This window comes from Conger conger, chromosome 3 (assembly GCF_963514075.1).
Source record: "Conger conger chromosome 3, fConCon1.1, whole genome shotgun sequence".
Classification (NCBI taxonomy): Eukaryota; Metazoa; Chordata; class Actinopteri; order Anguilliformes; family Congridae; genus Conger; species Conger conger.
In genome coordinates this window covers 45,580,090-45,692,193 of record NC_083762.1, presented here as the reverse complement: position 1 = coordinate 45,692,193, position 112,104 = coordinate 45,580,090, and the positions used below count along the sequence as shown (strand labels likewise).

Sequence of the window (112,104 nt, the reverse complement as noted above, 5' to 3'; positions counted from 1 at the left end):
TGGAAGCCTCCCAGTCTGCTGCGTTCTTACCACTACTTCACTCCTTTGACCTCTCTCTGCAGCCCTCTCCCCCAACTCACAAGGCTGGAAACCTTCTCGACCTGATCTTTCTGAGGAACTGCTCCTCTTCTAACCCCACTGTTACCCCTTTACACATGTCTGATCACCACTTCATTTCCTTCTCCATCCCCCTAGCCCCTCTGCCTCCCTCCCCTTCTCTCACCCCCACTGTTTCTGTGCGATGTAACCTCCGCTCTCTATCACCCTCCTCCCTTGCTCCCAGAGTCACCGCTTCCCTCCCTCCTCTTGAATCCTTCTCCAAACTACCCACTGATTCTGCATCTTCCGCACTGCTTTCCTCTCTCTCCTCAGCCCTTGACTCTCTCTGTCCTCTTGTCTACCGGCCTGCTCGATCCTCCCCTCCCAGCCCATGGGTTTCTGACCTTCTACGCTCCTCCAGGCCCAGCCTATGTGCAGCTGAGAGGAAGTGGAGGAAATCAAAAGACCCATTGGACCTGTCTTCCTACCAGGCTCTCCTGGCGGAATTCTCCTCCGCTATCACCACTGCCAAAAGAAATTACTTCCAAAAAAAAATCCAGAACTCCACTTCTAACCCTTGTCAACTGTTCTCCATTTTCTCCTCTCTCCTCAGCACACCTCCCCCACAATCTCAGTCCTCGCTCACTGCTGATGACTTTGCGGTATTTTTTGACGGGAAGGTTGCAGATATCCGCAGCACCTTCGCGACCACCACCACTTCTATGCCTGCCTCCCTTTCTGTGTCTGCCCCCTGTTTCTCCTCTTTCTGTCCCCTTACAGATGCTGATGTCTCACCTCCTGCTCTCCCACCGCCCTACTACTTGTGCCCTGGACCCCATCCCCTCAAACCTCTTTCAGGCAATCACGTCTGACATCCTCCCGTTTGTCACCTCCCTTGTTAACTCCTCTCTGTCCTCTGGTTGCTTTCCCTCATCATTCAAGAGGGCCTACATCACCCCGCTCCTAAAGAAACCCACTCTAGACCCCTCCTGCATTCAAAACTACCGTCCGGTATCTCTCCTTCCTTTTCTATCCAAATCCATTGAACAAGCCAACCAACTCTCTTCCTTCCTCTCTCAGAATAACCTGCTGGACCCCCACCAGTCCGGCTTCAGACCTGGCCACTCGACGGAGACAGCACTCCTCTCTGTCAATGAGTCCCTTCAGGCTGCACGAGCAACCTCCCTCTCCTCTGTCCTGATCCTTCTTGATCTCTCTGCGGCGTTCGACGCGGTCAACCACTCCATCCTCTTGGCCTCCCTGGCATCTACAGGGATCTGTGGCACAGCCTTAGAGTGGATCAAATCTTATCTCTCTGGCCGGTCCTCCCAGGTGTCCTGGGCTGGAGGGGTGTCAACCCCTCGCCCCCTTGTTACAGGAGTCCCCCAGGGCTCAGTCCTCGGACCCCTCCTCTTCTCCATCCACACAAGATCCCTTGGCCCCGTTATCTCTGCTCATGGCATCTCCTATCATTGTTATGCCGATGACACCCAACTCTTTTTTTCTTTCCCCCCCATCAGACACACAGGTCTCTAACTGTATCTCCGCCTGCCTGAGAGACATCCAGAGCTGGATGGGCAACCACCATCTAAAGCTCAACCCAGGTAAGACGGAGGTCATCTTCATCCCTGCTTTAACCTCTCCCTTCTCTGATTTCTCCATCTCACTAGGGGATACCACAGTGACCTCATCCCCCAGTGCAAGAAACCTTGGAGTGGTGATGGACAACAGGCGATCCTTCTCTCAGAACATTGCTACGGTGACCCGGGCGTGCAGGTTCTTCCTGTACAACATCCGGAGAATCCAACCCTATGGTCCTGTCCCGCCTGGACTATTACAATTCTCTGCTGGCTGGCCTTCCAGCATCTGCCATCAGACCCCTACAACTGATCCAGAATGCTGCAGCTCGTCTGGTATCCAATGTTCCCAGACATTCACATGTCACCCCCCTGCTCCGCAACCTCCACTGGCTGCCTGTTATGGCTCGCATCAAATTTAAAATTTTGGTGCTCGCATACCAGGCAGTTAAAGGATCAGCCCCTGCATATATTCAATCCCTTATCAAGACTTATACACCAACAAGACCCCTCCGTTCTGCCACTTCATGCCGTCTGGCGCCTCCTCCTCGCCACACCTGCACCTCACGCTCGTGACTGCTGTCTGTCCTGGTCCCACGGTGGTGGAATGACCTCCCGGTGGATGTCAGAACGGCAGAGTCTCTGACCTCCTTCAAGCGCAGACTGAAGACCCATCTCTTCAGGCTACACCTTTCCCTCCGCAACTCACCACCATGACTAGCCTTAGACTGTAATGGCACTTATGTATAGATTGTATAGATATTGTTACTTGTATAGGTATTGTTATTTTTGTATTCTAGCTGCAATTGTGGTATGCTAGTTTGACAGTTGATTGTACTCTTGAAGGGTTCTGATTTTCTGCATGTTTACACTAGGACTCGGAACTATACTGTCCTCTCAGGTCCTCTTTGCACTTGTTCTTGTGTTTAATTTGCACTTTGTTGTACGTCGCTCTGGATAAGAGTGTCTGCTAAATGCCATGTAATGTAATAATGTAATGTAATGTAATGTAAATTAGAAAGTCTATATGGAGGGATATAGAGTCTGGAGTTCAGTGGGTAGAGGGATGAATCTGTAGTTCCAGGATGTGTCGGAAGTGTGGGCTGGACCAGGGGGAGAGCAGGGCTGCAGCAGTCCGCGACTTCAGAGTAGGGGGTCCAGTGGTCCGGTTGGAGTCGTCCATGAGGGGGTTGTGGCAGGAAATAGAAACCAAGAAGAATGTTCAGCACTAAAATGTATTAGTACATAGAATAACATTTCCTCATGCTGAGAACCGAATGCATATACCTCACATAACTACCCGGTGACGAGCGGCGTAGCTCACCCAACTGGCACCGTTGAAGCATGCATGCAGTGCCACCGGTTTCCGTGTGGGTTTCTAAATAACCACTAGCCTTATCTGGCAACCAGAATTAAATGCTACTCATAAGGCCGTCCCTCCAAGCTACAGTCAGGTCCATAAATATTGGGACAATTCTCCTCTTTTTGGCTCTATACACCACCACAATGGGTTTGAAATTAAACGAACAAGATATGCTTTAACTGCAGACTTTCAGCTTTAATTTGAGGGTATTTACATCCAAATCAGGTGAACGGTGTAGGAATTACAACAGTTTCTATATGCACCTCCCACTTTGTAAGGGACCAAAAGTAATGGGACAATTGGCTGCTCAGCTGTTCCCTGGCCAGGTGTGTGTTATTCCCTCATTATCTCATTTACAAGGAGCAGATAAAAGGTCTAGAGTTAATTTGAAGTGTGCTATTTGCATTTGGAATCTGTTGCTGTCAATTCTCAATATGAGATCCAAGGAGCTGTCACTATCAGTGAAGCAAGCCATCATTAGGCTGAAAAATCAAAACAAACCCATCAGAGAGATAGCAAAAACATTAGGTGTGGCCAAATCAACTGTTTGGAACATTCTTAAAAAGAAAGAACGCACCTGTGAGCTCAGCAACACCAAAAGACCCGGAAGACCACGGAAAACAACTGTGGTGGATGACAGAAGAATTCTTTCCCTGGTGAAGAAAAACCCCTTCACAACAGTTGGCCAGATCAAGAACACTCTCCAGGAGGTAGGTGTATGTGTGTGTCAAAGTCAACAATCAAGAGAAGACTTCACTAGAGTAAATACAGAGGGTTCATCACAAGATGTAAAACATTGGTGAGCCTCAAAAACAGGAAGACCAGATTAGAGTTTGCCAAACAACATCTAAAAAAGCCTTTACAGTTCTGGAACAACATCCTATGGACAGATGAGACAAAGATCAACTTGTACCAGAATGATGGGAAGAGAAGGAGAAGGAACTGCTCATGATCCAAAACATACCACCTGATCAGTGAAGCATGGTGGTGGTAGTGTCATGGCGTGGGCATGTATGGCTGCCAATGGAACTGGTTCCCTTGTATTTATTGATGATGTGACTGCTGACAAAAGCAGCAGGATGAATTCTGAAGTGTTTCGGGCAATATTATCTGCTCATATTCAGCCAAATGCTTCAGAACTCATTGGACGGCGCTTCACAGTGCAGATGGACAATGACCCGAAGCATACTGCGAAAGCAACCAAAGAGTTTTTCAAGGCAAAGAAGTGGAATGTTATGCAATGGCCAAGTCAATCACCTGACCTGAATCCGATTGAACATGCATTTCACTTGCTGAAGACAAAACTGAAGGGAAAATGCCCCAAGAACAAGCAGGAACTGAAGACAGTTGCAGTAGAGGCCTGGCAGAGCATCACCAGGGATGAAACCCAGGGTCTGGTGATGTCTATGCGTTCCAGACTTCAGGCTGTAATTGACTGCAAAGGATTTGCAACCAAGTATTAAAAAGTGAAAGTTTTTGATTGTTAGTTTGTCCCATTACTTTTGGTCCCTTAAAAAGTGGGAGGCACATATACAAACTGTTGTAGTTCCTACACCATTCACCTGATTTGGATGTACCCTCTAATTAAAGCTGAAAGTCTGCAGTTAAAGCACATTTTGTTCGTTTCATTTCAAATCCATTGTCGTGGTGTATAGAGCCAAAAAGATGAGAATTGTGTTGATGTCCCAATATTTATGGACCTGACTGTATAACTGATGAGTCTGTAAAGGTGCCTGTAAAGGTGATAAGATAGTAAAGGCGTGTTCTGAATCTTGATTTCAATATTGAGACTGTGACAGACTCCCATTAAAAGTTGGAAGGGTGTTGTTCCACAGTAGTCGGGCTCTGTCCAAGAAAGCTCTACTGCCTGCCAGTTTTGTTGATATTTTTGGGAATACCAGATAGCCTGCTTCTTCAGAATGGAGTGACCTTGTGGGCTGATAGGGTAAAAGCAGATTAGTTATGTAAACTGGTGCAAGACCATGCAGACGCTTAAAAGTCAGAAGCAAGACCTTAAAATATACTATAATATGCCTATACTTGATAGGTAGCCAGTGTAGTAAAGCTAGCACGGGAGTAATGTGCAAGTAATAGTTAAATTGCATGCGGTTGTATTCTGCACAAACTGGAGATTCTTTAGCACAGCATTAGGGCAGCCAGATAGCAGGGCATTGCACTGATCTAACCTCGATGTAACAAAAGCATGGATCAGTTTCTCTGCATCCCCTACTGATAAAAAGGGCCTAATTTTAGCTCTGCTCTGAAACTGAAAGAAAGTACAGTTGTGTTCAAATAAATAGCAGTGCGTTAATAAAGTGCAAACAGTTTTTAATAGCTTTTAGTTCCATATTTCAAATGTAGTGGAAACTACACTTTCAATTCCAAAACAAAGCATTAACAAATTAACAAGTTATTCTTTTACAAGAAGCAAAGAAAAGGAATATTAATCTGTTAAAAAAAAAAATGGCAGTGTTGACATTTTTCTCTTCAAACTCATACACTTACTGTATAAACTGAAGAATATTTTCAAGTTAAATTTAACTTCACTTTAAATTACTGAACTAATTTTAGGTTGCATAACCATTGTTTTTGATAACTGCTGCGCATCTGCGTTGCATCGAGTCAACCAACTTCTGGCACCTAGAAACAGGTATTTCAGCCTAGAATTAACAAACTACATTGCACAGTTCATTGCACAATTTTTGCATTTTGCTTCAGAAACTGCATTAATTTCACCCAACAAGTTTTCAATGGGGTTGAGGTCAGGGATTGAGCTGGCCACTCAATTACCTCAATCCTTTTTGTCTGGAACCAAGATGTTGCTCACTTACTTGTGTGTTTGGGGTCGTCTTCCGATTTCCGGGGCATTTCCCCTTCGGCATATGGCACCATAATCAAGTATTTTGATGTATTCAAACCGATCAATGATCCCTGGTATATGATAAATAGGCCCAACACCGTAGTAGGGAAAAACATCCCCATACCATGATTTTTGCGCCACCATGCTTCACTGTCTTCAGTGACTCTGAGCTAGATTCCAAGTCAAGCCTCAAGTCTCTGAGCTAAAGTCCGAGTCAAGTCTCAAGTCTCCAGAATGGTGCAACCTAAACAACAGTATGGCTTTAGAAATTAATCACGATTCCTATGCTAATTGAAGATATAGAAACCAGAAGTGTGACAACTGAAAAGCAGTAGTATCAGGGGCACACAAAAAGATAGTGGTTATTTCATTTATTTATTCATATATCGATGAAATACCACGCCTAACCCAACGTTTTGGCAAAGCCTCTCTCAAGATGGCTGGAGAAAGGCTTGCCAAATCCTCAGGTCTACTGTGGTAGGCAATTGATATATCAATAAATAAGATAAAATAAATTGCCATTCTATTTTTTAAGAACTCCGTGTGACTCATGTGACATAATGTAAGCATTACCATGGGCTGTAATACAATATGATGGTCAATAACAGAATAGGGGCCGGTTACCTAAACATAGATTAATCTTAACCTGGACTAAATGTGGTTTTGTATGGATAATCTCCAATTACATTTAGCCTAGGACTAGGCTTAATCTGTATCTGCAACTCAAGAATAATAATTCTAACTTCATTTGAAAACGAATTTACAAAGTGTTGAAATTTTAATCACGTTGCAGTTTTGGTTTTTAATACACTCAAACTTACCTGTTAACTCAAAGGTACCTGTTAAGCATTTACTATAATCTTTTTTTGTTTTTTTAGCTAGATATTGTTTATGCATAGTAAAATTATAAATCATTTCAAAACCACATGCAACTACAGTACATGCCAAACTCAGGTTCTACGGTAGCTTTTACTGTTAACGTCAATTACAAACAAGCTCTCTCGAAAATACAGTTCATATTTGTATGACACTGGAATACCAAACAATGTCCACGCAACGAGTACATAACGTCACCTAACAAGACATTCAAAATCACTCGTTGTCCTGCTAGCATATCGGCTCCAGATCAAAATCACATTACATGACCGTTTTACTGAAAACGCAGCTGCTTATGTGAACGTTGACAATGAAAATGTACAGGGCATTTCAAGCCTGATGAAGTTTGTTTTAACTTTACTATACCTTACGCTTGCATAGCTTTTCAAGATCAACCATTTGAAATGCCTACGTCGCTGCAACTTGGCAGTCAACAAAATAAGAAAATATGAGCTTCTGTTATACTGATTAAACAGTGACACGAACATTATACTGAGTCTTGTGTCATTTGGCCAACACAACACTTTAGCCAAGTTACGTTAACGCAGCAGTGAACAGCGGTGCCCAGCAAACATGCCCGTGCGGGCCCACTGTGGGTAAGTGTGGGTTTACTGTGGGGCAGTGTGGGCAGGGCAAACCCACAATAATCCCACGTGGGCCCCATGTGGGTTAGCCCATGTGGGGCCCGCAGCAGTTTTGCCCTTTTGGGCCCCCATGAGGGTTTTCTGTGGGCAAGCCCTCTGTGGGTTTACCCACACTAATCACACGTGGGCCCCATGTGGGTTAGCCCATGCGGGGCCCGCAGCAGTTTTGCCCTTTTGGGCCCCCATGAGGGTTTTCTGTAGGCAAGTCCACTGTGGGTTTACCCACACTAATCCCACATGGGCCCCATGGGTCTATACTGCAGGTACAAAATAGGCCCAAACTAATTTTGTTATTTGTTAAGAACCCACAGAGCATGCCCACAGGGACACTGGAGAACTGCCCATGTGGGCCCACAGTATTCCCCCAGTATGCCCACAGTGTACTTGTGGGCATACTGGGCATACTGCGGGCCCACAATGGGCCCAAGTGGGGCCCACACTTTGGGGAACACGGGCCCACAGTTTGCCCCAGTGGGGCCCACACTGGGGCCCACACAGGGGCATGCTGCGGGCCAACAATGGGCCCCAGTGGGGCCCACACTCAGCCCTGGGCCCACAGGGGCATGCTGCGGGCCCACAATGGGCCCCAGTGGGCTGTCCCACTGGGGACCCACCTGGGCCCCATAGTGTGGGGCCCACACGTGCCCCGCATTTCACGCTGGTAACCTGGCTCCAATTTTCTGCCCGCAGTGGCCCCACACAGGCCCCAAAGGGGCATGTTTGCTGGGTGTGATCAGCTCCAGTGCTGGTAAACGGATTTCCCTTTCCGTATGAGTTTTCAAATGTCTGTTGAAATTTGAGGTGGTTGCTCCCGCATCTTTTATTTTAATTCCCACAGTTGAATTAGTAGTTGCAACCATTTTGTTTGGGTCGACGAACCTGAATTATTTAAACTCAAAGGCGGAACAACATGCGGAACTGTAATCTTAGTGAACTATGCTAGAAATGCAGCGTCGGGTGTTGCTGTAGTTGCAACTAAAAGGCGCACGGTATGGCGCGTAAAACGACATTGGGTGTGTTTTAACTAAGGAATGTATTTCATATAAATAATTGAAAAATAATCATTGCTTGTCACATTATTCACTTCGTCATTTCCACGATGCCGTTTGGCATTTATTGTTCACGAGTCCTTATTGACGAGTCCGAGTCGAGTCTGGAGTCCGTGTACGTGCAACTCAAGTGTGACTCGAGTCATCATCTCTGATATATCAACGTTCAGTGTGCACTTTATTAGGTATTTATTAGACTTATTATTTAGACTTCTACTTCTGTAGCCTATCCACTAGGGCAGGGGTCGGCAACCCTGGTCTTGTGGAGCCGCAGGGTGTGCTGGTTTTTGTTTTTGCCTTTTGCAACCGATTCAGACCCAAGGAACCAGGTGGGGCGATTTAACTGGATAATCGACTGCTTTAATTGATAAGTGCTGAGTAATAACGAAAGCCAGCAAACCCTGTGGCTCTCCAGGAACAGGGTTGCCGACCCCTGCACTAGAGTTATGATGTGTTGTGTTTTCAGAGATGGTCTTCTGCATACCACTGCGTTATTTGCGTTACTGTCACCTTCCTGTCAGCTTTCACCACTCTGGCCATTCTCCTCTGACATCTCATTACCAAGGCATTTTTGTCTGCAGAACTGCTGCTCACTGGATTTGTTTTTTGTTTTTTTGCACCTTTCTTTGCAAACTCCAGAGATTAGTGTGCATGAAAATCCCAGGAGATCAGCAGTTTTTGAGATACGAAAACCACCCTGTCTGCCACCAAATCAATCAATCAAAGTCACTTAGATCACATTTTCTAATGGTTGATGTGAACATTAACTGAAGCTCCTGACCCGTATGTACAAGATTGTATGCATTGCACTGTTACCACACAATTGGCTGATTAGATAATCGCATGAATAAGTTGCTGTCATAAAGTAAAACTGTTCCTAATAAAGTGCTCAGTGAGTGTGTGTATATATATTTATATATTCTTTTCAATTATTTCAGAGAGGCAGATCTAGCAGATGCAAGAGCTTGCTTGTACTGAAAGAGGCAATCTTTCCATGAAAGACAAAATACTCTTAGCTCAGTTGATCGCCATGTTCACTCCAATCTTCTTGTGGACTGCTTCAGGGCACGGGCTGTGTCACTGTACCAGGGAGTTTTTCCCCTGATATTCTTTTCTTTTTACAGGGACAATTTTATTGAGTGGGTTTCAATGAGTAAGAGTTAACTGGTTCGTCAGTTGGTATGATCATACTCCAATCTGTTATTTCTTCGCTGGAAATGAGAGTGTGGGAGCATATTTATAAAATTTAGAATGGCTTCAGTGGTAATTGCTCAGCTGTGGTAATATCTAGGCTCTGCTATAAATGTGTTAGTTACCTGAATTTCAAATGTAATAAGGAAGTGGTCAGATAGTACAGGGTTATGGAGTTCAGTGTTAAGATTTACAACATTGATACCATATGATCACTCGTTCTAAAGCATGGTTACGGTAGTGAATGGGCCCTCAATCATTCTGTACAAAAGCAACAGAGTCAATCAGAGAGGCAAAGGCTGTTCCAAGGGCATCATCATGTTTATCAACATGTATGTTGAAATCACCAACAATTAGAAGTTTATCTGCAGAAACGGCAGGTTCGCTGGCACTCTATTCGCACTTGAGAATGAGCTGTTATACACTTCTATGCAAACTCTGCCGCTGTTTTCAGCTGCCATTATTTTAATGAAAGTAAGAAGCCTGAGGTAATCGCAAAGATATATGGGATATCCTTCCAGTGAGGGACACAGGCATACTGCATTAAACATCATTCAAATGAAGGCACCTTAGAACCTTTGCAAACCTTCAAATGGGATGGCACTCGATGCCTTCCTGCTTCAGAATACTGCCTAAGAAATCATAATTTTTGCCGTTTGAGATGCAGCTGTAAACGCAGCATTACAACCAAGTAGCCAAAACAAGGCTTCATGTTTGAGGCTCAATTCATGGCCATGCAGGGAGTCGTTGCACACTAGCCCCACTGCTGTTGGCTCCAGGTAGGTGTTTGAATATTAGTCAGATGGTAATAATACTGTTTTTAAAAAAAGTTCATCTGTGTTTTTTCTTCTCTATCTCATGCACTTAGTGGAGTGCTGGACTTCCTGTGCAAACATCATGGTGGTAATACTTAAATGATTTTTAAAAAGAAATTTGGACCATGGAGTCCTGTAGGAGTTTCAGGAGGATGGCATGATCGATTGTATGAAACCAGAAAACCAGACTGGAAGCTGTGGCAGAGGTTGTTATTGATTTACATGCTCTTGAAGAGGAGCAGCAACCATTTTTTCAAACCCCTTGGAAAGAATAGGGAGGTTAGAGATAACTATCCGGGGCTTCAGGATCCAGGGTACGCTTCTTAAATCTGGGGCTTGCAGTCTTGAGAGCTTGGGGGATGCTGCCAGATTGGAGGGAAAGGTTTATTGCCTGGGTGATGAGTGGGCTTAGAGCAGGAATGCATATTTTGAGCATGGCAGCCGGGATAATATCCATGATACTACAATGGTTTCATCTGGCGGATTGTGACCTCGATTTCCCCTTGGGTGACTACAGCAAAGCAGGGGAGAGGCTGGGGTAGTGCTGGAGGGTCAAGGATAGCAGGAGACATAGTAGTTGAGCTGATAAGGGATCTAATATTGTTGACTTTAGAGTTGAACAAGTCAATGAAACTATTACACTGCTCCTCTGTTGCCTGAATGGGAGGATGTGATCGGGGACTAAGTGGTGTATTGTGGTAAACAGGTGTTTTGAATGTCCAGAGTTTTTATTGATGAAGTTGGAGTAAAATGTTGAATGAGCCTCCTTTACGGCTTTGGAATAAGCCCTTTGGTGGTCACGATAGGCCAGATTGTGGACCATGAGCCTGGAGTTCCTGTAACAATGCTCCAATATGCGTCCAGCTGATTTAATTCTTCTCAATTCAGGAGTGAACCAGGGAGCAAAGCAAGAAAAACCAACCCACCAGGTTCTGATGGGTGCATGGAGCTTCAATATATCACTCCCAAGATTCAACTCAACTAATTCAACTGCTGGTTGGGGAGGGCAAGGTTCAGGAGGTCATGTGATGGGCTATCTTGGTTAATGTTTCTCCAGTTCCTCAAACACATCTGACGCTTTGTCTTAGATAATGGAGGTAAGGAGACTAGGTCAATTGACACAACCATGTTGTCCGACACTCCAAGGCCATCAACTGGAAGGTCCGTGATGACCAGGTCAAGTGTATGTCATCATGAATATTGACATCCCTGAGGACCAAAATAATGGTTGAAGTAGAGAAGAGTGATATGAGAAGATCAGTTATTTCAGGAATGAAGGATGAGTTGGATTTAGATGAAGAATAGTATATAGAATGGTGATGGGATTGGAGGGGAGGTTGCATTTAACAGCGAGACATTCAAAAGAAGATATTTCAGGCAGAGGCAGGAGGGACAATTTCAGTTGAGCTTGGTGTATGATGGCAAGACCACCGCCATGGCTGGAGCTGCAAGCTTTTTCAGTGTACTTGTAGCCAGCAGGGCATGTCTCATTAATGTCAGGATCTGTGTTTTTCATTGTCTAGTCTTTTGTCAATGTGCTTAGCGTTTCCGTGTTTCGGTACCCTCTGTGCACACACCGTAGTCATTCATTTAATGTTATTCGTTTCACCTGCGCTTCACTTCCTGATTGTTTCCCACACCTGATTTCCATTCCCTCTTGTCACCTGTCTTATAAAAGCCCCTCTGCCAGATTATATGTTTACTCCATACTGTCCAGCATTTATTCCTAATTGATTCCCGTTACGACCTGTTTTGTTTTCGACTTCTATCTTTAGCGTATCCTGTCTGTATAGTCCTGATACGTGGTTTATTAACTTGTTTTTGTTTTTTGACCTCTGCATCTGATTTGCTTGTTTGTTTTCGACCCTTCACTTGTGACCATGACTTCAATTTGGATTATCCTTGTTGTATCTGTATGCTGGAGTATTTACTCTCTTTCTGGACTATCGATTACAAACAACCTATTCCCTGCTATTCCTGTTTGCTGGCTACCGAGCCCCACCTTTCTGACTTGCCTTTATTTTAATTAAGACTCTGAACTGATTCATGCCTGCTGAATTTCTGCGACTGGGTCCTGTTGTTCTAATTCCCTGATAATTAAGGGCTGAATGGGGGAAGTTTGGCACAAAATAATAATCTTTGACTTGTCTCATTCAGTAAAGAATTGACATGTTTATCAAATGCAAGTTGAAATAATGAAATCTATTTTGTAATTAATTTTATAATATAAAAAATCTATTGAAAAATGCTGTCCCCAGTCTTTATGTTACAACCGATATACACACTGCTTGGGTCTATGAAGTAAACCTGCTTGTAGCTCCACCCCCTTTTTTATCCAGGAAATGAGTGCCTTTGTCTGACTCAAGACCAAATTCAGAGTTGCTAGGTTTTAGCATTTTGAAATAAATGTCCTTCAAAATCTGAAAATGAGTCTGTCACTATAAAAGTCACACCCAAACACCCACATTTTCATATAATATATATAATTATTTCATAATTATATTTAATTCAAAGGAAGTAGCTGCCAACCATGTGCTTGCTAAAACCTTTGTTTTGATTAACGTTACCGCAAGTCACAAGAATGCATCGCATCTCAAATGCATATTATAACTGTGTTCTGTCCTTATGTTCTTGGAAGTGCGGTCTCCCATAAAAATGTAGCCTACTTCACGAAAACGAAGTTCAGCCTGGACTTTGCATTCTTAGTGCACGTCTTTTACTCTACCATCGTCCTTTACTCTGGAAACTGATCTTTGTGGACTCCCTCCCTCCTTCTACTATTGGAGGAGACCAGCAAAGCGGCTGTGCCCTCCTACACTCCCCTGGGGAAATGTACATCAATGTAAGCTTCAGTGGATGTCTTGTCACATTTCTGGGTGACTTCATCATGCTCACTTCCACATACTATGAAAGCCACCCACAAAATCGAGCACTATCCACTACGCAGAGATGGCAGATAACTTGAATTCTCCCAGTTATGCAAGATATTTAGCCAAATTTGTATGTTGTTATCACGCAGTGTCTTACCTGGATTGCAACATATCAGTTTGTTTTTGTGCCTCATTTCCTACAAATTCCCCAATTCAAGACTGGGAAGCTGGTGACTATTTATGGGCTTATGATTTGGAAATTTCAGGAATTGTCAATGTTGACTTTAATGACAGTGAAGCAGATGGGCTATCCCGATTTTCTCCACTTGTTAACTCCATGGAGCATATATAGAACTGGAGCCAGAAGTTGCAGAAACCAATATGGCATCCAGTGCACCATAACACTCAATTTGCCTGTAGGCTATAATGGAAAGATTCCTGCTGTCTAGAAAATCAAGTGGTTTACAAGTATATTTTCAGCCCTGTTATATCCAAAATACATCTAAAATTAAGAATCAATTTGTGATTTTACTTGACATGGTTTGACAATGACATTAAAAGTACGGAAAAAGTTGATAATTCGCTGATGATATGGAGCCTTGTACTTTTGTGGTTGCACAACAATTTAATACTTTGTTTGCTTATATGAAGTTGTTGCTGCTGCTGTTTATAATGAAATGTGCTAGCATAGCATTTAGCAGAATGCCTGAAATGCAATTCAGCTCGACATCCGCTTTACCTCCCCATAGAGTGTCAAAAGAATGGGAGAGAGTGGGAGGGTCCAGGCAGTGAAGCACCCGGGCTGAGCGCAAGAGCGCTTTCTGGCCCATTTTGGTCCATTTTTTTCAGAGATACATTTCATTCTGTTTTGTTGGCTCATTGAAAATATTGCACTTTAATACCCCTTTTACAATAGAAATCCTATGAAGCCCTGTCTCCATTCTCTTGTCTATGAGGTCTGTAAGAATATAATAGAACATTTTCACTAATATATTTTAATGTCATAGATAGGCTATCTAACTGCTGTTGGTCCCATATACTTTCTATTGTAAGAAAGGTAAGCCAATTCAGTATTTCCCAAAACATCTGGACCAAAATAATCATCGTTTCATAAACCACGAGACATAATGAAATGTATCGCTGAAATACATTTATTTGGTTCTTAAATCAACTTGGGTTTTTACATAAATAGGCAAAAACCTCGTGTGAGCTCAGCAGCCATACTTCCGGGTACCCTCACTGCTTAGTTTAGCCGAGGGCGTGCTTTCCACAACCCGACGTCTCGTCACAAAATCGAAGGATGAATGTCACGTGATTAACGCAAACAATATGGCGGCGCCCTGTGCTGTAAAGTGTTTGGTAAGACGAGGTAAGATGCATTTGATTTCGGTGATCTATGTTGCTTCGGATGTACGCGTGTCGTGCGTATGGGATTGATTTTCCTGAACAAGCAGCATATTAACTGATTTTCTCATCTTCCGGATAAAGTTGTTTATACAGCCATTATTAGTATAGGTAGCCTAGATACACAGTGTGTTGCAAGTATCAGTTGCCGACTATCATGCCGTGTCTCACGCCGTCACATTGTGTTTGTTTTTTGTTTTGTTTTTTTACATTTAGAGCAATGCACTAATAATGCTAATTATTTTGGAGGTGAGCATTTAATCTCATACCAATTCGGCAACTTTACGTTTCGCCTGGAATGTTCTTATTCGACATATTTACATCACTGCTTAGTTAGACAATACAAACGACTATTGAGTTGGCGATAACTCGCAGTGAACACTGTATGTGACATTAAACAAAATGTATTAATCACGATGCGACCATTGCCCTGTCCCCAAGTGTTACCGTCCATATCGAGTTGGTTGCTCAAGTAACTTCGTTCCCGATTAACAGGAAAGTGTCAACAATAGCACAATAAATTAGTTGTTTGTTTACAATGGAATAAAGTATCAACGATCCAATTGAAATTATAATACCGATACTCGCTACGTTTATATTCCTCCATCGAAATGCTCTTGCCGTCTTCAACTTCAATGTTATCTAAAAATACTTCGTGACTCTCGAAATAAAGTTCAGTTCACCCCTAATTTGAGACACGATTGTAGGATCTGTCATTGGCTGCTTAGCTAACGGTAGAGAGATTGGTGTACTTTCTGTGAAAAATGATTATCAATTTATTTTGAAAGCATTCTTTGCATCATAAACCTGTGCGTGAGCGATTCCGCGTTTATGATATGTCAAGATGTACGCGCAATGGGGCACCCTCCACCTACCTAACACAAACCTAAAGTAGTACACTACAGAGAGAAGGAAAAGAGCAAAAAGTTTTGTGTGTGTAAAGGGGAGAGGTAGTAACTGCAAACTGTTATCTAGATCAGAGCAAGAGCCATAGCTTATATAAAACGGATTGTCGATGTTGCTTGCGTTAACAGATGACAAAAAACTACGTTTTAAGTGAAATGTTTGCATTTGCTCAAAAGATAGGAAATTGATCACCCCAAACATCAGCCTGCTCTCCATCAAGGTATAATAATGGCGATAATAATATAATATTATGCTACAACCATGTACAGTGTCTACTGTACGTCAAACACCATGTGCTCACCAGGGGGAAGTTTGTTGAAAATTCAAACCTCAAACAATTCATAAAAGCAAATTTGCATATTAAACTTGGAGGCAATATAATTATTTTGCACTTTTCTAAAGCGTGCTTTAATTCCAACAACGGCCAATGTGTCCTATTTGGGACCACATATCTTATATAACTCCATCAACATAGCTTGTCCACAAAACATGTCAGTATTGGCATACAATTGTTAAACTAGTATGATTAATTAATTGATTGATCCTGCATTAATGGGGTAATAAACCCTAAATCACGTTTTGAGTTGTAAAGTGAATCCTATTGTTTAATATATATATATATATATATATATATATATATATATATATATATATATTTTAAAGCCATGCCACTCCCATTTTGTGCAAAAGATAGCAACCCTGACTGAAAAGTTAAGTTTGAGCAACGCCCCTATCCGTGAGGTGGAGCCAGGGTGAAAACCTGCATAAACATAAGCACGTAACTCCGCAACGCCGCCCCTCTTGTTGATTCAGTCGGCTAGAGCGGACATGCCCACAAACACTTCGTAATCTCTCCAGGCTCACGCGCTGAGTGGGAAAGTAGGAAATAAACCTAACGGTCTTTAAATGAGCGCAAAATGTGGTCGTCCATATATGAAAATTATAGTGATTTTCAAAACACCACCAAGCCGTAGTATGACTTACCGCACAAAAACCTAGATTAGCACTTTTTTTAATTGCAAGAAGCTGGTAGCTAACGGCAAGGTTAACACCGCTTCTGCAACGTGATGTTAAAAGTGAAACCGAACTATTATCATCAAGTGGGTAGTCTGGTTAGTTAGTCTAGCTAGTCAATCTACTTTTCATGGTTATCGATTATAATGTAGTTGATGTGGTATTTAATAAGATTAATACCACATCATCTTAGTTTTCCATTCGCTTGTGGTCTTTCTTGACTACAGTGGGATGCGGAAATTTTGGCACCCCTGGTTTAAATGGAGCAGTTGAAGGCAAGGTCTGGAAGACCAAGAAGGATTTCAGATAGAATGTTCTGAGACCTGGTGAGAAATGATCAGAAGAACCCACACATCACTGCAAAAGAGTTGCAAAAAGGAGCAGAAAACACAGGTCTAACTGTTCCAGGACAATAATACAACATACTTTAAACAAGAAAGACCTGCATGGCATGCTTTGCAGTTGTGTGGCAGATGGGGGCACAGGAAATATTGTACGAGTATATGAAATCAACATACAGTACTGTGCAAAAGTTTTAGGCAGGTTTAAAACTTGCCTAAAAAAAATTAAAATGCTGTAAAGTAAGAATGCTTTCAAAAATAGAAATGTTAATAGTCTCTGTTTATCAATTGCCAAAATGCAAAGTGAGTGAACAGAAGAAAAATCTAAATTAAATCATTATTTGGTGCGACCACCCTTTGCCTTCAAACCAGCATCAGTTCTTCTAGGTACACTTGCACAAAGTGAGGGATTTTGTAGGCATATATTCAGGTGTGTGATTAACCAATTATACCAAACAAAAGCTAATGATCATCAATTTAATATGTAGGTTGAAACACAATCAGTAACTGAAACAGAAACAGCTGTAAATGGTAAATGGCATTTATATAGCGCCTTTATCCAAAGCGCTATACAATTTATGCTTAGCTGTGTAGGAAGGTTAAAACCAGGTGCGGAACAGCCAGTCTCTGCTTCCAAGGTGAGGTTGCTGAAGACAGTTTAATGTCAGAAGTCTTGCACCATGGCAAGACTGAGCACAGCAGCAAGACACAGGGTAGTTAGCAAGCATTAGCAAGGTCTCTCCCAGGCAGAAATTTCAAGGCAGACAGGGGTTTCCAGATGAGGTGTCCAAGCTCTGTTGAAGAAGCACAAAGAAACGGGCAATGTTGAGGACCGCAGTGGTCAGCCAAGGAAACTTAGTGCAGCAGATGAAATACACATCATGCTTACTTCCCTTCGCAATCGGAAGATGTCCAGCAGTGCCATCAGCTCAGAATTGGCAGAAAGTCTGGTTAGAAGTTGTCTGGTCAGAAGTGGTCTTCATGGAAGAATTGCAGCCAAAAATCCATACCTCCGACGTGGAAACAAGGCCTGTGAGTTCCATACCTTTAAGCCAGAAATCATAAAAAGTGGAGTGTGTTACATTTATACACTTTCATTAAACTAATTGCGTTCACTATGCAATAGAACCTGACCAGACCTCTCTGATTGGCTATTTTGAATACTGATCGTAGCAACTACTGTCAGTCACACATGTATTTAAATAATGCTTACTTGCTTCAAATAGTTCCATTAGCAACCAATTGTCAACACCCTTATAACACCATAGCAACAACATAATAACACCCTGGCAACCACCTAGCAACACCTGAGTAACCACCTAGCAACACCTCAGCAACCACCTAGCAACACACTAGCTACCACCTAGCATCACCTTAGCAACCTGATTAGTAGTACCCTAGAAACCGCATAGTAACAACCTAACACACCTTAGCAACTACCTTTCAACACCCTAGCAACCAATTATCAACACCCTAATCACACCATACTTTGTAATACCCTAGCAACACCCTAGCAACCACTTAGCAACACTTAAGCAACTACCTAGCAACACCCTAGCAACCACCTAGTAACAGCCTAGCAATCACATAGCAGCCACCACCTAATACACCTTAGCAATTACCGAGCAACAACCGATTTACACACTAACCAGAGCTTGGCCTCACCTTAACATCCCCTTAGCAACCACCTAGCAACACCTTAGAAACTACCTAGCAACACCCTAGCAACCACCTAAAACACCTTAGAAACCACCTAGCAATGACCTAGCAACACCTGATAAACCACCTAGCAACACCCTAGCATACCCAAACACCATAGTATTAGCAGTTGTAGCAATAGTCCACCAGTCCACCAGTCCAGTTTCTTTAGGAAATGCACATCTCTATCACACTGCAATCACACTATTATTCACAAGTTGTATTTACTATTCCACTCATAAGTGTCTTATGAGGTGTAAAATACTATTGTATACAAAAGTTTCCTAGGACAGGTTTCCTGAAATGCTCCTGAAAATGCACCCTTCCCCTACCTCCCTCTCAACCTCCCTCTTTCTGCTCTCCCTTCTGGCAGCAGCTCCAGAAGATTGTAAAAATATTAACATCTATTATACTCATATATTGGTTGAGGTCCACTGATTGACATTTTTGTCAAATACCCAACCCCCATTAACAAGTCAAACATTGCACAAGTAGGCTTGCACCTTATTTATAAGCATACTGAATAATAAAATATTGCCGAGAAGGTGAGGTCCCCCCAGGCTTGTTTTGCCTCCCCACCTGTTACAAAATAAGGAACCGTTGTTACTAAAGGAATGGCATCGTAAAATCATTTATACTTATAGAACCGTGAGTTTTAATGCTTCAAACGGTATATCCTTTGACCATATTGATTACAATTTCATGGTATGTAACAATGTTCCCTCAAAATGGAAAAAAATTCACCTGCACATAAATTATTGGGCCAAGTGCCAAAAGCCCATTTCAGGGTGTAAAAATAGCCAATTCATGGGTACTACCTGCACTCAGGAAGATGAAGAGTAAAATCAAACAGGAGTTGCTTGCCTTGCTTGTCATAGTATTTTTTTTTGCAGGCACAAAGCCCTATTGGCTGGGGGTAGGGGATCTTAGGGATCAAAAGGGCTATATGCTATTTCTGGCCAAGTGTGCTCATACATAGAACAGGATGAGATGTAGCTGACCAAACAGTAGTCCAGAAATGTGACCAAATACACCACTGGTAAAGAGTTGTGAAAATGATATCGGACACCATACAAAACAGAAGTGGGCAACTGAGTAGGAACTGATGAAAGGGACAAATGGAAGAATTTTGTTTTTAATTTTAGAGACTTTGGTGACATTGAGTGCTCTAGATGAATTAATTCAATTTCAGGCATAGTGAGTCAAATCAATCTCCTGTCGTACTACTTTGTGGGCTCCCTCTTGTGGCTCATGGAACTCTTCTGATTACTGTGGATGTTGAGTGTTAACATAATGAGAAGCGCTAAGCCTTTCAATTTAAAACCTCTTTGGTATTGTATTACCCACTCAGAAGGATCATTTCAATATCCATATCTAGGTATTGTTGCAGATTTCAGTTAACAAAAAGATCAAGCTAGGTCCAGAGATTAATTAAAATGTTCTCTCCATCTAGGAAAAAATGCTGCTGAATGTACAGTACTCGACTTAGTGTCAGATTTAGTTTTATCTGCTCATCTGTTCCAAAGGCTGCTACAGGCTCCTTAATGCATCTAGGAAAAGTTAATCCAGGTAGGAAAAGTGTTTTTATGGTGAAAACATTAGCAAAATTAGTTTATTTGTTTATGGACTCATTTTTGAAGGAAGGTGAGTGGGCAGAGTGAGAGTTGGCTGCCTTACGGAATGTGTCAAACCCCTCACCCTTTGCAGCTATTTATGAATGCCCAAGTGATCAACTTTTACTTCCCCATTAAGAAATAGGATAATAAGTCTATTTTTGGCCACACATTACACAAGTGTCAAAGCAACAAAGCATTCTCAAATGTTCCCTCAGGTTATGGGCATGTTAGAAACAGGTATTATTATGAATGATTTGCTGAAAATTGCATATTATTTTTATTTTACGTTTTACACATTTCAAAATTAATTTGGTCAACTTTTGTAATTTTGTATACTCTTTGTAATTTTCTCTCCTAATTTTGCCCCATTTTCAATGTAGAATAACCTGTATGTTGTATTTAAACCCTTGAAGTATACTTGAAGTATAAATGACTTACTTGTGGCAGGGACTATTATGTCATGCAATTGTGCTGTGAGCTGCAGGTACAACAGCTGCTGAGTTGTTTATCTGAAGGGCTTGCCTGCAGTCTGACTCTTTGGAGCAGCACAGGAGTGTCCAAGTTATGAAGAGCTCTGCGTCCATGCTGGTCATGTGGCTCGCTGCTGCTGTTTTTGCTGAATGTCAATGCACAAAGACACGTTTGGGGATCAAAAATCCATCCATCCATCCATTGTCTGAACCCGCTTATCCTGATCAGGGTCGCAGGGGGGCTGGAGCCTATCCCAGCATACATTGGGCGAAAGGCAGGAATACACCCTGGACTGGTCGCCAGTCCACCGCAGGGCACACGCACCATTCACTCACACACTCATGCCTACGGGCAATTTAGACTCTCCAATCGGCCTAACCTGCATGTCTTTGGACTGTGGGAGGAAACCGGAGTACCCGGAGGAAACCCACGCAGACACGGGGAGAACATGCAAACTCCGCACAGAGAGGCTCCGGCCGACGGGGATTCGAACCCAGGACCTCCTTGCTGTGAGGCGGCAGTGCTACCCACTGCACCATCCGTGCCGCCGGATCAAAAAATCCTGTCATGGAATTAGATCACAAGATTCTTTATGTGATCATGCAGCAAACCTGGCTTATGTTTGGGGAGACTGGCAAAAAGATTGGTCGTAGTGTGCAAAGCACCATGTTATTGGTTTGGATGCACTTTGGATGCTCTGGGTCGGGGTTTTTGGATTAACTTCTCCCATACTCAGTTTGGTTTGCTGCCACCATGTTCAAAACAATTCGAAGCATCGGCCATGGATATGGAAATTGGCGAAATTACATGGTCAACAACATCGACGACCTCAACTAATCTTTACAGCCCTAATTGACAGTTTTCCTGCTCCAAAACACAACAAAGAATTATGAGTGAGATTTCTGGGAATGATTGGATATTGTCACAGGTTCTACCCTAATCTCTTTTAACATTTAAAAATGCAACTATTCTATTTATTTCCATTTGTAGTGATGCAATTGTGCGTCGAGATAGAGAAAGCTACAGCAAGACCTCTCATCCTTTTGTGCATCAAATGGAGCATAAATTTGGTACAGTCTGGACAATCACAGACCACTGGGACCCAGAGAAATGTTCAGGTTATTAAAAAAATATTTTATGCAGTGAAGCTAGGCTTGGGAAGTTTTTCAGACTCAATCTCACGTCTTGACCTCCTGTCTGGCACCAACCCTTGCCATATGTCTACACATTTATATGCATGGACACACACACACAGACACACACACAGCAGCCAATTGGTAAGATTGGATGATAACAGGTAATTCTCGTGTAAATAAAATGGATAAAGCGTATATCCAGTGCAGTCCGTAAGTATTCGGACAGTGGTACAATTTCTGTTCTTTTGGCACTCCAGCAGCCTGTTGCACCAGTATAACTTAAGTTCAAATGTAGGCAAGTTTGAACGTAAATTCAGACTTGCATCATAACTTAATGAAAACCGGTTGTGCCAACTGATTTAGTTCTAAAGTACAGTTAAGGTTTACACCTACTCCCTGCTAGGTGTAAAGTCATTCTTAAAACAGCCGTTGACATAGCACATCTATTTGAAAGATTGGGAAGCTTGTTGGAGGAGAAATTCAGTGCGGTATGAGCTAGCAGTGCACTCTCTGCAATAGATGATCCCATTCCTTTGTATGATGAGTTGACGTGCACTTATGGTGGTAATAGCCTGCAGGCTGTGTTGGTGGCCATTGAGATTGAATAACTTAGCCATCATATTACTTGACAATTGACGTTAGAAAGTCACAAGACGCAAATATCGATTTGTTTTTTAAATATGCGTGATTGGTCTGAATATAGAAACGTCACTATGTAACAATGTTTTGGCTTACGGTCAACTTAGCTAAGATGTGGCATAAGTATTAATTGTGCAACTGAACAAAGACATACCTTTAGTTTAAAACTGCTAGTTGCAACTTAACATTTTGTGTGGACGTTACACCCTAACTTGTGGTCAAACTGACGTTATATTGGTGCAACATTCTGCAGTACTGTACTCCAGCACATTGGATTTTAAATTAAACAAAGAATATTGTCAAAGTGCAGATTGTCAGGTATTTCCATCCATAAAGTTTTACATTTTATGCGAGTCATAACAGGCAGCCATTGGAGGTCGCTGAGCAGGGGGGTGACGTGAATGTCTGGGAACATTTAATACCAGACAGGCTGTGGTATTCTGGATCAGTTGTAAGGGTCTGATATAGGTGGTGAGGAAGGGACGGATTCGCTAGATGTTGTACAGTAAGAACCAGCATGCCCGGGTCACCGTAGTGATGTCCTCGGAGAAGAACAGCCTGTTGTCCATCACAACTCCAAGGTTTCTTCCGCTGGGGGATGAGGTCACTGTGGTTTCCCCTAGTGAAATGGAAAAATTGGAGAAGGGAGAGGTTAGAGCAGGGATGAAGATCTGCCTTAGCTCCATCTTACCTGGGTTGAGCTTTAGATGGTGGTTGTCCATCCTGCTCTGGATGTCTCTCAGGCAGGCAGGGATACTGGTAGAAACCTGTGTGTTTGATGGGGGGAAGGAGAGAAAGAGTTGGGTGTCATCGGCATAACAATGATATGACATGCCATGAGCAGAGATAACAGGGCCAAGGGATCTGGTGTAAATGGAAAAGAGGAGGGGACAGAGGACTGAGCTCTGAGGGACTCCTGTAATAAGGGGGTGAGGGGTTGATACTCTACCAGCCCATGTCACCTGGGAGGACTGGTCAGAGAGATAGGATTTAATCCAGTCTACGGCTGTGCCACAGATCCCTGTAGATGCCAGAGAGGATAGGAGGATGGAATGATTGACCGTGTCAGAGGCTGCAGGGAGGTCAAGAAGGATCTGGACTGAGGAGAGGGAGGCTGCTTGTGCGGCCTGAAGGGATTCATTGACAGAGAGGAGTGGGGTCTCCATTGAGTGACCAGGTCTGAAGCCGGACTGGTGGGGGTCCAGCCGGTGATTCTGTGAGGAGATGGAAGAGAGTTGGTTAGAGGCAGCTTGTTCAATTGATTTGGATAGGGTCCAGAGTGGGCTTCTTCAGGAGTGGGGTGATGTAGGCCCTCTTGAAGGATGAGGGAAAGCATCCAAAAGACCGGGAGGAGTTCACAAGGGAGGTAACAAATGGGAGGATGTCAGGTGTGATTGCCTGAAGGAGGTATGAGGGATAGGGTCAAGGGCACAAGTAGTAGGGTGACGGGAGAGCAGGAATTGAGACATCATCATCTGTGAGGGGAGCGAAAGAAGAGAAATGGAGCAGGCATTGAAAGGGAGGCAGGCACAGAGGTGGTGCTGGTCGTGAAGGTGCTGCGGGTATCTGTGACCTTCTTGTCAAAGAACACTGCAAAGTCATCAGCAGTGAGGGAGGACTGAGGTGGTGGGGGAGGTATGCTGAGGAGAGAGGAGATAATGGAGAACAGTTGACGAGACTTAGAGGTGGAATTATGAATTTTTGGTGGTGGTGATAGCAGAAGAGAATGCCGCCAGGAGAGATGGGCCGGAAGAGAGTTCCAATAGGTCCTTCTACTTCCCCTACTTCCTCTCAGCTCCACGTAGGCTGGCCCTGGAGGTACGTGGACTGTTGGAAATCCATGGGCTGGGAGGGGAGGATTGAGCAGGCCTGGAGACAAGAGGACAGAGAGAATCATTTGCTGAGGAGAGAGAGAAAAGCAGGGTGGAAAATGTGGAGTCAGGGAGAGAAGCAGGATTCTGGGGGCAAGCGAGGAGGGTGACCGAGAGTGGAGGTTACAGCGGACTAACAGTGGGGGTGAGAGGAGGGGAGGGAGGCGGGGGAGCAAGGGGGATGGAGTATAAAATTAAGTGATGATCAGACATGTGTAAAGGGGTTACAGTAGGGTTAGAAGAGGTGCAGTTCCTCACAAAGATCAGGTCAAGAAGGTTTCCAGACTTGTGGCTTGGGGGAAGAGTGCTGCAGAGAGAGGTCAAAGGATTTGAGTTTTGGTAAGAAGACAGCGGACTGGGAGGCTTCCAGGTGGATATTGAAATCTCCCAGGAGGATCAGTGGGGAACGAGCTGCGGAGAGTGTCAAACTCATCAAGGAAACTTCCCAGGGGACCTGGAGGATGATAAACAACAACAATATAGAGTTTAATGGGGTGAGTGATTGAGACAGAGCGGTATTCAAAGGTGGATAGGGAGAAGTAAATGAGGGGAAAGACAGAATTTCCAGGAGGGGGTATGTGAGAAGGAGAAGGGAGGATCAGAGGGCAGTGGGGGTGGCGGTGTTATCTGGTGTGATCCAGATCTTGGTGAGGCCGAGGAACTGTAGGGACAGGAGGGAAGCATAAGCAGGGATGAAGTCAGCCTTCTATGTCGCAGACTGGCAGTTCCATAGCCCCCCTGCAACTGTGAAGTTGTGACAGGGGGTCAGTGTGGGGTAGCAGAGGATAGTGGAGTTCCATCGCCATGGAGAGCCACGTCACCGGAAACGCCTTCTGTCGGGGAGAGAGCAGACTGTAATGGGGTCCTGACACACCACACCGCACCATACCATACTAACTGGGAGGGAGCTGCTCTGAGCATGCCTATACAACCTGCTAATTACCAAATAGGATAATTGTTAGATCGCTAATATTCTAACCGGCAGCATCCAAAGTGTCTAACTGATTCTGATCACCCAATCGGACTAACAGTTACAAATGAAACTGCCGATGGCTGGGTGAAACTTACAAGATTCCATAGCTAATAACAAATGTGGCACAGCTGGTCTAAGTAACAACACGGCAATGAACAAATCTAGGACATTCGAGAAACTCACAAGGTTTCCTTTATCTAATACTGATGCACTCAGTAAAATGGAATCAATACTTATGTTTTCTAGTCTCTAGTTGTTTCAGTTTTCTGCCTGGAAGCTAGCACAAGTTTGCTGCACATTGATAGCAGGTAGTTTTGGGCTGGAAAGGTGCTGCCAGATCTAGGCAATGTAATCACCTATGGTGCTGCCAGATCCAGGCAATAAGTAATTACCAATCACTGAATCTGTCTCACGCTTGACACATGGGCACACTATGAAATAACTGTCATTATGAAATGGGGAAAAGAGGCTTTTGCAGTTGGCATAAAGCTACTCTTGCAATTTCAAATACAAATGAGGTGGTTAGTCATGGTTTATTTGGCCAAACGTTAGTAAACTATTGCTTCGATACCTTGCCTGTCCAGTGAGTGATGGTTCCATGGTGATGCGCTTAGCAAGGACTCCAAAATGTTTATTATATAAAACAATGCAAGAAAAATAATTAAATGTGGAAGCCGGTAAAGGAATGAGGATGTAGCGTCAATTTGACACTATTATTAAATACTTATTTAAGTACTTATTATGAGGATCTCTATTTCTTGTTGTTTTTATTTGGAGAATAATTATTGTACCATAGCATGTCTTTTTACTCTTTGGAGGCCATTAGCAGAATATTAGCAAGCAAAATTACTGAGTAGGCCTTTAACAAATGCAAAGTTTTCAACAAATTTAGGATTACATTCTGAGGTTATACAAATGAGCATAGCTCAAAGTGTATCCAGAGGCCTGTATCATAAAGCAGGATTACTAAATTAGCACACAGGCCCTAGGTTAAAAGTCAGATTCCTTCACTGAGGTCTCAGCACTTTGGTCAGTGAAGGCACAACCGCAGGAAAAACATGCAGCTCAAAGGCTGATGCAGTAAGTGGATATATAGACCACAGCATATAAGCCTAGATTGGGGGCGTTGCTTCCCCGATGATTTGGAATGCACCGTCACAGGAGAGAAGCAGTAATTACAGGGGCTGGGAAGTATTGGCTGAGAAGCAGTGACATTACATTGTGATCTTGTTTTATTACTTTGGTATGGCTGGAGATATGACTTTCTTTCAGGGAGTGTTGAACTTTTAACAACATTTGTGATCGCAAATGGATGTGCTTAGAAAGACGACCCCCAGCTCCTTCTCCCCATATAAACCTGTAACATCACATAATGTCTTTACAGGGCACTCTACCTCTTCAGTCACTCACGCATTCCGACCCAGTTGAAATCGCAAGGCAGGATATCAGGCTTGTTCAGCAGCTATGGCAGTAGAATTGGCTGTAGTTTTTGTGCACCTCACAGGAAGAAACGCCCTGTCCATCTTGTCATGTCAGGGACCATCAGAGTCGCAGACAGAATTACAGGGATTTCACTCTTCATTCTCCTGCTCCTAGTCTATCAAGCCTGGTGGGGGTTTTTTTCTTGTTTCTTTGTTTTTTATTTTTATTTGTTTTTTTATATCAAGTGTGTTCAGTTGTTGTCGGCCCATTATTCCCCATCTCTCTCAATTTGGCAGCAAATAAGTTCTATCTCCAAGTTTATTACGGATGAAAAATACTCCATTGGCAAGCAGTGGGAGAGAAAATGTATTCCCCAAAATACATAGGCTAAATGTATGAAAAGGTGGATATGTTGTTGTTAAGCCTCTTAATATAAAGGAACAACCATGGCTTTGTGTGTGTGTGTTTGTGTGATGCAAGAATGATGACAGACACGGTGGTTTAATACTAGATGTCAGTGTGGGGTTAGTTCTCACCTGCTACTGTTACCTCATGGCGCCTGTGTATCCCGCAGCTTGGATGAGCAGGCAGTTTGGACCTGAGCCAGTTTGCTCAGGAGGAACCAGAGAACTTGATCCCAATGTAGCGGAGTCCCAGCATCTTCCTTTCACACTCCTGGGAATGTGGGGAGTGAGCCATGTCGGAGCTCCCGTCCCCCAAGCCTTCAGAGTCGGTCCTTATCGTGTTCCTGACCCATTGTGCTCCCACGGTCATCTGTGTGCCCTTGGCCCCTTGAGCCGTACCATCAATGAACCCAGACTGTTAGTTTGTGTGGTAATTTAGGTAATTTTGTGTGGCTTTTTTAGATAAAGGTCTGACACGCTAGCAGGTGGTACCAAACATTGTGGGGGGGGTTGGGGTTCTTACAGCTGATCGGAGTATTTGCCCAAGGGAGGGGAGCCCACAAATATTCAATTCATGAAGTAAAAATTGGTGCAATATTTGATATGAGGAGTAACATTTAATTTACTTAGTGTATTGACTGAATCAAAATGGAATTTACCGCAACTCGTGTGACACCTTCTGGATTGCCTGGAGCCATTTATTCTGTTGGTTCAGAGTTGCTATAGTCACAGCGGGGCAGCATTAGATTTGTCTGGTGTTAAAAACTGAATTATCTTCGAAATAGAATCAGAATTTCACTTTCTGAACTGGCAAGAGGAGGGAACACAAGCGTGCACGTGCACTCATTTGAACAATAGTAACAGTACTAATTATATTAACAAAGTAATACTAAGTAGTTACTTTAGTAACTAATCCAAGCAGTAGAGAAAATATATGGAACCGTTCAATGGCCAGTGATTTATTACAGACACATATTTCAACCCGTATATCCATAATACTTATTAAGGATTAAATCTATGTACGATTATTTTACGACAAATCAACTGTGAAACTCACTTTGCATCATTTCCAAATGGAAATTGCAGAAGAACCTCAGAGATCCCTGCCCGTCCGGTCAAACAAACAATCATTAACCATTGAGAAACCATGTTTCACAACTTAGTGCCATTTACTTTATATATTGTTCAATAAGCAAACTCATCTTGATCATGCATGGCTGTTCGGCTACACTTTCTTTGTACAATAATCTATAGTTACGCCTTGGCCTAAATATGTCCATTCTACAGAAGAAGTAAAGCTATTGATGTGCAAAGATTGCTGGTAGATTTCTGTATAGGCCCATGTTTTCCACAGCACAGGCAATGTCCATCCTACATACGGAGTGAGTAGATAAAGTAGGTTACTGTTAGGGATTGGTGTGTCTCAATAATTGTTTTTGATATGAATATCAAAGCAGCAGTGCTAAACTGTGAACCTTGATCACAAAGTTTTGGATAGGCCAAGATGTGGGATTTGAACCTGGAGTCCGATGTGGGATTTGAACCTGGACCTCTCACTCATCCAAATATTTGTTAACGAATGCATTACCAGTCAGCTAAAGACAAACTCGCCCCTAGCCAGGTGCAACAACTTTCTTTTGAATTTGAGGGTCACGTCATCAAGGAGCGCTGTAGCTGGAGCCTGCTACAAGCCTTTGCTTTTGGGCCTTTGCTTACAAGTGAACTAGCTGAGCTAACCCCAATGTACTCAACGTGAGTAAATGGGGCAACATTGGCTCAAGCGATAAGAACAGTTGTATGGCAGTCAGAGGTTTGCTGGTTCTATCCCGCCCTGGGTGTGTTGAAGTGTCCCTGAGCAACACACCCAGACACTTAACCCCCAATTGCTCCTGATGAGCTGCTTTGTCCCTTGCATGGCAGCCAATTGCCATTGGTGTGTGACTGTGAGTGTCGTGTATGAATGGGTTGAGTTGAGTTGAGTCTGAGTCTGAGTCGTGGAGAAACCATAAACTGTATAAAAGTAGGGAGAAAAATTACATGCCCACAGTTACACTCTCATTGGCTGTCCGCGTTGTCAATCACAGGAGTGTGGGCTTACGTTTTTATGAGTCAGTGGGAAGTTGCCAAACAACTCTGCACACAGCTAGAACACTCAAATAGATTTGGGGCTAGTCAAAAAAGATTCCCGGCTGAAGCCCCAGAAGCCCGATGCTGGTGACGCCACTGATGAACCCTATAAAAATGTATTTAAATTTTTTTGAAACTGAATAGCTACATTTACTTAACCATAAACACGGCTGGTATGGTTAGTTGCCAGGTGACTGGGGAAGGATGATGAGTGGCTAGCCTCCAAACATTGCGAACCCCTCTTGCTCCCTCATCTTACGTTTTAAAACTACTACGACACTGCTACTGAGCTACGCAGACATTTGTCACCACGTCACAGGTAGCGACCACTTTAATGTCTTGGCGTTCATGATTTGAATGTGTCAATGTAAAATTTAGTTTAAAAATATTGTTTTCAATAAACCAGTCTCTGCGTTCAGGGGTGGAGTTTGAGCGCCCGTTACCTTTTGGGAAACACAGGCTGGAGGTTCAAGCCAAACACGGCTTGTTTAGCAAAGTTTTGCCCCATATTTAGGAAACTGCTACACTGACGGTGATTTAAAAAATGCCTACTCACGTAAGCATTTAATCCAAATAAACTCAACTGAAAAAAGTGTGACAGTGCTCCTTTAACCATTTGTTTTGCATTGCATTGGAACCTGGCTCATTACTACCCATGCAGCTATATTTCTTTTCTGTTTGATGAGGAGCTGATTGTAGCAATGGTTATTTTAATCATAGCAAAGTCATTCAAGTAACTCCATTAACTTCATTCAAAATCCTTTTCATTCACAATGCAATGTTCAATGAAATCACTTTGTTTCCATTTGTATTATCACTTTAATGCGGTCAGGCAAAAACCCAGAAAAAAAAAATCCATTGGAATCCTACAGGCTTGGCTGCTAGCTACTGTAGCTAGCTAGTCAGCGACTTCACAGAGTTTGGAAATGGATCCCAGAACTAGAAAGGAAACCAGGTAAACAACGGTACCGAGCTGGTATTTTCCCTGCCATCAACAAGCTTTATGGGCTAAAATAGCTAGGGTCCAGGCCTGCCCACATTCTGTGGATCACTAAAGCCCCAGACTATACACGGCACTGAAATCACAGTGGGTAATAACTACTGCTTCCCACTAAATATACTAAGTGCTGATTCTAACATTATTAAGTCAATAATGTGTGATGTTGTAGAGTACAGTAGTCAAAGAAATCAAAGATAGGGGATGACTAAAGAGGGGCTGTTTGGAATGTTCAGGTCGACAGAATGAGTGGATGTTCTCTGTGGTCCTAATTGCTAAGATTTTTGATTGTTGGTAATTAACTTAAAATTAGGTTTTTAAGAGTAGTCTATTCGAAAATAAAGTTTCAGAAAGTAAGTATACTTTGAAATGATGTTGTAAGCTACCTGCATTACTACATGTTCATCTATCAGTGGTTCAACTGCTGGTGAAATTATGTAATTTTAACTGTTATCTCCTATGCCACTGAAGAGTCCTCTTATCTCAATAATAGTACAGTTATAGACTGTATCTGAGGCAGATAATTTAAACATAGACTGAAAATATTGATTATGGTCAGCTCCTGAATTTTTGGCACCCTTGGTAAAAATGAAGAAAAAGGCTGGAAATGGCACTGATAATAATCTATATGTCATTTCCAAGCATATGGGAAAATGATATACTTTTTTTTAAATATGTTTACTCGTTTCAATGTTTCATGAAGTATTACAATTTTTCTGAAAACCATAGGCGAAAACCATCATTTTTACATTTTGATAGTATACAAATTGGGTAACAAGCATGCAAAATCACTTTGTCATCTATCCGCATGGGAAAAGCCAAAGAGATTCAAGAGACAGATGATAATTGACCATCACAATGAGTACAAAATATATATGAATGGTTAAAAATACCACTTTGTACTGTAAAGAAAATGACGTACATGGAATGGTTGCAAACTTTCCAGAAAGACGGGACAAGTGAATGTTGCCTCCATGAATGATAAGGTAGATGAAGATGGCCATAAAGAATCCAAGGATCATGGTTTAAGAATTGCAGAGATTGTTTGCATCTTGGGTTAACCAAGTCTCAAAAAGAAACTCCATAACAACAAACTATTTAATGTCAGTGATTCAACAAAGTACCACAGAATTTTGGCAGAAATCCTGGTTGTTTGTTCTAGGTAGCTGGGACTTGGCCATAGGTGGGCTTTCCAAAATCCACAAAGAAATGGTTAAGTGAAAACATCCATGTTCTTCAATGGCAATCACTGTCTCCAGACTTAAATCCCATCGAGAACCTGTGGTCTGAACTGAAAAGGCAGTCGCTGAGAGCAAACCCAAGGATATCAATGATCTTGCAATGTAGTGCATGGAGGAATGGTCTAAAATCCCTCCCAATTTTTTTTCGAACCTCATCACAGATTATAGGAAAAGATTCACGGCTGGTCATCTTTGCCAGGGGTGGTTGCATTAGTAGTAAACCAGGGGTGCCTGTAATTGAAACCTTCTTTTGGGGGAATATTTATTTTATTTGAAAAACGTAAGACTTTAATTGATTCCATTGAATAATTAATAAAGCACACTACACATGTTGGAATATAAAGTATGTCAATATAATTTTTTAGTTTACTGTACTTTTGTGCATATTTATCAACGGTGCCAATAATTGACTGTATATCACATGGTTTTGGACACAAAGCACAGGGTTTGACTCGTTTAGGCTTATCATTGTTTTAATTTGTCATTGTTTAAATTTGAGCACCAGTCCCACCCACAGTATATTATTAACTTATCGGATTTGGTTGGCAACTGATGCCTATATTTATCCCTTTCATTCCAAATTGATCTTCTGAATGACATGAACGTGGGAATGACCACAGTAAGTACAACTTATCCCTCTGGGTTTGGTTCTGCAGTTAAACAATGTAATAGACCAAATAATAAGAATGTGACTTTTTATGAAAGACATATTCAGAGGATCTATAGCCTACTTGAAGCTGAAAATCGCATTTGTACGCAATTGAGTTCAGCAGTTTCTTGACCAGCTGTAAAACATGGGAAAATAATTTGTATTTCTTTAGTCTATGTACTATTTACAGTAATATTAGAGAGGAATGTTGTTTAAGTCTGGTTCTTTGAACGTGTCTGAAGCTTGCAGTGTTTCCCAGCTTGACTGAAGCAAGTAAGTAAATAGGAATGCACCATGTGCAGCAAGGAGGCCCATTGAAATTTGCCAGATGCTGCATGCTAATTAGGGCCAAGTATTCCCCTGGCATTGAGTGTGTGAGAACCCATAAATGTGCTGCTGCCTGACCTGTCGGGTCTGACTCGAGTGAAGGCCCAAGTGTTTACACTCCAAACACTGTTTGTTATTTGTTTTGTAATCCATAATGTTATGGCAGTGAAGGAATCTGCCATTACATGGGGCCAGGAATAGTGCTTTTTCAGACAATGGTTTTGAGCCTTACCCTAATTGATTATTTACTTTTGTCACCTTGAGTACAGTAGTTTGCTCAGGGAGCAATATATATATATATATATATATATATATATATATATATATATATATATATATATATACCCACATATGTCTGAAGTTTTTTTTTGGAGTGTTCTCATGTTTTCTCATTGTGTTGAGTGTATGCTTTTTATGTCAGTTTTGAAACCAATATTGATTGTTTTCATTTCAAGATGATCCCCCTTAGATGGGGTGGACTATTGCTGGTTGACAGGTGCTTATGTTTGCCAAGCAGATAAGGGCCTTCTGCCTTCTGTTTTACCAGTCAGACTCAGTAATTGAACAGGTCTCATTCTGACCAACAATTTTGTTCAATTATTTCTGTGAAGATGGCTCCAGTTTCTGGCCTCTGTTTTGATGATTCCAGAGAAGTAAAAATAAGTAAAAATAAAATAAGTAAAGCCTCTGACTAGAGACAGAAAATTTTCACCATCTGAAACTTTCAGATTGTGGCTCTTCTTCTAGTCCTTTATGCTTGCCAGTAAGATGCAGCCCAAGGCCTGCAAGTGTCTGGACCCTCTGGGCAGGACAAGACTCCTCCTCCCTCCTGGGCAGGACGTTCCTCAGGACAGTTGTGGCTCTGCAACAGACAATTTTGTGTAATTAAGTATCCAATGGCTCCTGCTGACCATTAACTCAGGGGCAGATGTTTATATGAGCTGCACAAGACTAAGAGGGAACTGACAGTAGCTGCAACAGACGGCACAGCTGGGTGAATGTGGCTCACATTTCTGTACCTGATGGGGTGATGGGGAGAGTAGACTGGAGCTACAACGTGCATGTCAATAGGACTTTAACTTTTTGGTTCACCAGCCATTGCCGCTATTGCCTTTCCAAAGTAATTAGCCACTGCATGCGTCTGTGCTGTACTTTGCATGATTGCTTTAATTGATTTAAATTAATACAATTATACACCACTCTTAACTACAGCGTTAGTTTGTTAATATATGAGGTTCAAGATCATTTAAATGATCAAATCTGTTCAATGACATTGCTCCATGTGTCATTGAACCATCTGTGGCCAGATTTCCTGCTTCATGAGTGAGGCATTGGCTGGATTCAAATCTGAATTTTGTTTTCTTCCTGATCTTCTCTTCTCTTGCTTCAGCAGGGAATCCCCCAAATGCCAGGATGAAAAATAGTAGTCATGCCTAGTGGGGGTTGGTTCCAAATTATGAAAGGGGACGGAGTAATTGTATTCCCTTACTCCCTCGTTTTTCATCCGGCCTGCCAAGACTATGAAATGCAAGGTTCCAGCAAGAAGGGTAATTGCACAATGCAATGCTCAACTCATGAGGAAGAGAGGAGTGCTGTCAAATAGAGGTGGCAGGTTTCTTATGTAGGATGAGTTTGGAAGATTTGTGAATAATTCAAGAGCACATGTTCAGGGATGGGAGGGGGGGAATTATAACTAATTGAACTTAGATACTTTAACCTACACGATTTTGGGTTAGTGTAACCAGCAGCCATGCCAACATGCACTCTGCTTCTGCTGAATTACTGCAGCTATGCAGTTGTGGGCTTTGTTAGTACTTAGTACAATGTTGCTGCTGGAAGTGGTGTTGGTGGGCCAGTATGGGGGGATCCCAATGCCCAATGCAGTGTTGGGGACACTGTAGGAGATGCCATCTTTTGCAGAGATTATAAACTGAGGTACTGGTTCAGTGAGATCATTAAAGATGACCTGACACTCCCTGATGTCCTGGCTTAATTCAAACCCAATCTGCCACCTTATCATCCCCTGATTTAATTGGCAAAAAAAAAAAAAAGTTCTGTCACTCTCTACCTCAACTGATGTGTGGTGAGCATTCTGGTGCAAAATGCCTGCCATTGTATCAACGAGGTGGGTGCTACACATTGCTGGTGGTTGAGGCAATTTTTGTCCATCTCACCAGCCGGCGACTCAAAGGGCTATATATATATATGCAAATAATTAATTAAAGCATTAGTGTTTTTAAGTGAGGTTTAGTAAATCCTCACAAAAGGCAATAGTGTTTCATCAGGTGTGTTTTTATTATATTTATTGTAGGGTGGTTGTTTTTAACATTCCCAAAGTCATCCTCCAAAAAATAAATACTTGAACATGGATTTGAGGTTAACATGGGGGTAGCACTTCCTACATATATTGCGAGGGCTGTTCTGTTTTGGTTTGTTTCTCCTCAATCCTCCCTTGCAGTTTGCCAGAAGTTTGCTTTATACATTACCTCCCTTGAGGGAAGATTGCAAAGAAAGGGAATCTGTTAAAGGAGTACTATGGTGGTTGGTCATGCTTTCTCGGTTTAGAAAAATACGTTTTAAAATACATTTAAATTATTGAATAATAAATAAAAAAATATTAATTATTATTTTAAAGCTATTTAAAAATTATGCCCAAAGACAACTGGCAAGTGTCACATTCAACCACCATGTTACTCCATTGTTATTGTCTGTGTTTGGTACTGCTTTGTGTGTTTTCCAAACAGAACTGGAGAATCTGGATCTGCGTTCTCCACTGCCGTGGACTGTCACTACTCAAACACTATCCTTCCCCACTGAGGAAGCTAGAGCAAAAGTGTGAAATGGCTGGGCCTACAGAGCGCCACAGTTTCTAGTCCTAAACCCAGAAGTGAGTTCGCATTTTTATAGCCATGAGTTCCCTTGATCAAGTTCCATTTCAGCAGAAAATAAGGTCTGTGGTTAACGTAAGCTTAAGAGTTTTCCACATTTTTTTCCACAGGTTAAGCTACACTTAGTGACCACTTTATAAGATATACCTGTACACCGGCTTGTTCATGCAAATATTTAATCAGCCAATCATGCGGCAACAACTAAATGCATAAAAGCCAGCAGACATGGTCAATAGGTTCAGCTGTTGTTTAGACCAAATGTTAGAATTGGGAAGAAATGTGATCTAAGTGACCATGCAATGATTATTGGTGCCAGACAGGGTGGTTTTAGTCTCTCGGAATCTGCTGATTACCTGTGGTTTTCATGCGCAAAGGTCTCTAGAGAATTTGCTGAGAATGGTGCAATACACTAAAAACTTCCATTGAGTTTTGGAGGCAAAAACATGCTGTTAACAAGAGAGGACAGAGGAGAATGACCAGACTGGTCAAAGGTGACAGTAATGCAAGTAACCACGCATTACAAGAAACCTCTAAGTGGATAGGCTACAGCAGCAGACGACCAATAAGTCAAAAACACAAGTCTAATTAATACGTAATATAGAGCCAACACCATCAGGCATTCAGAATTCAAGATTAGAATTACTCCCATCACTGCAAATGCAATACACTCCTCCTTCCACGACCATTCTTTTATCTTCACGGACCGCCAAAGGCAAATCACGACTGCCAAAATGTCAATTATTGAGAAAACATAAAATAAAATAATATCCAAATTAATTGCTGTTCATTTGGATTTTTGGGTGCAATGTGTTTTTTCGACCAGCGGATGATGATACATTGTACTAGTTGCTTCCAAGATGTCAGTATTAGGAGTAGAAGAAGCATAGACCCGCTCAGCTTTTCTATGGGTGAACATATCTTGGTAGAAAGAACGAAGAGGAAGCATGCACAGTTTTAAATTGAATTTTAAACCCTAACTTCTGAAAAGGTAAAAGCTTTAACAAGTTCATACAATTGTTTAACAGAAGGTAGGCACAGTATTGATAGTAGATTGTTGTTTCACCATCTTTGCTGAAGGGATTTACCTCAGTGACATTCAACACTAGTTTACCTCCCAGACATTTTATTTATCTTATGTGTTGTTTATTTATTTTTCAGGTACTATTAAAACATTAGGTCCAAGGGCCTTTGATTTCTACCCCCAAAACAACCCCACTGGTATTTTACAAAGCCTACATGGGCTTCCATAGCTCATTGGTTTGACAAATCTACTGAGAGCTAGCCAGAATAAAATATTTAGTTGTTTTATAGATCGGCGAGGTTCCTCTTCTTAGGGGTGTAGGCAGGGATGGGAATTGGGCCAGAGAGGTTTTTTGATTGTAAATGCAAGAGGGAAGCAAGGAAAGAAATCCTTGTATGCCTTTAACTTTTCAATTGTTAATGTATTTGTTAACTACTAATGTATTAATTACCTGCATATTCATACATTAGCAAACCTTAGGATAAACTTAGCAGTTGACCATTAACAAATACATTCATTGTTTGTTTTTTTCATTCAAATATGAATGGGCATTAATTAATGTAGTTGACAACATGAATTAATGATGTACAAATACATAAGCAAAGCTGTACCTATTGATTATTCAGTAGTTAATTAACTACATTAGTTAATGCCAATTCATGTAACCTCATTTCAACACTGATAAGACAATGGCTGTTGCTACAACATGCATTTCAGCATTAATAGGAACAGACCATAGCTGCAATACACATTTCAATTCTGGTAGGAAATGGATTCTAGCTGCAACATACATGTCAGTACTAATAGGAAACTGACTGTAGCTCCAGTACACATTTCAACACTGGTAGGAAACAGGCTGTAGATACAACATACATGTCAGTACTAATATAAAACCGACTGTAGCTGCAATACACATTTCAATGCTGATTAGAAACAGACTCTAGCTCCAGTACACATTTCAACACTGGTAGGAAACAGGCTGTAGCGACAACATGCGTACATGTCGGCACTAATAGGAAAAAGACTATAGCTGGAATACGCCTTTCAACACTGATAGGAAACAGAATGTAGGTAGAACTTGCATGTCAGCAGTGATAGTGCAGTACAGGATGTGAAAGGGGCCCCATGTCTGCACCCCCTTGGCCCACCCTGTCCCACCCTGTCCCATTCATGTCTCACAGCTGTGGTATGGCTCACAGTGAAGGCAAGGAGCACAGTTTTTACATTTGCCATTTTTTGCCATGACCGTGGCCGAGTGTGTTCATTTTGTAATTATTAGTGTGAATACTGAAAATACAGAATACCCCAAATGTAAATATATCAAAATAAACAACAAAATACTGCAACCAAAATATGCATGAATATGAATATGTTGAAAATACAATAGAATTCATTTCCAAATGAGAATTAGATTGGTGGTTCAAAAGCTTCTGCTCCATATACAGTGCCTACCAAAAGCATGGTAACCGTAAAAATAACAATTTGTAATTTTTTCTATATACTTATACCATTTGTATTTGAGATCGATAGGGAAGCATGTTATTTTTGTGTTGAGTCCCCCCATTGTCCACTCCGCATTTTGAGTCCGCAGAAAAACACCATCATGAAAGAAACCACTGGTGGACTCAGAAATGAAATGCGGTACAGGTTAGCCTAGGAAGACCACTGCAATTCATCACAGATGAATCCTAAGAGCTGTGAAGAAAAACCCTAAAACAGCAGTCAGTGATATCACCAGCAGTCTCCAGAGTGTGGGGGTGGAAATGTAAGCCACCATACACAAAAGACTTCAACAGCAGAGCAGAGGCTACACTGCAAGGTGCAAACCTCCCATAAGCAGCAAGACACAAAAGGCAAAAAGATTCAAACAAGCCAAACAAAATTTTATGGACAGATGAGACCAATATAAACCTTTACCAAAATGACAGAAAGCCACAAGTGTGAGGAAAGGAGGAAAAGCGCATGGTCCTAAGCACCCCCTTCATCTATGAAATATGGAGGAGGTAGTGTGTCAGGACATTGGGCCTCAAGCTAGAACAGTTTCGTATTCTTATCATATATTTCTGTTACGTTTTTGTATGTATTGCTCTTACGAGTGTGCCACGTCAAAACACACTTAAGGTCAGACAACAAACACATTTAAGTTCAGACCTAAGTGTGAAGATGTCCTTTATAACACCGCCGTATATACAGTACTGTAGGTGGGTTCCGTCAGATAGATGGCCCATGGGATTAATAAAAACAAAGAATGACTGATACCTTATTGCGTTGACTGTGGTTCATTAGTTTTTGGGTGAACTTTCTCTTTTTTTCTTCTAAATAGTCCACTAAAATATGTTTCTGAAAACTTTTGAGGCAAGAAATAAACAATGCAGTTGCTGAATCTTGATTCATATTTGATCTGCAACGCCTAGTTGTTCTGTGCTTGGTGAGCTGGGCTTACTTGCATTGCAAAGTGTCGGGACCACTCCTACCCACATTGAGGTTGTGTGCAACGGCATATTTAATGACTTTTGCACCGTTCAAGACCTATTCGAAGAAATAGGCCTTACATTGCCATAATATTTTCAAAGTCATTCAAATACATTTATTTAATGAATCCAGTTTAACCCCTTAAGTTGCACAGCCACAGTGGGTTTATTTGCATTAAATCCTTTTTTTCCACTGTGGCATTTTCTGTCAACCTGATCACAAAATATGGTTTGAAACTGATCAAACGAATGTTTCTATGTGTATAAGCTAATTTATGATTCCATTGTTGAAGCAATAATGATTTCTTATTTTGTAACGTGGCATGGCAAAATAAGTGTGGCAGGACCTCACCTTCTATGCATTTTGAAAGTCCACAGACATCACAAATCAGGATAAAGTCCTTTTCACAGCAAGGATTCAGAGAACCAAATATTTTGTCCAAAGTCTTTACATCCAAAAAAATGCTTGGAGAAACATCAATATGAAAACAGTATCCAGCTTAATCCAAATTGTCCTTTTTAAAAAATCCCAGAATTTAAAAGGATGAGCCTTGAAAACAATGTATTCGTATCTAAAAGGGTGAGGTCAGAAAGATTGATGTCTGAAGGAATGTCCCATCTGTTCTTCTGGGGTTCTTTGCGGGGGTCAGCACAGGGCCTTTTCAACCATGCAAATAAGTTTGGAAATTGTGTCTGCCCTTTGACTGTCCCCGTAATTACGCACCTCTTGCAGTATTTTGCTTGGCAGCTGGAGTGGCTTAACCCCAGCAAGCTGTGAGCCTGGGGCTCCGCCTCCCACCAACTAAGGTCCTCACAGAGCATGGTGGGCTGCAGCTAACCACAAGCGCTGCTGTGAGGAAGGAGCAAGCATTTGGCGGGGGGGGGGGGTGTAGAGTTTGAGTGAGCCGCAGGCTACCTCCCACGCTGAAGAGGTCATATTGAACCTGTGCAGTATGGGAATGGCACATGAAAGCACGCACATCTTCTGCATCTGGAAAGCACAGTGTCATGTCTCAGCAGCAATGGCCCGATAACCATCTCAGTGAGGACCTACCCTCTGAATCCATGCATGTAGATTGGGACCATGTTCATATTCTCACAGAGCTACATGAAAGCAGTGTGTGGTTCATATACCATTCTGCTGTAAACTCTCTGGTTGACCCATATTAGGTAATCATGACATTGTTGCTTGAATTTGTTTTTCATTTCAAATAGGAAGGCAATATACTAATCTCTTTGAAATTAATCTACATCTAGCTACAGTGCCCTTCCCTCTTATTGCAGATTTTTCATACTTCAGATCATTAGACAAGATGTAATATGAGACAAAAGGTGTCAAAACATCCTCATCACCCATGTGAAAATGTATTTGCCTTCTTGTTTGTGTTTGTGACAACTACATAATGAAATTAAAGGTGGACTCTGAGTTCCAGTATAACATACTGCTCCTTACTTGAGTAGGTCACCGTGAGGGAACACCCATATTAATGCACATAGGCAACAACCTATGAACCTACATCAGATATGCAAGGCTTATCATTGTCGGTTTTAAGCAATTTCCCCCTGATAAATACCCATAAATACAACAGTTTTTTGCTGTTGTGATGGCTATCATGCAAGTCAATTAGCCACCGTCCTGGCACGAATGGGTGTAATTAGGGAAGTATTTTGTATTTGAATGACTTAGTCCTTGTTACGGCACTGTTAGACTTATTTTTTGTATATGTCACGATACAAAACATCCTTAAATATACTTATTTAAACATGCTTAAACATCCTTAAAAAAACATCCTTAAATATACAGTTCCATTCACAAAGCCTATGGTTAAAAGAAAGGACAGTGTTTACTATTAAAATATTTATCCCAGAAATGTACATTATTTTAAACCAATTTTCACCCTTATCTGTTCTTTAGTTTTGGAGAAGTAAGCATTTCCAATTTATCGTCCTATTTTCAACTGGTTGAGAATGTTCTCCTTGTAGTGCGTCACACAAGGATACTGCAAAGACAGCACATAGCCTAAGTAAAATCAGAGGCGTTATTAAACTAACCTTATAACTGGTTCATTTAGACTACATTTTTTAAGACTGCTTTTGAAACGGGTTATCCATATTTACATTGAGAATTATAACAGCTGCTGATGCTGCCTTTTGTTTGACTTACAAAACGCTCAATCGCTGATGCCGTTAATAGAATGTAAAACCTTGGTCAAAGAGCCGTCAGAACTCGGCAGTGGAAATAGGGCTTTGTAACATTAGTGTAACTGTGGTGTTATAACAATTCCAACAGTCCAGTCCAATTCCAACAATTTTCATTGCTGTATTTACATTAATACGAGAGCTCTAGCTAGATTTCAGACATGCGTGGGTTTTTGGTTAATTTCACTAAAATCATGCAATCAACACTATAATTGAATACAGCTCCTTCAATGACATGTCTGAGAATAGCAATGTTGACAACATTACAGAGCTACATATACATAAAAATAGCAAGCTAGATAACCTAGCATCACAGCTCCTAGATCCTTTCTTTTAAAGTGTATGTGCATGGCCTTCATGCCGCCGCCATGTTCAAAAATACGACGCATCGGTTATGAATATCTGAATCGACTAAATCACATGATTGACATCATCGGCAATGTCGACTAATTGTTGCAGCCCTAATCAGATATGCTGTAGAACTGCAGTAACACTACACTTCTTAAACTTAATAATTGGTTGCACCACCTTAATTATTCCAAGAAATAATTACAATCAAACCCTTCCTATTATTTAACAGTTTTTCACATCACTGCGGAGGAATTTTAGCCCACTCTTTTTTACAGAACTGCTGAAATGAAAGTTTTGGAGTGGCCTCGTCTCGACTAATATCAAATTATAGGATCGATTTGGTTGCAATTATTGCTTCTAAAGGTGGTGCAACTAGTTAAGTTTATCGGGCAATTACTTTTTCACAGTGGTGATATGGGTATTTGTTAAATTAAATTTTTTTTTTTGTGTGTTTTTTGTTTGCTCAGCTTCCCTTTCTCTAGCTTTCTCTAATATTCAATTTTGTCTAAAGATTTGAAACCATTCAGTGCAATATTCAGGAGGGGGAATGCTTTTTCAAGTCACTGTGCATCTAATGGTTATTGGCCTTAACCCTTTTTTTATGATGTGACAGAAAAGTAAAAAATTGGACTTTATTTAGCTTTAAAATAAATGTACCAGATGCTAAGCTGCATTATTTGCCGAAACATGTGGGTTTGTGGCTTTCAGCAGCCACCCCGTTAAGATGCTGTGTTTTTTTTCTGGAGTTACCATAGAAACATTGGAGATTACAGAAGCAATGTTGTTGGCTGTTCACATGTTGTTCCCCAGATCCTTCTCACATTGCCTTCAGGGCATTACCAGAATTTTCCTTCCTAAAAAAAGAGGAGGGTGATTATTTAAACCACCCGCATGATTTGTTTATGAGCGGAAACCTTAAAAAAAGAGTGATTGGCGGATTGACTGGTTTGTTGTTACTCAGTTGGGATATTACCCAATTTGCTGTTTTTCATAAGAATTTGTCAATTTAAGTTACATTTTATTATTAGTTATTATTCAAACAGTGTTGTGCACTAATGAGCCACGAAGAGTGAAATTGTGTGATTCATTTTTTCAGTGTTCTTAAGTTGTCGATTGGATATTGATGAAAAGCTACAATGATCAGAACGACAGATTTGTAACCTTGTGGCTGAAAATTAGAAACCTTTCTACTGATTGGTTAAATGTGTTCTTTGTTGCCAAGGAGACTGAAGAGCAGTACCGTTTGGCTTCTTTTGCTTTTCGCAGTGGCAGTGACTGTGGTCTCATGTAGCCTACCCTTACTCCCTATGAATTGTAAGGACCATCAAAGAGCGATTGTATCCGAGTGTTTCTCGGATACAGAGCAGACAGGGCCCTGATCAGCGAGTGGAAAAACGAGGGGCAGGAGCTCCAAAGCAGAAGACCTGGGGGGGGCAGGGGTGGATGGGGTGCAGCATATGGCAGCTGTGTAATCAGGGCCTCGCTCTGACCCTACCTGGGTGGAAAGCCTTCCCTGCTCATCACGCAGGGCTGTCGCATGCAGAACAGGGGCAGTCTAATGAAGTGCCGGATCACTTGCAACCTTCTCAGAATGCTGACCATGTCTTTATTTTATTGAGGACACAGGTGTCCACGTGTAGTCGTGAATCCTGAAGGAAGAAGGGTGCACAATTAAAGCAGTCGGTGAGGGGTTGCGTTCCATTTACGTTTAAACATTGAACATTGCTCTTTTTCTTGCGGCTGTTACATTGTATTGCCCTATATTTTATTGCATTCTTGGCACTTGGCAGAATATGTTATGATGTGAAAATGTCAATGAATCTCTGTTTTTTTTGCCTCTTCAGCCAGAGGCTGGCTCTCATTGAAAAGCATGTGAGTTGGCAGTGGAGGTGGTGATGTGTGGATATACAGTCTCCCCTCCCTCTGCTGTTCTGGGCACTGTGAACACTCAGCTCCACATTGGCCCTCCTCAGAGTAGGGCTAAAAGCAGACCCCAGAGTGGAGCCCCCCGCTGCTGTTTCCCCTCAGGGTCTGATTGGGCTGTGATGAGGTGATGAAAGGAGGGAGTGTGGGGTAGGGGGTGCAATAGGGTTAAGCAGTCGTTTGGAGGAGGCCTGCTCTGTGTCCACCCTGTTTGCTGCTGTGGCACTCTGCTGTTAAGCAGCCTCTGCTAGGCTCTGCTTGCCGCCTGATTCACACAGCAAGATCACAGGCACTCTGCCGCTCCCCCTCACAGGCCGCTCCCCACATCCTCCCGGCTGATTACCGCCGCTCTCTGCCCTCCCGCTGCCGTCCAGTGCTGTCTGGCTGCATCCCTCTCTCTCCCCGGCTGGGGCTCATTTAAACAAGCCGCAGGAAGAGAGAAGGGTTGCTCACATAGTCCCTGCAGTGCTGAGCTGCACATACTAACCCAAACAGCTGGAACATAGCTTACAACAAGTGAGAGCGTGACTGAGTGAATTTAGTCCGTTTGTTGGGTCTGTAGGTCTGTATATAAATGGTAAATGGTTGGCATTTATATAGCGCTGTACAATTGATGCTTCTCATTCACCCATTCATACACGCACTCACACACCAACGGCGATTGGCTGCCATGCAAGGCACCAACCAGCTCGTCAGGAGCATTTAGGGGTTAGGTGTCTTGCTCAGGGATACTTCGACACAGCCCGGGCGGGGGATCGAACCGGCAACCCTCCGACTGCCAGACGACTGCTCTTACTGCCTGAGCCATGTCGTATACAGCACATCGCTGTGGGTGGGTGGGTTTTGTCTGTCTGTCTTTATACTACGGAAACATATTGCAGCTGAAATTCAAATGAACATAAATTTCCCACTCATGAGTAGCTTTATTCAAATGATAATGCTAATTGTCTTTGCGTTAAAGACATTCACGCACTAAGAAAGAAAGGCATCAAAATTGAAATTAAAATACAAACTGTCAACATCCCATTCCATCCTCGTGCCACTGAAAGGAAGTTGCAGAAACCAATGTTTTCGCAGTGCTTAATTTCCCCTGCCTTTTTTTCTTCCAAATGAATTTATTTTCATATTTTCAGTCACAGTTATGCCCACAATATATTGGAATTTATGTGTGATAATGAAATGTGTGCCTAATTGGGTGGCATGGTGGATACCACTGTCACCTCACAGCGAGAAGGTCCTGGGTTTGAATCCTGGCCTGGTTTGCATGTTCTCCCTGTGTCTGTGTGGATTTCCTCCGGGTACTCTGGTTTCCTCCCTCCATACAAAGCCATGCATGTTAAGTTACTTAACAGAGCGTTGCTGCAAAAGAGCATGGGTGCTCCGTCAACATACCCTGTATAAATAAAGGTTAATAAATAAATAAATAAATAATTATGAACATTAAATTAGAAGGATATAGTCTAGCATAGATTGCCTGTTGTCTGTCAGCCTTAGCTAACATTATGGCCTAAGAAGACTAGCTTAATGTATTTTTGTCTGAAGCTGCTGAAATAGTTTAATTAATCACAAAAAACTAAGTTTTAAGTGAAATCTTGGTGTTTGCTGAAAGCCTCAAAAGACAGGAAATTAAATTGGTCAGCCCTAGCGTCAACATCAGCCATCAAGGTATAGCACAGATCTCTGAAAACTGCTACAACCATGTCTAATGCCTACTCTGTCAAACAACATGTGCTCACCACTAGGCAGATTGTTTAGGATTCAAACCTCTCAAAGTATTCATAATCTTAGAGTAGTGTATTGGCAATTTTGCATGGTAAAGTTAGAGGCCATACACTTATTTTGCACTTTTGTAAAGCATGTACAATGTGTCCCATTTGGTACCACATATCTTCTATCACTCTTTCAACATAGCCTGCCCACAAACTGTTGCTACGTAAAAATTTAAAATTTGTGAGATTAATTTGTAGATCCTCCATTAAATAGTTAGACCTGTACACCAGCTTGTTAGTGCAAATATTGAATCAACCCATCATGTGGCAGCAAATAAATGCATAAAAGCATGCAGATGTGGTCTACGAGGTTCAGCTGTTTTTCAGACCAAATGTCAGAATGGGGAAGAAATGTGATCTAAGTAACTTTGACTATGGAATGATTGTTGGTGCCAGACAGGGTGGTTTGAGTATCTCAGAAACTGCTCATGGGATTTTCACGCACAAGTCTCTAGAGTTTGCAGAGAATGGTGCAAAAAACAAAAAACATCCAGTGGGCAGCAGTTCTTCTGACATTCTGCATGTTTTTTTTATAATCCATGTCTATATCCTGTTACCATAGTGATTGAAAATTGCAGGCAAAAAAAAAAAAGGAATGAAAGCAAAAAAAAAAACCCGGTGAGACTTAAGGGGTTAAAAAAAATATTAGAGTAGAGATTGTGCTACTGCACATTAATTAGTTATTGTGAGAGGGAGACTATACTTGTGTGATGACATTACATTGCATGACATTTTTTAATAACTAATTTTGTTCTGCTTGTCTTTAGCAAGGAACAGGAGATGTAAAACAACCTGCTGCATCATTTCTGGTGTGATCTTTCCAACACTTTCAAAGTGTTATCCTGTATATGCAAACCTCCTACTAGTGTGCATGGCTATAAAAGCACAATTTTGGTCTCATCTGACCTTAACACCTGGTTCCAATTGAAGTTCCAGTGCTGCTTACCAAACCCTAGACTCTTAATGATTTAATCACTTTTGTGATTGCCCTCAACAGAAATTGCCATAGAAGTAGTGTTTGATTGTAGATATGGAGACTTTGTGTCCCCAAGATTTGATGTCCCCAATTTTGTAGATCCCCAGCTGGGTCTTGCGGTTATTTCTTTTCCTCCTTAAGCATGTTCTTCTGTGCATGGAGGCAAGATGCCCTTGTGTCATTTATCACTTTTACAGTGGTTTTATTGTATGTCTGGTTTTAATTTTAATTTTATTTTTATTTGTGACCCAACTCCTATCTCCTAACTTGTGGTGGTCAACAAACCTTTTTCTTGGTTCTTCTGAGAGTTCTTTGCCTTTCCCCATGGTGTAGGATGACAGATGGATTTTACATTTGCCTCATTCAGTAAAACGGGAAACCATGGGAGATAATTACACCTTTTCCAAAGACTTTGATGAACTTAAAAATGACTGTGGAATGCAGATTTAGTTTTGCCAGATTTTATTTGAAATACTTCATTTGGCAAGATGTGTGGTTAAATCTGTATGGAGGTTGACTCTTGAACAATTTGCCATACCCTCCCCCTACCCTGTACAGCAGTGGTTTTGATCCCTACCATGGCACAGTCTAAGCGGCCATCCCTTCTCTCGGTTACCCTCTCTGCTTTTTGCCATTTGTTATACCCTTTATAAAGAAAAAAAAAGGCCTATGTTTTTATGTTCTTATATTTTATATAGCCTTTTGCTCATCTTTATCATAATTAGTTGTGAATACATTTGGAAAGTACTGTATGGTCATTAGAACAGTTACAAAACATGAAACGGGATTGTATGGGAAATTATATATACTGGACAAATAGTATAAAAAGTCTTACGTGGCGGCTGGGCTCGGTTTGTGGGAAGGAAGTGGGGCTATCCGAGGACCACATCTACTGGTTAACTTTACACACCTGGGATTTGAACCCAGGCCTCATTCCAAAGACCAATGTGTTTTCAGTCAGCTAAGGGCAATGTTGTTAGGGTTGCATTGGCAGAGAGAGTGCTGTCACGAGAACCTGCTATAAGGCCTTCATTTTACCACCTCTCACTGTGCTTCACAAGTGAACTAACCGAGGTACATTTGCTACTGTCACATATTATATATAAACTATATAGGATCAACTGTATCTCTTGGGATGTGTCCCAGTTTCAGTACACACCATTTATAAAGCCTACCCACACAGCCAGTAAAAGTTGCACGCACGCACGCACGCACGCACGCACGCACGCACGCACGCACGAACGCACGCACGCACGCACGCACGCTGGGAGCAATAACTATTTGATCCCTTGCTGATTTTGTAGGTTTGCCCACTTACAAAGAATGGAACTGTGTAGAATTGTAATCATAGGTACATTTTAACATTGAGAGACAGAATATCACAAAATAAGCCACAATAACAACATCATATACATTTAATACATTTATTATCCTATTTTGGAATGAAATAAGTATTGTGTTAGCTTGGGCTGCCTCCTGGGGGTTCCCCTGGGGTTGAATGGTATAATGCAAAACAGTAGACTGTTTGGGCATGGGGTCTGTTGGTAAGAACAGTATATGTATGAACACAAGTATCCCACCCTCCTCTCATTTGTGCTGCAGGTTGTGCTGCGTTGCTCCAGACTGGTAGCAGGGTACGCCCACCCTGGGGAGGCCAGGCTGAGCCATGCCGCTCTTTCTTCTGGAGGAAGTGGCAAAGGTCTCACAGCTTAGTGCGTCCAGCAGTTGTGCACCCAGCATACACTGTTCCCAAGGTGAATACCCCTTGCTGTATAGCTGTATTAATTCATATATTATTTTAATAATTTTTACAAATTATTTTAATTAGCCAACTGAAAATGAAAATTATTCATATCATATAAAAAATGCAACTGGATTCCACATTAAAATGATGCCGATATTTAATTTGGGTAATCATGATTAATTAATGCTGAATTGGACTTGAATATAAATTCCATAAAACACAAAAACTAGTAATAAATAGGGCGTACAAGTCAAAGCTTAGGCTTTTGTTGCTATGGCTAACCTCTCTTTACATTAAATTTACATTTATTGTTTTGTTAGAAGATCTGCCATCTTCAAAGGCCGAGCCGATTTCTTTGGTGAGGCTCACGAGTCTGTTCCAACCGTAGACCATATAGAAATAGTTCCAACTGCCCAGACACCTCCTTCTGAGTTTCTGCAGCGTACTGGAGCCAGAAGGTATAAGATCCACATGCTGTTCCTGTCCAATTCCAGACCATGTTCAGGTGCTTTCCGTCCTCTTCTTGGGGACTGCCGATGGACAGTGAAAACATATCAATGTCACCTTCCTGTGTAATTCTAGACCGCAAAGTCTCTCTTATAATTTTATTACTTTGCCTCCAGTTTAATGTCAAACAATTTTTGTTTTACCTGTTCCATAGTATGTAGAGCTTTAGAACAGCAATATCTTCCCAGGCTTTAGTCTTCCCCAACCCTGACATTCTAATGTTTAGCCCCATTTTACTCAGCATGGCTCTGGTGTGTATACAGCACCTAGGACACCACACCACATTTTACACCGGCTCCATTTTTATTCCAGTCCTATGTGGGGCATACATAGTTTACATAGCCTGTATAAACAAAAGTAGGCTAATAAGCAACAGACTATGTTTAGATGTTGGCACATTATCGGCTACTTATCAGAAGCTCCAACAGCAATGGTGATGGTGCTCCAAATAGCATTTTTCAATGTTGTCTTTATACAGCCGGTTCTGTGGTTCATGGCTCTTATATGTTATCTATAGATATTTCTCCCAACAGGACAATCAGCTTTTCCCTGTCCATTTTTGAACAGAAAAAATAATGAACAATAACAGCAAACAACTGTTAACTCCTAACTTTGTTTTAATATACATTTGCATGCTCCTAAAAACAAGATGTTACAAAGTAGCTGTAGCACACAGTCATATAATGATTAAAAAAAAATAGGTTAATGTGCAGGCTACACAGCATTTAAAACATCCATCCATCCATCCATCCATCCACCCATTATCTTAACCCGCTTATCCTGAACAGGGTCGCGGGGGGGCTGGAGCCTATCCCAGCATACTTTGGGCGTGAGGCAGGAATACACCCTGGACAGGTCGCCAGTCCATCGCAGGGCACACACACCATTCACTCACACACTCATACCCACAGGCACTCTCCAATCAACCTGCATGTCTTTTGGACTGTGGGAGGAAACCGGAGTACTCGGAGGAAACCCACGCGAACACGGGGAGAACATGCAAACTCCACACAGAGAGGCCCTGGCCGACCAGGATTTGAACCCAGAACCTCCTTGCTGTGAGGCAGCAGTGCTACCCACTGCACCATCCGTGCCGCATTTCAAACAAAGTTCTTTAATCTTTTCTGGGCCATCTCTTTAAATTGCTGTGGTCCTTATAAGGTATGTTTTGAGCGTCAAATCATAAGTCCTGTGCATGCGCTTTTTGTTTTTGATTGATTGGTATTTGTCAACATACACACATGGTTGATAAATACTTAATTACTTTTGTTTGATGCAGTGGCACATGGCACACCCTGGTCCCCCGGCACATGCCCTGGTCCTGCCAGATGCGAGTATGGCCGGCACATGAGGGTGTGGGGAGGGACTTGGTGGGGTGGTTCGCTGCATACAAGTGCCCCTGATTGCCCCGGAATCACTATTATTTGAGAAAAAATAAGTTCCGCTTACTAATAAAATGTGTTCACTCCAAAACCAAAAGTGTCATTCAAGTATATCATCTTACATTCCAAGAATAGATTGTATGGGGTAAAACAAATTTATCAAAATATATGTATTGGTTTTCAAACGCAACTCTAGTTTTACTGTCAGTCATTCTGATATACAGGTGCATATACATCTAAAAAAATGTGAATATCGTGAAAAAAAAAAAAAAAAAGATTCCGTCATTTATATATTCTAGATTCATTACACATGAAGTGAAATATTCATCTCAAAATATTAGAATATGACATAAGACCAATCAAAAAAAGGATTTATAATACAGAAATATCGACCTTCTGAAAAGTATGTTCATTTATGCGCTCAATACTTGGTCGGGCAATCATAGGGAAGACTGCTGACTTGACATTTGTCCAGAACATTGAAACCCTCCACAAGGAGGGTAAGCCACAGAAGGTCATTGCTGAAAGGGCTGGCTGTTCGCAGAGTGCTGTATCAAAGCATATTGACTGGAAAGTTGACTGGAAGGGAAAAGTGTGGTAGGAAATGGTGCACAAGCAACAGGGATGACCGCAGCATTGAGAGTGTTGTCTAGCAAAGCCAATTCCAGAACTTGGGGGAGAGTGGACTGAGGTGCATCAAGAGCCACCATGCATAGACGTGTCCAGGAAATGGGCTACAAGTGTCGCATTCCTAATGTCAAGCCACTCCTGAACCAGAGACAATGTCAGAAGCGTCTTACCTGGGCTAAGGAGAAAAATAACTGCACCGTTGCTCAGTAGTCCAAAGTCCTCTTTTCAGATTAAAGTAAATTTTGCATTTAATTTGGAAATCAAGGTCCCAGAGTCTGGAGGAAGAGTGGAGAGGCGCAGAATCCAAGTTGCTTGAAGTCCAGTGTGAAGTTTCCACAGTCAGTGATGATTTGGGGTGCCATGTCATCTGCTGGTGTTGGTCCACTGTGTTTTATCAAGTCCAGAGTCAACGCAGCCATCTACCAGGAGATTTTAGTGCACTTCATGCTTCCGTCTGCTGACAAGCTTTATGGAGATGCTGATTTCCTTTTTCAGCAGGACTTAGCACCTGCCCACAGTGCCAAAACTACTAGTAACTGGTTTGGTGGCCATGGTATTACTGTGCTTGATTGGCCAGCAAACTCGCCTGACCTGAACCCCAGAGAGAATCTGGTATGGTATGGTCAAGAGGAAGATGAGAGACACCAGACCCAACAATACAGACCAGCTGAAGACCGCTATCAAAGCAATCTGGCATGCCACGCCGCATTGATGCAGTAATTCGTGCAAAAGTATTGAGTGCATAAATGAACATACTTTTCAGAAGGTCTGTATTATAAATCTTTTTTTGGATTGGTAATAGTAATATTAGGTAATATTGTAATATTTTGAGATACTGGATTTTTGATTTTCATGAGCTGTAAACTGTAAAAAAAAAAGAAAATAAAAAAAGGCTTGATATATTTAACTTTGTGTAATGAATCTAGAGTATATGAAAGTTTCATTTTTTCAGTGAAATTACAGAAAAGAATGAAATTTTCCACGATATTCAGATTTTTTGAGATGCACCTGTATTCAAGAGTCTCCGCTGCCTAACCAAAAACGACTCTAGGTTCAGACATGAAGGATAATTAGTTTGCTAAGTTACTGTACAAACATTATGCTTCATAAGGTAGCGATGGAAGATAAGCAAAGCGGTGTAGCCCTCTTCTGGACTAGCATGTAGTCCAGCCATTTCATGATGGATAAACTAAATGTAAATATTAAAAAATGAAGTAAAGGACTTTACTTCATTACCATTACTGCTTGACGGAGGCTCAGTAACCTACTGAAAACTGTTCCTTGGCGCTAGTGGTAGCTATATCAAACCAAACAAGAACAAGTGGCAAGTTATATTGGCTTCTTCGTCCCCTTGTGGCAGATGAATGAATATTACAGTGGGACGAGTGAAATAACAGAGACCGATCCATAGTGCTCCCCTGCAATTTCATCGGGTGGGGGACAATTACCCCATTGTCATGCCAGACTCTAGCCTCATCTTCACGTAGGATCTCTGTTCCTTGTTTTCTCCTCTCAGCACATAATGAGGCCAGACTATGTGACGACAGGCACCGTGCCAGACTGGGCAGACTACATAGAAATTAAAGATGAAGATCAGATTCAGGGTTTGCGGAGAGCCTGTCAGCTGGCGCGCCACATCCTGCTGCTGGCTGGGAGGAGCTTGAAGGTACAGCACAGTGTGTGTGCATACATGTGTGTTCGTGTTTGAAACTGTATGTTTGTGAGTGTGTGAAGGTGTTTGTATGGGTACGTGTGTGTGTGTGTGTGAGTGTGGTTGTGTCTGTATTCATGTGTGTTTTGTGCATGCGTGAATTCATGAGTGTGTGCTTTTGTGTGTGCATTTTCATTGCACATATCAATATAGTGAAACACAGTTGATATCAATAAAGTTATATTGTATTCACACTTGCTCTCATGCGGATGACTCCTAGTTTATAGATTATAGTTTTTAACATTCCTGTAATTTCAGTAATTTACTACTGGAATCTCAGTGTTAGCAGGTACATGAAAGTGATGTAAGAAATCGAGAATAGAGGATTTCAAATCTCATATGAATGGGATATTTTGATATGAACTGCACACGTGCACAAACATAGACATATGTTTGCAATATCCTTAATATGCATGCTGTAGCATGCTACCACTCCATACATAATTCTCTTAAAAATAAAAGAATTAGCTGCCCACTGGCGGCAGTAGATTACCCCATGTGTTGAAAATGCATCAGAAGAAAGTTTGAGTGACAGGAAACTTTCTGGTCCCTCTTCTATTCCTCCAGGTTGGCATGACAACTGATGAAATAGACTTTATTGTTCATCAAGAGGCAATCAGACATAATGCCTACCCCTCTCCCCTGCGCTATGGAGGCTTTCCAAAATCAGTCTGCACCTCAGTGAACAATGTGGTGTGTCACGGCATACCTGACAGGTATTCACGTCTCTTGGGGTCCTGGGTTTGGAATCCCCCTTCAACGATTACAGCAGTGCTCCTGAGAACTCCAAAACATTAACAGCAGTAGGCTTCAGGGAAGATCACTTTCATCCAAACAGTATGATCACAGGATAAAAAATAGGAGCAGGATAACAGGCATAGCTTGGTTCTTTATTGATATACAGATTGTTTCTTTTGGCAGCACACTTTGTGCAAATGTCATGTCAAGCGAAAAGTAGTTCTATCCAAATTGTCTCCAATATTTTTATATACTACAGTATATGGTTTCTTCGTAAGGTCTTTTTTGAATATTAGTGTCTATATTGTCAAAATGCTGTTATTTGTCTGTGCAATAAAATTGTAACTGTTGCTCCATATTGGACAGATTCTAAGCAGGTTATGTAGTCGTTCATGTTTAATACGGACATTGTGAAATTTATTACAGAGTCAATTAAAAACCACTGTGTAGCTGGGTGTCTTGGTGGCGCAGCCTGCAGAGCACTAACCGCATGCTCATTGCGAGCCGCGACATCGGCGGTTCGAATCCGACCGTCTGACAATTTGTCGCATGTCTTTCCCTCTCTCTCGCCCCCATTCTTTCTGTCTCTCTATACCAGGGGTGCCCACACTTTTTCGGCTTGCAAACTACTTTTAAAATGACTAAGTCAAAATGATCTACCTACATTAAAAATGCTAAACATATATTTATTTTTATATATATACTGAGTACACTTCATATATACAATATATGTTGGTGTACCTTGCATAACTGCATGAACCCGTATGGCACAATACAACTCTACATTTTTGGTCATTACCGTACTCTGATGACTTGCACTGCATGAAATCAGCCAGGGTTGCATAGTCCAGACAGTAGCTGCTGGTAGCCATCCTCAAGCAGACTTCCAAATGATCATCAGTCATGGTGGTACGGTATTTGGACTTAATAATCTTCATGTGGGAAAAGGCTGACTCACATAAGTAAGTGGAGCCGAATAATGCAGTCAAGGAGGTAGCACATTTCCTCATGTTTGGGTACTTTTCCTCTGTGAGTAAGTTCCAGAACTGTCCATGAGCCCTGGACTTCAGCTGAATGTCAGCTTGTAGTGTCAAAATCTCATCCTCCACTCCAGACGAGTTCAGCTGAAACAGCGTTGAAATTTTTGATGCGAGTGAATCAACCTCAACATCTTCTCGAAATGGGTAGCACATAAATGTAGCGACTGGCTTGAGTAAAGCAAAGTCTTGAAAGCTTTTGTCAAACTCTGACAGACAATTGTCAATCTGCTCTGTGTAGCGCGCACTGTCAAGTTGCGCACACACCTTCTGTTGCATCTCCAGCTCTGACACAAGGTTTTGGAATTTCCCCAAATCATGGCGCTGCAGCTTTGAGGATAGATGTTGCATTTTTCATTTGAAAGCATTAACTGAGCTGATCATATTGGCCACAGTTTTGTCTTTTCCTTGCAGCTCTAAATTAAGCTCATTCAACATGTTGGTTGTCGCAGTCAGCCTTCTCCAGATGCGCACTGAACAGCCGTCTTTGAAGAGATCTAGCTTGAATAGAACAGGCAATCTTCATTGCCACATCCATCTTTCATGTTTAGCATTTTTGCGCATAATGCTTGTTGCTGTATTATGCAGTGGTAATTGAGGAAGTCGGGGAAAGCATCATCCTTCCTGCACTTGGCAATAAATCCATTCGAGCGGCCAACCATTGCGGGTGCACCGTCTGTGGTGATTGACACCAATTTGCACACTGGGAGCTGTCTTGAAAGACTGAAAAATGTCCTCCCCCCGTGTGTGTTCTTTCATGGGCAGTATTGTTAACAGCTCCTCTTTTGCAGTCATATCTGTAAACACCATCCGAATAAAAATGCACAATTGGGCTGTATCACTTAAGTCTGTAGACTCGTCCAATTGCAGTGAGAAACACTCGCAGGCCGCAATGTCCTTCCAGAGCTGCTGTGTCAAGTCCTCGGCCATGACTTCACAACGCCGTGTCACTGTACTTCTTGATAGCTGGAGAGCTTTGATTGAAGATAATATTTCCGGTTTGTTTTTAAAGTCCCGAAACAACGAGTCAGCCGCTTCAATGCCTCTTTTATCATCTCTCCATCTTGGAAAGACTTCTTGTGCTTAATGATGGAGTGACTCACCTGGAACGATGCTTAGCTGCCTTAGCTTTTGAGCTCAGCTGTGAGAAAAATGACTGCTGTCCGGACAACTGTGATTTTAGTTCCTTCACCTTTCTCTTTCTCAGCTCGCTTTTCGGAGCGAAGCCAGTGTCGTAGTTTTTATGAACAGTCCGTAGGTGCCGCTCCACATTTCCCTTCTTTGGAATAGTGATGGTAGATTGGCAGATCAGACAAACGCACTTCGAATATGACATTGTGAAAAAAAAGTCCTCCCAATCCGGATGGAAGTGGTAAGTTTTTGGTTTCTTACTTGGTCCAGCTCCCCCACTCATTTTTATACCCTTTCTTTAGTAGAGATAAATTGGTGCTAACTAGGTTTTTTTTATGCCATGCGATCTACCCACACTACCTTTGCGAACGACCGGTCGATCGTGATTGACGTATTGGGCACCCCTGCTCAATACTATACTATCCAATAAAGCTGAAAAAGGCCTAAAAAATATATCTTAAAAAAAAACACAAAAAAAAACCCCCACTGTGTAGCTTAAAAGTATTCAATTTTAAGCACTATTTCAGTATATATACGTTTATTATCAGCCATTTTATTATCTGTCATATAACAGCACGGAGAGTATAAAATTGAAAAATGGAAATAAGCATTGACAGATGTAGCGGACTTGCTGCTTTTGTTATCTGCTAATACAGCATAAAAGGTAAGGTAAAATGCAGCATACAGGTAAGAATTACAGTTCCATTTTCATCACAATTAAATAAATATGGCTTTATGATATAAATAACCAAATGAATAAATGCAGGAACATATATATAAATATTTATTGTCTTCCATAAGTCTTGTGACAGACATATTTTCTAGATCTGGCTCTGTACTCCATAATTGTTGATTTGTAATCAAACCATTGACACGTGTTTACAGTGCAAATTTCCATCCTTTTTTCCCAGTGTTTTAGAAATAGAAATTGCAGCACTTTTTATACATAGTCCTGTTATAGACCCCTTTTCAGGGCCCCATAATTGGGACAAATAGCTTCACAGGTGTTTTGAATTAATCAGGCGTGTTCAATTGCTTCCTTAGTGCAGATAAAAGAAACTTTCAGTGTCTAGTCTTGATTTCTTGACTTTTGATCGCATTTGGAATCTGTTCTGGTGTTTATTAACACAAGGATCAGATTTGTGCAAATGAAAGTCAAGGAAGCCATTATGAGGCTGATACATAGGCCAAACCTTATGGTTACCAAAATAAACTGGAACATCATTAACAATAAAAAACAAAAACAAGCCATGCCTACTGTAAGGCCGACATCTGGCATTATCACTCAGGGCTGGTCAGCTTGCTGGCTTCCTCTGGTATTGTGGAATATGTGGCTGTAAAGTAATTTAGGAGCATGCATCATTAACCCCCACTATCTCCCCCCCCATACGGGCAGGAGCCTGTGAGGGAAGACTCAGGCCTCCAGCCGTAAAACTCGTTACGACGGGCCGGGGCAACATCCTTTACGGCACGGGAAGGTTTCAGAGGGCACGGCCTGTTAGGCCCTGACCTTCTCCTGAACCCCCCTTCATTGCTCTCTCCCTCTTTACTCAGTCACTAAATGATGTGTACAGCATTGGATGTTTCATGACAAAGTCAGTTTAGATAATATTCATGTTTGGTATTATTCTGATTGTTTCAGTGCGACTGGTGCAATGGTTTTATTTCTGCAACAGCAAACCCTGGACATCATAACCAACCAGGAGAAGCTGTGTGGAGCTCTGCCCCAGTGAAAGCCATGTAGCTTTTTAGGTGAGCAAAAGTATTGGAACATGTCTGACAGGTGTTTCTTGTTGCCCAGATGTGTCCTGTTAGATTGATTGGTTAAACAATAAATAGTTCTGAATGTCTACTCCTGGTTTTAGTCTTTGGTTTTGCCTCTGAAGATTGCATTTGTGTTAGAAAACATAAACCAACCAGAGAACTGTCTTTGGGAGAAAAGCAAGCTGTTTTGAAGCTTAGGAAATAGCAGAAGCATTGGGGCTAGCTTGTGCAATGATTTGGAATGTCCTGAAAAGGAGAAAAACCAAGGAGAAAAAAAGGAGGTCTACCAAGGAAAACAACAGCAGTTGAGGACAGAAACATTGTGAGAGCTGTGAAGAAAAACCCCAAAACATCAGTCAGTGGCACCACAAACAATCTCCACAGGGCAGGGGTGAAGGTATCTCAATCAACCGTTCAAAGAAGACTTCGAAAGCAGCAATATAGAGGTTATACCACAAGATGCAAACCACTCATCAGTAGTAAGAATCGGAAGGTGAGATTACAATTTGCAAAGAAGTACAGATGAGCCACAATAGTTCTGGAACAAAGTTTTATGGACTGATGAGACCAAGCTCACTAATCTTTATTGATGATATGACTCATGGTAGCACCGGGATGAATTCAGAAGTATACAAAAACATTCTGTCTGCCAACTTACGGAGAAATGTGTCCAAACTAATTGGGAGGAACTTAATCATGCAGCAAGACAATGACCCAAAACACACTGCCGACACAACAAATGACTTCACTAGGGAGAAAAAGGTAGTTTTAGACTGGCCAATTGAATCACCGGACCTTAACCCACTTGAGAATGCATTTCACCCCCCTGAAACAATAAACTGAAAGAGGCTGCAGTAAAAGCCTGGAAAGGCTTTCATATAAGAAGAATGCAACTGTTTGGTGATGTCAATGGTTCACAGGCTTGATGCAGTTATTGCAATCAAGGGTATGCTACCAAATATTTAGTGTTATTTACTTAAATACTCTGTGTTCCAATACTTTTGCTCACCTGATACCAAAGGTACTATGTTATGTAAATACCGGGAAATAAAAGCTTAACTCTCGTCTCGTGTTCATCTTTTTATCTCAACCCCAAATTTATTCAGTGTATTGCAAAAACAAAGGAATTGGCCTTGCTGTTCCAATACTTTTGGAGGGGACTGTAGTTTAGAAAGGCACACACCTGTGTTTATAAGGTTCCACTGTTCAAACTGCATGTCAGGGCGAAAACCAAGCCATGAAGTCTGGAAGGGAGACTGGTCGGAATTGAGAGAAGGATGAATGCAGCCAAATACGGAGAAGTCCTTGAAGAAAACCTGCTCCAGCATGCCTGTGACCTCAGACTGGGTTGGCAGTTCAGCTTTCAACGTGACAGTGACCCAAGATGTTCACAGATGGCAGCCCACAGATGCTTCCCATCCAAATTTTGTCATTCCAAGAGCGTAAAATCCTAATTCAAATTCATATGCAAAAACCAATTTTGGATTTTAATTTTCAAGTTTTTTCTTTTTTTTCATTTTTTCTGATGCTATTAAAATGTAAATGAAATTTGAAAAATGAAAATTTAATATTCAGTTTCTCTAACTCTACGAATGCATTATCCATGACAAAAAATAAAATGATAATTAATTAGGCCTTTTTCATGTTTTCGTGGCTCAAGGGTGATATACAGTACCTAAATCAAATGAAATGGCATTGCTTCTGCTTACATGAGGGTTTTCACGTGGTCATGCAAAAACCCTGCCAAAATCATCATTGATGATGCAATCCCTCGTTTTAGACAAATTAACAAACATTGAAAGTCATTATATTCAATATTTTGTTGCAAATGCTTTGCAATCAATGATTGCGTGAAGTCTTCGACCCATAGACCACAGCCCTCTTCAGCTCCTGCTTGTTTGGAAGCTATTTGCTTTCAGTCTTTCAGTCTGGCCTTCAGAAAGTGAAATGCATGCTCAGTTGGATTGGGGTCAGGTGCTTGACTTGGCCAGTCAAGAATATTACACTTTATTTACTCTTTGTTTTGCGTCATTGTCCATTTGCTTGGATCTGAACAGACAAGATGTTTCTTTTATTCCTTATACTTCATTGCTGCTGCCATCAGCAATGACATCATCAATCAACACAAGTGAGCCAGTTCCAGTGGCAGCCATACATGCCCAAGCCACCATAGGGTCCTCGCATGGGCCGCCAAATAACGTAGGGATTATACTCAGGGCGCCAATTAATGTAGTGTAGCAGTATAACTGCAAAAAGTAATCTCATAAAATTACTGTTATCAGAAATATCTAACCACAAATTTAGTATTTAAATTTATTAACCAATATCAATGATGAACACATTCCGATAACCTGAAGGTTGGAAGTTCTTTGAAAGACTGCTTTAACTCGGCTCTCATGTCTATGTGACAAACTGATGAACTAACGGGAAGTTAGTAGGGTAAGTTAGGAATGTGTGTGTGTGTGCGTCCGTCCGCCCCTTGAACAAAGGAAAGGTAAAAGTGGGAGTGTCAGAGGGTTAGCTGGGGAAAGAGAGACTACCTGCCTAGTTTTACTCTATAATTACATACAGCGAATCAATTCAAGTATATATATATATCGCTAACAAAATACATTCAAATGATAAGACAGCAAATACAGAAACACAATCAGTTAAGACTAAACTAAACACTGGCTATGCCTGAATGTTTGTTGTCTTACTGAGTCCATATGCATTGCTGGATCCAAAAGATGTGCTGTCCTTGTAGGAGCCGCGATGGTGTTGTGAATGATGTCCTGGAGAGGTGCGTAAAGCTGGAGCGTCTCAGCTGTGCCTTGTCGTCTGGTCCGTTCGGTTGCTGAAAAGATGTTCGCTGGTCCTTTTTCCAGGTGGAAAAGTTTGTTGCTGTGGTTTGCAGTGGTAAACTGATGTAGCGTTCTGCGTACACCAGCTTCCACTCGCTATAGGCCACTAAGTTACCGCGAGGTAAACTAGGTGTGTCCGTAGGCCTGGTAGTGCGGAATTCAGCCTCTGTCCGAGTCTCGGAGCAGATGAGGTGAAGAGAATGGCCAAAGAGGGTGCGTCAAAAAAGAAGTGAGAAGAAGGGGCCAATCCTAAGAACATGCCTTGCTCTTATACAGGGAAAGTTTATTGTTCCCGCCATTATGGGATTGGCTGAACCGAGCTAGACGTCATGCAGAATTGGACGTCTTGGAATTGTCCTGTGGGATTGTGGGAAATGTGGTCCCTACACCATAACACTACCTCCATCACTATAACACCACTGAAGTAGTATGCTTCTGGATGATGCGCTGTTCCTTTTTTTCTCCACACTTTCCCCTTTCCATCACTCTGGTACAAGTTGATCTTCATCTTATCTGTCCATAACACTTGTTCCAGAACAATTTTGTTGATGTATGGTTTTGCAAACTGTAACCTGGCAATTCTATTGTTGAGGCTTGCAAGGGGTTTGCATTTTGTGGTGAACCCTCTGAGATTATGCTGGCATAGTCTGGCGTAGATTACAGCAAGCAAAACACAACCAAGCTACCTCGGTAGATGTCCCCCCCCAGACCCATCAGACCTCACAACCTACCAGTCTCTCCTGGAGGCATTCTCTTCTGCTGTCACTGCCGCCAAGGTAAAATACTATCCATCCATCCATCCATTAACTTAACCCGCTTATCCTGAACAGGGTCGCAGGGGGGCTGGATCCTATCCCAGCATACATTGGGTGAAAGGCAGGAATGAACCCTGGACAGGTCGCCAGTCCATCGCAGGGCAGGTAAAATACCTATCAAACACAAATTCAGAACTCCACTTCTAACCCCCGGAAACTGTTCTCTATTTTCTCCTCTCTCCTCAGCACACCGCCTCCTCCACCTCAGTCCTCCTTCACTGCTGATGACTTTGCTGATTTTTTCGATGAGAAGGTCACAGACATCCGCAGATCCGTTGAATTACCACCTCCCTCTCTGTGCCTTTCCCCCCCTCTAGGCCCACTCCTTCCTTTTCTACTTTCTCTCCACTTACTGACTCTGATGTTTCTCAACTCCTGCTCTCCCACAGCCCTACAACCTGTGCCCTTGACCCTATCCCCTCTTCTCTCCTCCAGACTATCACACCTGACATTCTCCCATTTGTCACCTCCCTTGTCAACTCCTCCCTGTCTTCTGGCTGTTTTCCAGCATCCTCCAAGCGGGCCCACATCGCTCCACTGCTAAAAAAGCCTACTCTGGATCCCTCCATCATCCTGAACTACCGCCCGGTATCTCTTCTTCCTTTTCTTTCTAAAACCATAGAACGAGCCGCTTCTACTCAACTTTCTTCTTTCTTTTCTCACAGCAACCTGCTAGACCCCCATCAGTCTGGCTTCAGATCGGGCCACTCGACAGAGACCGCGCCACTCTCTGTCAGTGAATCACTTCATGCCGCACGAGCAACCTCCCTCTCCTCTGTCCTCATTCTTCTAGATCTCTCTGCTGCCTTCGACACTGTGGATCACTCCATCCTCCTGTCCTCCCTGTCAGCAACGGGGATCTGTGGCACAACCCTGGGCTGGATTGAGTGCTACCTCTCTGGTCGCTCCTTCCAGGTTGCCTGGGCTGGTACAGTATCGACACCTCAGCCCCTCGCCACAGGAGTTCCCCTGGGGTCAGTCCTAGGCCCGCTTCTTTTCTTGCTTTGCACTCTTTCCCTTGGCCCTGTTATCACTGCACATGGTCTATCCTACCACTGCTATGCGGATGATACCCAACTCTTCCTCTCATTCCCACCATCTGATACACAGGTTTTAGCCCGTATCTCTGCTTGCCTGAGTGACATCCAGAGCTGGATGGACAGCCACCATCTAAAGCTCAACCCAGGTAAGAAAAATTATATTCATCCCTGCTAATACCTCTCCCCATCTGGATCTCTCCATTTCCCTAGGGGATACCACACTGACGCCGTCACCCTTTGCAAGGAACCTTCGCATGGTGATGGACAGCAGACTGTCCCTCTCCGAGAACATTGCGGCGGTGACCAGGTCATGCAGGTTCTTCCTATACAACATACGGAGAATCCGCCCCTTTCTCACCCCCTACTCAACCCAGCTCCTGGTCCAAGCAATAGTTTTGTCCCGCCTGGACTACTGCAACTCCCTCTTGGCTGGCCTCCCGCAACTCCCTCTTGGCTGGCCTCCCAGCGTCCCCCATCAGACCCCTCCAACTTATCCAGAATGCAGCAGCTCATCTGGTCTTCAAATGACACCCAAACACTTCCCAAACACTCACGTCTCCCCCCTGCTTACTTCCCTCCGCTGGCTGCCTGTCATGGATCGCATCAAATTCAAAACATTGGTGCTAGCCTTCCAAGCAGTTAAGGGGTCTGCCCCAGCTTACCTCCAAAAAATAATCCCTACACCCCTGCCAGACCTCTTCGTTCGGCCTCCACAGGCCGCTTGGCACCTCCCCCTCTCCGAACTTCCACCTCACGCTCACGACTACTGTCTGTTCTGGCTCCACGGTGGTGGAACGAGCTCCCTGTTGAGGTCAGAACAGTCTAATCTCTTCCCATCTTCAAGCGCAAACTGAAGACGCACCTCTTCAAGCTGCACATCTCCCTGTCCCTCCCTACCTCCCTGTAAACCTTAATTGTTCTTTCTGTGATTTACTTGGTGATTTACTTGTGTATTTGGATGTTTAGTTTGGCTAGGTTGTTCATACATTTGCGTGTTGCGGTATTACGCAAAAAAATCTAATAAGCCCTGGTCCTTATCTTTGTTGTGCAGGTAGCAGTTGAAATTGTACTTCCCTCTCGGGTCTTTCTGCGCACATATCCCTATGGGTATGCCCTTTGCACTTTGTTGTACGTCGCTCTGGATAAGAGCATCTGCCAAATGCCATTAATGTAATGTAATGTCCAAAGTGGCAAGCACTCAATTTGTGAAAACGTGTCAGATACAGTAAAGCGAGGGTGGCCAAAAAGAGCTAGCTACATTGCTGTACATGAACAGAAAACTGACAGATAAATTGCCAGATATGATAAACTCCAACAAAGTGAATTCACTTGTCAGCTAATTAGCTCAATCTACACTGAAAATGACAATGTGTCAATGTGTCAATACCAGCTAGTTAACTAGCTATAGTCTTTCAAAAGTAGTTTTCGATCAACGTCGCTTTTGATATATTCAACAGATCCAAGATAAATTGATTATTACATAACATTATAACTTCTATATAATTTATTTTCCCCAGTGAGAATCAAAGTGATTTGTGGGTGACGTTATCATAGAGTGAGTGTGAATGCACAGTAGTTTCATTACATTTGGACAAATATTAATAATTATGTATAGGCTGTAGGGGAAATAACTTGTATATTAGACATATATCAGTCTCATGAATTAACTTACCTTGAATCTGGAATTTTAATTATTAGTGGATTAATAGTGAAATTTGATTAATAATTATTAATGTATGTACAGTGGTGTGAATAAGTATTTCCTCTATTTTTGCATATTTGTCACACTTAATTGTTTCAAATCTTCAAACAAAATTTAATATAAGAAAAAAATAACCAGAGTTAACAGAATGTACAGTTTCTAAAAGATCATTTCATTTATTGAAGGAAAAAGATTATCCAACAGCAATGGCCCTTGTGTGAAAAAGTGCCTCCTTAGTTACTCAATCAACCAATAGCCACATTTAATTGATAATTGGGTTCAATTAGACTAGACACACCCATGCTTGATTACTGCCAGCCCTGGTGAATCTAAACATCACTTAAATAGAACCTTTCCAGTAATGTGAAGTAGGCTAATGGGTTCCAACAAGCGGCACACTATGCCACAATCAATAGAAATTTCGGAAGAGATGAGAAAGAAAGTTATTGAAATATATCAGTCTGGAAAGGGTTACAAAGCCATTTCTAAGGCTCTTGGATTCCAGCAAACCACAGTGAGAGCCATTATCTCCAAATGGAAAAAACTTGGAACAGTGGTGAATCTTCCCATGAGTGGCCGGCCTACCAAAATTCCTCCAAGAGTGCATCGACGACTCATCCAGGAAGTCACAAAAGAACTCAGACAAACGTCTAAGGAACTGCAGGCCTCACTCGCCTTGGATAAGGTCAGGGTTCATGATTCCACCATAAGAAAGAGAATGGGCAAAAATGGTAGAACAAATGGGTCCCGTTACATCTGCTGTAAAGCTAAGACAGCATTCCACAATAAGAACATAATACCAACAGTCAAACATGGTGGTGGTAGTGTGATGGTGTGGGGATGCGTTGCTGCCTCAGGACCTGGGTGGCTTGCCATAATTAATGGAACCATGAATTCTGCTCTCTAACAGAAAATCCTGAAGGAGAATGTCCGGCCATCAGTCCGTGAACTGAAGCTCAAGCGCAATTGGGTTATGCAGCAAGAAAATTATCCCAAGCATGAGGGCAAGTCCACCACTGAATGGCTCAAAAAAAAAAATATATGAAGTGGGAGTGGGCTAGTCAAAGCCCTGACTTAAATCCCATTGAGATGCTGTGGCAGGACCTTAAACGGGCAGTTCATGCTCGAAAATGTGGCTAAATTAAAGCAGTTCAGCGAAGAAAAGTGGGCCAAAATTCCTCTGCAGCGATGTCAAGGACTGATCTCCAGTTATCAGAATCATTTGGCTGCAGTTGTTGCTGCTAAAGGTGGCACAACCAGTTAAGTTTAGGGGGGCAATTACTTTTTCACATGGGTGATATAGGCGTTTCATAACCTTTTTCCTTCTATAAATGAAATAATCGTTGAAAAAGTGTATTTTCTTTTTATCCGGGTCATCTTTGTCTTATATTAAATTGTGTGCAAATAATTGTTTCTATTGTTGCAAAAATAGAGGAAATCCCCACTGTATGTTGGGGAGTGCATTCCAGTGCATCCAGAGAGAGTAAGTGTCTAATAATGTCCGCGCAAAAGTGTGTATTCAGTTGCCGCAGGGAGATTTAAGCAATGGAATGGTGTGATTGGAAAAAAAAAATATATATATAAAAAAGGTTGTGTCTATGCTGACTGGGACAATGATCGAATGATCAACGAGTAATTGCAGTTTCTGACTTAAATGGTCTGCATTATATAGCACACGACATAACAATTGATGCTTCTCAGTCATACACACTCACACACCAACGGCGATTAGCTGCCATGCAAGGCACCAACCAGCTCATTTGGGGTTAGGTGTCCTGCTCAAGGAAACTTTGAGATTGAACCAGCGGCCCTCCAACTGCCAGACGAGTGATCTTACCTCCTGAGCCGATATCGTCCCCGTTGCCAATGTCGACTGTATCCACCTTGATTTAATGAAAAGTTATGCATGCAGTAAGAGAGCGCGAGAAAAATTAGGATTTTCCCTAGCCTTGACTCTGTTCTCTTAACTGTGATTGATTGTATCATAAACAATAATTCCTGGAGTTACAGATTTTGATTATTTTGGAGTCACTGTGAAATTAAAGTGAGCTATACTACGGCCAGATAAAATGGAACAGCCTGTGCATATCTAGCCCTGACATATATAGCCCTGACATATCTAAGAGCGGCACCTTGGAGAAAGGCCGGGAGGAGTATCAGCACCAAGGACAGCACCCCCGAGGCGAGATGCGTGAGGAATGTGACTGGAAACGACTAACTTCCTCTGATTGAACAGGCACAGCTGCGCCGAGTTCGGGGAAGGGAGCGGCAACATTTAAAAGGCAGAAAACAAACGCCAAGCGGGGCTCATGACGAAGGAGGGTTACCCGGAACCCGAGTGAGTGAACCCTACTACTGAACCCCGAGCTAAACACGCCGCAAGAGAAGCGGAACTATCCTGGACGGACTACGAGAGAGCCCCGTTACACGAAACGAAACCCTGCGGACGAAAACCTCCAAAAGTGAGGACTCACGTGAGAAACTCACCATCCCCCTACCCCCCGCTAATCTCTCCCTCTCTGCACCCAGAACGGAGCATCCCAGGCGGACGACTAGGCGGCCGGGACGCCGCAGGAATCAAACTGATCCAACGGATTTCTCCCGTCCCTAATTTTTTGGCCACTGATCTTTTTTTTCCTTTTTTTTTTCTTTTTGGGTTTTTGGATATTTTCTTTTTTTTTTCTTTTTTTTATTTTTTAAAAGAGAAGCAACTGGCTGTGCTGAATAGCTGAGCAGTGCCCTGAAGGCACGTGTGGAACAATAAAAATCATTGTTTTGCACCAATTTTACTCTCTCTCTCTCTCTCAACCAGTAGCTCGCCACAATAGCTACTGGTCACTTCCAGTTACAAAGCCAAAGCAGCTGGTCATAGTAGTTTGATTTGGTCTGTTGCTAACTTAATTAGTTCCTCCTGTTCATATGTCACTATGCTAGCTGACTAGCTAACTGGTGACTAGCTAACAAGACAGCGAAAATGCCTTGTTGATGAGAGAGGTCAAAGGAGAAGGGCAAGACTGACAGGAAAGTGACACTAACCCAAATAACCATATACGCAGAAGAGCATATCTGAACACACAACACGTCAAACCTCTTAAGTGGATAGGCTACAGCAGCAGAAGACCAATAAGACACTCCGGAGCAGAAGGTGGCAGTAATGCACCATAAGGGTGCATGCAAACTGTCAAGTAAAAAAAAAAACATACGGTATACACTCAGTGAGCACTTTATTGGGTATTTATTTGACTTATTTTTTAGACTTATGGACTTAGAGTTATCCACTTAGAGTTATCATGCATTGTGTGTTCAGGGATGCATACCACTGTTATAATGCTTGGTTATTTGCATTACTTCCTGTCAGCTTTGACCAGTCTTGCCATTCTCCTCTGACGTCTCTCATTAACAAGGCATTTCTGTCTGCAGAACTGCTGCTCACTGGATTTTTGTTGTTGGTTTTTTTGCACCATTCTTTGCAAACCCTAGTTTGCATGAACTAGTTTGCGTGAAAATCCCAGGAGATCAGCAGTTTCTGAGATACTCAAACCACCCTGTCTACCCCCAACAATCATTCCACAGTCAAAGTCACTTGGATCAAATTTTATCTCCATTCAGATGGTTGACGTGAACATTAACTGAAGCTCCTGACCCGTATCTACATGATTGTATGCATTGCATTGCTGCCACACAATTGGCTGATTAGATAATCACATGAATGTGTAATGTGTAGGTGTAATAAAGTAAAAATGTTCTCGGTGAGTGTATGTTCCTTTTTTTTGACAAACAATGGTACAAAAAAAAAAGTGTGTTTTGTTTTTCTTTCAGTCTGGCTCATTTAACGCTGACCTAGCCTCCGCCTGAAAAACACCCCTAGCTGGAGTGTTCATTTTGGGCCATAGTCAGTTTGACTCCAAATATTTACACATTATGAAACATCTTGCTAGCAAATTCTGTTTTAAGCTTTTCTTTCATAGTTTGTAATGTTATGTATTTGGAGTTAAAAGTTAAAACACCAGCTTTGCTTCTGTGATACTTAGCCATATGCACTGTGGTGAAATGGCCATTTAAGGGAGCGAAGACAGAACCAAGTTAATTATTCCCTTGCAAAATATCTCACAGCTAACCTGAGATTGAGAGTGCCGCCTGGCTTGAACTTAAAACATGAGTGGCTAGCCCCAGCTCACGCAACGAGAGCCTACCTGTTTACAACCCAGTACCTCTCTGATCTGGTCCGCCTGCTTACATTAATAGCATTTGGCAGTTGCTCATATCCACAGCAACGTACAGTTGATTGGACTAAGCAGGAGACAATCCTCCCCTGGAACGATGCAGGGTTTTAAGGGCCTTGCTCAAGGGCCCAATGGCTGTGCGGATCTTATTGTGGCTACACCAGGGATCAAACCACTGACCTTGTTGGTCCCAGTCATGTACCTGAACCACTACGCTACAGGCCGCCCCTTAGTGGCTAATGCTCTAGCTAGGCGATGTCTGACTTATTTCACATCCCACAGAAAATGTACTTCGTATTAAGTAATGAAAAAATAACCTCCAGAGGATAACAAGGACATTATTTTCTATATAACTATGTACAGTGTCACCAATATTTTGCATATTTATATATACTTGGGATCATGGACGTGCGGTCAGGGTAGGCAGGGTAAGCAGTGCCTACCCTGTGATAATCCAATCAAAATTACTAAACAAAACAAAAATAAAAATAAATGTTTTACATGTAAATGTAAATAGTTTTTCTAATATTTCATGTGTTTTATTGGTCCTGTTCTTTTTGCTTAAAATTCCCAAAATGTCTAAAACGGCGTTAAAATATGTCGTGAGGCGCTAGGCTGTACAGGATATGCTGCAGCACTCGTTTCATTGTAGTGGAAGACGCGCGTCCCCGCCTCTCGTTACTTTCAGTGGAACACGCGCGTCCCCGCCTCTCGTTACTTTCAGTGGAACACGCGCGTCCCCGCCTCTCATTACTTTCAATGGCAGGGTAGGCAAGAGCTCTTCTGCCGACCCTGCTGAGGATTCATTCATTCAGGAGACTTCAGAATCCGCGCATGTGTATTGCCTGGTTTGCGTGTTTTACAGTAGCCACAGTAGGCAAGCCTACCCTGGATGACGTGTCACCTGTGTCATATCATATGTGTCATCTGCGCGAGGCTTCCAGCCATAACGGCGCGAAACCACAAGGTGCTTAGAACCTACAACACAGTCAGAAACATGTCGATGCAACAATTTCACAACTTTAGTAAGTTGGATTTCCAACAAAAGTTGGATTTAATTAAAAAAGGCAGACCAACACCAGCACTTCCCAAACTTCATCAACGCAAGGGACAGAAAATTGTGCGCTCCTTCCATCAGGAGTGGTATGAAAGAAGAGAGTGGCTTTGTGGCTCAGCTAGCAATAGCACGCTATACTGTTTTCCGTGCTTGCTCTTCTCAAGGGAGAGAGACAACGTCTGGGTAGGAGCCGGCTACTTTTAAACGAACTGTTGTCGATCTAAAATGAAGACAGATTCAGCAACTGTATGGCTTATTTCTCGCTTCAAATGTTTTCAGAAACACATTTCAGTGAACTATTTTCGTAATATAACAGACTGTAGCAGCTAGGCTCGCTACTTCCGGGTCCGCGGGAGACAGAGACAGACGAGGCAGGAAGGAGAGCCAACGGGCCAGCAGACCGCTTTATTTAACACCAGTCAATAATGTACCTTAAAATAGGCAAAAGCGGAGACAGCATTAAATACATCGCAACATAATTATTTCCCATATTATTGCCATTTTTTCAAAGTCGTCTTCGTGTCTCTCTGCTCCGTTTCCTCCGTATCCGTAAGCTTTGAAAAAACGTGCACAAGTACGCACGTAATGAACGCAGAGTACGGACCGAACGCTCCGTCCGGATCCGTATGCGTATTTAACGTAGAATAAATGGGTCTTAACTAGGTTGGCAACTATTAACTCGTCAGGCTTATCACGGAGAAGTGGTTTTACAGTTAAACAGCATGATGTAACCAGGGTAAAAGACAAATTAATGAAAGGAACAAAAGAGAAAAGAAACAAGAATCAAGCTAGAAACAAACCGCGACTGGCGTCGCTCGCCCGCTTGTGCCAGCCGTGGCTATCTAAAAATACAAACAAACGGAGCTATTGTTATGCAAAGGCGAGACGGAGACTCCCCTAATTTAAAAAGTCTTACTAGGCCTAATATCTTTGAGAATTTCGTTTAAGAATATCCCTTGCCTACCCAGTCACCGACCACCGCTTGGGATGTGACAAATCATGAGTTTTTGTAACCGGTTACCATCCCATTTTTTAAACGGTTAACCGATATTGCTTATGGCCGCTAGGGGTCGTATGTTTTTTATTTTTTTATTTTATTTTAACTGGATTTCTGAGAAATGTAATTGCATTTTCAAATGTTATTTTGGACCATCTCAATAGTTAAATGTCAACATTGTATGTCAGATAATTGTAAGTCAGCCCAATTACCAAATTAAGTATTTACATTTACATTGTGCAGTGTAACTTCACAGTTGCAGAAATCTGTAGTTAAATCCCTGTGGTTTACGTCCATGCGGGTCGATCGTGTGTCATTTTTTAAAATGCATCTGTTAAAATTATAATTCATCCAATTTCATCCCTCTTCTCTGTCTTCTGACTGATAGACTTAATTGGCATGAAATCGGTAAATATGCTGCTGTTAACAACTATGGGGTTGTTAACTATTTGCCTGATATAATATAACACCCGGTCTATTTTACCATAGGCGGCTGGTCTAATGATTTTACTTCAATGCCAATGCAGGTCTCTGTACAATTTAATATATTCTTATGTGACGGTAAACTTGCATTATGGCGTGGGACAATCATGGTGGTGAGATTAACGTGTCCAATTTTCGCTTTCAATATCCGATCGTAAATAGCCTAATGATCGTGTATTGCTTTATTTATTTTTATGTAGATACCGCATAGTGGAAAGCGAAGTTCGGTTTGCCGGTAGTTTAAATTTGCGTGTCAACGAATGAACAAACGCCGTAGAATAAGCCATGAGTGAACTAACAGCTACAGATTTAAAACACACAGTAGTGCTGTACATTCAATTCCATGCGGTGTTTGCATTCTTAACCCTCTGAAATGGCCGCAGATTGCTTGCTTGTAAGACTGTGGCTTGTGGATTTCAATGTAAACAGCGTATTGTAATATTTTGTGCAATGAAGTGTTGCTTTGTTTCTTTTTATGTAGATACAGCATAGTGGAAATCTACGTTCAGTTTGCAGTTTACACGGATCTTCTATGAACCTTAGGAAACGACATAACGTTACAATTAGCCATAAGTCAACCAACAGCCACAGAAATGATTTTATAACTGTAGCATTCAATTCCCTGTGGTGTTTGCATTTTAAACCCCCTGAAATGGCCAGATTGCTTGTTCAAACTACTGAAGCTAGTCGATTGCTAGTTTAGAACCACAATAATACGCGTGGTGATGAAGGTGCTTTTATTTTAAACCAGCTTACAATTTCACCTTAACCGATAAAAAAAATATGTAGAATTTTAGAAATTTTTGTAACCGGTTACAAATCAGTTTCGGTTTACCGGTTAATCGTTTAACCGTTCACACCCCTAATATATACAGTTTCACATATATGTACCTGTTGCCGTTTTCACACATAGCTGCTCTATCTCAAATCATTTCATTATGTTACAATAACTTCAACGGTGCAACTGTCAATAGGCTGTATTTATGACCATCCTATCCTTTTTTATAAGTTTGTATCAACATGCAGTAACCTATTGGCTAAGGAGTAAAATAAATGATTTGCCATCTAGCCAAAGAAATATACACAGCGATGCATCTAAAAAAATAACTTCATGGCCATCAGATCTAAAATGAGTCCAGAATGACAGCAGTTTAGCATTATTTTAAAACTAGCTAGCTAGCTAGCGTGCGATCTAATTATATTTTGGGAACGGATCCGTTAAATGGTTAAATCTTGGCAGCGCACAGTAGCCGGAATCTTGCCTTTATAAATCAGTTAGCCAGTTAAATTGCTGTAGCTACAAACATTATGCTCTTTAAGTTAAAAATAAAGACAGCCAAAGTCCAGCCATTTTTGATGAATAAATATTTAAACGTGAAATACATAAATTACATACCTTACTCCATCTGTGATGGCGACAAGCGGCTCCAGGCTGCTGCTAGTGTTTTAAATGCAGTCGAACACCCACTGTCATTGACTCCACTTTAGCAAAGGCTCTCTGGGCTTCTGTGAATAGCATATCTATGACATCAGCCAATCAAAGTTGCAAAAAACCATCACCCGAAAGAGAAAACACACCCCTCCAAATGAACCCCCATGTGGGCGCGCAGTACAAGCACGCCTCACAGCAGGAAGCAAGAGGCGTGCCCCGCCAAGACTGACAGAATGACAGAAAAAAAAGGACGAAAATTGACTTTAAATATTATGTATTTATGTATATACACAATTTTACAAATCTGGTAAATCTGCGATTTAGTGGACAGAAAAGCCAATATTAGATTGTGCATAAGTTTTAGGCAGGTGTGAAAAAAATGCAGTAAAATAAGAATGCTTTCAAAAATAGAAATGTTATTTTTTGTAATTTTTTATTTTTTATCAATTAACAAAATGCACGAACAGAAGAAGTGAAAGAACAGAGGAAAAATCTAAATCAAATCAATATTTGGTGTGACCACCCTTTGCCTTCAAAACAGCATCAATTCTTCTTGGTATACTTGCACACAGTTTTTGAAGGAACTAGCTGCTGACAGATTGAGGGTGGAGCAGCACCCTATGTGCCCCTATTGACTGGCTGCCCCTGGTGCTGAGTAAACCCGGAACTGCTCGCTGTAGCCTACATGGCAAAAGCAGCCAGTCATCATTGTCCAATTGCTGTTTTCCAATCAGTGTTCGGTCGCTGCTCAAGCAAACCAGCTGTGTGTTCTCTGTTGATTTTACCTTCATTGAGTGAGAGCTCTCTGATTCACTGTTCAGCTTACCAAATCAGTGCAGGGGAAGAGAAATGAAAGTCAGTTAAGCAAGCAAACTACACTTTAAAGTGGTAATGCTTCTTGTTAAGGGAATAAGGCAGGGGTGTCAAACTCCAGTCCTGGAGGGCTGCAGTGTCTGCTGTTATTTGTAGTTTCCTTTCAATCAGCAGCCAATTAAGGTGTGTGGACTCTTTAGCCAATGAAGGACTTTGACATTCATCTCCCAAAAACCAGCAGACACTGCGGCCCTCCAGGACTGGAGTTTGACACCACTGGAATAAGGAATATGCAACTTTATTTCACGTGCATTTTGTTTGGGGTCTTCACGCTGGTGATAAGTGATTTTCTTTTTCCCTGCTTCACACAGTAGCATTTTCAATGATACCCCATTTTACTGTGTTTGGTCAAATACACTAAGTGAGCACTTTGTTAGGTATTTGACTTGTTTTTAAGACTTTAGGTTTGACATGTTGTGTGTTCAGAGATGGATTTCACTGTTGTCATGTATGGTTATTTGCGTTATTGTCACCTTCCTGTCGGCTTTGACCAGTTCAGCGGCTATTCTCCTCTGACCTCTCTCTGCTGCTCACTGCATGTTTTTTGATTTCCGCACCATTCTCTGCAAACTAGAGACTGTTGTGTATGAAAATCCCAGGAGAGAGATACTCAAACCACCCTGTCTCAATTACAGCTGAGCCTCTTGACCACATCTACAGGCTTTTAGGCATTTAGTTGCTGCCACATGATTAGCTGATTAAATATTTGCATTAACATTACATTACATTAATGGCATTTGGCCGATGCTCTTATCTAGAGCGACGTACAGTTGATTAGACTAAGCAGGAGACTATCCTCCCCTGGATCAATCCATCCCCAGGGTTAAGGGCCTTGCTCAAGGGCCCAATGGCTGCGCGGATCTTATTGTGGCATCGGGTGTTTGTCGATCAAAAGATATTTAAAGAACTGTAATTACCAAATGGTGAAACCAAGATGTATAAAAATACCCTTTAAATAAAACTCTCTGCTTTGACCGTGTATGTATTGTTTGATTTCAAACATAGGAAATAAATGATCAAATCAGAAAAAGCATAAAAAGACAAGGTCACGCCAAACTTTTGAACGGTAGTGTACATCAAAATGTTTCAAATGGTACATTTTGATGTACATCAAATGGTTAAGTGAAAACAGTCCTTTCACGGTCATATCTACTACAAGGGCTGCTGTGATGAGCCGGGTGATCTAGATACCTTGCACCTTTGCTGATGATGAAGATCTGGACTAGGGCTGTCTCCCATGGTAGTCGGAGTTGCGGTAGGGAAGCCATCCTCTGGAGCATGTGTGATAAGCTGCAGTGGAGTGTGAATGGCTGGAAAATGCAGTTCAATGGGTGTCTCTGGCCCTCTCAGCTGAAGTTGGTCTCCTTTGTGAAGAAAGAATGCACTCTGGAAAGTCCGAGGTGACTGTGTCTGTCAGCATTTCAACAGCAGTCTGTAGCTTGTCAACCTTTAAAGGGTACTTGTACAAGCATATGCCTAGGTCTATTCATTATATCATAAAAATAACATTTCTAGTTAGTCACACATAACGACATATCTGTTCTTAAAGTTCATTCACAAACTCTGTCCAGTTATCTGTACGAACCACTGAAGAGGGATTATCCCAATTTAGTATGCTCAGGTGGAGAAAGTGACGATTCAGATGATGTCATGATGGGACCTCAAGCACAATCACTAGTATTGCATAAAACAGGGGGGTCAATTCAAGTAACTGGCTCACACACAGCTGTAATGTCAGTTTTGACATATGGTCTTTACTTTTTCTTTGTCCCGACTAGCAGCACATTCTTGTATCAACTGTCTTCTCATTTCTGTGTACAAATATCGTTGGTGCGGCATCAGAATGTAGTTTTGTTCTCTCAGGACATCCTGTAAGTTCTGCTTTAAGGTTTCATTCAAAGCATGTACACTTGAAATGATCCTCGCTAACAATCAAGTTCCTGCCGAATGGGGAAAGTTTTTACAGTGTGACCTGTTCCTATCTAACCACTTTTTGCCAAGTAATGCCTTTTCCACTGTCACTGGCTTGACACGAAAAATTCATTTTTCTCCTTGTTATTCCGCTTATTATTACGACAACCATACGCCTTTCACTCAGCTTGTTCACATTGTCTTGTGAGATTAAATAATAAATACAATTTAGAAAAATCTATATAAGCAGTGGAGGATACTTCCCCTGATTTTCCTTGAGTATCAATACAACAAATTCACAAAATACTCTATACCATCAGATATAGCCAGCTCTCTCCAATTAGGCAGCACAAGCCTTATCCATTTATTTTTATGATGATCAGGTTCTTTTCATGTTTTTTGCAGAAGCATGTGATTACAGTAGGACTATAGCTATTGATAGATCATGGGAATAACATGAGCCAAGTTTGGCTCAAAGGGACAAACTACATAAACACATCCTTGAAACAATTTGCGCTACAAACTGGGCATATTGTCATACGTTTCACTCTTTCTTACACTTCTTGGACACAATACATCACAATGGAATAAATATCATACCAAATGAGAGAATGAAGTGTCACATATTGTATATTCATTACATCTGCGTATCTTATTTCAGTACAGAGTTATAGACAGGGTAGAGGGTGTGCACATGTGAGAACTTGTCCCATCAGTGGGTAAGTTATCAAATTGGATTTTTAAACAAATAAGAACACATTCTCGTCATTGTGAACTTTTTTCCATTTAAAATTCAAAACCAAATATAACGAAAGAACCAATGGGGCTCGATCTGAGGTGCTTTGCTCCCCCCAAGTACAATTGCTGGTATCCCCGTTATTGTCTGAGGCGAACCCTTGTGACCTTCAACAATCCCATTAATAGACGACTGCAGATCACCCCCCTTTACCGCCCATTCCATCCCATACCCTGTCAATAATCTGTACGACACAGGACAGGGACGCAAGCTGTGGAATCTCTACTGTATATCTTACTAATCTAATTCTTCGGAGTCAGATTCATAGTTCTGGCACATAATTGCCTGGCCTTGGGTAGTACAAGCATCAATTTGATAGTCAGGTTAAAAAAAAAAAAAGCTGTCTTGAGTAGTGCAGAGATATGTCTACTGCTCAAAACTATATGTATACAGTGGCTTCAGAAAGTATTCAGACCCCTTCAATTTTTTGCACACTTTATTGTGTTGCAGATTTCATTTTAAATGGCCATTTCAATTCACACTCATTAACCTATAATGACAAAAACTGAAATCCCTCATTTACATAAGTATTCAGACCCTTTGATGCGGCACTCTAAATTGTGGCCGTCCAGCCAAACTGCGTAACCGAGCAAGAAGGGCCTTGGTTAGGAGGTGACCAAGAACCCGACAGTCACTGTAACAGAGCCTTGGAAGTGCTCTGCAGAGATGGGAGAATCTGCTGGAAGGACAACCATCTCAGCAGCACTCCATCAATCAGGCCTTTATGGTAGAGCAGCGCTTGGAGCTTCCCAAACGGCATTTAAAGGACCCTGAGAGCATAGAGAAAAAGATGATGTGGTCTGATTAACTCTTTGGGCAGAACACCGAGCACGATATCTGCTCATCACCTGGGCAATACCATTTCAACGGTGAAGCATGATGGTGGCAGCATCATGCTATGGGGAGTGCTTTTCAGCGACAGGGACAGGGAGACTGTTCAGAATTTAGGGAAAGATGAATGCAGCCAAATACTGAGAGATCCTTGAAGAAAACCTACACCAGAGTGCACCTGACATCAGACTGGGGCAACGGTTGACCTTTCAGCACGACAATGACCCAAAGCATACAGCCAAGACAATGCTGAACAAAATCTCTGACTGTCCTTGAGTGACCCAGCTAAAGCCCATAGAACATCTGTAGAGGGACCTGAACATGGCAGTTCACAGACACTTTCCATCTAATCTGATGAAGGTTGAGGAATGGGACAAACCAGGTTGGAGAGATTTACACAAGAAGCCTCAAAGATGTCATTTCTGCCAAAGTGGATTCTACAAAGTACTGAATTAACAATCTGAATGCTTAAATGAGAGATTTCAGTTTTAGATTTTTGATAAATATGCAAAAATTTCTAAAAACATGTTTTCACTTTGTTATTATGGATTATTGAGTATAGATTCATGGGAAAAATGGCAATTATATCCATTTAAAATTAAATCTGCAACACAAAGTGTGAAAAAAGTGAAGCCACTGTATATATAATAACCCATTTACAACAGCATTTGTACTATTATAAGAAACATAGATGCTGAATATACAATATCACAATGATTGAGCAAATTCCATGTGTAAAATTCCATGTGACAACTTGCCCCAAACTGACATGTATGCTGATTAGGTAAGTTTAACATAGCACTGCAACTAAATACACTTTATTCTTTCCTCTACTCAGTATAAAAATATAATTTTGAATATTCTTACCTAAAAATGTTTCATTACATAAACCGTGAAGTGCCATTTTTTAACTTTTGAATGTGAAAAATAAGGAAACTATCCTTACCTCATTTGGATTAAAATGACTACTACCTTTTTATTTTTGCATATTGCTATGTTTTTAATTATTTTAACTGAGAGTGGATGCATGCAACATATTTTTACCGTAAGTGTTGCAACTTCTTGGAAGTATCAGGGAAACAGGGAAGGTAAAATTCTGTCGGCAGTGCCGCATGGAGATCTGGTGGCTCTGTTGTGCTATTGGAGGACGTTTCTTGGCATGGTTTTGGTCCACTTGTCCCCTTAAAGGGAAGCGTAACTGAAAATCAATAAGTTATTCTGAGCGATCACCTTTATCCTCTGACGAAACCTTTCTATGCCGATGGCAGTGGTCCCCCATCCGTAGGGCACTGAGGGGTCATCCTTTGAGTAGAGTTCTAGAGACTTGTAGAAGTTACATATGCCAAGGAGCATTGAAGCTGTTCTGGCGGCTCATGGTGGTCCAACACCTTACAAAGTCACTTTAAGTTAGCCTTTCCTTTCATTTGTCACCCGTCTATATATCGTTATTTTATGTTTGTGTATAGTATTCGATGTTTGTATTTAGTATACATTTTTTATTTATTTACTTTTACTTACGAAGCCAACTCATCTACAAAGCAGTCTCTATGTGTTTATACGTAGTTATCATGTCTTAGCAAACCCAATGCGTGAGATGTTGATTGATGAACAATATGTGATGTGCTGATTGCATTTGTAAACTAGCCATAAAAAAAAACTTGCTTCCATAGTGCGTCCATTTTTTGTTTATTTTAGACCAAGTGCACTTGACTGCGTGACGGTGTAATTCGTATTTTTGAACCCGGAAGTGGAAGCTAACGAGAAGCTCATGAAGACCGCATATGATGATGGCATGGTGCAGAGCAGGGCGCTAAATTAAAACATTTTCATGAGACTTCTGCAGAATATTTGTTTAACCTCCACTTTGCCAGAATTTCTGCACAAGTTATCATGGGACTAAATGAATATTGTGGAGATTAGTAACCTAATACTAGTATGTATTTCACTTTTCAAGATACTATTGTAGTACATTTTTTGGAAATGAAAAAATAAATCATGATCCTTTTTTCAGGGGCTTTTTTCTATTTCAAACCCTGGGCCAGAGCCTTGAAAAATTCTCGGTAGCATCCTTGTTGGCCAGTAGCATCCTGATGCAACGAAGTTTACTTAAAAAAATGGAGACCTACATAAAATTGAGTTCTGTGATTGGATGATTCCTAATGCAATGCTCATCGGGACTGGTTGTTGAATTCTAAAATTCAATCTTTCTTCAATTAACCAAATTATTTTCAAAGCTATTGATAATTTTTTCAAGTGATCAGGAGAGATTTATGCCCATCCAAGGCAGACCTGGGTCAAATATGTATTTCAAATATTTAATGCCTTACAGAAACTTTTTCAGTATTTGATTATTTGATGTATTTGGAAATACATTTATGTTAATTATTTTAATTATTTGAAAGGTCTGGACAATTACTTAGTATTTGATTTTGTGGATGTATTGCAAATAAGTTTGATACACAAGCAGGACTATTTTTGACCCTGCATAGGGATTTATTTATTTTCTGCATTTCATCAATAGATTAAACATTCATTTAATATCGGAATTCTTGCAGAATATTTGACTCTCCCCAACTATTTTATAAGGCTTACATTAAAAACTCTGAGAGTAATATTGATATTTTCCCCTAATATTTTCTGGGCCCCCTAGCAGTCTATAGCCCATGAAAGCCTGTGTGTAAATTCGCCCTGGGGCACAGCAGACCTTCCAAATGGTTAGCTGCCTCTGGAAAGACTTCGCTTTCAGCCATGCCGTCAAGTCACACACCCAGCTGAGACTTCAACTCAACAAGAAAGCATGCTATCTATGATCAGTATTTGTTGTATAGTTGGTTTGATCTAAATGTGCAAGAATAATCTGTCTGATCCTAGCCCAATATATTGAATGACAGAGGACAACGCCATGAAATAAAAGTGTCATTATGAAATGAAAAGTGTTCAACATGAAATGAAAAAGGGGGAAAAAAAGCTACTTAAGTGCTATTTTAAAAAAGCCATTTTAAAATAAAAGCTGAAATAAAAATGAAATTAAATGTGACAATTTTATTGTGGAAATTCATATGATGAAAAAATATTTTATTCTAATAAGTTCTCTTAAGTATTATTTCATCAATTATTCTTTATTTATTGATTAATTCTTTATTATTTATGAACTTATGTACATTGCGGCATTCATTCATGCAATTATTTATTTCATAAGGGCATATTTATTTACTTAAGTTTAACAAAAATGAGATACCGTGCAGAATAACTTGTTAATATATTGAATTTACACAAACCACTCCCATAGAAAATAATGTGATTTCCAATTACCAGCTACAGCCAGGCATTCAAAAGAAAGTCATCAGTCATCTATTATACAGTCGTAGAGAAAGTGTTATTTTTTTATTAAGTTCATTCATATAAGGTTTATCCACATGTTATTCACAAGGAGCTATCCCAATTTTATGTACTATCAAGTAGCCAGGAATATGCCATGCCATTTCCTGGTCTTAGTGATGTGATTAACAAGTTTGTATTTTTTTTTACATCACTGGCACCCATTATATTTTATTTGATTACAGTCAGTGCACAGACTGATCTGAAGATAAAAAAACCTCCCGCAGGACAGTTAAGGAGAAATTAACCCAAATTGCTGCTAATTTTATGTTGTCTGCTTGTTCCCTGTGTGTTTGCATTCAATGGATTTTCTCAGAAACTCCCTCTCACTACAGTTTTTTTTTCTTTTTCTTTTTCCTATGAATGTTTTTGTTTTACATTACACTGGATTCTCAGTCGGCCTCTTCAAGGAGGAGACATTATCAACATTGATGTCACAGTGAGTACTTCTTCCTATGAGCACATGTTGCATGTTAACATGCAGATGCACGCACAAGCATGTATACAGTTATACAAGCACACACAATAAGGCTTTGATCCATTGTTTCTCTGGTGCAGTGAAATCAGTATATTGAAAAAAGCCAAATGCACAGACAAATGTTTACTCTGGAGCTGAGTGGAGCTTTTATTCCAGCCTTGCTCTCTTATTCCTTCCTCCTGCCTCTCAATCGCGCTCCGAACCCAGCCTGCTCCCGAACCAAGCCCCGTCCCGGAGGCTGAGATCGATGTGTAGGCCTCTCTAAAATGTCAGCCAGTGTTGCCGACGTACGTCAGGCTGTGGGGAGGGTGTAATGATTATTGATCCGCAGCATGCTTGATGCAGGGCCACCTCTCTGCCAGCTGCAGCAGATAGACGGGTTATGTACAAGATGAGCTAAGATGGGGAAAACAGACGAGCGGGAGCTTGTCATTTCTCCCCCCCCCACCCCTCCTCCTCCTGTCCCTCCCTCTCTCCCTCACTGCAGATTGATCTTCCTCTTCCTGCTGATTCTGACTAGGGTCTGTCATTATCTTACTCTGTCATTAGGGGCTCCATTGACAGCCTCAACCCTGGCTATGTCACTCCGGTGAGGCAGCGACACTTTTTGCTGCGTTCATTAAAAAAACCTGTGAAGGCCCTGCCATCCTCTGAGATAGCAGTAGCCACCTTAACCCCTTACCGGCGGTGAGGTTGCTTGTTTTTTTTGTTTTTTTTTTGGGGGGGGGGGGGGGGGGGGGGTTGGGGTTGAGTAATGGACACTGAGCAGCAGGGAGTGGACTGTAAGTACATTTCTCTCTGATTCATTGTCACAGTGTCAGTGATGCTGCTGAAGTGTGCTCCTCTCTGAGAGCTCGGTCCACATGACACAGCCAGACATGATGGGCAATCTTGGCTCCCCAGAGACACTGTGGAGTGTGGATGAGGAAAGAGGCATTATGGGATGTGAGGGCAGTATATGCAGGCGAGAGGAGAACCTCTTACCTGCCTCATGGGACATCTGCAGACATGGCAGCCCATTCCTCCAACAGGGCCTTGTCTCTATTCTGCATTACTATGTTTAAGGGTATGGAGGAGGTGAGGAGAGGTCCCTGAACATATTTAAATGCTTTTGCCTTCAAGAGTAGCTATTCTGCTTTTTTCTTTGCTTACAGTTCTAAAAAGGTTTATTTGTGTTCACTTCCTGAACTTCACTTCATTTCTCTTGATTTTGCCCATCAGTGATTTGATTTATATATACGTAACACCTGAATAATATAACTATTTTATATACAGTACTGTGCAGAAGTCTTAGGCGCCCTAGACTTTATTATATATATATATGCTTATTTTTGTGTGTGTGTTCGTATAAAAGAACACATTTGAGATTTCCAAATATTTTTCAAATAATTTTCCAAAAGATTTAATTTTACAGAGACATTTTAGTATTTAAACATATTACTGTAAGCAATTGACTACTTTTTACATAAAAACTTGATCAAGGCTGTCTGAGATCAGAAGCAAGGAGCCAACTAAAGTCTGCTGAAGAACTGTGGCAAGTTCTCCAACATGCTTGGAGTAACCTCCTTGCTGATTGTCTTATAGAACTGCAGGGCAGTGTCAGCTATCTCAGAGTGATGCAGTTTTAACGCCGAAGGGTGGTCACAAAAAAATTTCATCAATGTTTATTTCCTGCATTATCTATATTCCTAGCAAAATTGGTTGTTATTAGACCTATGACTACCAGCCAACATTTAACTTAATACTAATTCTGAATTTTCTAAATTCAGTTCAGTTTCTTTATTTAATTTTATTTTTAATGCTTAAATACTGAAAACAGAAAAATAATAATTCAAAAGTTATCAGTAGGTTAGTTTTCAACTGGAGCTTCAAACCCTTGACACAAATTGACACAGCTTGGTCTAGCTTGCGGCTACTGTAGTTTTCTGTGACTTGTTTCTGCCTCAACAGAGTGGGGAAGCTCTGCATTGGTCTGAAATTCCTGTTGTGTGTTTCTTCCACCAATGAACTCATGAACCCATTCACTAATTGGTTCTACCTCCTGGCTGAAAATTATGCTAATTAGCAGTTCCAGGAGATTGGAACAAAGTACTGAAAAGTTTCACTTTCTGAACCTGGATTTTCCACCTCTGTCTCTTGCATGTGCCATGTGCTTGTGTGAGTCTGAATGAGCTTGTCCTGGAATCCATTTTGGCTGTCATGAATACTGTCAGTGCCAAAGCCTACTGCTTGGCTGGATGACTTCTACTTCTGATTAGGTACTCCAATACTATGAAGAGATTGGGGAAAAGTTTCTATTGATTTTTTGAAGAAGCGGGATGTAAGATTCTCATACTGGAAACAATGCCTTTGTAGCTGTCAGAGAAGCATAGGAGCTGTAGGATGTGGTAGCTGGATGTATTATCCTGCAGTTCTACAGAGTGGTGCTTATTTGACCATTTCGTTACCTGGAACGGATGTACTTTGCTCGGTTGAAATTGACACCAGCAACCTCCTCTGGTCAATCAGGTGCCTCCCGTTTATCTGTGCCAGCAGCACATGCAATTCAGATTGGAGAACATTTGGAGGAAAGGAAAATCGGGTTTATAAAAAAGGATATATACAAGTTGCATTACATATGGAAAACACACTTCAATTCAGCTGTAGCAATAGAGTATGGATTATGATGACAAGTAGCATTGTGTAACTAAAATCAACATTTGCAACATTTTTCAAGACCAAGGTACTATAGTGACTGGAAGAAATACAGCTACTATTATTCAATGCCTGATTTGTGCTACTATTTAGAGAGTAATGATAGCTGTTGTAGATCAGTTAGATTGGTACAAGTTCATTATATTGAGGGGATGTTTTTCTGTTGGTTTCATTTCCTGTCTCGGTAAACACCCTGTGACCAACAACCACCTCCTGTCCTTCCATAGGTGTACCTGGAGGGTTACCATGGTGACACCTCCGAGACGTTCCTCATTGGCGATGTAGATGAGCAAGGCAGGAGGCTGGTGGAGGCAGCAAGGAGATGTCGGGATGAGGCTATCGCAACCTGCGGGCCCGGTGCCCCTCTCTGCATCATAGGGAACACAATCAGGTATGCAGCGGGGTCTGAATGGTTGGGCAAGCAGTGCGCTAGCTGCAAAATGGGATATGGGTTATTGTGGGGGGTGGGGGTGGGGGGTGGGGGGGATTTGGTGCCAAGCTGATGACACGGTTGGTGACAGAGGCTCATCATTTCAGCTTGATATGAGTATTTTATCCACCGGTGCTGTAATGTCTGTGCGCGTTCCCTGGAAAGATTTCTCTGAGATTACAGGTCCCGAGGGGTCAGCAGCTATACATGTGGGAACAGTTTAAGGTTTGTCAGAACAAATTGCAGTTTTGTGGTGGCAGGGTTGGTTGGTGGGGAGGATGGAGGGGGGTAGACTGAGAGAGAGGGGAGGGCAAGGTGGGAGAGAGGGAGAGAGAGATGCAATGTTCTCAAAGCGGACAACAACCAGGAGTAAATGGATCAGAAAATATAATAAATGAAATACTATTAAACACCTGGTACACCTGGAATGATCATTACTCAGGAGTCTATAAGGCTTGGGCATGAAAACAGGTAGCAGTTTATCTTTTACAGTGCTGTGGAAACAATGTGCTAAAAGTCCACAAAGAAGAGACCCCTCTCACCAGATAATTCCCCACTTGTCTTGACAGTGCTCTTGCCCTGAGGTCACATTTAAGGATCATTGCATCTCTGGAAGTGGTTTTGATTAAAAATGATTCTCTTTCTCTCTTTTTATAAGGGACTGTGAGGCGTCAATCAGCTTTCACCTCAAAACCGATTCACATGCGCGCTGTCGATCTGCAAGGTTTTTTTTCTGATGGCATGAATTGGAATCGACACAGGAAGGTCATATGTCTTTGCAGCCATGTGTGTGGAATGATGAACATTTAGAGGGTTTTTTTCTCCTTTGGAGATTCAAATTATAGGCTAGCTCCTCCTCTCAAAATGCAAGTCACATCTTTCTTTTCTATGGGGGAGGAAACGTTGAATCTGACACCTACTGTGAAACAAAAAAGTAATGCATATCTCACTGTCTCCCCTGTCTGCCAGCATAATGGAATTGAAATTTTAATGCAGTTGCAGTTGTGTGCAAATGGAAAGAGTTGATAGACAGTAGCATCTCATATTTGTGAACACCCGTGGGTCTAATGTACTCTAGACTGCTGGCATTCTTGTGTTCCATCTAACAAAATCTGTTCTGCAATACAAAGGCCAGGGAGAGCTCTGAATGATTCTCTGAGCATTCTATCAAGCCCCAGTGTTCACAGTAAAGTCTAAAGGGCATGTCAGTCCCTTCAGAATCGCTCGGAGAGGTAATTATCCTTTTCCTGCCTCAGAACAACAAATTATCACTAACTACTGGGGCGCATATGCAGGAGCCCAACTCATCAATAGGAAGGAGAAAAAAGGGCTTAATTTCCAGGCAGCTGCCTATGTGTTTTTATCACTTTTTTGTTGTTCTCATGGTCATTTATCTCTTCTGTGAAGTGTATGTCTATGCACGTGTCTATGCACGTGTGTGTATGTGTGTGTGTGTGTGTGTGCACGTGTGTGTGCACTTGCAAGCAAAAGAGGCTGTGTATATGATCTGTATTAACATATTTATTCATAGCAGCGTACCATTTTTAAGTCTTTTTTTTGTTACTGTTTAGCACTTTGTATTGTCCATGTAATTCCCCTTTTCTGACTCTCTGTGCTCCCCCCCACCTCCTTTCAGAAAAACCCATGAATGGAAGGAAAATTATCACAATTACGCATATAATTGAGACTTCTTTGTAGCAAGCACAGCTCCAGTGTCCCTTTTTCCATCAGGAAAAATGGTTTCATTATAGGGGTTTTCATATTCCCTGACACGGGGGCTCCGCCAAGGGCCGGGCACGTGGATGAGATGCGGCGGGAATGGAGCGGACCATTAAGGCCACAGTGGGAATAATTATCCCTGCTATGGAAAGAGCATCAAGACCCCTTTTCTCTTCCATCCCCCCCCCCACCCACCCAGTGCAAATGCACTGTCCACAGCTTTTAGTCACAAAGAACTTTAGAATAAATGGAGCTTCCACCTTCTACTTATACAAAAAAAAAGAAAGAGGAAGAGAGAGAAAAAGACTTGTATCAACATGACAATTTTCCATCATTAAGACTAATGACAGGCTCGGACCATGGGGATCAAGGGGGAACACAAAAAAGAGAGCACATTCAGGTGTCGGCTGAGTGCTGACCCCCTTTCTGTCTTTGTTGGCCACTTAACTCTTCACAAAAACTAAAAAGGGGCACAATGCCAAAGGGCTGGGAGACAGCTGAGCTCCCAGCAGCCTCCACTACCCTACAAAAGTGTTTAATTGGTAAATTAGCAAATTTCTAATTTATCAGGGACTTAGTTTGCCCAGATGTTTTCTGCTAGTAATCATTTGTTATTTTATTATTTTATGACGCAAAAGAGAAAACTAATGCACATTTTATATAGTTATGTTACATTTTTCCCCTCCTCTACATTAAAGGCCTTCCTGTTCTTAAAACCAACTGTTTAAAATCACCAGTGCCCCTGTTTCATTGTCTTTCTGTTCTGTTTTATTGGAAATTATTTATGTGGATTAATTCACTGCTGAACTTGCAGGTTTAATGCCCAGATATTCTAAAATGTTGCAAATAGCTACAAAATGAAAAACAAAATTGAGAGGATGAATTTATGACTGGTGGCTTCCACATTAAGTGATGGCAGTTTAATAACTTTTCTGTGATGCTTAATTCCAAAGTATTTGGATATCTTAGGGCCAATTTTTGGCAGGTGGAAGAAGGCAGTCATGGACTATCCCCTGCTGCTGTTGTAATGGGGAATTATTTTGGTTGACACTGGTGTATATTCTATTTTGCCAGCCAGTGCTTTACAAAGGTGCAGTTCTTACTGTAGACTATGGCTAAAAGGATCATATATCTTTGCTCTCACTGAATATCAAATGTTGAACAATATGAATCGTATAAATTAGAGGCCTAAGAAACTATTTTGCAGCCGTCTGATAATAGCAGGCACCAAATTCTTCTAGCCTTTGTAGACTTTGTAGACTATCCTAACTTTTGTTTGAAATATTTTAAGAATGTGCTGAAGCTCAGAATGATTGTAAAATGTCACCAGCCTCTGTCAATAACAATGACAATGGTTTTGGAAATAAACAGAGGTAGTGTAATATGTGGGAAGAGGGGGGTGATTAATCATGGTCATTGTTACTGTAGGGAATCATGGGATGTCCCATCGGCCTCCCTTGACATCCACACTCCTCCACCCCTCCCCCAATTCAACAGGAAGGCCAATCTGATACTGCAGGAACTGAGAGGTCACTAAATGGCCAACAGAAGTGCAGGTGTACACAGTGGATATACCAGCAGGGTCTGGAGACAATTAAGTTTGCTTGATTTCTTCAAAATTGCTGTGGTGCAATTTTGTTTAATCCTCTGAGAACTAGCATTGCAAATGTGCAACACTGCAAGAAAGTGTTCTGGATTATTTTGTGAAATGCAACAACAGACATTCTGATTTCAAAAGTTTCCACTGCCTAAAAACTATTTTAAATATATTTTCCAGTGGAAAATGCAGTTTATTTCAAGATATATTTGTTAAAACTGTCATGTCTGCTGGACTCTGGGAAACAGTATTTTAATTATGTTTTTTGTTTACATTCTATACTATATTATTTGAGGCTATGGGCAATTCATGGGGTAGTTTGCAAGAATATGGAGAAAACAATTATTTAAAAGATATAATCTCAAAATATTTTTATATATATATATATATATATATATATATATATATATATATATATATATATATATATATATATATATATATATATATATATATATATATATATATATATATATATATATATATAGTTGAATCAGACTAAAACAGACTTGCTGAACCACAAGATCAATTTAATTTTTCCTATCACAATTGATTTTTCTTCATCTTCTTTCTTTTCTTTTCATAGCCAGATAGCAGACTCCTATGGGTTCCAAGTGTGTCCATATTTTATTGGACATGGGATTGGGTCCTATTTTCATGGTCACCCAGAGATATGGCATCATGGTAAGATAGAGCACTGCACTGTAAATCTCTGCATTTTTTTGAATATTGTTTTCCCCACAACTGATTGTCATAAGTAACAATAGAGGCCAATAACATTATGTCCTGATTAAGGTTTTATGAAATCAGGCCTAAAAACTCTTTATTTTCATAGCTATTTCTTTGTTAGTAAATCAATAATGATAATTTAATTAACTGAAGTGTAATTGAAAGTTGAAAGCCAGTGCTGCCTATTTGAGGCACTTCCCACTTGGTTGGAGCAAAGTCTTTGGTCCAGATAGGGAGTGACTCAGACAGATGGCCTGTATGCATCAGAGCCTAAATCCAGACTAGCCCACAGGGTTCACAGAAACTCAGCACACTGAGGAGGAGCCAGTCCAGCTTGGGCAAGGTGAACCTCTAAACTGCCCTGTCCTGCTCCACACTATGCTGTCACCCCATCCCTACAGACGTCTTAGTAGAGGCTTCCAAGTAGCAAAAGAGATTACAACCTTCCATTATTACAATGTTCTTCAATCAATTGTGAAGTTAAAGCTCAATTTAACACCTGTTAAAGATGTACAAATTGATTGGCAGGATCTGTTTAGGAATTGGAAAATTCAGTCTGTCATTAACCAATTTAATTATTTTTTATTTTAAATGTTTTTTCTTGAAAGGGCGTAAACGGGTCCGGGTATGTGTATGAGCAAATGATTTGTGATTAAGGATGATTCATTATTATGTTAATTAATTCATACTTGCATTTTCTTGTTTATGTTTTTCCAATAGCCAATGACAACGACATGCTTATGGAGGAAGGGATGGCTTTCACTATAGGTCAGTAACATTTATTAGATTCATCTTCTCACTACTTCACACTTATTCTATAACAGATCTCAAAATTATCTTTTTTTTCTTTAAGGGAAAATCTGAGAAAAATGTATACATTTCATGCTACTGGCTTGATAACTGAAAATGATTGATTGTAGATTGCAAATCCATTGAGCTGCCAAGCATTTTTTATCTGTTCGTTGCCATGGTAAACTCTGATAAGCTGACCTATTGCATATCAGCCAAATAATCCAATTTTATTTTGCCAGGTACTCTTGACTCAATTGCCAAAAGTGAATATGATTGCAGTGTAATGCCTATGATGAACACCAAAGTCATAATAAATTGGAAATATATTTGTAACAGTTGGAAAATTATAACTAATCTAATCAATGACATTGACATTTACTAGAACATTCGATTTGAAGCTATAATGAGAACATAACATTTGAACTCCTGTGTTCTGAGATGTGGTTAATCTGTTCAGTATTCGTAGGCTTGGGGAGTGATGGTGCGTAGTCAGGAAGTCAATATAATGTTCAGGTAACCCATTCTGAAAACTATAATATTCCCTGTGAGCAAGCTACAAAGGTACAACAAACATAGGCAACCTATGTCCAGAAGTCAAACAATTCAAAGGAAGAGGACTCAGGGGAACTATGTGCAGACTCAATGCTCCTTCCCCTCAGCCTGACAGCTGCTTCTTTTCCACAATGTGCACAATTATGTAGTAGTAATGCAGCAACAAATAGTTTCTGTTTAAAAAAGCATTAATCTTTTCATTTGTGTAATGCAAAAAAGAAAAAAAAGAATCCTTTTCAGATTTGAGCACATTTAATTGAAAGTAATTCAAAAGGTTTATGATGAGTTTTTATATTCATGGGGGATTAAAGTTAGGAAATTTAGGCAAATTATCCATTATATTTGGCTCTGTATTCAGTCTGAAGAATGCTGATAATACGTTTTTAATAATCCTTTAGCAGTTGAGCCCTGACATGGTGATTTGTTCATTTTCAATACAATACGATGTACATTTTCCTCTTTTATTTAGACAGGGGCATGAATATAGAATGGCCTGAAAGATAATTAATTTTATTGTATAACTTGGGTATGATAAACCTTTGAGAACTAGATTGAGTTGAGTATGTACGCACTTTATTATTCCGAAAACCTTAAATTTTTGTTGGTTTTTTGCTTGTTCTTACTGAATTTGTTGTGGACGCAGAACCAATCTTAATGGAGGGATCATCCAAATTTAAAATCCTAAAGGACAAATGGACTGCAGTCTCCATGGATGATATGAGGTAAGCTTGCTTCCTTTCTATATTAGCCCTTCAGAAAATTTCCATTCATTTGAAAATGCAGAATTGCTTTCTTTTTTCTCTACATGAAAAAATAAGGGGAAAAGTCTTATGAGATCAGTCAAATCTGCTCAAAACCTCCTTGCTTTTTGAAATGTTTTTTTTACACATATGAGCTTGTCTTTTTAAGCATGAGCTTGTGTCATGCTCACTGACTCTGAATCTGTCTTTGAATGGTTAAGTGATACACAGAGTTCATGGAAAAAAGCAATTGCCCACACTGAGCAAAGCCCTCTTCACAAGGGACTTGTGTTGAGCATCTTCAGCTATTCAGCAGGAACTAGTATACCCACTGTACTGAAGGCCATTCAGCTGGTGAAAAAAATCCATACAACTTAGAGTGCTCCTCTACAAAGCACTTAACTGCCCCAGCCAGAGATTTCAGTACATTGTAATTTAATTGTACAATGGAGAAGCGGAGCTCGCCTAAGCCCGCTGCATTTAGAGATGTTCTCCTTTTTTTGTTTTCGATATCTCATTAAAGACTAGACTCACTCTGTGGCGAAGGTCTGGCATACTCCCAGGTGGTGGTGATCTCAGCAGTGGCCATGCTCTGGGACTGCTCCGCTATCCCACTGCGAGTATGCTTTTTGTCTCCCGTCTTTGTGACTGATCCTAGTCTGCCCCGCTGCTCTGTCCAACACCATAGATTGGAGTCCTGTTCCAGCACGCCACAACGTTATGCATCAATATGAAATTAGCTATCGCTGCTGGAAACATGTTTTTATACACATGCAGTGTTTTCTATCCGGTCTCTTGATGAAAATAAGCAGTGTTATTAATTTACATGGCTTTCTCCATTTTCTAACACTTTCTGAACTAATATTTTTGTTTCCCTAGATTGTTTCTCCTTGATGAATATGCCGGAGCTTTTTGATTTGAAGAATGTTATCAATAGCATGTATATTGTATATACTATTTGCTGCAATAAAAACGGGGGGGGGGGGGGGGGGGGGGGGGAACCATAATACATTTACATTTTACATTTACATTTTAGTCACTTGGCAGACGCTTTTAATCCAAAGCGATTTACAAGTGCATAGGTTCTACCATAAGTCAGAGCAATAATTTGAGTTTTGCAATTTGGTTTGTCAGTTATAAAATATTTTCATATTAATGGTCTGCAAATAAGCCTGTCTTTCATATGATTGTGACACACAATGGCCCCACCACACAATCTATTTCTGAATGGGTGGAACCCAAGAAAACTGTAGCACGTGTTAAAACACACCCTGAGATAAAATATGCCGATTTGGGACACCCCATTTCCAAAAAAGTGATGCTTATGTGTACGCCTCTGTTTTTAGATCGGCCCAGTTTGAGCATACGGTTGTGATCACGTCGGATGGTGTGGAGATTCTGACCGAGCATTCTGATGTGGACTAAACATCAGGACGGAAAGTTATAGCTGAGATGCAAATCTACAAGAGATAGTGGTGAACCCCTACATTGCTTTGTAAAAGAGTGCTCTAAAGGAATAACATTATTTAAATAAAGTGCCAACTCTGTTTTGAGTATGAATAAAAGCTTGTGTCTTGTGTCCATTGCCTGCATTTATCTCTGTCACATCAATGTTAATTCTGTGAATTGGAACATTTAAAATTCCCTGTGTTCCCTCATAATCATTAAGATAATTTTATTCATTTCAGTTTCATGTTTTAAGTTTTTATACAAAGGATTACCTAAAGCCTTTCATGTTTCCACCAACAGCTGTTTGTGGAAGTCCACAGTTTTGAAGTTCAAAACTATGAACATTTAAATATTATTTTAATAATAATGTAACATACGTGTTTTCAAATATGTGGGCTTCTTTAAATGGATAGAAAACTTTATGTCAACAGACAGATGCCAATTGAGAGCAAATGGCGTCCTGTGGATACAGCAATACAAAGTAGATTTGTCTCTAACATATTTTGTTTCAATATGTCAAATAACGTATACATTCATAATATATAGTAACTGATTAGACATAAACAAATGTGCATACAGTATGCCATTTTATATGATTACCTACCCTTATCATGAAAAAGAGTGTAGAATACTACCAACGAGCTTGTGACTGTGCCTGGAAAGCACGTGTCCACATTACAATCTCTCTTTTTAGTTTGCATAATCAGGTAGTAAATAATGATGGGACAGGCGTCACATCGCCCCCATCTTTTGGTCACAATAATAATTTCTCTGAGCGGTGTAATAAGTTATTACTCATATTGCTTCTATTATTATTTCGTTGTTAATAAGGAATCCATTGGCCAACCATCCCTCATTCATCTCAGACGATATCAATCGCTTGAAATTGAACCATTTAAAAAGCAAGGTCAAGAGTAACGTTTAGCTATTACCTTGTATTTGTATATAACTCTGCTAATACTGAGATCTGCTGCCTCTATATAGCCTGAATGGATATCGTACGCCATGCTGTCATAACTAGCATTTTCCCAAACACATGAAAAGTTGCTTGTTCTGCGCCTTCGAGTTCAATTATGTAATTAGGTTGATAATCATAGTGACGGAATTTAACTGCCTTTAATTTGTTATTCATGGGGAGTTTGAGCAGCCAGTGCAACAGACGAGGGGTTGTGAAAGTGTCTCAGCTACAGACGGTGTGAGAAAGAGGCTCAGGAAAATAAAATGAAGCTCAGGACGCGCGAGGATTCACCTTCATTCGCGGCAAGGGATGATGAGGAGCAATGGTATGGTCTTTTTTCCCTTACTGATTGTCCGGTCTTTTTCCTCATTTTAAACACTGATCCTTTAAACTCTGCCTATTTAAAATGGGTGCATTTTATCCATCCTGCCCAAACAAAATTGTCATTGTCAAAGTTTTAGGATTGTATAGGCTATCGATGTTTGCTTTTACCGTTATGACAATTGTAATAGTTTGATAACTGACCAGACACTTATGTTAGTTAATCTAATGGTTATTTTTTATGACTTAGTAATCTGTATCTTAACTATTTAAAATATGAGAAAGATTAACATTTAGCCTAATATTAGCCTACTCATAGAAATAATTTTGGCTATTCGTTCTCGTTATCCGTGTATGGTTGTGTAAAGTTTCGAGACGGCTTTTTACCTTCTTTGCAGGCATTCGCTATAAGATTTAGAAATTATTCCAAGTTCATACATTCATGAAGTCACCTATGTTTTAGCCATGACGTCGTTTTACAATGGAAATTACATTTAAAATTTTATTGAGAAAATTAGATTATCCACAATTAGTATAACATTATTTCTCTTCGTCTGTTGGCATCACAAGATTATCACGGAATAATTTTATTAGGACTGAATGATTTACCAACTGCTGTGGTAACAAGACGTCTGTAGTGCAAATTACTGTAAGGTTATGCCATTTAGGGTACATGATTTATGTCATATCTAGTCCGTAGACTATTTAATGGCCCGTGTTTCTTTCCCATTTCTACATTATCATTGGCAACTAAATATAATTTGTTACTTTGCTCTGAGGTATCACAATGTTGCTAGGGAAATCACTTTTTAGACTGTAATTGATATAGCCTATATATAGCCTCTCAGTACAAGCAAGCGAGCTTTCTTGTCCCGTCACTTCATCCCGTATTCAGACTTGACAACACTCTTTCACAATGCGGGATAATCAATCAAGTTAATACGTTTGTTTCAATTATGCTATTAGTCATTGGTTTTGTAAACGAGCTTTACTTTTGGCCGAACCGATGTAGGCTATATGAAACGATATAGGCTATAGCCTAAGATGTGGACACATATAACCGAAATAAATATTATGACCGCAGTTAATTGTTATCATTTGTGTAAACATGCATTGACTCCCAGATCATCGTTCGTTTTCCCCTCTCACTTATTGTGCACTGTCAATGGGATAAGGTTTTATTATCAACCTAGGCTATAGATTTGTGATATTGAATCATTGACAACGATTAGTCAATTTGCTATATTATCTTGTTAACAAGTGCCAGTGGACAAATTTATACGATTCACGATTCACTGAGATATCAGCCTAGACTACCAGCATTTGGCTTGAATTGCCCAATCGTATGGATATCAAGATACTCAGTCATTCATTACCATTAAATAATAATACAATTGTTTAATAAACGAGGCCTACTATAGCAACGTTTCACACAGTAAAACAAACGTATTGGAAAGTCTGTTTGAATGTAGCCTACATTTTATGCCAATTGGGGGACCTACAGTAGTGTGCAAAATTCGGGCACCCCTGGTCAAATTAATTAATATTGAAGTGAACAGAAGCAAACCTGATCTCTAAATGGTACAATGTTAAACATGACAGATTTCTTCACATTTTAAAGCAAGGCTTTTTATTTTACTATTTTATAATTTCATAGTAAAAAAAAACGGCAAAAAGGCCCTGGGCAAAAGTTTGGGAACCTTGTCCCTGTCCTGCAGCTTGTAAACGCTTCCTGTAGCCAGGTAAGAGTCTTTGGATTCTCACTTTTGGAATTTTTTCCCATTCTTCATATTAGAACACCTCTAGCTTAGAAATATTCTTCGGCCTCCTCACATGCATGGCATCTTTGACTCTACAGATTTTCAATAATATTCTAGTCTGGGGTCTGTGGTGGCCATTCTAAAACCTTCAACTGTCTTTCCTGGAGATACTTCATGGTTGATTTTGAGGTATGTTTTGGATCATTGTCTTGTCAGAATACTGAACCTCTCTTCAACTTAAATATATGGATTGACCTTTGAACATTAGCCTCTAGAATTTCTTGATATTTGGTGGATCCATTTTTCCCTCCACTTGCACAATATTTCCTGTGCCCTCAGCTGTCACACAACCCCAAAGCATAATGGATCCACCTCCATTCTTCACAGTCACAAAGTGTTCTTCTCTACAAAGGCTTCTCCCTTTTTTCTCCAAACATACCTTCTTTGGTGGTGGCCAAAAAGTTCAATTTTGGTTTTGTCAGTCCCAAGCTCATTGTTGCAAAAAGGCTTCTCAGTGTTTTCTTTTGCATACTTCAGATGCTAAATTTTGTGTTGAGGTCATTCTTTCTACTAGACCTGTGTCTGTCTGTTTTGCAGCTCTTTTACGGTGATGTTTGGGTTCTTCTGAACATTCCTCACCAGGTCTCAGGCCATTCTATCTGAAATCTTTATTGGTATTCCAATGTATCTTCATGTACCTTCCATTTTCTAATAATATTTCTGAGAGTGGAAATAGGTCGTCTGAAACATATTTCCACCAAGAAAGAAGTTTTTGTAGCCTTCTTTCTTGGTAGAAATGAACCCTCTTCATTCTGAAATCCTTGGACAACTGTTTAGTGGAACCCATGTGTGTTAACGCCAGACAGAACAGGCACTGCAGTTGGATACTCTGAAGGCATGGAGTTACTTCTGAATAAAAGGTTCAGTCCTGGAATTATACTTACCTGACTCATTGAAGTCCCAAAACGAGTAAATCACCTAGGTCTGGGTCTTAGTAATCATCTTTTTAAAAAGTAACAAATAAATAAAACTGGTTGCAAAAATAAAAAATTTGCAACCAGGGATGCCCAAATTTATGCACGCCACTGTATTTTTTCAATAGTATATGGGCCATAACTGTTAAATATTGTGAAATACACTTTAGGGTACTGCATGTACTTTAAATATTAAACCGAATCCAGTGTTTAAAAAGTTTCCTATTTCACATCGTCCGCTTCATCGGCAAGATTGTTGACGTGTGGCATTGAGTTGTCTTGAAGGCTACACACTGAAATATGCTATAAAACTACAGTTCAATCCAGGTCCATGTCCTCGTGGTGCTTAATGGTGAATGAAGACAGCATGTAGCTGTGTTAAGTATATGGCTAATTATGCGAATGAATATTAAACATCAGTGTTATGTTAATATGACTGTCTTCAGCTGCAGATCAGGGCTCTCGAGACTAGCATTTAATCAAATGAAGTTATCCATCTGCACGTGATAGCTCTCTCAAACCAAGACACCCAGTTAACAATGAATAATTGGCCGGCATTTTTATCACCATTCTTAATACCCTGATTTGTTGTTTTGTTGTCATCTAAACGCTGCCATTCCTAAACTGCATATTTAAAACGCAGTAATTATTTTTCAAGTCATGCATATTATTATCATTTCATTAGCATATCCGTTTGCTGTGGGAAACCATGTGTAAGGTTAATCGGTTCCTCGTTTGATTTTTGGCCGACAAAAAATTGGAATTTTGTTAGGTGGCCTACAATAGGTCTATCGACTACATTGGCGTAAAATGTTGTGGGAAAATCCTAAATCCACTTGCCTAGAATAAAAAAAATATATAGTTTTTGAGTGTCAAAAATGGAGCACGGTCTGCTGATCGTTGATGTCTCAGTCGCCAATTTATATGTTCAAAACATTTAAATTAAATAGGCTTATCAAAAAAAAAGGCATGAATATTACTGCATGTCTGCATTTTGAATGACATGTAACGCGTGGCCATTTATTGCCTGTGCTGTGTATTAATTATGTGTGAGTAGCCAACACAGTTCGGTCCATTACATTTACCGCACAATCGTTCTGTATTTTAATGAAATGAAAATAATAATTTGTTTAAAATAAAATAGCTTCTTTACTAAACAAAACCGAAAAGTAAAAAACGTTGGTCGTTGAAATGTCAACCAAATTCAGTATGCAAATTTGACGGTTACATGTTGGTAGGATACGTCATAGATGTTTGAAATACAATATTTCCACATAGAACATACTTGGAGGCTATGCTACAGTAATTCCCATTCACTTGTTGCCCACACGTCACCGCCGTTTGCCACTATTGCCTTAGGAAATCTCAGACCCTGGGTCTCAGCATTGCTGTTGTTCTTGAGTTCCCTAGGTCCTTCGGATTCAACCCTAGAATCACAAATCGGAGCCTCTTTTGGTACGAGTGGACCAATCAGCGACCGTCTTTGATGAATATTCATGAATCCCCGATTCAAACCTTTGAGGCGAGTTTGTCTAGATCCACAGCATCATGCTTAGACTTTTCACAGAGACAAACTACATTTTCTTATGAATGGAAAGTGAAAAAATCAGATCAGCTTAAATTGGGATCCATCCTTCACTGAGATCATAGAAGAAACCAAAAGGAAGAGAAGGGATCAGCCAGAAGAGATGACAATGACTACAATGCCAGAAAGTCTTAATAGCCCAGTCTCAGGAAAGACCGTTTTCATGGAATTCGGGCCACCAAGTCAACAAATTTCGCCTTCCTCGATGTCTCATGGACACTACTCCATGCATTGTTTACATTCTGCTGGTCAATCTCAGCACGACAGCTCGTATAATACAGCTTCATCCTTCCCTAGATCTCTGGGTTACCCATATGTAAACTCGGTCGGTAGCCATTCCTCAAGTCCTTATATCACTACCGTACAGCCGTACCAAAGCAGCTCCACACTTACCCAGACACGGTTAGAAGACACAGGTAAGAACTTCGTCCTTTGTTTCCGTAGACCTTGACTTTACAAAATGAGCTGTGGGCTTGACGCTTCGCGTGCAGAGTGAACGTTCGTTTGAATCAGCCCATATGTTTGCGTATTAGTCTTGGCAATTATTTATTGCGTAATGCTATAAACAATGTATGCAATTATGGGTAATTATACCGAAACTACTGCTTGTGGCACTTCTTCTGTAATGTTCACTGCTTTGCAGTAGCGTCAGTGAAACCTTCTCTTGAGTTTTTTAAACTGTATTTTCCATCCGCAGCACCAGAGACAGAGAAAAACACAGTTGTGGAAGGGGGCGAGGTCCGCTTTAATGGGAAAGGGAAAAAGATTCGTAAACCCAGGACTATCTATTCAAGTTTGCAGCTACAGGCTCTAAACCGACGGTTTCAGCAAACACAGTACCTGGCGCTGCCGGAGAGAGCCGAACTCGCTGCTTCTCTGGGGCTCACACAAACACAGGTAAGTTCAGTTTATACTGTTACATTTCAAAACTGTGGGTGTTCTTTTTCCTAATATTGTCAGAATGTAATGATACATAGTTCTGGTTCGTTTATTATTTTTCCCATGTGGGTAATTTTTGATTTGTGTTATTAAGGGCTAACCTATCCAATTTTTTTGTGGTAGACTCCTGGTGATTTGACATAGTTTGTTTTTAATAAAATACTTTCAAACACGTAGAATGTTTGAGTCTTTTAACGTTTGGTGTAAAAGTGACGTGCAGATGAAAACATTTTCCTCCACAAAACCTTTAGGTTTTTTTCTCTACAAAAAGTGTTGTTAATGACATCCCGCGGAATAATGATTTTACTGGTGATCGTAGCCAAACTAACAGGAAATCTTTCAACTTTTATTAAGCCTAAATCTCTCGTTTTTATTGGCTGAAAGAATAATAATAATAATAATAATAATAATAATAATAATAATAATAATCATCATCATCATCATCATCATCATCATCATCATCATCATCATCATATGGAAATTCATTATTATTCTAACCGTTCGCCTAGATTAAATTCAGATAGAACAATTAGGCTAATATGTTGACACATCTCTTTTTCCAGGTAAAGATTTGGTTTCAGAACAAACGATCCAAGTTCAAGAAATTGATGAAGCAAGGCGGAGGCACAATTGACACAAGCGCACTAGCCAATGGACGAGGACTGTCCAGCGGTTCGCCCTCTGTTGCTCCAGTTTGGAACACTTCATCCACTGTTAAAACGTCAGCGGGCACTCCGGGTTCATACATCCCCAGTTACACCTCATGGTATCCTACAGCACACCAAGAAGCTATGCAGCAGCCGCAACTAATGTGAACAGAAACAGTTAACCCCGCCCCTTCCCAGTCGTGGATGGTCCCAATCAGGGGATCATGGACCAGCCACACAATGCGGCCCTGTAGCCTGGTCCGTTGTAGCCAAGCGCAGATGTAATGCGGAGCATATTCCCAAAGCTGACAACTGACGTATCTGCCTCCTCACACGGACTGAACGCTCAGAGAACAGCCTGGAAGCAGAGACTGAACAGCAACCGTCTGCGCGGGAGGGCAGGAAGAATGTCTTTTTTGTGTCCAAGACAGGAAGAGACAGAAGGAAATAATGAAATTAAGGTCATTTAAGCTGCTGTTCCCCATTTCTATGACCTCTTGCGTTAAAGAAAGTATACGAAATTTTAACAAGTCAGCGAGAGAATGTGTGGACTTCAGAATGTGTTTTGGTTGTTCTAGGTTAGACTTCTCTTCACTGTTAAAATGCTAAAAAAAATACTACAATTCTGAAATCGTCAAAATTAGGCAATGCTCATTCTATACATGTAGATTTATTAAAATGCATTGAGGTGCCACAACTTCTAAAATTTAGTGTTTACATTTGAATGCGGACTCACTCGCACGTACGCACGTGCACAAATAGCCTATATTCGTATTGGTTACAAACTGTAGTTGTTTTCATGTGTTTGATTTATATTATTTAAATTCGATGTCCTAAAATTTTGTATGTTTACACCATTCAAAGTGTGGTTTTACAGTAATAAAAGAATAAACAAAGAAAATACGAAGAGCTGGAGGCATGTGCTCTTTAATATTGCATTTGACAAGAGCAACACTCAACGAAAGTTGAATTACAGCAGCTAGTCCCTGGTACATAACTCAACATATAGCCTAATGTCGAAGAAAATTAAGTGCTGATCCTTTAAAGAGCATTTTTTTGAAAAACAAAACAAAAACTAGTGATGTCACTGCAACACGGACGTGCAATGTACAGGCTGCTGTATATACACATATATGACTATGGGGTAGCTATATTTAGCTTTTTTGTTTGTCTTTGTGGCTGTTACTCAAGGCATTGTGAAACAGAATTCTACTTTATGAATATGAATGTGTTAAGTTTCATGTGTTTAGCGTTCTTCATGGAAAGGTTTAGTTTTATAATGTTCACGTTAATTTATTGATTTCTATTATTAAATTCTTTGTATATAGTGTGTAAAGTTCGAATACAGTAAAATATGATTTAAAATAGCAATATCATACGTGTCATCGTCATTTATATTGGTTTTCCATATTGCCAATGTATTATTGTTGTGATTTGGCTGTCTGCAGCCAGCCTATATCATGTTCATACGCGGCCGTTGATATGAACATTTTCCTTAAAATACAAATTTCATGTTTAATTTATCGTTAACTTTTGGGTGTTCTCGAAAGTAGCTCTACTGTTAATCCCAGTATTTTGTAAAGTATACTAAGTCAATATATAATGATTTTTATTTTTGTTTCACAATTTCCTATCTTAATTTGGTGATTGCTACCTGAAACCTCTTTCACCAACACGGAATCATTTATGCTCTCGTTGATTTCGACAACATTGTAATTTTCACAGCCAATAGTCTATTGCTTGTTTCTTTTGATTTTCCTTTAGCCGCTATAAGCTCCTTTCTCCACTTAGTCTACACGGTTCCAAAAAAGAAATCCTGTTTCCATAGCTGAATAGCAGAGCGAGCTCTGGTGTGTGTTAAGTGAATAATTGCGAAGCAGGTGCTGCAAGAAAAGGCTGCGGCGGCTTGTCGTGTGTGTGTGGTGTGTGTGGGATGGGGGGCAAGGGTGTAAAATCTGAGGCATTCAAAAGGGCTCTTGTTGTGGGTCGATGGTTTAACTGCGCTCTTCTGACAAATTCTTAAGGACTGGTGAACATACAAACAGAACGTATAAACAAAACATACCCTACCTTAATCATTCATGAACGATATCAATAGCTACATTTCCATACAACGGCGAACACATTCCCAACGCTTATAATTGTTTGTGGGGAACGTTTCTATTGTCCTCAGAAAGCAATTGCTGTTTGGGAAAAGTATAAAACAAAACGACGGCTTTATTGACGGTGTCATGAATTCTTAAATTTTCCACGTGTGTTCGTCACAGAATTTAGGTGTTTTTATCGTGCGTATCAATTGGTTAAATCAAAAGGACTCATAGTCTATGAAATGTAGGCCCATTACTAAGACCACACAATACTTTTGTCTTGGTTTCCTATCGTTAACTTTTGTATTGTATTGTGTTGTATTCCTAAAACGATGAGGTATAGGCCAAAGACACGTGTTTCTATGTGGATTGTTGGCTTCGTTTAGACTACTCTGTAATAAGTGGATGTGAGGCTTTTGGTAATTACTCTGACAAATTTTGACACGCATCTTATGTGGCCCAGATATTTTTTAAACTGGCATGGGCCAGAACAGGAAACGCAACAACACGTTCTTAAGAAAACTGATAGCTTTCACCACGATTGACTTCGGGCCACAAGTTAGACTCTGACTTCAAATACATTATGGTCATACTTGTTTACTCCCGAATCACAAAATAAACGATTTGCCTACACTTTATCCGAAAAGGGGAGATGTGGTGCATATTTTTGTTTTAGCCCAAGTGATTATGATTCAAGCAATTAACTCATCATTTGTTGTTCCGTCAAGACAGAACTAGTGGTGGGATAAAATAAAAAGCTGCACCCACAGCGGCCCTTTTTGGATAGGTCAATACTGTGCTTTTTTACACGCCAAGTTCAACTGTTTTTTTAAAGTATATTAAAGAATATGTAGCCTATGGCTGTGTCTGCCTGTGTGTGTCACTCTCCTTGTGTTGTAATAATCAATTATTATTATTATTATTATTATTATTATTATTATTATTATTAGTCGTAGTAGTAGTAATAGTAGTAGTAGCCGAAGTAGTAGTGCACTTGACTGTGATGTTACATTTTCGTATTCTATTTATATGAAATACTGTTCTTTTGAAGTGCTTATTTGCTTCTTTTGATTTTCAAGCCAATTTAGCCGTAAGCATGTTGCTTGCATTTTTAATAGGCTACCGGTCATATTTTTCGTCAAATGAAAAAAATATTGAAAATGTCTGTCTTATTTAATTCAATTATTATATAATATGTCCATATTATTTTTTTATAGGCTATATATTTTTTCCGAATTATTTCTGAACATTATTTGGTAGGATACTCACAGCTACATGGTCTATTTGCAATGCATCGTTTAATTCAATATTAATAATTTATTATATAGATATTTAACTAATAAATTGTTCAAGATGACGAGCCACCCTTCCTGTTTTTGAAGGATGATAATTCTCCAGACCTCGAGAACCCATTTGGTAGGGTCTCATTAGTGCCCCTTTAAAATAGGCTGAATTTGAGGATTTACCTGTAAATAAAAAACTAATTTCAGTTTTTCTAAAATAGGTCGCACACGGCTCTCTCTCTCTCTCTCTCTCTCTCTCTCTCTCTCTCTCTCTCTCTCTCTCTCTCTCTCTCTCTCTCTCTCTCTCTCTCTCTCTCTCTCTCTCTCTCTCTCTCTCTCTCTCTCTCTCTCTCTCTCTCTCTCTCTCTCTCTCTCTCTCTCTCTCTCTCTCTCTCTCTCTCTCTCTCTCTCTCACTCACTCACTCCAAAGTGCGCGCGTGCAGCTGCGCACCCGAGAGGGTCAGCGTTATTTCACTGTATTCTCCTCCTGATTACAAGCCGAACCCATCAAACGCAACATAATTACAGTAATTTCGGGTTTATTTATTCTAATGCAGTTTCCCATCTCTGGGGTAATTATGAACATTTTTTTCGCACAGGGAATCTTTTTGCATTAACAAAAGAGATAGCACACTGAAAGACAAATTTGCTGCGCATTGAAAAAAGCAGTAAAATAGGTGAGCTGCCATCTCTCCGCTGTTCCCTTATATTTAAGCCCCTGGAAAATTGCTTGCAGGTGTATGCTGTGGGATTGTCAATAGGAAGAGGGTTCAAAATTAGCAATGGCACAATGTTAGAGTAATGAAGGCAGCGCAGGCGAAATTACGGTACAAGAGCATATTTTTCTACCCCCTACTTCCATTTCTGTTCCATATAAAAGCCTTTCTTCCATATTCAAAAAGGACCGTAATGTCTTCCGGATAATTGCCTAGTACTCACCTGAAATTATAATTTCTTATTAGAACATTTCAAAACACGATAATTTAACGATAAGCCAAGATTTTGTTGTTGACACAAAAACCTTACCTTTACCATTAAAATAATAATAATTCTTAAATTCTTCAAGCCAACACGTATTCCCACTAAGATTTCAGTTTTCCATACCCTCGTCATATTACATTGATAATGTGGATATAGTTTGAACTATAGAACAAATAACGTTTTCAAAGTCATTTAATTTCCATGATATATTCAGACTAATATTTTGTTAATAAATGCTGAACACGTATGACCGTTAGCCTACATAATTCTAAAACCTAAATATTAAATAATTTACATTACAGTAACAGTCTATACATTTTATAATTGTATTATTTGATTCAGATACATTTCAACATTGAGCAGAATTACTGCATATATAAGCTAATACATTCCCACCCTTTCACATCCACATACAACTTGCACTAACTTAAAACTGGTTAATAAAAAAGGAAGCTGCGTCCTTACCTTAATCTCTTAAAGTCAACCTCGAAGCCTCGCTCCTATATCCAGGAATCAGATCTAGACTGACTTTTAAGAAAAATAATATCCCAAAGCTTAGTATGGCAGATCGCTTCATTCCCACAAACTGTTTCACATGCAGCGCTAAGTGTTAGAACAGCACTGTTCTCAATATGACTGAACATTTCGGCTATATTGGCGCTTTTTATATCTGATGGAAAAAATTGCACATTATTAGCATAAATGTTTACTCTTCATTACGCTGATGACATTGTGCACTCGAGATCTTGGTAATCTTTTGGAAAATTATGAGTAATTTTTAAAAATTTAAAGCAGCAGTTACCATGCAATTCAGGCTAATTCTGTGTAGGCTCCAAACGGATATAATTATCGAGGAGTCAAGATGTTATGCTAAAAACTATGCATTGATATTCCCGTTTATTATGTACATGCAACTTTGACAATGTTGATGCTTGAAATAGCTGGAAATTGTCTTGCGCAAAATTACAGTCCATATTAGGACATCTAAAATTGCGAAGAATTATATAGTAATTGCAGGCTTTCAGATCGGAAAGCCAGAATGCTCAAACTAGAGCAAATGTGGGTAAAATTACAGATTGCAGTATAAATTAGGGAACGGGGTATGGCATTTCTCAAGTTGTCTGCAGAACTCCGGAAGTATCTAAAGCCACATCAAAACTACTCTGTCAATGGGTAAATGTCGATAGCTACAAACTCGGATCAAAAATATTATATGAATTTGCGGTTTTATACATTTCTCATGTGTGCACAGTAACTGTTTAAACACTGACCAATGCTTGATAAATGGTTGGTGTGGCGTTTTAATTAGTTTTATTGTTCAATTGACCCTTCACTTGATAAGCTAAAATGGAAGTAGCCAAGAAATCAATGTTGGAAATAAAGATCCTGCAGCAAATCCAGTTTTCTATTAAAACAATCTCTCATCTGGGACCCGTTCAGAAACAGTATGGACCGGCACACGCCTTTTGAAAATGCTTATTAATTATTCATATACTACAGAATTCCGCATTCCATCCAAATGTTTCCAGAGAGACTTGTAGGATATAAAAGCGCTTCATTAATAACGTGGATACAGCAACATTACACAAGCATGCATTCTATAATGTACCATATTTGTGCTATATTTGTGCGCCGTCGATGCAAAGCACTGAAGTGTAAGCGGTGCACTCCGACGAACCAAGTTTAATATTGGGAACTTTTTCATAGCCTATTGTATTATGATTTCCTGTCTAATGTCATGTTAGGGCTTCCCGAGGGAGTTCAACATATTAAGATCAGCGTTATGACAGCTCCAGTGTGGAATGTTATGTCTTCTGATGTTGCAATCACTGAAAGTGTATTTAGTATGTGATAAGATCTCGCTTCATTGCACATTCTGATCACTCATTGAAAATGAAGAACAATGTAATGAATAGATTTGAGAATAAAATAAATGAACCAATTTATGTGAAATTGGCACATTAAAGCGTAGTTAGCTTAACATAGCCTTTTAAATAAAATTGAGCTATCTATATCAGAATATCTGATCATGTGGATTTAAATTTAAGAAAACCTCTAATTTTGTGTCTTCTAAAATTATTGCGAAATTAATGTTGAATAATATAGCTAATATGTCATATCAAAGTCGCATTGATCCAAAACAACCGTTTGCACGTTCACAAACCAAAGGATAGACTAACACTCGAATTCAACGTTATACTTGAAAAATAATCGCAAAACCAGGACCATGTGCAAAAGTCTAACACTAGCCTATATTACAAATCTATGAGCACCTAATGTCAATGTATTATTTCAGCTTCACCTGTGGTCACACGCTGTGTGGACCCCGTCAATATTGTTGGATGTGTTTTAAACTCGTCAAACTCGTAACGTTTTTGCGGGAATATTATAATTCGCTCGTAATCCTTGAAATACAAGCTTCGTATTTTATCAAGCCTCCCGAAATTCAAGGCTCTTCCTACAATGTTCCGTGGTTCCAAAGGGAAAATGTTGAATGACATTTCGTCAGTTGAGAAGCATCGATAACTAGGGATTGTTTGACCGAAAGACATTGTGAGACATTATTGGTTTGCTTGGGCGGTTTTGGTGATTTCTTTTGGCTGAGCAGAGTTCATAAAAATCTTAGGAGAGTCGCCTTGACTCCAAAGATTCTGACGGACTCAACCCAGCCTAACGTTCTTGTTCTCTTTCACAAGCCACGGCGTGTTGCGTCCCTTCTACTAGGCTACTGTCCCGGTCTGTAAATCATTCGTCTGAATCAAGAACATCAGTCGATAAAGTAACATGTTTTTTCAATGTTTATAGTAAGCACACAGCGCTCTAGAAACAAGGTTTTGAAATCAGCAATCCGAAAAGGAATCGTGTCCGGCCACATGTAGACTCACTTTTCCCCATTCAAGTCGGTAACAAAACAAAACAAAACAATGTTTCTTTGACATTATTTGAATGAAAAGGAGGTTTACTTTATAATGTTTGTGTACAACATTTTAAGGAGTAAAATGGCTTTCGTCACATTCACATAGTTGTGTCTGCGGGGATATTGAGAGAATTTCGACTGGCGCCAGTGAGATGGAGGCGGGCAAGTGCCTGAAGTCAGACATCCTGATTTATAAACGGAAATATTGCAACTAGGCCTACATTCGAAAGACCCAAATCGGTTAGCATACAGATTGTTTTCTTTAAAACAGCAGCACACACATACTGTTAAAATGATAGGCCTTCTGCGTATCGACGGCCAATGAAATAAACAAAGTGCATAGCCATAGCGAACTATCCGCGTCCGTATTAAATTCAGACGGTTGTCCTACGTAAGTAAATCTTATCCAAGAAGACCATGGTTATTTTATTTAAATAGTTTTACTTGTATGAAAGCAACACTGCAAATGCAAATCCCATAATAAATAAAGACAATACAGCTTTCTAAAAATGTTACAGATTAGAATGAAAATGTAATCAGCAGCTGGCGTGGTTAAACGCATTTACTTCTAAAATGCAACACAAGATGTAAGATTTCACAAAGAAGGTGGGAAATATATTGTCGTAAAAAAGGAAACACTCTCATTCGATACAAAGAAAATTCTAATCTGCACAATTTACCTTATATACAGAACAGGCCAAAACGTAAATGTATAGTTGAAATGAAAACAACTTTTGGTACATTTAAAACACAATTGAGGTCATTTCCAAAAGGCACCAATACAGCTTGAAATTGTGCTACATATGTATTGTTACGGTTCTCCTAAAACAAATTGCCTGCAGACATATGAAGAAACATGTGCATTCGTGAAATTATTTTCATAAAATACTCTTGTTCCTTTGGATATCAGTGGTATTTAAAACTGTATTTTTGTAAAATAATAAATAAATACAAAAAATAATAATTTAACATGTTTTGATTCTTCCGGACCACATACACCTTTCTAGCCCTATAAAAACGGCAGATAAGAATTAGGCTGGGAACTGGCAGGTAGGTTACATCACGTTTACCGTAGCTGCATGTTCTCAGTTTATGTCCCCAAAGTATTTGTCTACATAGCCTATTTCATGTCCTTGTGGAAAATGTTCAGTTATATGCTACTTTCTTCCACACTCTTTCAGAAAATGTTACCAGGGTTAAAAGATAGGTCCCGCGCTCATAGCAGAGTTGTGCTGTTGTTGTAGAAGCGGGTTAGGCTGTAGATGAGTTGCAGAGTTCGTGGTCGAATACCAAGAATAACTGGCTAAAAACGAAGGGACAGTTGTATTGGCATGACTGTTGCTTTGAGCCAAGCTGGAGTTCACGTTATTCATTATTTGATTCTGAGGAAAGTCCCAGGCGGTTGCCGCTGGTGGAGAGTTGCACGGGGGTGACTCGCTGGAGACCACATGTTGGTCTGGGGGAATTTCTCCACTTTTCCATAACTTCTTAAACTTTGAACGACGGTTCTGAAACCATATTTTCACCTGTAACGCAACGGACACGTACATAATTACAACAAATCGAGACTAAAGAAGCCACACAGAAATTCGCACAATCGAGATGTTACTTGCTTCGACTGAATATAAGGAGCAACATTCTGCTCGATTATTGCTCCTGACCGTCTGTTACAAGTCATCTATGTTTTTTCAGGTTATGTGTAGGCTGAATAAGAATAACAGTTATGACGAACAAAAACGGTTTATTTAGATTTATTAGCCTGAATACAAACACAGCCCATTCATATTTTGCAGTTATCGACTGTCACGGTTACATAATTCAAATTAATTTAATCTTATGCATACCTGGGTTTGTGTGAGGCCCAATGATGCCGCCAGCTCGGCTCTTTCGGGTAAAGCCAGGTACTGCGTCTTTTGGAACCGTCTCTGAAGAGCTGCCAGTTGAAAGCTGGAGTAAATTGTTCGCGGTTTCCTAACTTTCTTTGGCTTGCCGTTGACCATACGGATTTCAGGTTCACTTTCCTCTTTCTCTGAGAGATTTACATAAAAGCACATATCGGTACACTTATAAATAAAGCGGAAGCTAATTAAAACGTTCTCACATGTTTAGAGAACTTCACAGAACTATCGGCTACTCTGTAGCCTAACACTGTTAGATTGTTTCTTCAGATAACGGACACAAAGATGATTAATAGAAACAGGCTAGTAACAAAATCTAACAAAATATCAACGAAGCACATTAAATATACATTTGTTATTACTGACAGAATTTTGAATTTTTTTTACCTGCATCCGTAGGGGTTGGCGACGAGCTTGAAGGATAAGAGCCATATGTGCCATACGCAGTATTGAAACCGATATCGTAATGTTTGGTATTGTACTGAACATTGGTTATACCACCTGTATGGTACTGATACGGACCGAGTTGTCCATATGGCGACCCCGTGCCGTGTCCAGACTGTTGGTTGTTGTAGTAGCTGCTGTCAGTTGCAGTAGATACTGGCAAAGTTGGAGATTCCTGCGATTTGTGCAAGCTGTGATAATTGTTCGAGGTTACCTGGTTCGAATGCATATCTGTGGCAAGACTGTCAAAAACCCCGGTCATTGTATTGGGATAATAAACTTTTTTTTTTGCACGCTTCAATATATTTGTGTAAAGCAGTAGGCCTATTAACAGCTCTCAAAAACAAACACTATTTCACCGGTTAAGATCGTTCTCCAACTTAGATTGCATCATGTCTATCAACGAACCAGCCAATACAACTTCTCTTACCAGAGTCTGTGATTGTCTGTTGCCAAGATGCAGGCGGGCGGGCATTTATCCAGTGTCACGTGAAGAGGCAGAACTAGTTGGTGTGCGGGAGCCAATGAACAGATGTTATGTAAGAGTTCTTTAGGATATATATATATTTTAAATGTTTTAGCCGAGGCCTACATTTCAGTCCATTTTAGTCTAGTATACTTTTCGAAATCATGAGCATTACAGCGGTTGTTGTTCAATAATATTAATCCATAGGCGTACAAAACTTAAATTGAAAAAACGTTATAATTTATCTCTGTAAAATATGTTAATGCATATCGCTAAGTTAGCTTAAACTAACCTCCGCAGTCAATTTCATATTTTGCCTGTATGTGTTCAAGCGATCGATATTGTCGCTACAATTTGTAAGTTTCTGTTTCTGAAAGAGATAGCCTAAAAGTTTTATCTCATGTTTGTAACGCTGGATAGCGTACCACAGACGGTGCTGTCATCTGCAGTCTACGGGCGCCAAAGATCAACCTAGTAGTACCAGACAGACATAGACTAATCATAAAAGGCGCCAGTCTTTTCAAAACCACAGGTGAACAAAATAGTAATTAAAGCGCACAGAAATTCCACTCATCCGTGTTTGTGAATACCTACCCGAAGTTTACTTACTTTTGTAGCACTGACCGCTTCCACACTCGCCCTCAAAAACAGTAGCTACCATAATAGAAAACAAAGTAAGTGGTCGGCTTACTGAACAGACTATATGTTAATCACTGCAAGCTACTATGTGCATAAGACTCATTAATGTTCTCATAAAATACCAAGTTATTTTTTGGTCTATGTGCCAATTGCACTTTCTGTAAACTAGAAATACATTTAAAAAAATATTGTGGTTATATTTAAAACCGAAATATTGAAAGATTTCTTACCTCAGATGCAATTGTGGGAGGTGCAGAAGACTAGATTGTATTTGTTTTAATATACCCAACAAAACAGTAGGTTACAGGAGGCTACACAATGCTGAACAATGACTGACTGAACTTGTTGTTCGGCATATATCTAACATAGATATTAGAAGGATTGTTTATTGTTTATGCAACAATATGACATTGTATTTTAAGTGTAGGCCTACGTGTAGCTACATTGTATTATGGTAAATTGTACGATAAAGTTGAGATGTGATTGAAAGCAACTTTTGTCCTTCTACCATGGCCAGGGACACAGCAATACAAATGCACACAAAGTATGCCTACAAACAAAATTAACCAGAAGTTGGCATCTTGTTTGAATCGAATATTACAATGACAACCGAGTCTAAAGACAGCTGCTTAAGAAAATTGTGTCAGGTAAAATGTCGTCTAAGCTTTTTAAACGTCAGGCATTCGAGCCAATTATAATTATAATCTGAAGATTAATCTTCGTTTATTTCTTGGCGCGATTTTATATTCGCTGTAATATTTACTCTGATAGGTTACCTAATAGTATCAATCAATGCTATATGCCTACGAGAGTGTAGTTGTTCATTGTTATTTGTTTTTTAGCAATAATTATGTTACGAGCGCCCTCGAGCGGGTGAAATGTGGACACGTGCATAATACGTTCAGTAAGAAAAGCGACTCCAATCCTCTTCATTGCTTAAAACAGAAAGTGAACATAGTAGGAGTTTAGATTAAGCTTTCGCCACTTTTTACCTACAATATAATGTCCGTTATAATGGACCATTCATAAAAGATTTGACATTCGCTACACTGTATTTGCTGCACGCAATTTGGACACATACAAAAACACAAGATGGCAGCACTGTCAGTAGTATTTCTTTGCTTATGTAATGACTGTAGTCTGGTCTCCCTATTATAAACGTTCGGAAGATTATTCATCATGATGACAGCCCCACACTTAGCTGAGAGCCACTACCGATGCAACAACATGCTCCTTAAGATTCTCAAATGCCGAACCACAAACCACCATAAAATTCACTCAAATGCAGCATATTCCTTATATGGCCAGGTGCCTGTACAACAACTCTATAAGCAACTTGTTTTAACTGACGGAACACAGTCATCCACCCACAAAAGTGTTTCTTCGCACAAGCGTCCCATTCGTACAAGCGGTAAGAGTGTCTGCAAATTTCTATTCGAGTCATTTGCTCATTTTACGTGTGTTTCCCGAAACATGTCGCTTCTCAATTAGGCTAATATGTGAAATTACCGGAATGTACCCTTAACATTCTTAACCGATCGTTATTTATTCAAGCTTTTGTTTATTTTGGTAGTCGTCGGCTTAGATTGCGTGATTTGCGTTGTGTGCGGCACTCGCGAAGGGCAGAACATTTATACATGTTTCACGGGTTGCACAAGCCGCGTAATCACATTTCTGGAATACATAAACTAGCAGGAGAGATCGGGGAACAACCAATATACCAAATATAATTTAATCCGGAAATAAGATACATGAATTTGCTATAACTATTGACAATCGGCAGTTATAGCACATTCCTGGCTATTACAGTTCAGTCGAAGGTAGCGGGAGCGAAAATGTTGCTACTTGCACCGTCCAGTGGGAAAGTTGCAACCGTTCTGGGGCACATTGAAACAGGGTCCGAAATTTTGGAAAACATACTGGGAAAAAGCTTTGGTTTGATGCAACTAACGGTTGGTCAATCCAACTATTCTTTACATCTGAGCAATAATTGTCCTGTAGAAATTGTCTATATTCTGTCTAGCCTATACTAACTGCATAGCCTGTGTATACCATGAACTTATTCAGTCTTATTTATTCCAAGACATTCATTAATTCATATTAATGTTGTCATATGCAGCTACTATGGAATATTTTCAGTTAATTGAATGCTAAAGTGACATGTAATTGCATAGTGAAATGTAATTGCCTCTACATTTAAAAACAAAATGTATATGTGATGCAGCGTGGCCAAGGGGTTAACATTACGCAGTCCTGTATCAGTCCTGTATCATTTCCTGTTGGTCCTCCACATTCTTCTTCATTCCGTTCTTAAGCCCCGCCCACTCCAGCGACCACGATCAAAACGTTCCTTCAAGATGGCGCGACCGATAACGAAACTCACTGTGCTTCGAACAGATAAGTTAACATCCACCATAAGTTAACGTCCGTCCAGTGGAGGTTTTTCTCCAGAGAAATGTGATTTATGATTATGGTTGCTTATTGACTAACCCAAACAGTAAAACACTTTGATTAATGTGAAATGGACCAATATTTATAGAAAAAAGTGCACAACGTCCCTGTGTGCGGAAGACCTTGTTCTGTAAAATGGAAGGAATTAGACATTACACACACACAAAAACCAAAACTGATCTGGAAGTATATCTTTTTTTATTCGTCATGTTGCACTGTTCGGAACATAGCGAGCTAACTTGCTGTCCAGAACACGGCGAGTTTACATTACCATTTAGGCAGCTACTGCAAGAAATAATAATTTGTTGTTAGAGATCAAATAGCCTACCATTTCTTCAAGGTGACAGCCTTACATTATAATGTTGAACTCCTTGTTTGGGCATCCAGTGACAAAGTGCTTTGTCATACATTTCAATCATGAATATAAATAATCAAAGTAAAATTATGTAGAAGTATAGCTAACTTTAACCACTGAAAATTTTTTGTGGTCCGATGAAATCCCGTCTTGGTTTTCAGGTGAAAACCCAGCTACATTTGGTTGAAAAGTAAAGCTTTACTAGATGACTGAGACGTAGCTTCCTATAACCCTGAGCTATATTGGGGTTATTGCTAATGGGATATAAGTTAGTCTGTGTATGTCAAAATGGCTCTTTTAGCTAGTTGGCTAGGCTAGTTATATGGTTTATGGGTTGCCAAGTCCTGCCAAATTTCCATCCAAAAATCTACTCAAACATCAACTCAAATATACTCATGTTCCAGTTATGTGTTTTAAATGGATGTTATTTGAACATGTTTTCTTCATTTTCACTCCTTTTTTCAGTCTGTGAATTTTTCAAATGCAACTGGACTTTCAAAAGAGCCCAATTTGGCGTGAAAACCATGGACATGGCAACACTGGAAGCTCCCCCTTTGCCTAGTCAAAAAACTTGGGGGACATTACAGCCTGATCACGTTTCATACTGATTTCAGAAAAGCACTTATCGCTCTGATCTTCTAGTTTCACATCAAATAAAAAAAATTAAAATGAGATCTGTGACATGATATGCCATTTACCACATTGTGTCACATATTGCATTGCATTTCATTCCCTATTCTGTCCAAAACACTCATAATGAAATGCAATGCAGGATGTATTGATTTTCAACTTGAGTGCGCTGTTTTTGTGAAAAAAAAAACATAATTCAATAGGCTACACACCATTGCATTTCGCTCTGTGGCCACTCAGTCTCCCATAATGCTTTTCCTTTCACAGTGACAAAATGTCCACAATTGGACCATCCTAATTCCACCGACAGTGGTGTCTGTATTAATTTATTGTCAGAACTCTTGCATTAAAATCTGATTTAACCGGCATGATTTTAACTTTAACTACTCAATTCCGAATGGGCGCTTGTAACTATGGTATTTCAAAAAGTAACAAAACGCTGCATG

General features: G+C 40.6%; 3 protein-coding genes and 1 long non-coding RNA gene across 7 annotated transcripts in view; 2 read left to right on the top strand and 2 right to left on the bottom strand.

Moving 5' to 3' along the window:
- Window positions 1-14,524: 14,524 nt before the first annotated feature.
- Window positions 14,525-90,455, top strand: metap1d (methionyl aminopeptidase type 1D (mitochondrial)). 3 transcript variants are annotated; one of them, XM_061234817.1, is made up of 10 exons: window positions 14,525-14,653; window positions 47,721-47,872; window positions 51,898-52,047; window positions 52,660-52,808; window positions 79,540-79,582; window positions 82,543-82,706; window positions 86,648-86,745; window positions 87,511-87,558; window positions 88,778-88,856; window positions 90,221-90,455. In XM_061234817.1, the coding sequence occupies exons 1-10, from the start codon at window positions 14,614-14,616 to the stop codon at window positions 90,297-90,299; spliced, it is 1,002 nt and encodes a 333-aa protein (XP_061090801.1). In that variant the 5' UTR covers window positions 14,525-14,613; the 3' UTR covers window positions 90,300-90,455. The 3 variants fall into 3 exon arrangements, with proteins under 3 accessions (XP_061090801.1, XP_061090802.1, XP_061090803.1); XM_061234819.1 differs by lacking the exon at window positions 47,721-47,872 and having other exon boundaries at window positions 14,605-14,653; XM_061234818.1 differs by lacking the exons at window positions 87,511-87,558; window positions 88,778-88,856; window positions 90,221-90,455 and adding an exon at window positions 85,893-86,046 and having other exon boundaries at window positions 86,652-86,708.
- On the bottom strand, window positions 47,529-50,139 carry LOC133124015 (uncharacterized). Its single transcript, XR_009708279.1, has 2 exons — window positions 49,634-50,139; window positions 47,529-48,392 (listed from the first exon to the last, which is right to left on the bottom strand). It is a non-coding gene; the product is annotated as an uncharacterized LOC133124015 (long non-coding RNA).
- A 1,029-nt stretch (window positions 90,456-91,484) lies between the features above and the next one.
- dlx1a (distal-less homeobox 1a) lies at window positions 91,485-98,878 on the top strand. Of its 2 annotated transcripts, XM_061235630.1 has the most exons (4): window positions 91,485-91,606; window positions 95,747-96,337; window positions 96,619-96,818; window positions 97,424-98,878. In XM_061235630.1, exons 2-4 carry the CDS (start codon window positions 96,025-96,027, stop codon window positions 97,673-97,675), a joined length of 765 nt encoding a protein of 254 aa, XP_061091614.1. In that variant the 5' UTR covers window positions 91,485-91,606; window positions 95,747-96,024; the 3' UTR covers window positions 97,676-98,878. The 2 variants fall into 2 exon arrangements, with proteins under 2 accessions (XP_061091614.1, XP_061091613.1); XM_061235629.1 differs by lacking the exon at window positions 91,485-91,606 and having other exon boundaries at window positions 95,406-96,337.
- A 6,441-nt stretch (window positions 98,879-105,319) lies between these two features.
- The window catches only part of dlx2a (distal-less homeobox 2a), a 7,745-nt gene continuing 960 nt past the window's right edge, over window positions 105,320-112,104 (bottom strand). Inside the window, exons 3-5 of the mRNA XM_061236685.1 lie at window positions 107,061-110,958; window positions 106,620-106,804; window positions 105,320-106,301 (exon numbers count right to left, since the gene is read on the bottom strand). Of these exons, the coding sequence (XP_061092669.1) occupies window positions 105,972-106,301; window positions 106,620-106,804; window positions 107,061-107,379 (834 nt within the window). The 5' untranslated portion in view covers window positions 107,380-110,958 and the 3' untranslated portion in view covers window positions 105,320-105,971. The remainder of the gene's footprint in view (window positions 106,302-106,619; window positions 106,805-107,060; window positions 110,959-112,104) is intronic.

Coding starts and splice junctions, on each gene's coding strand:
- metap1d (XM_061234817.1), top strand. CDS start 14,614: ATGGCGGCGCCCTGTGCTGTAAAGTGTTTGGTAAGACGAG. Junction 52,809..79,539: donor TGTCACGGCATACCTGACAG/GTATTCACGTCT, acceptor CTGGATTCTCAG/TCGGCCTCTTCAAGGAGGAG. Junction 79,583..82,542: donor TTATCAACATTGATGTCACA/GTGAGTACTTCT, acceptor GTCCTTCCATAG/GTGTACCTGGAGGGTTACCA.
- dlx1a (XM_061235630.1), top strand. CDS start 96,025: ATGACAATGACTACAATGCCAGAAAGTCTTAATAGCCCAGTCTCAGGA. Junction 96,338..96,618: donor GACACGGTTAGAAGACACAG/GTAAGAACTTCG, acceptor TTCCATCCGCAG/CACCAGAGACAGAGAAAAAC. Junction 96,819..97,423: donor TGGGGCTCACACAAACACAG/GTAAGTTCAGTT, acceptor CTCTTTTTCCAG/GTAAAGATTTGGTTTCAGAA.